The following is a 144,179-nucleotide window of genomic DNA, read 5'->3' as shown; positions in this document are numbered from 1 at the left end:
TGGAAAGAATTTAAGAGCTGGAGGATTGGAAGGAATACTGTGAATGATGTCAGGAGTAACATGGCCACTGCTCTCATGATTACAACAGCTATGGCTACTTGCACAAGATTAAGCAATGTTTAATTGCACAGTAAACATTCCAGCATGGATGGAGAGGGATTTATGAGGTTCTACCCCTAGCTAAGAAGCTATTGATAGTTGGAAGCAATCTTAGGTGTCCTTCAATGAACAAGTTTTTAAAAAGAAAGCAGAATTAAAAGAAAACATAAAAGAAGGGGGTCATGTTTCTGAGGTGGTAGGTTACCCTACACCCACGAATGTGATGGCAACACTAATTAGACTTAGTATGTTGGGTGGGGAATAGAGAATATAGGAAGGCAATTAATTCCTCATTGGGTCTAGACAATTCCTCATTGAGTCTCTCTTCCCAGGATATTTTACTTTGTGTCAAGTCAACAATTTATAACTAACCGTCACATGCTTTAAAATAAAGTTCTTATAGGTGTAGTGGCCCAAGCCTTTAATCCCTGTACTCTAGAGGCAGAGGTAGGGCGATAATAGAGGTGAATCTGAAGCTAGCCTGGTCTACAAACTGAGGCCCACCAGGGATACATAGTGAGAAAACAGGCATGTGTGAATATAGTAAAAATACACTGTATGAAATTCTCTAAGAACAAAAATATTATTTTTTAAAAATTTCTTACATTACAAAACCAAAGTATATGCTTACCTGTTGTGACCATTTTACTGCTTTCTCTGTTAGGTATTTGTATACAACAGGTCTTCCAACTAAATAGGAGAGCATGTAGCAGAATGAGGCACCAAGTCCAGAACACTGGAAAATATAAAGACACATGCACTTTGTACCTTCCCATTCTCATTCCTGTAGATGAATTTACTTAGCTGACCTCTTTCAGGGCCAGGCAGAGCAATCTATATTACATCTCTTATTTAGAGAATAAGAACCAATTTGATCTAGTCCTTTCTCAAACTGTAACTCAAAGCAAGGTCAGTTAAAAAAAAAATCAGTACTTCCAATTAAACTTTGCAATCATATCCAATAATTACTGCTATCCTTCAGTTTAAAGATAAGGAGCCTTAGCCCAGTGTGGTAGCATAAGTCATTAATCCCAGCATTCCACTCAGGAGGCAGAGGCAGGCAGATAGTCTACAAAGCAAGTCCTGGAACAGCCAGGGCTATTACAAAAAGAAATCCTATCTCAAAAAAAAAAAAAAAAAAAGAATAAATAGCCCTTCCCATTTCCCCCTATAGCTATACATAAAGATACTACGTCCAGCCCAGGGACTCACTGTGTCGATCTACACTCTTAAGCTATCTGAACTGCAAAAACCAACAGGAAAGAAAGGCTATGTAATTATGTTAGTCTGTAGTACAAAACTTTTTTTTTTCCAAGACAGTTTGGTTTCTCTATGTAACAACATTGGCTATCCTAGAACTCGCCATGTACACCAGGCTGGCCTTGAACTCACAGAGATCCACCTGCCTCTGCCTCTCAAGTGCTGGGATTAAAGGTGTGTACCACCACCACCAAGAGAAAACCAAACTCTCAACAGCTCCTTATGATAGATTTAACAGGAAACACAAGTCTGTTAATTAATCAACCTCAATGTTCTATTTATTTTCCCAAGTCTCCCAATTCATTTCACATACTTACCAAACAAACAAGGAATAAGGCTAGTGGAAAAGGATAAAGAAACCCCGAAAGTATACTGAGAAATATGGAACCTGGAATAGCAAATGTTTGCAAACTGTGAACTTCTAAGTTAAGGATTAAAACATAATGAAGTGGAATTTTCACAAGAAAAACTAACTCAACATTTGAGGAAAATTACAATTCAGAAATTATGTTAATAACCCCAAAGTAATTTTATGTAGTATTATTACTTTGTGTTAGACTGAAACTTACCCCAGGAGCTCAGGAGGGTTTTTCTACTTGTGGTATCATATCTGCACTAAAACAAGTTGCATACTTTGGAGATTCTGGATACTGGTTTGAGGACTGAGAATACTCAATCTGTGGTAAAGGATAATGAATGCCTCTAGCTCTAAGAGAGTTACTAACTATTAACACAAAACTTAAACAAGCAAATAAACACAAGGTTGGTAAAATTATGCTAAAAGGAAATCGAGGACAAACACCCAATACACTGGACAGAGACAAATTAGGCAGCTCGGCCAAAAAAAGTCTTGAGTAATGTATTTTTTGTTTTGGGGTTTTTGTTTTGTTGTTTTTGAGGGTCTCATTTTGTAGCCCTGGCTGATCTAGAACTTTCTTTGTAGACCAGGTTAGACTCAAACTCAAGAGATCCACCTGCCTCTACTCCCTAGTGCTGAGATTAAAGGCATACTAATATGTACTAATGTAGACTGGCTGTACTAACTATGCTGTGTCTCTATCTATCATTCTCCCATTATTCCAGCTGCTTAGTAACTATGTTTTTTAATACTCAATACTCAAACATAAGATATGTACTCAGTATATACTTACCACTTAAAAAAAAAAAAACCTGGTCGGCCAGGCGTTGGTGGCCCACGCCTTTAATACCAGCATTCGGGAGGCAGAGGCAGGCAGATCTCTGTGAGTTCGAGGCCAACCTGGTCTCCAGAGCGAGTGCCAGGATAGGCTCCAAAGCTACACAGAGAAACTCTGTCTCCAAAAACCAAAAACAAATAGGGGCTGGAGAGATGGCTCAGAGGTTAAGAGCACTGACTGCTCTTCCAGAGGTCCTGAGTTCAATTCCCGGCAACCACATGGTGGCTCACAGCCATCCGTTATGACACCTGGTGCCCTCTTTCTGGTGTACAGATATACATGGAAGCAGAATGTCATATATATAATAAATAAAAATAAAAAACAAAAAACTGGTTAAATGAATAATACTAGGATTAAGTAAGAAACTTTTAAAAGTACAGCCAAAAAAAGAATAAAAGTAATAGCCAAGCATAGTAGCAAATGCAAAAAACCCAACCTCTAGGAGATAGATTCAGAAGGATAAGGGTTTTGAAGGGCAGCCTAGGTTACATGTGAACCTGTCTTAAAACATAAACACCATTTTTTTTGTTTGTTTTTTGGGGGATTGTTTGTTTGGGTATTTTCTTTTTTTTTTTTAAAGATTTTATTTATTTTATGTTTACAACATTCTGCTTCCATGTATATCTGCACAACAGAAGAGGGCACCAGATCTCATAACGGATGCTTGTGAGCCACCATGTGGTTTCTGGGAATTGAACTCAGGACCTCTGGAAGAACAGTCAGTGCTCTTAACCTCTGAGCTATCTCTCCAGCCCCCCCCCTTTCTTTTTTTAATGTAGACGTTTGAGACACTATAGGAGCTATATGGCTACTGTTAAAGACACTGATAGGTGCCAAGTCTGAGTAGAAATATGTTATGAGTATAAACTACAGAGTATATTTCAGAGAAATAGTACAGAAAGAGGTGGGCCAGCTGGGTGGCACACACCTTTAATCTTAGCCCTGGGGAGGGAAAAGCAGGCGGATCTTTTTGAGTTGGAGGGCAGTCTGGTTTACATAGCAAGTTCCAGATCAGCCATGGCTATACAATGAGATCCTGTCTCAAACAAAACAAAACAAAGAAAGAAAGAAAGAAAAAAAAAACTAACAAAAACCTCAAAAAACAAAAGAGAAGAAATTAAAGTCCCATCAATAATATTTAGGAGCTGGGCTAAGGATCAGTAATGAAGCAGGTACTCAGTCAACTGGAGGTCCTTGATCAATCCCAGCACACACCAGCATTCACTTGGATTGCATTTTAAAATGATAACATTATCTGACACATAGACTACAGTACAACACATAAGTTAAATTTTTCTCATGTCTACATAGCTCACCTAGTTCTAATAGCCTTGTGCTAGTAAAATGAAATCTTTGTTATATGCACCAAAATCAAATCTCTCCCTATTGTTTACTCAATTTAAAAAGTGCATCTTTTTTCTTTCTTTTTTTAATTTTTCGAGACAGGGTTTGTGTAGCTTTAGAGCCTGTCCTGGCACTCAATCTAGACCAGGCTGGCCTGGAACTCAGAAATCCACCTACATCCGCTGGGATTAAAGGCGTGCATTGCTGACCGCCACCACCTGCTAAAATAGTGTATCTTTTCATATTGTGAGTTTAATATTCCAAAGTACAAGAAGGGGGGCTGGAGAGATAGCTTAGCGGTTAAGAGCACTGACTATTCCTTCCAGGGGTCCTGAGTTCAATTCCCAACAACCACCTTGATTGAGATCTGGTGCCCTCTGCTGGCATGCTGGCAGAAGACATAAAGTTAAAAAAAAAAAAAAAAAGCCAAGTACAAGAAGGGCTAGAGAGGATTGAAGACTTGCTTTGGAGCCTAGTGACTTAAGTTTCATCCCTGCAACTACAAAGAAGTAGAAAACCAGTCTGGGTGTATGGTGGTGCACACCTTTAACAAGTTCCAGGACAGTCAGGGATATGTAGAAACTCCAGTTTTTTGTGTTTGTTTGTTGCTTATTTTTGATTTTTCAAGACAGGGTTTCTCTGTACAACAGCACTAGCTGTCCTGGAATTCGATCTGTAGACAAGGCTGGCCTTGAACTCACAGAGCTCCACTTGCCTCTGCTTCCGGAGTACTGGGGCTTAGGCATGTGTCATCACCACCTGGCTTTATTTCTTTTTTAAATTATTGGTTGAGAATTCTATACATGCACATAATTTGTTTTGATCAAGTCTACTCCCTATTCCCAGCCCTCCGATGCCTTCCCTATGCCATCCCCACCACTATCCCCTCCTAATTGTATGAGTTCCTTAAAAAACAAACAAGACCCCCCCCACACACAGACACACACACACACACACACACACACACACGCTCTCTCTGTTTCCAGCTCTCTTTCCCTGACCTTCTCTTTCCCCAGGTTCCCCTGGGGCAGACAGGACTTTTCCTGTCTCTCTCTCTCTTCTGTCCTCTGTCTCTATGTTTCCTTACCTCTTTTCTCTTTCCTTTCCCACCTCCCCTTCCCTTTCTAATAAAACTTCTCACTAAGCTCTGTCTACCTGGCGTATTTGTCCCGTGCCCCACCCCTTGTCACCCTCATGAGCCATGGAATCCACACAAGGTTCCCTTCAAGCTTTATCATAACAACTGCTCCATTGTCTGCATGAGCTAGTGTGTGTTTGTTCACTTACCTCTGAGACTCGTCTTAAAACCAAAAAAAAAAAAAAAAAAAAGCCCCAACAGTTTTTGTTTCTTTGGGTTTTTTGGTTGGTTTTTCGAAACAGTTTATCTCTGTGTAGCCTTGGCTGTCCTACAAGTTGGTCTGTAGACCAGGCTGACCAGAAACTCCCAGAGATCTGTCTGCCTCTGGAATGCTGAGATTAAAGGCCTGCACCACAACCAGCAGGCCCCAACAAAGTTTTAAAGTTTGAGAGTTCGAGTCTTAATGTCAGTGGCTCACCCCTTTAATCCCAGCACTGTGGGAGGCTGCAGCACTCCCACATAAATTTCTGTGAGTTCAAGTCCAGTCTGAACCAGACAAGCAAGGGCTACACATTGACACCCTGCCTCAAAAAAAAAAGGCTTTATTTATTTTTAAATATTAATTTGTGTGTGTGTGTGTGTGTGTGTGTGTGTGTGTGTGTGTGTGTGTGTAAGTGGAATGTATGGAGGTCAGAGAACAGGTTCTCCCCTTCTACCATGTGGTCCTAAGAATCAAATACAAGACATGCTTGGTTGGCAGCAATCTCCTTTATCTGCTAAACCATCTCACTGGCCTCTGCATTAACATTTTAAAAGGAAAACACTCATTACTTAAACAGTAGACCTTTAGAACCTCATCTTGAAGAAATTAGAAAACATTTTTCAGATAAAAGGATACAAAATATATGTAGCAAAATAAGCCACCAATACTTGTACATAAAAGGTGTCCTTATATTTGGAGAGAACTTTTCCTAGAGCTTTGGCATCATCCATATCTCTTGGAACCTTCATATTCACTCTTTCTTCTCTAAAGAAATAAAAATGATAATGTAAAAATTTTCAGAAACCAGAATTCTATGATAAAAATCAAAGTCAAATTCAAAACATGGAGTTTTAAACCAAAATGATACAATGCAATTGATCTGTAATAGGACAAATTCACATTTTTTAGATTTAACAGTCTATAAACACACACATTAAAGTTCAAAATGATACAAACCAAAGATTAAAAATATTTCTTTCAATATTGGCTTTAATTTTAATTTAAATATTAATGAGTTATAGGTATTAACATACTAAAAACATATTTGCAGGGCAGTGGTGGTACATGCCTTTAATCCCAGCACTCGGGAGGCAGGGGCAGGCAAATCACTGAGAGTTCTAGGCTAGCCTGATCTACAGAAGAGTTCCAGGACAGAGAAACCCTGTCTTGAAAAAAAAGAAAAAAAGAAGTGAAAACTTAACCTTCTATATCTCCTCTCTGAGACAGGGTTTCATCATGTAAGCTTGGTTGGCCTAGCATTCCCTACACAGACCAGGCTGGCCTTAAACCCCCAGATAAAAATTTTATGAGTAAAAAAAAAAAAAAAATCATTCACTTCTAAACAAGGCAGCTAATAGTAAGGAAAATAGCAAGGGAAAAGTAAAAACCCAGGGGAGGTGGAACACAATTGTAATATCAGCTACTAGATAATCCCAATTAGTGTGTAGGCTGAGGCAGGAGTTTTAAGACAGTCTGGATTTCATTGGAAGACAATGTCTCAAAAAAAATGGAGTAAGTAGGATGCAGTATGCAGTAGTGCATGCCTTTAATCTCAGTACTAGGAGGCAGAGGCAGACACATTAAGAGTCTAGTTTGGTCAACATAGTAAATTCCAGGGCAGCCAGATTACAAAGTAAGACCCTGTCTCAGAAAAAAAAGTTAAATAAACTGGGAAGTGGTACCATACACCTTTAATCCCAGGATTCCAGAAGCTGAGGCAGGTGGATCTCTATGAGTTTAAGGTCAGCCTGGTCTACTTAGTGAGCTCCAGGACAGCCAGGGCTATATAGTGAGACCCTATTTATAAAAAATAAATAATAAATAAAATAATAAAATTAAAGACATCTTTGAATTTAATATACTTTTATGTTGTTTCCATTGCAGGGCAATGACAGAAAGCTATTTTCTTTTTTGTTTTTGAAGCTCAACCTAATCTAGGGCTTATGGATCTACTGATGTTCCTGCTTCAGACTAAAGAGCTGCTCGATGGGATTACAGATGTATACTACCACACCTGGCTAAATGCTACCTTTCTTTCTTTCTTTTTCCCAAGACAGAGTTTCTCTGTAGCTTTGGAGCCTGTCCTGGAACTCACTTTGTAGACCAGGCTAACCAGGCTGGCCTTGAACTCACAGAGACTCACCTGTTTCTGCCTCCTGAGTGCTGAGATTAAAGGCATGCACAGCCACCACCGCCTAGCTGCATGCTACCTTTCTTAAGTACTATAAAAAAAAACTTAAATTACTAAAATGGCTTCTTGCTGATAAAATTTAAAACTACTCTACAGAAGTGTGAAGCATACACATGTACACAAATACATAGAAAAACAGTAGACTAGAAATAGTAGACATTATTTTCTACTAGTATGTAATTACTCAGATTGGAAGCAAAAAATTACCTTAAATCAGCTCTTTATTTCCTATTCCAGTATCAAAAGCTACAAAGGATCTAAACTTAAACTCATGTCAGGAGGCAAAGACAGGAGGACCTCTATAGTTCTAGACCAGCTTAGTGTTTATCATGAGTAGTAGCCTCATTCCTGAATGAGGGCTACATAGATGAATGGATGGATGCATATATACATACATACCCTGTCTCAAAAAAAAGTTAACATTTGCTTAATAGACAGGCAGAAGACTCTCCTTTGAAAAGCCCACATGGGAAAAAAAAAAAAAAAAAAAAAGAAAAAAAAAGAAAAGAAAAGTCCACATGGGTGTGTTAACTTTCTTTCTGAGAGGCTCTATTAATCCAGTGTGTAAGATCTGTTTAAAATGTCTTTAATAAAAACTTCAATTCTGCTTCAAAAACTTATATACATACATACATTCTCATCTCACACACAGAAAATTTTAAAATATACATTGAAAAAGAAATCACATACATAGAGTCATAATATAAAAATCTCCTCACTAGCCAGGCAGTGATGGTCCCAGTTATGATCTTTAGTCCCAGCACTCGGGAGGCAGAGGCAGGTGGATCTCTGTGAGTTCAAGCACAGAGCAAGCTCCAGGACAGCCAGGAATCTTACACAGAAAAACCCTGTCTCAAAAAAGAAAACAACAACAACAAAAAGAACTTGACTCAAAAAAATATACAAATTAGCCAGACAGTGGTTATTTACACCTTTAATCCCAGCACTGGGGAGGCAGAGGCCAGGATCTCTGAGGTTGTGGCCAGCCTGATACAGAGTGAGTTCCAGTACAGCCAAGGCATTACATGGAAACCCTGTCTCAAAAGAAAAAACAAAACAAAACACATTTGCACACACACAAATTAATAAAACGTCTTCTAGCAATCACGTTTGAAAAAAAAAAAAAAAACTTGAAAGCCTTTCACAGAAAAGAAATCAAGAGTCAAGGAAGGTAATTTTCTAGCTTGAGAAATCATTGATAACCCTTGGATGTAGACTATTACCCTGTTCTTTGTAGACCATTTTGTCCTGGAACTCAGAGATCTACCTACTTCAACCTCTGTCCCTGGAGTGTTGGGGTTAAACACACACTTGTGTCACCACACTTATCCTACCCTTTTCTTAATAAATTCTAGTTTTGTTTCATTTAAAGAAAGAAACATGGAAGGAAGGGGGGGGCATATCTCTGTTGGTAGACTACTTGCTTAACCTACAAGAAACCCTGGATGAAAATTTGGGATGGTGGCACATGCCTATAACTCAGACTAGGGAGGTGGTCAAGCTTTGTGAAAACAGGGAGTTTAAACCAAACCAAAGAGATAAGAGATCTGTCTAGTGGGGGCGTTGGTGGCACACGCCTTTAATCCCAGCATTTGTGAGGTAGAGGCAGGCCGATCTCTATAAGTTCAAGGCCAGCCTGGTCTACAGAGCGAGTGCCACGATAGGCTCCAAAGCTACACAGAGAAACCCTGTCTCGAAAAACCAACAACAACAACAACAAAAAAGAGAGATCTGTTTAAAAAACAAAAGGGCAGGAAGGTGGAAAATATGATGTAACAGTGCTCATAGACTTCTATAATCCATGAGAGGTGGTATTCAAGTACGGTTATAGTAGTGTTGCTAAAGGAAATTTAGCTTTTAATTCACTTCATCTCTAAAATATATAGACATTTTTAGTTTCTCTTGTTGTATACTTACTCACTAAGCTGTGGAAAATTTTTATATACCAAAAACATAACAGAAGCTGCACATAAGAAAATGGACACCAGTATAAGGAGTGACATTCTTGCTGACCCAGCTTCTGCACATGGTTTGTCTGAAAGAAGAAAAAAAAAGTATAATTAAAATAAAACATATTTCAAGCTAACTAATAACGTCCTCAGATCCTTTCCTCCCCAAAACTGTTCATACTTTTGCCAAAAACCCTGACATTAAACTAATTACTTCAATTGCTGTAAGAACCACTCATTGGCCATCTCCCAGCATTCAGGAGGCAGAATCATAGAAGTATCTTTGAATTGAAGGACAATTTCATCTATAAAGTTCTAGGACAGCCCGGGCTACAGAGTGAGGACTCATCTCAAAAGAAAAAAAAAAAAAAATAGAGGAAGACACCTCACACTGACCTCTGGCCTCCACATGCATACACCCACACAAATGTGTACATATATATATATATAAATACACACATAAATAGATTACAAGTCAGGTCAAACATGTAAGCCCAACTTTCAGAAGGAAGAATTGCTCAAAGTCTAAGGTCAGTCTGGGATACACAGTGCAATTATGGCTAGTCTGGGATAGATAACAAGACCTCTGCCTCAAGAATCAATAGCTATGGGACTGCAGAGGCTGGTAAAGCTAGCTGTTCTTGAAAGTTCTGTTGTCAGCACTCACACGGTGGCTCACAACCATCTGAAACTCCAGTTCCAGGGAACATGGTACTCTCTTCGAGCTTCCACATGCACCAATAGGTGAGGCATGTACATACATGCAGCCAAACTCACATAAAAATAAACCTTTGATAACAAAACCGTTTTTATGGAGCTGAGAAAATGGCTATGTGAGTAAGAGGGCACATATCCAAACATGAGTACTGAGTCCCAAAGAATCCCCAGACTCATATCTAGCCAGCCTAGCCCAAAGGGGAGCTTCATACTCAGTAAGAGAGATTCTGTCTTAAGGCAGTAAGGAAGAAAGCAATAAAGGAAGACATCTTTCTGTTCTGGGCTCTGTCTGTATGTACCATTGTAAGTGCTCATACCTACCCACGCACATGTATGCACCATACACACAACACACAAAACAAGTTACAAACACTTGTATGTGTTAATACCAACTCGATAAAAAAAAAAAATGTATCTTTTGTTCCTAGGACAGAAGACTAGGCAAGATGGCAGCACATGCCTTAAGTAATCCCAGTAATTAGGAAGCTGAGGCTGGAGAACTGAGATTTGGAGACAAACCTGGGCTACACAAGGAGACCCTACCTCAAAAACTCTCTCTCGGGGGCTGGAGAGATGGCTCAGAGGTTACCATCACTGACTGCTCTTCCAGAAGACCTGAGTTCAATTCCCAGGACCCACATGGTGGCTCATGACCATCTATAATGACATCTGGTGCCCTCTTCTGGTGTGCAGGCATACATGGAAGCAGAATGTTATATACATAATAAATAAATAACATCTTTAAAAAAAAAACTCTCTCCTACACACACGCAGGCACGCACCTTCACATCTTGTTTCCATAAGGCTAATTGGTTTTCTCATAAAAAAAAAGCAGTCTTAGAAGAGAATAAGAGGGCCAGGCTTGGGGGCTGGAGAGATGGCTTAGTGGTTAAGAACACTGGTTGCTCTTCCGAAGGTCCTGAGTTCAATTCCCAGCACCCACATGGTGGCTCACAACCATCTGTAGTGAAATCTGGTGCCCTCTTCTGGCCTGCAGACAGAACATTGTGTACATAATAAATAAATCTTAAAAAAAAAAAGAGGGTCAGTCTTGGTAGACCACACCTTTAATCCTGGCATTTCAGGCCTGGTCTACTGCCTCTACCAGGACAGCCAAGGCTAGACAGAGAAACCCTGAAACCCTGTCTCAACAAACAAACAAAAACTGTTATAGAGAAAGTTTTCAATGGGCTATCACAAAGCAAAGATGTATTATACATGTAGTTTTGGAGATACATATATCCTGTTGTCTCTTAAAGTCACACCTATTTTAAAAACTGCAAGGCTGAGGAGATGGCTCATCAGATAAAGGCACTTGCCACCAAACCTGACAGACAACGTGAATTTCATGTCTGACACCCACAAAAAGCAAAGCCGGATCAGACTCCTACAAATTGTCCTCTGACCTCCACATATGTACCCTGGAATATTGTGTTCTGGCACATACACATGTGCTCTATCTATCTATCAATAAATAAACAAGTAAAAATGTGAAAAAATTTTAACCTACCATCTAGAATTAACTTGTTCCAGCCCAAAGTTTTAGCTTATTTCATCAGAAGAAAGTCCATGAATTCAGAGTATTTAATAGTAATATAATTTTTGTTTTGGTTTTATGAGACACGGTTTCTCTGTGTAGCCCTGGCTATCCTGGAACTCCTTCTGTAAACCAGTCTATGCCTGAATTTACAGAGATCTGCTTGCCTCTGCGACCCAAGTACTGGGATTAAAGGCTTTCTCGATCACTACCCAGCAATAGTAATATAATTTAACATTAACTTAAAATAAAAACCAGGAATTACTTTTCAATGGGAAAGCATTTGTGGACATAAGAATGATTTCTTAGAGCAAACAGCTCATCTTCTCCCATTCCTGGTAAATTCTATGTAAGTTACAGACGAAAACATACTTCTCTGTATGCTCAGCATCTATTATGTTCATCCTCTGCTTCCAAGCAGGCACCACCACCATAAAGAACATGAATTCAAAAGGGCTTAAAGATTGCATGGGGGGGCTGGAGAGATGGCTCAGAGGTTAAGAGCACTGACTGCTCTTCCAGGGGTCTTGAGTCAATTTCCAGAAACCACATGGTGGCTCACAAACATCCCTTATGAGATCTGGTGCCCTCTTCCAGTGTGCAGATATACATGGAAGCAGAATGTTGTATACATAATAAATAAATAAATAAATAAATAAATAAATAAAATCTTTAAAAAAATTTGCATAGGTAGGCCAGATTACTTGGTGGACACAATAATGGCAATTTTTAGTTAAAGATTAACAGATGGGGGAAAAGAACCTTCTAACCTGTACTGTATGTTCATAAATACATTTTAAGAATTTAAACAGTATTTTGAAGTTAAAACATTTTTTTCTGAGACTCATTGCCCTGGAATTAAAGGCATGTGTCTCAGCTTTGAAGTTAAAACTTAAAAAAGGCATTTGTTATATTATCTGGAGAATTAATTTGTTTTCCCTGCACTAAGGATTCACTAGTCCTAAGTTAGGGGGCAATTGGGACAAGTTTCAGAAATGGTTAACTGAACTACAGAGCACTAACCAACCAGAGTTTTGAGTACACATCTACTTGCTACTTGTTTGAGAGTGACTGATAACTTCTAAGGTTTAATTAACTGGACACCTATTCTCTTCACTGAAACTGAGGCACTTCCATCTGTATCAGCCATTATTATACTCACCAGCAAAGTAAAACAACACAGAAAAAGTGTCACTACTTTCACACATGGTAAACAATGCTAATAACTATGATCCAATAATGCTTCTGCATAATTCTAGCAAACCTAAAGGGCAGCATGCAATCCATTTATAGTTCTAAGCATAATTCAATTATAAATGTTTTTATATATAATTTCCACCTGAATCTATACCATGTATAGTACTTCTTGTTTTGTTTTTCAAGACAGGGTTTCTCTGTTGCAGCTTTGGAGCCTGTCTTGGAACTCACAAAGATCCACCTGCATCTGCCTCCCTAGTGCTGGGATTAAAGGCGAGTGCCACCACAGCCCCACCTAACACATCTTTGTATATGATAGATGGATGTGCTTTAGCTTGGGCAGCCACCATGCCTGCACCTGAAATGCATTAGCTTCCAAATCTTCCAACCCTACAACTATGCTCCATTAATGTTATTATCTAATATTATAAACTTACACACCTATCTGGCTTTCCAACTTTCCCCAGGTCAAAGGTACTGCTTGAGAAAGAGTCATGCTTTGTCAACCTACAAGTCCATATACTTTCCCTGCTTCAATCTGGGAATCCTGTTACAACTCTCCTTGTACCTAAGGGCCCTGCCTCTTACTTTAGTGAACACCTCCATTCTATCCCATCTGTTCACAAAACCATTGCCCCTTGTCTTATCCTTATTTTTTTGTTAAAAGTTAACAGACTTCCCTCCTTCTAAATCCTGCTCTATGAATTGTTTAACATCTTCAATACACTCTGAGAACTCAGGAGGCAGAAGCAGATGGATCTCTGTAAGTTTGAGGCCAGCTTGGTCTACATAATGAGTTCTAGTTCAGTCAGGGCTATATACAGTGAGAATCCCTCTCAATAAGTAAATAAACGCATGAATGTAGCCTCAAAAAATAAAAATTAACCTTTTCAAACATCTATGTTTTCTGTTTTTTTTGAGATGGTTTCATGTAGACCAGACTGGCCTCCAACTCAAAAATGTAATCAAGGATGATTGAAACTCCTGAGCTTCCTGTATCCATCTCCCAAGTGTAAGCACCCACAGAAATTTGTGTAACACACACACACACACACACACACACACACACACACACACACACACACACACACACACGAGTGCACATCCCAAAACAAGAAAAAAAAAAAACCTAAAACAAGAAAAAAAAAAACCCAAAACAAGAAAAAAAAAAAAAACCAAAAACCTCACATGCATAAAAGGTCACTTTTATGGCACCTGTCTGCAATCCCAGTACTGGGAAGATAGAGACAAGACTGCCAAAAAAAAAACAAAAAAAACAAAAAACAATGGAACCTAGCCTGGTCTAGTTAATAAGACCATCTCTCACACAGACAAAAAACTATTAAGGCCTGGTATATAGTGGTCCATTCTTGGGAATCTCAGTACACAGAAGCTTAGGAAGAAAGATCTCTGGGTCATCTTATTATGTATAGTATTCTGCCTGCATATATTCCTGCATTCCAGGAGAGGGCACCAAATCTCATTACAGATGGTTGTGAGTCACCATGTGGTTATGGGAATTGAACTCAGGTCCTCTGAAAGAGCAGCCAGTGCTCTTAACTGCTGAGCCATCTCTCCAGCCCCTGAGACTCTATCTTAAAAACAAACAAAAGCCATACACTAAAGTGTTAGAAATTTTGTAAGAAGAATCTATCACTTAGTAGTTTTCAATCAAAGGTTATTAGAATCTTTTTTTTTTTGCCTTTTTTTTTTTTTTTTTGGAATGGCAAGTTGCTATCTACAACCAATAAAAATTGTTTTTCCAATCCTAGAAAATCAGTTGCTAACTAGTTACTAAATGACACCACTACAGCAAGATACTAAGTAAACTAAATCCTATCACATAAGAGGGCCACAAAGCTGGGCAGTGGTGGTGTACACCTTTAATCCCAGCACTCGGGAGGCAGAGGCAGGAGGATCTCTGTGAGTCCGAGGCCAGCCTGGTCTCCAGAGCAAGTGCCAGGATAGGCTCCAAACAGAGAGACCCTGTCTCGAAAAACCAAAAAAAAACCCAAAAAACAAAACAAAACCTCCATTGGTGGCAGACTGACTTCTTTACTGACACACATAAAGGGGTCACACTAACCTTTAAGCCTACTCTTTCCCACAGCTCATAATCCCGCCCCCCTTATCCTAGATGTATCTAAACACTTCCCGGAGAGCACATCTTCGAATCTCTATCCTTCGGCTTATGCATGTGTAGTTTGCAAGTCATTTGATAAAAGAAACCACCATAAAGAAACTTGGAAAGTTCTGAGATATTATTATTTAGTAAAACTAAAATGAACAACAACAAAAACCAAACAAACCCACACAACTGAAAACTATCTCAAGCCAAATGACAATCATTAGGCTTGCCCTACCTGGATAGCACCCCTACAAGAAACCTAGAGCTTGGCTTAGTCTCATTCTCCACACTTGAGTCTTAAAAACTGAACCCCCAGCTTGAATTTGATTTGATTTGTTTATTTACTTATTTTAAAGGCACGGTCTGGGGCTGGGTGGTGGCGGCGCACACCTGTAATCCCGGCAATCGGGAGACAGAGGCAGGTGGATCCCTGTGTTCGAGGCCAGCCTGGTTTACAGAGCAAGTTCCAGTACAGCCAGGGCTATACAGAGAAACTGTCTCGAAAAAAACAAAAACACAAACAAAACTCAAAGTTACAAAGCAGGGCAAATGGAAGCACAGGATCTGACACTTTCAAGTGGCACCTCTAAGGACTTAATAACTACCTTAGTTTGGCTCTGTGACTCTGCACAAGTCATGTACCTGCATAGTCCTCAGTTTGTTCATCTATCTATAAAAGAATGCAAATGAAGCCTCAAGACTCTTGAACACCTGCCTAGTAGGTAGCCTGGGTAACCAACCTCATTGTCTCTCTGAGCTTCAACTAGCCAGCGTCATCGCTTCTTTTAACTGAAGTCTCCTGAGAAAGTATCTACTAGGAGTCTGATCCTCTATGGTGCAGTCCCGTCCCGTCCCCCCCCCCCCCCCGCCAAGTACACCACTCTCCTGCTGCGGTCCTTGGGAGCTGAAAGGTCCGTTTTTCCGGACGACCTGCTGGGGTACCCGCCCCTCCGGCCTTTGGAGTAGCCTCAGCTCCGGCCCGCAGGTCTACTCACCCTTCAGGTGGTCTCTGCTGCCAGGAGTGGAGGAACCACGCGTCCCCGTTGCCCGGTGCCCCGCCGAGGTCGAGTGCAACGCCCCCGTCTGCGTTCGCTCGGCGACTCGGCCTTTCGCCATGGCTGCTGCAGGGGGCCGCGAAGATCGCTCAGTGGTGCCGCGCCCCCTTCAATGACTGAATTCCTCTCGCAGTTTCCTACCAACACCAGGACGCGCGGCACAGCCACTTCCGGCGCGACCCCTGGCCCGAGACAACCTCGGGCAGCTACGCTCGGGGCAGAACCGCCCACTGATCCCGGGTTAGGACCCGCCTAGCACCGCCCACAAGCCTCGCGCGCTCCCGCAGGCCCAGTAACCGCGAGACAAGTCAGGCTGGGCCCCGCCTCCTCCGGGGCCCCGCCCACCTACCTCACGCGCGAGAGGCGCATGAGCAGTCCTAATGCCAAGTCACGGGTCTGCAGCCTGCGGATCCGCATCTCTTGCGCAGCTTTCGTCACGCGGAAGTGAGGCCTTGAGTACTTCAGACGCTTTGTTCCCGCCGACCGGAAGTGCTTGAGCCGGTTTAGCTGGCGCTTCCGGACTGAAGAAGGTTCCTTAAATTGCTCTACAAATAGGTCACCAGCGCCAGGGAAGCTCGAGTCCTGGTCTGAAAGTCGTGGAAAATTTAAGACCTGAGGCAAAAAACTAAGTCCCAGATACAAGGTGCAACCTAGGAAGGTCACAGAGTGGCAGAAATGAGTTTAGAGTCCAGGTTTTCAGGTTCAAAACAAATGCTTTCCTGCCATTAACCAGCCTGTCACAAGTAAATTCACCCTAGCTCACTGTTGTTTTTCTGAACTGGCGTTGTCTGAATCCAGACATAACCTCCTTGTTAGTATTTCTACGGCCCCTCAGGACAGCTCTCCAGTTTCTCACTGGTAAGTATATTAGAATCCCCGCTTTTAAGTTCTAGGGTTGTTCTGCTTTTGGTTTTGCTTCAGATTTAAACCGAGACCTTGGGCACGCAAAGCACACACTCTGCTCCCGAGTGCTGACAGAAGAGTCATTTTTAATAAGGTTAGTATAGTAGCTGTCAACACAAAAAATCTCTCACCTGAAAGGGAATAAGAATTTGTTCTATCTGGTGGTGGCATCAGCACAAGCCTTTAATCCCAGCATTCAGGAGGAAGACAGGCAGATCGCTGAGTTTGAGCCCTAGCTGTCCTAGAACTGGCTCTGTAGACCAGGCTGCCCTTGAACTTGTAGAGATCTGCTTGTGTCTGCCTACCAACTACTGGAATTAAAGGCGTACACCACCACTGCCTGTGGGACTATTATAATATAGGGGCTAGAGTCAGTCGTTAAGAGCACTGGCTGCTCTTCCCGAGGTCCTGAGTTCCGTTCCCAGCAACCACATGGTGGCTCACAACCATTCATAGTGAAATCTGGTGCCCCCTTCAGAGCACAAAAAAAAAAAAACTATATAGATATAGATATATATATGAATTTAGTTAGGTCAAAAACAGAGGTGAAATGCTCTTTTTTTTATTTTCCTGGTTTTTGGAGACATGGTTTTTCTGTGTAATCCTGGCTGTCCTGGAACTCACTGTGTAGACCAGGCTGGCCTCAAACTCAGAGATTTGCTTACCTCTGCCTCCTGAGTGCTAGGATTAAAGTTGTGTGCCACCAGGCCTAGCTTCAGTGAATGGCTCATAGGGAGACTAAAGATAGCCCAAGAGAATTTGGCTCTGGGTCGACAGCCTGCTGATTGTTCATAATCATGATGTCCTAGTCAGTCAGTCAACTGAATCTTTACTATTGGTTTGGCTTTTTTTCTCGGAGCTTCAGTTCACATGACAGAAACATAGAAACAATTTGTAACCCAACACACACACAAAATGATTAAGTAAATTCTGTAATACCCATTCAGGGGAAATATTTTCAGTGTTGGAAATTGAACCCAATGCCTTCTGTATAATAAGCATATACTCACCAGGAAGCTGTATCCCAGCTCCAACCAGGACTGTTTACCTACTTTTATTAGGGCCTCCCATTAATGACCACTTTTAAGAGGTGGCTCTTCATTTTCCTTTGAAGTCTTCATTAAAGCCTTAAAGCCAGGTTGTGGTTTAAGTTTGTAATCTCAACACTTGGAAGGTGGAGGTAAAACCACGAGGAATTCAAGGTCATGATCTTCTACATAGTGAATTAGGGGGTAGTCTGAACTACATGAGACTAACTCAGAATAAAGCAACTAAAGAGCTACTTGTGATGCCCCACCTTCTCATCACAGCTCAGGAGTTACAGGCCATTTTCATCTATATAGTAAGTTTGAGGCCAGCCAGGGCTAAAGACAGCATGAGGTCTTGGAGGGGAGCAGGCAGGTGGGGAGAGAGAAGAGTTTGAGAAAACCTGTGAAGTGCTGTTGCTGGAATGACCAATCATAAGGGCTATCTCTGAGGACAGTGAAATGGTTCAGTGAGCAAAGGTTCTTACCGCCAAGCCTGACAACCTGAGTTGGAGCCCCAGAACCCACAAAATAGAAGGAGAGAACCAATTCATACAAGTTGTCCTCTGGCCTCCATGCTAATGCAGTGTCCTGAGTATGCACATATACAATAAGTAAATATAAAAAGAAAATTCAGGCTAACAATTTGGTAGCGTGCTGGACTAAAGTGTCTGGCCCAAGGTTTAATCCTTAGTACTGCAAAACAACAATAAAGGAGGAAGAGTTGATTATTTAGTCAATGGTAGACCACTTGTCTAGTAAGCACAAGCCCTAGAGTTGGTCCCAGCATTGAAGGGGAAAAAAAGAAAAAAAAAAAAAAAAAGGAGACAATAAACACAAATAGCAAAAAGTGCAATTAACTACAAGTAGGGAAAAAAAAAAACCCTACAAAGTAAGTTCAAGACTATCCTGGACTACAAAAAGAGACCCTGGGATGGGGAGATAGAAGAGTTGACCAAGAAAGTTCAAAAAACTTGATTTGGATCCCCAGTACCCAAATAAAAAACCAGGAATGGTGGCTTACCTGTAGAGTTAGCAGTGAGGAAACAAAGATTTGATTCATCAAAGATCAAAGGGTCTTTGATGCTTGCTGGGCAGCTAGTTTTGCCAAGTCTGTGAGCTCTGTGAGACTCTGTCTCAAAAAATAAGGGGCATGGGGCAGAAGAGATGCCTTGGCAGTTAAAGCACTTGTTCCTTCAGTTTCAGGGTATAGTTCCTAACACCCAATGGTAGCTCACATCCATCTGTAATTACAATTCCAGGAGACTCAACACCCTCTTCTAGTTTCTTTTCACACATGTGCAGGCAAACACTCCCATACTCACTCACTCACTCTATCTTCTCTCTCTCTCTCTCTCTCTCTCTCTCTCTCTCTTTTCTCTCTCTCTCTCTCTCTCTCTCTCTCACACACACACACACACACACACACACACACACACACACACACACAAAATCTTAAAAAAAAAAAAAAATGAAATGGAGTTAGTCCTGATAGCACTAGTCCTTAATCCCAGAATTTGGGAGATAGCCAAGCAGATCTCTGAGTCAGAAGCCAGCCTAATCTACGACGCAGTGAGTTCTAGGCCAGCCAGGGCTACATAGTGAGACCTGTTTGAAGAAAACCAAACCAGTGTGGGGAAGGGAGATGGCACACCTTTAATCACAGCGATCAGGAGGCAGAGGCCAGTCTAGTCTATAGAGTGAGCATTAGGACATCAAGGGCTACGTAGTGAAACCCTGTCTGGGTAAAGAGAGAGAGAGAGAAAAGAAAAGAAAAACAAAGCAAACCAAACAAAATACCATGGAGAATAGAGGACACATGATATTGACCTCTGGCCTCCAGGTGAACATCAACATACATTCATACACTCGAAATCTCGAGTGCGCGTACAAACACACACACAGAGCCAACTTCTCATAAAAAATAAATAAATGAAGGTGAAATAAGGACATTAATGACCAACAAAATTAAGGGCATAGTCATCAGCAGACTTGGAGTGTAGGAACTGTTGAAAGATGGTAGCAGAAGAAAATGAAGCTCTGAATGGAGAAGAACCCAAAGGAGTAAGTGGGTGAATTAAAAGAAAGTTTTCCCATCAGGTTATAGTGGCGTACACCTTCAATCCCAGCACTCAGGCAGCAGAGGCAAATGGATCTCTGTGAGTTGAAGGACAACCAAAGCTACCAAAAAAAAAAAAAAAAAAAAAAAAAAAACCTTGTCTTGAAACCACACCCCCCCAAAAAAAAGAAGAAGAAAAAAAAGTTTTCCCAGAGGGCTGGAGAAATGGCTCAGAGGTTAAGAGCACTGGCTGTTTTTCCAGAGGTCCTGAGTTCAGTTCCCAGCAACCACATGGTGGCTCACAACCATCCCTTATGAGATCTGGTGTCCTGGTGTGTAGATATACATGGAAGCAGAATGTTGTATACATAATAAATAAAGTATTTAAAAAAAAAAAGTCTTCCCATCTGGGAGTGATGAAGCCCTTCAGTTCTTTATTCTTCACCCTTCTTTCTCCTGCACCAGGATCCCTAAGTGGACCTATTATTCACCTAGATTTTTTTGTTTTGAAGCAGGGTCATATGCAGCTCAGGTTAACTTCAAAACTGCTATGTAGCTGAGGATGATTGAAAACTTCTGACATGCTGTGGTGATATATTGTTTATGATTTATTAAAGCCACTAGAGATCAAAATAGCAAAGCAGCCATAATATTTAACCATAGAAGCCTGGCACGGCACCTTTAATACCAGGACTCAGGATTAAGAGGTAGAGGGATCTCTGAGTCCAAGACCACCCTGGGCTACTAGAGAATAAATCAAAGCTCACCCCTTTAGTCCCAGGATTTGAGAGGTATAAAAGGTAGAGGCATTCAATCTGAGAATGAGTCTCTAGCCCCATTGAGGAGAACATAGCAGTCTGAGTGGATCTGAGGCAAGCAGTTTGGGGATGGCCCTGTTGGTCTGAGCTGAAGTAGAGGTAAGAGCTAGAGGCCAGCTGCTTTGCTTTTCTGATCTTCAGATTGAAGCTTGAACCCCATTATCAGTCTCTGGGTCTTTTATTTTGTGTGTGTGTGTGTGTGTGTGTGTGTGTGTTTTACAACAGTCCTTCCTCCACATCCTGAGTGATGAGATCACAGGTTTATGCCACCACACCATGTTTGTATGGTGCTAGGTCAAATCCAGGGCTTCGTGGATGCTGGGCAAGCTCTCTACCAACTGATTTACATCACCAGCCCCCCTTTTCACCTAGTTCTGGCTTTTATCAGTCTAAGTTATCACAGTCCTCTGTTGTCGTTCTTTTCATTTACATTGGCTTTTGTTTTTCATTTCCTGAGACAGGGTCTAACCAGGTAGCCCAAGCTGACCTTGAACTTTTCCTTCTCATGCCTCAGCCTCTGAAGTGTTAGGCTTATTCAGCATGTGTCACCACACAGCCTGCTTTGAAGCCTGCTTTGAACTGTCCCTCTCCAAGAATACCTTTATCACCAAGTATGTAAAGAGAATTTTTTTAAAGATTTATGTATTTATTATGCATATGACTGCAGGCCAGAAGAGGGCACCAGATCTCATTACAGATGGTTGTAAGCCACCATGTGGTTGCTGGGATTTGAACTCAGGACCTCTGGAAGAGCAGACAGTGCTCTTAACCTCTGAGCCATCTCTCCAGCCCTGTAAAGGGAATTATTATGGCAGGCCTAAGACTGCTAGTTGTAGAAAGATCTACTGTCAAGGAACCAGGTATTTTCTTGCAATCACAAAATTAGAAACATGAAAAGAAGTGTTGAATGAAAAGCACAGGTAGCGGAATTGTCTGGAGTTTGAGGCTAGCCTAGCTTACGTAGTGTGTTCCAGTCCAGCCCTAGCTTTATAGCAAGACTCAAAACCAAACACACACACACACATACAAGAAAGCTCTATTTTTTCAAGATAATCTACTGCACAGAGAGTTCAAGGTCAAGGGGTAGGAATGTAGCTCAGTGACACAGTGTCTAACATGCACAAGGCCCTGGGTTCAAATCCTAGCACCACATTTTTTAAAAATAATAACATAATATTGAGAGTTCAAGACCAACCTTGACTACTTGACTAAATTTTTTTTGTAATTTTGTAATACTACAGTGCATATAAGTTTTGTGTTACCGATATATCAATATTGATATTTCAAGATCATCCTCTATTGAATAAAGAGTTCAAGGCCAGCCTTGACTACATTGACTAAATGTTTTTTTAATTTTGTAGTAATACAGTGCATACAAATTTTGTTGTGTTATTGATACTCAGTTTTACCTCTTTAGTATAACCAGCACCTTTTTCTTAGCTGGGTAAAAAAAAAAAAAAAAAAAAAAAAAAAAAAACTGGAACCCTCAGCTTCGTGCTTCTCATGTACAGATGCCTCAGTCTAAAGTAGGAGTGGAAACAGTTTAGGGACAGAAAAAGAAGAACAGTTTCTCAGGGAGCCAAAGAAAGGATGTTGTCCTAAAAATAGACAAGAATGTGGTGGCCCAAGCCAGGCATTTAGAAAGAGTCAGCGTCTGCTCCCCCCAACAGGGTTCTGCTCCACATCCAGAGTGCTAGGATTACAGGCATATGCCACCAAGCCTGACTTCAGAACTCAATTTCAAGTGCCAATATCCAGGCAGCATCAGGCGAGGCAGACCAGAAGCCAGTAGGATCAGGTGCCTGGAAAGCAGCTGGTGAAGCTAGAATGAAGTTACACTATGGATACAAGGCAGACAGTGTTGGCACCTTCAAATATGGTCACAGAACTGTAATGGGGAGAATGACAGTTCCAGTTATGGGTAACAAGCCAAGCCAAATTCTTTGGCTCGACATCACTTGTGTGTGAAAAGAACACAGGCAGCTCCAGCTGTCTTTTCATTTATGTGGGTAGAGAGAGTAGTGGACAAGAGTCTAAACTGTTCAGGCTTTGAGCCAAGTACGGTGGCTCATGCTTGTAATTCCTGAAATTGGGAGGGTTAAGCTGGAAGATGGCCATGAGTTCAAGGCCAGCATGGGCTACAGAGGGAGAATCTATCTTTAAAAAAATCAAACAAAAGAACTAACAAGAGCTATTAAAGCTTTGATTCTTACATACTTCTGGACCATTTCTGTGAGTATTGTGATTTGCTCAAGCCAGAAGGAGTCTGTCTCCTTCATGTGGTGCCTTATGCCTATACTCCGAGTACTCCAGAGGCAGATGAGGGAGGATCATCACAAGCTCAAGGACAGCCTGGTAGACATAGGGAGTTCCAGGACTGCCAGAGCTACATGGGGAAACTTGTCCTCCACATCCCCCACCAAAGAGATTTCTAAAGAGACCACCTTATCTGAGCAAATCAGACTGTGATGTCCTGTTTTTATTTATTTATGTGTGAGTCACCATTTCATGTATTCCATACTGGTCTCAAGCTCACTATGCAGCTAAGCCTTGAATTTCTGATCCTCCTACTTTTGCCTTCTAAGTTTCAGCTGCCCTATATTAACATTTTATTTTAATAAGAGATACCTTATTTTATATTGGATTTTCTGTCAGACATATTTTCAGTCCCCATTATCTAATAAAGAATATAGGTATTTGTTTTTGTCATGCCTTTATGATTAGAACTCAAAAGTCCAGGAGAAGGTGATCGCTATGCTTCAATCATTGCTGTTTCCTCAAAGGTCAGAAGAGTGTCTGACATGAACAACTGATCAAAATATTTTGTTGAATTATACAAAAAAATAATTACTACCAAAAATTTGTAATAAAAAAGTTAATTAGGGGCTGGAGCACTGGCTGTTCTTCCAGAGGTCCTGAGTTCAATTCCCAGCAACCACATGGTGGTTCACAACCATCCCTAAAGAGATCTGGTGCCCTCTTCTGATCTGCAGGGATACATGCAGACAGAACATTGTATACATAATAAATAAATAAATCTTTAAAAAAAAAAAAACTTTCTTATCTGTATCCCCCCCCCAAAAAAAAAGATTGGGCTCTAGGCATTTTCTTAATTAGTGATTGATGTGGGAAGGCCCAGCCTATTGTGGGAGGCAGTGGATGGTGGATCTCTGTGAGTTCGAGACCAGCCTGACTACAAGAGCTAGCTCCAGGACAGCCTCCAAAGCTACAGAGAAACCCTGTCTCAAAAAAACAAACAGGAAGAAAGAAAGGAAGAAAGGAAGAAAGAAAGAAAGAAAGAAAGAAAGAAAGAAAGAAAGAGAGAGAGAGAGAGAGAGAGAGAGAGAGAGAGAGAGAAAGAAAGAAAGGGTAATGGTCTAGGGAGGGAAGAGTCTAGAATAATCATTCTGGGTAATTAGAAGGAGGTCTGTACCTACAGATAGCCAAAATGTCACCAGGTCATTAACAGCCTACACTGTCAGCTTTTTGGATGGATTGAAGGTATTTGATTTTATCTCCTCCATTGAGGAGACACCCCTGCATGATTAACATTCCTAATTCTCTTTAGTGCTTCTATGTGAGTACCAGGCCCTCCTGCCCTCTACATGTATGCACATATACTAACACACATATAGACAGAAGTTTCTACCCTGCCCGGTTCTACAGCCATTCAGTCCCAAATAAACACACAGAAACTTATATTAATTATAAACTGTTTTACCAATGGCTCAGGCTTCTTATTGGCCAGCTCTTTCTCAATTATTAACCCATTTCTATTAATCTGTATAGCTCCACGAGCTCTTGGCTTACTTGGTGATGCTGGACCTCTTGCTTTCTCAGCAGCTACATGGTGTCTCCCTTAGCGACTCATTCTCCAAGTTCCTCTTCTCAGCCCTCTTCTAGTCTGGTAGCTATGCCTATACTTTCTGCTTGGCTATCCTGCCTGTCCATTGGCTGAAACAGCTTTATTCATCAACCAGTAAGAGAAACACACACATGCACCTGTACTCACACTGTATACACACATGGATACAATTTTAAAAATTTTGAAAAGTGGCCAGGGTTGTCAATTCTAATGTATTTAAACAAGGACAAATTCCTTGTGTTAATTCTTTCTTTCTGCATCTCAGTTACCCAGGAGCATCCTGTACACTACCAGTTAGTTATTTTCTGAGTGCTTTCACAGTGATCTGTTGATGCAAAAATAGCAGTTCTCTCAAAGGGAGTAAGAGGTACTTAACTTTCTTCTAGATCCAAATATGAGTGAGAATAGCCCAGAGTGAACAGATTCAGATTACCCCAGACACCATCTTCCAACATGGTAACAATTAAAGGATTTGGTGGTGTTTTTTTGTTTTTTTATTTTTTTGTTTTTTTGAGACAGAGCCTCACTGTGTATAGACTAAGCTAGTGTCAAATTCACAAAGAACCTGCCTTTGCCTCTTAAGTGTTGAGATTAAAGATGTTCATCACCATGCTTATGAAAGTTCTGTTTGAACAGAACAAAGAAAGTCATAAAACAAAAGATATTCTTGAAAGTATATCAGTGAGAACATCAGGGAGGTTACTACAAAGAAAGGAAGTTTCTGCCTTAGGCCTCAGATGTTATCTAATGACAAACTTAGCCTTTGGGTTGACGGAAGCTAGAGATTTTCTGTTTGTGCATTCTAGAAAGGATTTTACCTGATAGTCATAAAGATGTTTGGTTAAACAATGAAGTAGGAAATAAATGGCTATTAAGGGTCTGAACTCAGACCATGATAATTTGGCTGCACACCTACAACATTCCAGTTCTCTATAGTAACATTAATCTACAGTTGGTCAGTGTTCTGTGACAAAACTTTTTCTGGGGAGGTGCAAAACATGTCTATTCACCCCAGATATGCATTCAAGGACAAACCAAAGTATGGGTACCAACAAAGTCCAAATTGATTACCTAATGAATTTTGTTGGGGTTACTTAGAGAGTGTGAATGAGTAGTTACTTAAAGGAGAAGAAATGACTCAGACAGCTGTATCACCACCCCAGCATGGTGGACAGCTCACAAAAGCTGGGAACCTGGAATACATCCCACAGCCTGCAAACAGCCTAAAAGATTGCAGAGTGTCCTTTTTAAGAGACTTAATTGGTCTAAACCCCTTCTAGGCTAGTTTCTGTTTCTTCTAGGCAGCTTGTGGTTTGGCTTCCGTAGTCTGAGAGGGACTCTCAGCATTTTTTGCTTACTCTTGGCAAGGAGGAGCCTAGTGAATCTAGTCAGTTTCAGGGACTTCCTGAAGTTATTTGAGTTGTTTATTTTTCGGTTTAAGGAGCTTTTCTGCAGGATGGAATGTTCAATATTGGAGAAAACTGTTACACAACAGTAAGCTTGTGGAATTTATTTTTTAAGATTTATTTATTTTTACTTTTTTTGTTTGTTTGTTTGTTTTTTTCAAGACAGGGTTTCTCTGTGTCTTTGGAGGCTGTCCTGGAACTAGCTCTTGTAGACGTAGACCAGGCTGGTCTTGAACTCACAGAGATCTGCCTGCCTCGGCCTCCCAAGTGCTGGGATTAAAGGTGTGCACTGCTTTATAGAATCTTTAACACAGCTTTTTCTGGGAACTTTAGGTCATAGATCCAACTATAACTACAGAGAAAAACTTCATTCTCTGGTTAGTTGTCCTACCCTTGACTTCTGTGAATAAAAACTTGCCCTACCACCAGTAGGTAGGCCTGGTGGTTCACTACCTTAATCCCAGTATTCAGGAGACAGGTAGGGGAGGGGGACTGAGTGAATTTGAGACCGACCTAGTTTACATAGTTTTAGGCCAGTCGGAACTACAAAGCAAGGTCCTGTCTAAATAAAAGAACAAACTGCCGGGTGCCTTCTTAAGAAAGCATGCCCAGCCAGGTAGAGGTGCCACACACCTTTAATCCCAGCACTTGGGAGACAGAGGCAGGCAGATCTCTGTGAGTTCAAAGCCAGCCTGGCTTACAGATCCAGTTCCAGGACAGCCAGGGCAACACAGAGAAACCTGTCTCCAAAAACAAAAACAAAAACAAAAACAAAAAAAAAGGAAAGCATGTCCAAAGCTTGCTGGCTAGCTATAGAAGCCCATTTCCCTGGGCACTCTGTGCTTCTTGGCTTCTGGAAACAGACACACACACACACACTTTTACCAGTACATATGGATGGAATGCTATTCAGGATCTATAAGAGAAATGTCCTGTCAACATGTGTCATTGTGAGGGTTGTCTCAGGGGATTCATCTGAGTACCAGAACTTGGAAAACGCTGTCAAGGCCAGAAGAAATGAACAATTCAGTAATACTGAAAATATGCTATTGAAACATGAAGCTGGAATCTGAACATTTACAGCTGTCACACCAAACTATTTAAGTGAAATAATATTTTGTGCTAGATATCCAAAAGCATAATCATATGAAAACTATTTTTATTGCCTTGAAGCATAGCTGAAAGCAGTTTGCCACAAGTATAGAAGTTTACTGTATGATCTTTGACTAAATGTGTGGATATAAAAAGCTAAGTGATTGTTTTCTATTTTTACATTAAAAAACATTGAGTTCACATGGTGGTGGCACATGCCTTTAGTCCCAACACTTGGGAGGCAGAGGCAGGCAGATCTCTGAGTTCAAGGCCAGCCTGATATATAGAGTAGGTTCAAGGATAGCCAGGGCTACACAGAGAAACCATCTCAAAAAGAAACTTATAAAAAGAATACCAAGAGTCAGGCATTGGTGGCTCATGCCTTTAACCCTAGCACTGGAGAGGCAGGCAGATCTCCATGAGTTCATGGCCAGCCTGGTCTACAGAGTGAGTTCCAGGACAATCTCCAAAGCAATACTGAGAACTCCTGACTTGAAAAAAAAAAAAAACACAACCACAAAGAAAACATTGAATTGTCAGAGCCAGTGTAGAACTTGGGAAAATGGTCACAAGTTCAAGGCCAACTGAGCTTATATATGGACCTGTCTCAAAACAAACAACAAAGAAAACATTTAGTTACTAAGCACTGCCAGTTGCTCACAGAGAACATACTCTGTTTACTTCATTGAATCAACAACTCTCTAGATGTGTAGACTTATATCCTATTAGTTGTTTTTTAAAATTTATTCGTATGTATGCAGTGTTCTGCCTGCACTTATGCCTTCATGCCAGAAGAGGGCACTGCATTTCATTACAGATGGTTGTGAACCACCATGTGGTTGCTGGGAATTGAACTCATAACCTCTGGAAGAACAGCCAGTACTCTTAACCTCTGAGCCATCTCTCCAGGCATCTATTAGTTTTTCAAAGCTCTGTTCATTTTTATTTTTAGTGAAACAGGGTCTTTCCATGTAGCCCGAGCTAGCCTTGAACTTGAGATCGTTCTGCCTCAACCTCCAAGACTCTGGATTACAGCTATTATGTACCATGATGTTTTGTAAAACTATTTCTCAAAGAAAGCCAGTTGATGAAATGTGATGGGTGTGTGGTGATGCTCATTTTTAATCCCAGGACTTGGGAGGCAAAGGCAGGCAAACCTTTATGAGTTTGAAGCTGATTTAGTATACATAGAGTTCTAGGCCAGCCAAGGCTACATAGTGAGATACTATCTCAAGAAGCAGATATATAACCAGTCAATGGTGGCACACTCCTTTATTCCCAGCACTCAGGAGGCAAAGGCAGGTGGATCTCTGTGAGTTTGAGGCCAGCATGGTCTACAAAGCTACACAGAGAAACCCTGCCTTGAAAAACAAGCAAACAACAACAAACCAATACACACACACACACACACACACACACACACACACACACACACACACACACACACACACCCCTGGAGAGTTGTCTCAGTGGCTAAAATCACTTGTTCTTCAAAGAACCCAAATTCAATTCTCAGCACCCACATGAAGGCACATATGCAGTTCACAGACATATGCAAACACAATATTCATACACACAAAATGATAAAATCTAGGAAAATATATATATACATGTATGTAGGTATGCTAGGAGGCTTGCTCAGTTAAGAATGCATACTACTCTTGCAGAAGACTTGAGTTCATTTTTCAGCACCCATATAAAGTGATTTACAACTACCTATAACACCACCTCTATGGTGATATCTTGTCTGTACAAATAAAGCTTGCCTGAAGATAAGAGGGTGGAGCTAGCCACTAGTTAACCATAGAGATCTGGAAGTCTATACAGACAGACAGGAAGTAAAAAGGTGGGAGGAATCAGGAGCTCATTCTATTTTTGGCTGGGAAGTTGAGTAAGTAAGGTGGCTGTGGTTTTTCTCTCTGGTCTCTCAACATTTTCCCCTATGTCTGAGCCTGTGCTTTTATTATCAAGACTTATTAGAACTAGTGTTACACACCTCTAAGGAGATCCAATGCCTCTGATCTCCATAGATATCTGCACACTTATACACACCCATATACAGACTCCCACACATACACATAAATAAATAAATAAATGTTTCTGTTGTTTGTTTGTTCATTTGTTTGTTGAAGCAGGGTTTCTCTGTGTGCCCCTGGCTATCCTGGGATTCACTCTAAACCAGGCTGGCCTCAGACTCAGAGATCCACCTGCCCCTGTCTACCGAGTTTTGAGATTAAAGGCCGGCACCACTACTGCCCAGCAAAATAAATTATTCTTTTTTTTTTTTTTCAAGACAGGGTTTCTCTTGTAGCTTTGAAGTTTGTCCTGGAACTAGCTCTGTAGACCAGGCTAGCCTTGAACTCACAAAGATCCTCCTGCCTCTGCCTCCCAAGTGCTGGGATTAAAGGAGTGTTCCACCACAACCTGGCCTTTTTTTAATAAATGATAAAAAAATAATTATTTTGTGTATATGCACATGTAGGTATATGTACATACTCACATATTTGCAGGTACATTAACCTAACTTTGGAATCCAGAGGTTAACTTCAGGTATCACTTTTTTTATGACAGTGTCTCTCTGTGTAGCCCTAGCTGTACTGGGACTTACTCTGTAGACCAAGCTGGTCTCAAACTCAGAGACATACCCCTACCTCTGTCTCTGAGTACTGGGATTAAAGATATTCACCACCACCTCCTAGTCAGGTATCATTCTTCAAATGCCAGCCACCTAACCTAATTTTTGAGAACTAGGCCTGGATCTTAGCAAGTAGGATGGGCTAGGTGACCAGCAAGCCCTGGAGATCCACCTGGTGCCTCCCCCAACTCTGGGATTACAAGTGCACAACACCACTCCCAACGTTTTACAGGAATGCTGGAGATTGAACTCAGGTCCTCATGCTTGCAGTGCAGACGCTTTTCCAACTGCACTATCTCCCCAGCCCCTTTTCTGTTTCAGTGAGGCAATCCTATTCTAGAAAATAGTGACATAAACTAAGCTATCATAGTGGTCCCTGGTCTCTGTGGAAGTCTTGCTCTAGCTAAATCATTCTTCTCACTGCTTATAAGGTTATCTTCATGAAATTGTTGGGCCACTTAGATGGCTCAGCAGGTAGAAGCACTTGCTGCACAAATTGACAATTTGAATTTAATACGCAGAACACACTGCCAGGTACAAGGAGAGACTGACTCCACAAGCTTGTCTTCTGACCTCCACACATGCGCATGGCTCATAAAAGCCCTACTCCCTCCCACCGCCCCAAACGACAATAATAATAATAATAATAGGGAAGGGAAGATGGCTCATTCGGTAAAGGCACATGCTGTAAAGCCTGATGACCTGAATACAATCCCTGGAACTCCAATGGCAGGAGGAGGGAACTGACTCTCATAAATTGTCCTGTGACCCACTTTGTGCATCTACTTGAACACACACACACACACACACACACACACACACACACACACACACACCCTCCCAACCATGTGATCTTTCTTTCCCCCTCCCTCCCTCTAAAATGTAATAGAAAGGAAGAATAATTTGGCTGGGCAGTGGTGATGCACACCTTTAATCTCTGTGCTTAGGAGGCAGAGGCAGGTGGATCTCTGAATTCAAGGCCAGCTTGGTCTACAGAGAGAGTTCTAGGACAGCCAGAGCTACACAGAGAAACCCTGTCTCAGAAAACCAAAATAAATATTTTTTTAAAAAACTTCAATCTTCAAACTTATGTTTGATTTTCATTTCTCAACCCAAAGGATGTGATAGGCATCAGGTTTTAGAGCTAATTATGAATGGATACTTCTCTTTATAATGGTATACTTGACCAGATACAGTGGCTCATGCCTATAACCAGAGGACTTGGAATAAAGTAGGAGGATCACTCCAACTAGAGTTGGAGACTAGTCTAGGCTATAATGTGAGTGAGACCTTGTCTCAAAATGCAGATGAAGATGATGACATGGGCCGTTTCTTCTTTCCTTTCTTTCTTTGTTTTTGGCATAGAGTTGAAGTGTATTAAGATAATTAAAGGGGCTGAAGAGATGCCTCAGAGGTTAAGAGCAGTTGGCTTCTACTCTTCTAAAGGACCCTGGTTCAATTCTGAGCACCAACTCACAACTGTAACTCACAACTGTAACTCCAGTTCCAGGAAATAAGACACCCTCACACAGACATACATGCAGGCAAAACACCAATGCACATTTAAAAAAATAATAAAAAGGAATCCCAGTGGTGGATGAAGCCCTAAATTTGTACAAATGGGAGATGGCAGTTCAGGCCTGTAATTCTTCTAGAACTATGGAGGTAGAGGCAGGAAGAACAGAAGTTCATGGTCACCATTGATTATATAAATGAGTTACATAAATGAGACCTAGAAAAGAAGATTCTGAATATCAACGAGATAGGACTAGATATTTCATGCATGCTAGAACACCAAGCATAACATGATCCCAGATAGCTTCTAGGGTTTCTAGCAACAAAAATTCTGGTAAAACTGTTGTCTCTAAGATCTCCCCAGGACTGGTGAGATGGCTCAGCTAGTAAAGGCACTAATATCAAGCCTGACAATCAGAATTCAATCCCCAGGAGCCACATGGTAGAAGGAAAGAAATGACTTTTGAATAATTAACCTCTGATCTCCACTCAGGTATTGTGGCATATATCCCCAGCACCCCAATTACGTAAATGTGTGCACTCCACTAGAGCTCCCAGAGAGCAGCAATCTGTGCACCATGATGGAAGGGATGGGTTTGGGAATGAGGAGTTCATGCTGTAATAAAGCAGGAAAATAGCTTTCTATTCAAAACAAAGGAATATTCAATTTTCTTATGCAGAGAAATGGCTGGAAAATAGAGTATACCACAAAAACAAATGTGGCCACTGTGTTTAGGTTGGGTAGAGAAGTGGCAAAACCACTTAGGAAGTCATTGAGGTCACCTCGTAGTGAGATATTTGGAACTGGGACTAAGAAGGTTGTTAGGGCCAAGGAGAGTGAACAGTAAGTCTAAAAGCCACTTGAAGGGCTGGGAAATGGTTCATCCAGAAAGGCCGTTGCAACCAAGACTGACAACTTGAGTTTGACCCCTGGAAGAAGATAGCCAACTTCTCCAAGTTGTACTCTGACAACCATAGCACACGTGTCCAACACACACACTTGTGCATGTGTATTTACACACAAATAACTGTAATGATAAAAACGTTACTTGAAGAGTGGTAACAAAACTGGGTTCTACCAAATTCCTATATGCTAGCCAGGGACACCAAGATGAGCATAGAGTTATTCCTATTGTGTTCATGTGATAGGTGAAATTAAGCCAAATTAAATGACTCAAGGTTTATTTAACAGTCCTAACAGAAAGGAAGACATTTTAAAGGACATTTGAGCCCTTCACTTTGACTATCAGATTATAAAAACAATGGACCCCAAGAAATTGTAATCCTCCCTCCCTTCCTCGAGTAATACCATGCTAGAAGAAGAAAAAGGGTGAGACCTAGGCCAGCCAGAGGCGGGGACTGAGTCCTGGGGAAGAGATTGGCAACTTTTTTTTTTTTTTTTTTTCTGGTTTTTCGAGACAGGGTTTCTCTGTGGCTTTGGAGGCTGTCCTGGAACTAGCTCTTGTAGACCAGGCTGGTCTCGAACTCACAGAGATCTGCCTGCCTCTGCTTCCCGAGTGCTGGGATTAAAGGCCTGCGCCACCACAGCCCAGCTGAGACTGGCAGTTTGTCAGATGACTTTGCAGGAACAAGTGGAACAGATGAAACAATGATCACTGATGGGTGGGGCCACACCTTGCCCTTAACTGCTTAGCTATGTTAACGCTGACCCTCTACTTCAACCTAAATCCCATGCAGGAAGATGAACTTGGGAACAGATTCGGGGTGGTGTCCCTCATTTTTAATTCTGTCCCCCTTCCTCCTAATGTAACCACATGGGATGAATCTTCTTCTGCTTCCCAATAGTAATTTACTTTTTTAATTAGTTACTAAATACAGGTGGCGAGCCCCGTGGTGGTGGTGGCGGCGGGAAGCAGAGGCAGGCAAATCTCTGTGAGTTTGAGATCAGCCTGACCTACAATAGCTAGTTCCAGGACAGCCTCCAAAGCCACGGAGAAACCCTGTCTCGAAAAACCAAAATAAATAAATAGATAGATAGATAGATAGATAGATAGATAAATAAATAAATGTGGCAGCCAGTCGGTAGTGGCACTAGCCTTTAATCCCAGCACTTGGGAGACAGAGGCAGGTGATCTCTGAGTTCAAGGCCAGCCTGGTCTACAGAGTGAGTTCCAGGACAGCCAGGACTGTTTCACAGAGAAACCCTGTCTTGAAAAATCAATCAATCAATCAATCAATCAATCAATCAGTACTTAGCCTGGCTAATGAAGGTAGCCAGGGCACAAAACTCCTGCCACAAGGGTAGGAGCGAGTCTGCACTCCTGAGTTCCTGAGCTACAACCTCGGTGCACTGCGGAGAGCCTTACTACACTGTGGATCCCATTCCCGCACACGTGGGGCGTCAGGTCTAGGAGACAGCCTGGTGCTGGAGGCGGCCACGCTGGGATGTTCGGATGCTCCGGAAGTGGCTGAGTCATGGGCCAAGCACAGTGGTGACTCTGGCGTCCGCACCTCCCTGCCGGGAGGACTCCAGGTGACGCTGCTGGCTGACCAGAAGGATTGAGTCAGCGCTGCGATGCGCCTAGGGACCCCAGCGCCATGCACAGCTCGCGCACCTGGTGTTCCTAGACCTCCGCTGTCCCTGTGACTCATCACTGGAGCTGAGAACCGAATCAAGAGTCACGAAGTGGTGCAAGCTGCAAACACTGTAAGCGGCCTTAGTGTCTTGTGGTAAAAGAAACTCAGTGCAGTCCAGCTACTCGGCCAGGCGCAGAACCTTTGAGATCCTAGCATCCAGAAAGTGGTGGAGAAGGATCAGGAGTTCAAGGCAGCTTGAGCTGGGAGAGACTAAAAAAATCAGAAGGCTTCCAAGACTGTTTAGATGAAGATCAGACACTTACCTTTGCAGGCAAGATACCGAGATCACGAAGATGGTTTTCCAAGAGCGAGGTTTATTGGTTGCATTCCGGATGTGCTGGTCCCAAATGCGAGGAAACTCGACTGCATAATCTGTGATAATGGGGGACTGCCCCCGGAATAAAACAAAAAAAACAAAAACACACTCGCCTAGGACCAAACAAAGTGATTTCATTTCATTTGTTCCAAAATACAATAAAGAATAATAATAATTAAAGCACACACACAAAAACAAGTTTGTTTAATTTTTTAAAAATTTCCGCAATCTCAGCATCTGGAAGGCCTAAGCAGGAGACTTGCCACAAGGTCAAAGCTACAGATGAGACCCTGTCTGAAAGAACAAAAATAAAAGTATCAGGGTATATATTCCCATCACCACCCAGGAGGCAGAAGAAGCAGGAAGATAATAATGGATTACATTATTGAGATACCAATTAAAAAAAATTTTTTTTCTTTTTTTGATTTTTTGAGACAGGGTTTCTCTGTGGCTTTGGAGGCTGTCCTGGAACTAGCTCTTGCAGACTAGGCTGGTCTCGAACTCACAGAGATCCGCCTGCCTCTGCCTCTCGAGTGTTGGGATTAAAGGCGTGCGCCACCAACGTCCGGCCCTTTTCTTGCAATTCTTAAAGTCACCTATTTTTTTTTTTAATTTTATTTATGCCAGGCGTTGGTGGCACACGCCTTTAACCCCAGCACTCAAGAGGCAGAGGCAGGCGGATCTCTGTGAGTTCGAGACCAGCCTGGTCCTCAGAGGTATTTCCAGGACAGCCTCCAAAGCCACAGAGAAACCCTGTCTCGAAAAACCAAAAAAAAAAAAAAAAAAAAAAAAAAAACCTACATAATCCACCAAACACACACACACACACACACACACACACACACACACACACACACACACACACACACACACAGGGTTTCTCTGTGTAACAGCTCTGGCTGTCTGGAACTCACAGAGAACCACCTGCCTCTGCCTCCCAGTGCTGGGATTAAAGGCGTAGGTCACCACCACTTGACTGCACAAAGTTGTTGTGTGCACTAAATTTGTGAGTGCTTAGAATGCTGTAGGTAATGAATTAAAAATTTTTACTTATAGCCAGGCAGTAGTGGCACACGCCTTTAATTCCAGCATTTGGGAGGATCTCAGTGAGTTTAAGGCCAGCATAGTCTATAAAGTGAGTTTCGGGACAGCCAGGACTATTACACAAAGAAACCCTGTCTCAGAAAACAAAACAAAACAAAAACAACAGCAACAATACAAGTTTCACTTATAAACAGATATTGTCTTTTTGCTATTGAAGAGAATATGGCTGTGCCGTGAATCAGTTTTTATTTGCTTATCAATTTGCTTTTCTCTTGGTTTAGTTTGGTTTCATGAGGTGGAATCAGGCCCAGACTAGCCTTGAATTTGCTATGTAGCTGGGGATAATCTTGAAGTCTTTAAAAATATATTTTTTATCCTATGTGTGTGTACCTGAGTGTTAAGTATGCATACCACATACATGTAGGAGCCCTTGGAGGAGGTCAGAACAGGGCATTAGAACCTTGGAACTGGAATTACAGTTTGCTGTGAGCCACTATTTGGGTGCTCAGAATTTAATTCGGGTTTTCTGTAAGAGTAATAGCTACTCTTAGCCACTGGGCTATATCTCCAGGCCCAACCTTGAACTCTCTTTTTTTGTTTTTTTTTTTTGGGGGGGGAGGGTTGTTGTTGTTGTTGTTGTTTTGTTTTGTTTTCCAAGACAGGATTTCTCTGTGTAGCTTTAGAGGCTGTCCTGGAATTCATTTCTCAGACAGGAATGCAGCTCCAGGGTAGAGCTCTCTCCACGAATTCCTGAGGCTCAAAGTTCAATTCTCTTCAACCCCCAAATGCTAGGATTACAGGCATGCATCTCCATGCCCAGTTTTCTGTAATTCTGGTGAGAGAACTCCAGGCTTTGAACATGCTAGGACACCACTCAACCTACTAAGCTACATCTTCGACCCACAGCACAGAACTCTGTTACCTTTGACATATCCAGTTGACCTTATCAAGCCGCTTCATAGTCTGTCCCAGAGGCTTGTTCAATAGGAATGACAATAATTAACCAGTAGAATCAAATTTTCTCTTTCAAATATTGAATTTGAGACCTAGATAATAAGTAGTTAATAACAGTCAGAAACTAGAGGGTACACAGAAAATGCTCTGACTAGAAGCAATGACACAGCAGAAGCCAGAAGCAAGCCGACGGCAGTCTTTAGTATTCAGAAGTATATAGAGAAGTTAAACAGGATCATTGGATACAGACACAGCCCAGAAAAGCATCCAGACAACATACTTGATTTTCTAGGCTACCTGGGACCTTATACAGCCTCTCAGGTCCCAGACTGAATTTAATACCCTTCAAAGCCTTAATCTGCATGACTGAAATTCTTCTTCTTTTCCCACATAGCCTTGGAATAAATCACTGTCATCTTAAGTAATGTAATCTTTGTAACCAAAGATGCTAGCTATTGTATTCTCCAAATCAGTCTTTCCCCTTTCTGTACATTCATTATCTCCTCCACTTGGACTTTTCTGCCTGTGAAGTACTCCCGGTACTGTCATGTTTCAGAGTCCAGAGCCCAGTTCATATGCTTCCTCCTCCACCCTGCCATCCCTGATATGTTAGCTACAAGTAATGACTCCCTTGTTCCTCAGAGGCCCTCCTTTTCTTTCTCTTCCTCTTCTCCTCCCCATTACACCCCTCTTTGTATTCTCTCCTCTTTCTTGTTTCTGAGACAGGGACTTATTCCAATTCATTATCCTCCTGCTTCAACCTCTTGGGTCCAATCACTAAAGGCATGTACCATTACAACCAGCATGAATACTCTGGCTCTCTCTCTCCTCTCCCTAACACTGGGTTTATGGTATCCTGCCTCCACCTCCTGCAATTTACCATAGCTACCCTAGCTAACCATGACTTTGAACTTCTTATCTTTTTGCCTCTACCTCACAAGTGTTTGAATTACAGAAGTGAAACACCATGCCTAGTTTTATAGGGATCCAAACTGTGTTATTTCTCTTTAAGACAAAGCTCCACATCCTGCACAGCTTGGTCTTAGAAATCTGGAGCTGGGTGATGGTGTCACACACACCTTTAATCCCAGCACTCAGGAGGCAGAGGCTGGCAGATCTCTGTGAATTTGAGGCCAGTCTGGTTGGGGCAATCAGGAAATGAAGAAAGAACAGACACACAGACACATGTACAGAAAAGCTGGGGTCAGGTGACATGAACTATACAACAACCCAGACCCTCAACATGTTCATCCTTTTTAAAGTATTATATTGAGACAAAGTCTTACATGTAGATCAGGCCAGCCTTGAACTCATAAAGATATTCCTGCCTCTGCCTCCCAGATGCTGGGATTAAAGGTTTGTACCAGAACTCTTGGCTAAGGTACACAATTTTAATCCCAGCACTTGGAGGCAGAGGCAGGTTGATCTTTGAGTATGAAGCCAGCCTGCTCTACAGAGTGAGTTCCAGGACAGCCAAAGCTACACAGAAAAAAAACCTGTCTCAAAAACAAACAAAAATTACTTGACATACATAATTTTTTTTTCCTTCCTTAAAGATAAAATCGATTTTGAATGTTAATGATATGTGTTGGAACTGGTATGCTGACCCTGCGCCCCCTGACAATGAGTGGGGCATGCAGCATTCAGGGAGATACTTAGGCAGCTCAAAGGGCCCTGTGTTGCCTGGTCACTTCATGGCTCCTCAGGGGGCTGCTTAAGATCTCAGTACGCATGCTCGAGCTACCCCTTTTAAGTGAGCATCTCCACATGGTCGGCCCTTCCTCTCTTTGTTCCCTTTCTCTTATTCTCAGGCTCTCGTACTCTTACACACTCTCTCTCTCTCTTACCTTCCTGTCTTCTACTCTTAACCGCGTCTTCTCTTTCCGGTGGTCGATCACTAATTCTATTCTCTTCTTCACTTCTCTCACTTGCCTTCCTATCTCTCTGCTCTCACTCTCTCTGTCTCTCTCCTCTCCAGCTCTCCCCGGCCCCCACTTGTAATAAACTATGATTAACGCATCTCTCATTCTCACGTCTCATCTTGCGCCTTTTCTAATTTTTAAACTTTTACAAGATCACAACAATATGGATATGCTTGTTTATTTGTACATAAAAATTAATTTTGGGTTGATTATTTAACACTAAAGCACAAATAGCATCTTCAACATTTTTCAAAGATGATCAATATTTTTTTTTGGGGGGACAAGGCTTATTTTTTTGTTTTGTTTTTCGAGACAGGGTTTCTCTGTGTAGCTTTGGAGGCTGTCCTGGAACTCTCTCTCTGTTGCCCAGGCTAGTCTCGAACTCACAGAGATCCACCTGCCTCTGCCTCCCGAGTGCTGGGATTAAAGGCGTGCGCCACCAATGCCCGGCTATGGACAAGGTTTCTTTGTGTGACTTTGGAGCTTGACCTGGTACTCGCTCTGTAGAGCGGGCAGGCTGGCCTCGAACTCACAGAAATCAATCTGCCTGTCTCTACTCCTGAGTGCTGTGATTAAAGGAGTGCTTTACCACTGCCAGGCCATTGAATGATATTTTTTCTTCTTTTTTTTTTTTTCTTCTTTTTCGAGACAGGGTTTCTCTGTGGCTCTGGAGGCTGTCCAGGAACTAGCTCTTGTAGACCAGGCTGGTCTCTAACTCAGAGAGATCTGTCTGCCTCTGCCTCCCGAGTGCTGGGATTAAAGGCATGTGCCACCACCACCCGGCTCCCATTTCTCACTATGTACATAAATGATAGAGGACTTGGGTGTTTATGGCTCCTGCTCCAGCTAGTCTGCTGTTTTTAGTATTCTGAACCAGTATGATGTCCTGTACAATGTTAAGAGATCAAGGTTACTGAAGACCATTTAATGACCATGCACAAGAAAGTTAAAACAGCCTTGGGGCTGGGGTATATACAGCACAATCATAGATCACTTGTCTAGCATGCACATTTAAATCCCAGTATTGCATTTAAACAAACAAAATAGATTTGGGGCAAATAGCAACGGATAGGAGACAGTGCAAAGTAATGCTCTGTTGGTTTGGTTTGGGTTTTAGTTTTGGTTTCAGAGCCAGTGTCTCTACAGGTAGCGCAAGTTATCTTTGAACTTCCAATGCTGCTTATGCTTCAGCCTCCTCAGTCCTGGGATTGTAGGCTCATGCTACCATGCACAGCTGACAAGTTGCCTTTGATTCTTATTTTCTACATAGTTGTACAATTGCTGGAAGCTGTGCTCATATGCTGCCTGTGTTCAGACTTCAAAACATTCACTGAAGCAGAGTGTCAAGAATGGCTTTAGATGTGCTCTTGCCAAGAGGTTGAATCCAAGTCACAGATGAGTCATTCCATGTCAATAAGTGTTCTTTGGCATGTATGTTTTCCTGGACACAAATAAATAAAGGTAGATTAAAAAAAAGAAAACTTGAAGGAAGAGAAGGAAAAAGGAGGGAGAGAAAGAGTAAGAAAATGATTTGTAGAAAAGAGACAAAGTTAAGAGCACTGACTGCTCTTCCAGAGACCTGAGTTCAATTACTAGCACCTACATGGCAGCTCACAACTGTCTGTAACTCCAAGATTTGACACCCTCACACAGACATACATGCAGGCAAAATACCAATGTAAGTAAAATAAAAATAAATTATAAAAAAAGGAGAGAGACAAAGTTGTCACTATTTGCAAATTTTGTATGATCATCTATCTGGAAATCATCAGTAGATATCATTAGAAAAAGTAAGATATATTAGCAACTCTTTAAATACAAGATCATTTTCTAAGTTTAATATTTCTGATGTAGCAGCACATGCTTTTTATCCTAGTGCTAGGGAGGTAGAGGGAGGCAGATGTCTATGAATTTGAAGCCAGCCTGGTCTATGCAAAGAGTTCCTCACAGTAAGAACCTATTTCTGGTGGTGGTGCACGCCTTTCATCCCAGCACTTGGGAGGCAGAGGCAGGTGGATCTCTGTGAATTCCAGGCCAGCCTCCAAAGCCACAGAGTGGTGGTAACCACCTTTAATCCCAGCACTTGGGAGGCAGAGGCCAGTCTGGTCTACAGAGTGACTTCTAGGATAGCAAGGACCACACAGAGAAACCCTGTCTTATAAAACAATTATGGGCTAGGCGAAGCCCATAAACAAACAAAAGCCACAAACAAAAAAGAATAGCCTTGGTCATGGTATTTCCTCGCAGCAATAGAACATTGACTAAGACACCAAGGTAGTATCTAGCTTCAATTTGATTATGTATCAGAGGCTAGTCTTAAATCTTTTCCTCTTGTGTCTATCTCCTAAATGCTGGGATTACAGGCATGTACTACCGTGCTACTTGACCCATTTTTAGTTGTTTTTCTTACTGTTGAATTTTAAGAGTTGTTTACATATTTTGAATATCAATCTTTTTTTCCAGTATAGGGCTTGTTTTTAAGCCTCCCTTCACCCCCCACACACAGGGTCTCACTTGGCGTTGAACTCACAGAGATCCAACTGCTTCTGCTGCCTGAGGGCTGGAATTAAAGACATGTGATTTTTTGAATCTCTTAGCAATGTGAGTTTGTTTATTTGTTTGTTGTTTGATTTTTTTTGAGACAGGTTTTCTCTGTATAACAGCTCTGGCTGTCCTGGAACTCACTTTGTATATCAGGCTGGCCTTGAATTCAGAGATACACCTGCCTCTGCTTCAGGAGTGCTGGGATTAAAGGCGTGCACCACCACCACCACCACCTGACCAAGGCCATTCTTACAAGAGAAAACATTTAATTGAGGTTGGCTTACAGTTTCAGAGATTTAGTTCATTATCATCGTGGCATGGAGCATGGCAGCATGCAGGCAGATATGGTGCCAGAGGGCAGGTATGGTGTTGTTCTTTTGCTGCAGTTATATGCTTATACTCACAGGAAAACAGTTATGAGTAGATGAAAACACGACTCAACAAACCCATGTGGAGTTTATTGGAGGAAGGGTTGAGGGGACAAAGGGGAAAGGAGCAGAAGTAGAGGAGAGAGAAAGAGAGAGATAGAGAGGAGAAAGAGGGGATGAAGGGAGAGAGAGAGAACATGTGGAGGTGCTCAATTAAAAGGGGAAGCTTGGGGTGGTGGTGGCGCACGCCTTTGATCCCATCACTCCAGAGGCAGAGGCAGGCAGATCTCTCTGAGTTAGAGACCAGCCTGGTCTACAAGAGCTAGTTCCAGGACAGCCTCCAAGGCTACACAGAGAAACCCTGTCTCGAAAAAGAAACAAACAAATAAAAGGGGAAGCTTGCACATGCATACTGAGTCCTTACGCAGTCCTGTAAGGCGTGACACATAGCTAAGACATGGTCACAAAACACAGGGCCCTTTGAGCTGCCTAAGTATCTGCCTGAATGCCAATATGCATGTCCCACCCATTGTTAGGGGAGCAGGGTTAGCATAATGCTGGGTTCCAACATATGGTGCTAGAGAAGCAGCTGAGAGTTCTACATTCAGATCCTCAGGCAGCAGGAAGAGGAAAACACTAGGCCTGGCTTGGGCTTTTGGAACCTCAAAGCCCACCCTCAGTGACTCACTTCTTCCAACTAATCCTAATACTTTTAAATAGTGCCAATCCTTAATGACTAAGCATTCAGATATAGGAGCCTATGGGGGCCATTCCTATTCAAAGCACCTCAGCTTGGTTACATGAGACCCTGTCTAAAGAAATGGGAGTGGTATGATCTGAATAGATAATTACCAAAAATTTAAGGGTAATATTGTGCTTTGAATATTTACTTCCCCCTAAATAAATGTTGTTATTTAAATCATATTACATTTCACTTATTTATTTATTTATTTATTTATTGTGTGTGTGTGTGTGTGTGTGTGTGTGTCTGTGTCTGTATGCATGCATGTACATTCATTAAGTCTGAGGATGACTTGGAATAATTAGGTTTCTCTTTTTACCATGTGGAGCCTGGAGACTGAACTCAGGCCATCAGTTTGGTGACAAACACCTTACTAACTAAGCCATCTCACTGGCCCTTATTATTATTCCTTTCTATCATCATAATCGCTATTATTTGAACTAGATTATTACCTGCTATTTTGGAGCAGTGACCCCAGTGATAATGTGAGGGTTGACTTGGAAGGAATTGATGGACTTGTAGATAAACTATATGAAAGGGCTTTGTAGCACAGGGGAGAGATAAGCACACAGGTGTTGCCAAACGCAGTATTTCAGGAGGTAAATTCATGGGTATTGTGTGTGTGTTCTTGTATATGTGGGTCTGTGCATGCACTTATGTGTGCTGAATGTGGAGGCCTGAAGTTGATGTTGTGAGTCCTCCTTAACTTTCCTCTACTTTTGTTTATCAATGGAGAGTTTCTCATTGAATCTAGATCTCTGAGCTTCTAGCTAGCCTGCTTGCTCAGGGTTCAGGAGGCTGTCACACCTACCTTGCTTTTTTTTTTTTTTTTTTTTTTTTTTTTTTTTGAGACAGGGTTTCTCTGTGTAGTTTTTAAGCCTATCCTGTCACTCACTCTGTGGACCAGGTTGGCCTCAAACTCACAGAGTTTGAGGCCTGCCTCTGTCTCCCAAATGCTGGGATTGCACTACCCTTGGGTGCACTTTTGAGGCCAGCCTGGTCTACAGAGCAAGTGCCAGGATAGGCTCCAAAGCTACACAGAGAAACCCTGTCTCGAAGGAAAAAAAAGTATGCCCATCCTTTGGGTCAAGCCTTTAATCCTAGCACTGGGGAGACAGAGGCAGATGGATCTCTGTGAGTTTGAGACCAGCCTGGTCTACAAGAGCTAGTTCCAGGACAGCCTCCAAAGCCACAGAGAAATCCTGCCTCGGAGGGAAAGAAAGAAAGAAAGAAAGAAAGAAAGAAAGAAAGAAAGAAAGAAAGAAAGAAAAGAAGGAAGGAAGGAAAGGAAGGAAGGAAGAAGGAAGGAAGAAAGAGGTGTGCATCACCACCCCAGCTTCCCATCTTGTTTTTATGTGGGTACTGGGGATCCAAACTCTGGTCCTCATGCTTGCTTAGTAGGTGCTTTACCTATTGAGTCATTTCCCTTCATACATCTTCCCGGTATCCCTTCAAGTCCTTTTGGCTCTGGTTGTAGAGACTAATCTGTGCAGTCTGCCAACTACCTACCCATTTCACATCTGTGTTTATATCAGCCATCCTGCTCCAAGATGTCTGTGTTGTACATCTCTTGATTCTTGTGGCTCTGTTGGTGATCTTAGCATGTAGTAGTCCGGAGGTGTCTGGGCAGGTTTAAGCCCAGTGTTTGTTCCTGCCTCTGTGTCTGTCCCAATGTGTGTCAGTTTCTGTCTGTGAGTAGTGTGACTGTATTTATTGAACAATATAGAAAGCATCACATGGGGAAGGAAAGGGATACTTCACAGAAAAATTTAATAGAATTTTACAAGGGATTAAGTCAATGGCTCCAGCTAATTTCAACTTACCTGATAATGAATATCATTGTTTTTTTAATCAAATGAACAACACTGTTTTTTAAACCAATACCCATAAATAGTTGCTTTCAATCCTTATGTTAGATTTTACAGTTTCTTTCAATTTCTGCATTTGCTGCTTTCATGAAATGGTACACATGTATTAACTAGGTCAGGGGCTTGGTAGAGTACATAACTGAAGATTGAGGCTATTCATTAGCTTAGGTTGTAAAAGTTGATTACATGAGAATTCCAAGACAAGTAAGGTTGGTTGTTACATTGTTCTCTTAAGGCAGGTTAAACAGTTTGAGTACAAGGTAAGTATGTTAGTCAGGGTTCTCTAGAGGAACAGAACTTAAAGAATGATTCTCTCTCTCTCTCCCTCTCTCTCTTTCTCTTTCTCTCCCTCTCAGACAAAGGTGGGGAAGGATTTATCAGGATGTCTTATGGTCTGACTATTCCAACAATGGCTTTCTACCAATAGAATGTCCAAGAATCCAGTATTTGCTTAGTCCATTATGCTGGATGTCTCAGCTGATCTTCAGTATATTCCGGAATCCCAAAGGAGGCTCTAATTCCAGTGAAGGAATGAAATAACCGACAAAGGCAAGAAGGCACAGAGGGCGCCCAAGCTAGCCTCCTCCTTCCATGTCCTTTACATAGGTTTCCAGCAGTGTGTGGTCCTGATTAAAGGTGGGTCTTTCCACTTCAAAAGATCTGGATTAAAGGTGGATCTTCTGATAAGAAAATATGAAAATTGCCTAGCAGTAATGGCTCATGACTTCAATTCCAGCACTTTGGAGGCACAGGCAGGCAGATCTCTGTGAGTTTGAGGCCAGCCAAGTCTTCAAAGCAAGATCCAGGACAGCCAGGACTGTTACACAGAAAAACCCAGTCTCAAAAACCAAAATAAATAAAGCCCAACAGTGGATCTTCCAACCTCAAAGATCTAGATTAGAAGTGGGTCTTCCAACTTCAAATTATTTAAGAAAAAATCCCAGTCAGGTGGTTGTGGCACATGCCTTTCATCCTAGTCCTTGTGAGGAAGAGGCAGGTGGAACTCTGCATTTGAGGCCAGCCCGAGTTCCAGGACAGATAAGGCTGTTACATAGAGAAAGCCTGTCTCAAAAAATCAAAAGAGAAAGAAAAATAATACCTCCCAGGTGTGCCCAGTCATTCTGGTTTTATTTAATTCCAGATGCAGTCAAGTTGAGAACCAACTAGCTTTCACAGTAGCCTAGCAGTCTTAAGTTTTACATGACTTCAAAGTGTTATTATTAACTCTGGCTGTAAGGTCCAGCAAAATTCCAGTCTCTTAGGATAGCAGAGATATTTTCAGAGTATTGTATGCTGACCATACTGGACTATGTAGTGAATTTGAGGTCAGCCTGGAGTACATGAGACTGCCTCAAAAGCCAGGGCTGGAAGCCATGGCCCACATCTTTAATCCTAGCACTCCTGAAGCAGATATTGGTGGGTCTCTGAGTTCCAGACAGTTTAGCTGATCTTAGAAATGAGTTCCAGGACAGTCAAGGCTATACAGAAAAACTGGGGGGGGGGGGGGGGGAAGCAAAACAAAACAAAAAAAGACAAGAAAGAAAAAAGACAAAAACAAAACAAACAGACGACAACAACAAAAACAGGGCTAGACATGTGTATGGCTCAGTAGCTAAGAGCACTGGTTGAAATTGAAAACCCAAGTTCAATTCTCAGCATCCACAACCATCTCTAACTCTGGTCCTAAGGTATCTGATGCCTTCTTCTCTGGCCCCATCAAGCACTGAGTGCACATGGTGTGTAGACATACATGTCGGCCAAAACACTCATACACATAAAATAATAAACAAAAACCACTCAACCACCACAAACAAAACAACAAAAGGTGTGGGGGAAGGAAGGAAAAAACAAATGAAAAGTATCAAATCCTCAGTCTCACTCTTTTTTCTGGGAGATGGGGTACCCTGATTTCATCTTTTCTTTCTATTATTATTATTATTATTATTATTATTATTATTATTATTATTTTGGTTTTTCGAGACAGGGTTTGTCTGTATAGCTTTGGAGCCTATCCTGGCACTCGCTCTGGAGACCAGGCTGGCCTTGAACTCACAGAGATCCGTCTGGCTCTGCCTCCCGTGTGTTGGGATTGAAGGGGTACGCCACCAACGCCGAACTCTTTTTTTTTAGTCGATAGTTTCTCTATAGAGTCCTGGCTGTTCTGAACTCCCTGTGAAGATCAGGCTGACTTCAAGTTCTCAGGAATTTTCATGCCGCTACATCGTGAGTGCTAGGACTAAAGATGTGCACCATCTTTGATTTCATATTCTTCACCCCCCCCCTTTTTTTTTTCCTGAGACAGAAGTTTTTATGTGTAGAACTGGCTGTTCTGGAACTCCATATGTCTAGACTATGCTGACCTCTTCACAGAGCTCTGCCTCACAGAGTTCTGTATTTTCTTCTCTTTTCCTTTCTTTCTTTCTTTTTGTTTTTGTTTTGTTTTTTCAGGACAGGGTTTCTCTGTAGTTCTGGAGCCTGTCCAGGAACTTACTCCTTAGACCAGGCTGGCCTCTCACTCACAGAGATCTGTCTGCCTCTGCCTCCTGAGTGCTGTACCACCACTGCCCAGCCTGGTTCTGTATTTTCTTGCCAGAGATTTCTGAGTGTAGAAACTAAAGCTACCTCAAATATATTCTTAAGTTTTTTTCTCTTGAGTCTTCCTGTTGTATTGGATTTCTGCATCAGAGTGTTATGCAAAGTAAGTACATCTCTCCCACTTAGGCATAGAAAGGAAAATTTTCCATTTTAAGTAAAATATCTGATTTTATAAGTTCTCTTTTTTGACTGTCCTTGTTAAAAGAAAACTTAAGTAGAAAAAAGAAAAGATTATATACCTTTCCATAGTAGCTTTAGAGTTTCTTGCTTGAAAACAAAGGAAGGTAGTAATTGAATAACTCCTAGAGTTTTCAGGAGTAATAGGACAGGGGCCATGAACTGTCTCTAGATACAGTAACTTTTTACCAAGCCCAATCACCTGACTGTAATCTTTAGTCCTACATTGTGGAAAAAGAGAATTGACTCCCACAAGTTGTTCTTTGACCTCTGCACACACATTGTGGCACACACAAGTGCGAACACACACACACAAATAAAATAAATGTAATAAAAAGTTGATGAGCTGGGCTAGGAACAAAGTTTTGTGATAGAGAGTTTGTATAGCTTGCTCAAAGTTCTGGATTCAGTCCTGAACAATATATTATTAATTTTTAAAAATAAAAATAGGAAAGCCTGGCAGTGGTGGTACATGACTTTAATACCAGAACTCAGGAGGCAGAGGCAGGCTGATCTCTGTGAGTTCCAGGTTAAGTCTGGTCTACAGAGTGAATTCAAGGATAACCAAACCTACACAGAGAAATCCTGTCAAAACAAAACAAAACAACAAAAAATAAAAATACAGCTGGACATGGTGGTGTTTATTTTTAATCCCAATGCTCAGGAGTGTTGTGAGATATTTGTACAGTGTATGAAGGTGCATTACTGTGATTGGTGAAATGACCAATAGCTAGGAGGAGGTATAGGCATGATTTCTGAACAGAGAGAAAAAGAGTAGGAGGAACCTAGGCGATTCAAAGGTGCCAGGAGACAGGGAGAGGAAACAGGAGGTGCAAGATTAATAATATAAATGGATTAATTTGTTATAAGAGATGGTTATGAAAAAGCCTAAGCTAAAGACGGAGCTTTCATAATTAATAAGAAGTCTCCATGTCATTATTTGGAAGTTGGCTGGCAGAACTGAAAAAGACTAGTTACCCAAGAGGCAGAGGCAGGTAGATACCTACACAGTAAGGCCCTATCTAAACAAATAAATAAAAATAAGGCACCTAGGGAGATGACTTGGTGGCTAAGAATGTGTGCTGCTCTTACAGAGAATCTGAATTCAGTTCCCAGCACCCATGTCAGGCAGCTAACAACCGCCCTTAATTCCCAATCCAGGTGCTCCATCACCCTCTTCTGGATGCTGAGGGAGCCACACTCATGTGCATGTGCCTGCTACCCCACCCCCAGGTTGGGAGGTGTAGCTTACTTGATAAAGTGCTTGCTAAGGAGGTGCAAAAATTTTATCCCTAAAACCGAATAAATTGATTGTTATGGTTGTATCAGTTTCTTTCCTGTTGCTGTGATGAAAGACCAGGAAGAAGGCAACTTAAGGAAGAAAGTTTGTTTTGGCTGTTGCTTTCTGAGGGATGGGTCCATGGCAGAGCAGAGGCTTGGTAGCTAGAGGAGGAAGCTGAGTATATAGGCGGAGCTTTCCTGTCCCAGCAGCCTGCTCCCATATTACCACACAGAGGTTAGCTCAGACTTGTTACTAACTAACTCTTGTGTTACAGGAATTCTGTCACTGATCCTGCTAGCCAATTGAGAGGAGTGTTTTGGTCCAAGAGGCAAGGTTTTCTTAGAGATGGATATGACCTAGAGAAGAGGAGTGCTTAGGCCTGTGATACAGATCTTTGTTCTTTAATACTTGTGCCCACATTGGGGTGCCAGATGTTGTATGATCTCTTTACATTTATTTATTTATTTATTTATTTATTTAATTTATTTTTCTTTTGGTTTTTTGAGGCAGGGTTTCTCTGTGTAGCTTTGCAACCTATCCTGGCACTCACTCTGGAGACCAGGCTGGCCTCGAACTCACAGAGATACGCCTGCCTCTGCCTCCTGAGTGCTGGGATTAAAGGCATGTGCCACCAACGCCTGGCACATCTGCTCTTATTTAAGAGAGATTCGCCTGCCTCTGCCTCCCGTGTGTTGGGATTAAAGGCGTGCACCACCAATGCCCGGCTCTATTTTACCTTTTTGTTTTTGTACTATATTCCCTTTTTTCTTTCAGAAAGAGATCTTTGAATTTAACTTTTTAATTTTTTTTCTGACCATTACCAATGACAACTTTTAATCAGCCCCCTCCCCTAAATGATAATAAACATCCATAACCCATTTTTTTGGTGGTGGGGATGTGGGCATTGTTCTCTAGACTACTTTCTGTTTCTTGGGGGTGCTGACATCTTTGAGAAAATCATGATAATTGTTAAGTCTTGGCTGGAGACAAACTTGGCTGTAATTCCAGCACTTTGAAAATAGAGCTAGAAGACCAGAAGTTTAAGGTCATCCATCCATACTGATAGATGTAAATTCAGCCTGGACTACATGAGAACTTGTTTTAAAAATAAATAGCAAAGCCGGGTGTTGGTGACACATGCCTTTAATCCCAGCCTTTAATACCAGGACTCAGGAGGCAGAGGCAGGCGGATCTCTGTGAGTTTGAGGCCAGCTTGGGCTACAGAGTGAAACTCTGTCTGGAAAACAAAAATCAAAACAAAACAACAAAAACAATACATCTCAAATTATTTTTCATAAAGTTCCATTTGGGAGGCTGAGGCAGTGGCAAGTTCAGGTCAGCTTTGGCTACAAAGAAAGCATCGTCTAGAAAAACAAAACAGAAGTTTCTTTTAATTATACAGTAACAACGGACTGCATCACACATTGCTTGATGTCCTCTAGGAATAACATATAAATCTTTGTAAGTGCTTTACTTCTCTTTCAGTGTAATTTGAACGTTTTCTCTTTCAATAGCTGGACTATTCTGTGGGAGCCAGCCACGTGGGCCGTGCCTGCGTTTGCGGACTACATCTCCCAAGGTGCTCTGCGGGTACGCTGACAGGAAGTGGCCGGAGCATCTCCCGCCTCCACGCCGAGGCGAGAAGGTTCTATCCGGGGCCTTGGCGCTTCTCTTTCCTTTCGCGCCGGTTGCCGCTGCGGATCGCGGCCGGTCCATGTGCGCAGTGAGTGGCGCTATTTCTGGCTCAGTAGCACCGGTGTCCCGGGTTTGGCGGATCGCGCGGCAATGGATCCTAACACCATCATCGAGGCCCTACGGGGCACCATGGACCCAGCCCTGCGCGAGGCCGCGGAGCGCCAGCTCAATGAAGTAAGGACGGACGGCTAGCGGCTGCTGCTGGCTGGTGGACCGGCAGGCCGAGCCTTCCGGCCTGGCCGGGAGCCTCGGACCGAGTCGCCGACAGGTCCATTTGGAGGGGTGGGGCGGAGATCTGCCCTCCGTGCCAGCCTCGGGTGTCTCGCTGTGGGGCTCCGGCGCCAGGCCGCCTCTCAGACGGCTCCCGAATGGGCCTCTGACTGCGGTCTGGGCTTGAGGAGCCGGCCGGGCTAGGCGGGCGTGACGGTCTGGACACATGGCCGGCTGGGGTGGCCCGCCGCCCTCTGGCTCACTCCCAGCTCTTTCCTTGCTCCCGGGAGGAGGCGAAACTCACTGGGAGGGTGTACAGACGTGTCTCAGACCAGTCTCGCCGGCGCCGGGAATCCCGAGGGTCCTGGGAAGGCTAGCTGGTCCACTGGGTGCTGCGCTGTCAGCCTTGTCTCGGCTCTGGGCAGATCAGTGACCTGTCTGTCGGGCACAACTTAGTTCTCGCCAGCGAGCTGCTAGGGACAGATTTCAGATGTAAGCCTGCGCCTCTTTGGTAGGGCTGGGGTAGTGCGGGTTCCACAGTGCGTTCCCCGCTCTCGTACTGTCTGTCATAGTGCCACAGTTGGGAGGCGGAATGATGTAGTGGAAGGGTCAGAAGAAGTGCGACCTTCTAGGTATAGTTCCTTCACTGATATCTGGAGTGACCTTGGGGCAAGTCCCTTAACCTTTCCTGATCCTGAGTTTTACTCATTCATGGAATTAGGCCTCAGGGTTGCTGCGATGGTCAAGTGAGATAATGGAAATCGCCTATGGTTCTTTCATAATTTGCGGAGAGTTGGTTTCTCTCCCACGTGTTTTCGTGAGTTCCCCTTGGAAAACAGTAGTGTTACATGAGTATTCTACTGTACTAATTTATTGCATATCATTCTTTGTTTTTGAACTTTGCAGTTTTATGTATTAGTAAGAATTCAGGAGGTTCATAAGAACTCTCTAATAGTAACTGCCTCTTGGCATACCACTGAATCTCTGACGTTTTGTGTGTGTGTGTGTGTGTGTGTGTGTGTGTGTGTGTGTGTGTGTGTGTGTGTGTGTTTGTGTCTGTGTGTATTAATGTAAAAAGAAACCTTTGTTTAAAGATTTTAAAGCATTGACTTACTGGGAAACTAATTGAGCATCTAAAGTTTACAGTGCTGTGCTAGATATTCCTGCCCTCAAGGAATTTACACTTCTACAAAACCAATAAATTAATTGCATTATTTCAAAATGAAAAGGTAAGTCTCTTATATGTAAATGAGGCCATCATTCTAAATGGTCATAGTGCAATCAAATTTTTAGACCCAAAGTCATCTTGGCAAGAGCTTACATTGGAATTTAAAATGATAAGGTAAAACAAATTGTTCTTTTAAAATGTTATTAAATCACACAAGGAGTTAGGGGTCATTTGTTCTGCTTTAGATGGACCTTCCTTATAATGACTATTATTTTGCTTATGAATTACTAGTATGTGTAGTAGTCTAGAAAACCAAGCTTTGTGTAGTGGCTCACACCTATAATCCTAGCACTTGGCTTGAGGCAGGGTGATTGCCTAGGAGTATGAACCCTTCTTGGGCTACAGAGTTCTTACTCTAAAATAAACCTAGAACATGTGATTTATAAAATTGTTTCTTAAAAGGTTTGATTTCGCTTTCATAAAGATTGGATACTAATGCTTCCAATTTGGAGTTCTGTGAACAGTTAATGTATTTCTAGGTTTTGTTTTGTTTTCAGACAGGGTTTCATTCACTCTTTAGCCCAAGCTTGTCTCATATTCCTGGGTAATCTTTCTGCCTCAGCCTTCCTAGTCCATGTACCAGCACATCCAGTTTGCATGTCTACTTATGTGCACTCACATAATAAAAACTTGGAGAAACTATTTCACAAGTTAGGTTTTAAAAGATAAAGGAATAATCAAAATAGTAATCAGAGCCTTTTTTACTCAGCCATTGATCTGTTCTGGAATGCCTTGGAAGAGTAAACACTGATAATCTATTCTTCCAAAAAAAAAATGTATTATCTGGCCTGTATTTCTGTGATTTTTAGCTCTTTATTTCTTATGTCTTTCAGTTACTACATTGAAATTTTATTTTATTTTATTTTATTTTGAGACAGGGTTTCTCTGTAGCTTTGGAGCACTTGCTCTGGAGACCAGACTGGCCTCGAACTCACAGAGATCCGAATGCCTCTGCCTCCCGAGTGCTGGGATTAAAGGCATGAGCCACCAACGCCTGGCTCTTACATTGAGATTTTTAAGTAATTTGCTAAGGTAACTTTTAGAATATTTCTCTGATTTAGGAAATATTCCAGATAAGTTTTGAAGAATGAGAACAGAACATCTTGCTTTTGAGAGGCTTTTGCTTTCAGTATAGTAAGGTGCACAATTTATCATCCACTCATTAAAGCTCTTTTTGCTCCTTAGACATTAAAAATTGCCCATCGTATTAAAAGATTTTAGATATATGAATGAGTCCCCTCACTGAGGTAATCATTGGCTAAAAACTGTAAATGTCTTCAGCATTCTTATTTTTTGTTTTATTTATTTAATTTTTTTGAGGTGAATGCTTGAGCCTCACTAAGTTCCTGGCTAGTCTGGAATTAGCTCTGTCAACCTGACTGGCCTTGAATGCAAGAAATCTCCCTACCTTTGCCTAGGAGTAAAGGCAAGCACCCACTGTATCCAGCTTTTCAAAGTTTTCAGTTTGAAAATATGATAGTGCTCTTGCTACTGAGCTTGTGTGCTCAGCTTTGAACCTTTTGTCTCTTCAAATGTCTCTTTATCATGGATGACTCCTCAGTTTCCGACTACATACCTTTGTTTTGTAGAGCTTATCTCTCATGAATATCACCTATACTTAAAGGATATTTGAGTTATTTTTTGTATCACATATGACTAAAATTAAAAACATTAGATTAGGAAACTAATGACTGCTTAGGGCTTGTAATTTTTACTTCCTTTTTTTCTGTTTGAAACATGGTCTCTTTGTAGTCTAGGCTGCAGGCACGGGATTACAGGCATGGCTCAACTATACCCAGCCTAGATAGTGTTAGAGAACTAAGTCTGGCAGATTGTTTTCATATGTGCTGATGTCCATATGTTTGCTGTGGCAAATACATATATACATAAATACACGTACATGTAATTAAAAACTGCAAAATTCTGTGGCCGGGCGTTGGTGACGAATGCCTTTAATCCCAGCACTCAGGAGGCAGAGGCAGGCGGATTTCTGTGAGTTCGAGGCCAGCCTGGTCTCCAGAGCAAGTGCCAGGATAGGCTCGAAAGCTACACAGAGAACCCCCCCCCAAAAAAAAAACAACAAAATTCTGTATAGTCTTTCCTACTAGGCAACAATGTACCCTCCAGTGGTCAAGTGTTATGTAAAATGGAATAATATTTATATATTAACCTAAGTACTACTGAGTTTAAATCATTAGACCACTGTAGTTTAAATATTTAATTACCTATAATGTGGAGTACATTGTAAATGCTCTGTAAACAGCTGCTGTACAGTATAGTTTAAGGAAAAAGCAGGGAAGTGGTAATGTAGGCCTTTAAAACCAGAACTTGGGAAGCAGAGGCAGGATCTCTGAGGCCAGCCTGGTCTACAGAGCAAGTTCCAGGACTGCCAGAGGTATACAGGGAACCCTGTCTCAGAAAAAAAAAAGACAAAAAGTTTGTATATATTCAGTACAGATGCATTTTTCTCCCTAAATGTTTTCCATCTACGTACATTAGGTTGAGTTCCAGGCTGTGGAACCTTTTGAGTGCTGGTTTCCTTGTGTGTATAATGAAATAGTATCTGCCATTGTGTTGTATGGTTTGAGGAAGTGGTGTATGTAAAAATCTAGGGAAGTGGCATCAGTAAGTACCCCAAGTTATTTGAACTGAATATGCAACCTGCTGTACAAGTTGAAATGGTTCTTTGGACACTGAGGTCACTATGAGGTAGCATTATTGATAGCACATAACAGACACAGGAAATATTTGTTGAATTCAAGACAGAAGAACCTAAAAGAAGATTCCTTTGGGCTGGAGAGAGGAGAGATGGCTCAGTAGTTAAGAACCCATGTTGCTTTTCCAGAGGATCCAGGCTTGGTTCCCAGGGAATCTGATGCCCTCTTATGACCTCCTCAGGCACTTGGGAGCACATGGTACACATATATGTAGGCAGAATACTCATACACGTATAAAATTCTTTGTAAAGAACACTTACAAGAAACCAACAAAATGTTTATTTTACGTGGGGGTGGGGGTGCATGCCTTACCAGTTTTGTCTACAGAATGAGTTCCAGGACAGCTGATCCTACAAAGAGAAACCCTGTGTTGAGAGGGGGGCGGAGAATTTTATGTGTATGGGTATTTTGACAGTATGCATGTCTATAACAGGTGTGTTCCTGGTATCTTTGGAGGACAGAAGAGGGCATTATATCCTCTAGAACTAGAATTATGAATGGTTGTGAGCTACAATGTAGGTGTTGGGGTTTGAATCCTGGAATCCTCTGGAAGAGTAGCCAATGTTCTTAACCAGTGAGCCATCACTCCAGTCTAGAATACTTTCTTTTTTCCTTTCTTTCTTTCTTTCTTTCTTTCTTTCTTTCTTTCTTCCTTTCTTCCTTTTTTTTTTTTTAAAGAATGCTCATTTTTAAATCTTTAAAATAGCTTTCTGGTCAGGCATTGAAACTCAGCACCCGGGAAGCTGAGGAGGATGAGGAGGATTGTAGTTGCAGTGTTCTTGGTTAGCCTGGGCTAAAAAGTAAAATTCTGTGGGTGGGTGGATGGATGGATGGATACATACATGCATGCATGCATACGGGGACTGGAGAGATGGCTCAGTGGCTAAGAGCACTGACCTGCTTTTCCAGAGGACTCTGGTTCAATTCCCAGTACCCACATGGCAGCTCAGAACTGTCTGTCCCAGGGGATCTGACACCCTCACACAGACATACATGCAGGTATAACACCAAAGCACATGAAGTTTTAAAAAACATAAATTTGTTGTGTATAACTTCACTTGAATGCCATATTTTGGAGACTAATTGATGTGTAGAAGTGTAGTTCCCCCCTCTTCCCGAGACAGGGTTTCTCTGTAACAGCTCTGGTTCTTCTTCTTTTTTTAATTAGGAAAAATTACTATGTTTTTATGTAGTGTATGTGTTATGTATCTGTATATATGTTCATAGGTAGATATAGAAGACAGTTTGTGGGAATGAACATGAGAGTTTAAGCTTTTTTTTTTTTTTTTGAGACAGGGTTTTTCTATGTAACAGCCCTAGCTGTCCGGGAACTTGCTCTGTAGCCCAGACTGGTCTTGAACTCACAGAGATCCACCTGCCTCTGCCTTCCGAGTGCTGGAACTAAAGGTGTGTGCCACCACCACCCGGCCAGTAGACAATATTTAACAAGTATTTAGGTGGGAATCTTGAGTGTTTATATGTGGCAAATAACATTTGGATTGCAGTGGTAGATTTTAGTCTGTAATCCAGGCTGCTTTATATGAGAAAGTAAATGAATTTCATATTGATAAATTTATCTTTATTTTGTGTTTCAAATTTCCTGGGATGATTGCTTCATACAGTTACTTTCACTACTGTGATGCTCGTTTATACTTTTTTTTTTTGAGAGACAGGGTCTCATGTAGTACACGCTGACCTCGAAGTTGCTAGGTAGTTAAGGATAGCCTTGAGCTGATTCTTCTGCCTCAGTTACCCAGAAAATACAAGCCTAATCTAATTTTTTGTTTTTCTTTTTAATTATTTCTTTTTTTCTAGATACAAGTGTATAATTTTTCCCTTCCTTTTTCTCACTCCAAATATACTACCCTCCCATATACCCCTTTTTGATCTTTCAAAACTAATTCATGGCCTCTTTTCTTTTTTCATTAATTGATGTTACAGACATACATTCATAAGTACATAAATTTAATCTACTCAGTCTGTGTAATGTTACTTGTATGTATGTTTTCAGGACTGATCATTTGGTACTGGACAACCTGTTGGTGTGCTCTTCCCTGGAAAGGACTTTTTTCCACTCTTAGCATTCCTTGGTTGCCTGTAGTTCTTTGTGTAGGGTTGAGGCCTCCTGGGGTTTGCTGTTGTCCTTGCTCAGTTTTTTTTGGGGGGGGGGTTGGTTTTGGTTTGGACTCTGCTTTTTGATTGGTTGTGGTTTTTGTAATGGTCTCCACCTGTTGTGAAAAGAAGACTTGTTTGTTTGTTTATTGGTTTCTTAGGGCAGGGTTTCCTTGGGTGACAGCTCTGGCTGTCCTGGAACTCACTTTATAGACCAGACTGACAATGAAAGAGAAGTTTCTTTGAAGCGAAAAAAATACTTATTTGTGAGTATACAGACAAATATTTAGAGTGTAGCTAGGGCTTGTGCTGGTTTAGTAAAGTGGTGGTTGTAGAGGCTCATCCAAGGTTCATGACTTTACTAGACCTAGGTAGTTGGCTGGATTTACAGTACTAAGCATGATTCCCTCTTATGGAGAAGATCTTAAATCCAATTAGAGAGCTGTTGGTTACTGCCAAGATCTGTGTGCCATTATTGTACCCTTAGTGGCCCTAGTAATCATAGTTCATAGGCATCATAGTTGGGTAGGACTGTTGGTCCTTTGGAAGCTTGTATGGTTTCTTTTGGTATCCTGAAAGCTGGTTCTCTGGGAGGAGGCTTTCAGTTCCAGCTCAGGGTCTTCTGGTCCCTGTGTCTTCAGCAACAGGGATTTACCACCACTTCTGGGGGTCGGTAACAGCAGTAGTTTGTGTAATGTTCTGGGATTCTGGCCTGGTGTGGTAGCACATGCTTAATCCCAGCACTAGGGAGACAAAAGAAGGCAGATCTCTTAGTTCAAGGTTAGTCTGGTTTACAGAGTTCCTTCCAGAACCGACAGGGCTACAAAGAGAAACTTTGTCAGGGGTGAAGTGGGATGGGGTGTGTTTTCAGGCCTGGTGTTGGGGTTTTGTTGGATGGTCTTTGGGAGGGAGCCCAGATAAGAGAATTTGGTTTAAATTATATATGTATATTTATACACATACAGCAGCTTTTTTTTAGGTAGTTAATAGTATGATTCCTGGTGTCTTTTTTTCTTCCGAGACAGGGTTTCTATCTGTAGCTTTGGCTGGTGCCTGTCCCAGAACTCTGTAGATCAGGCTGGCCTCAAACTCAGAGATCTGTCTGTCTATGCCTTCTGATGCTGGGACTAAAGGCCTGTGCCACCAACCCCCTGCTTCCTTATGTTTTTGTTTTTATTTTTTTTTAAGATTTCACCAGAAGAGGTTATCAGATCCCATTACGGACAGTTGTTAGCCACCATGTGGTTGCTGGGAATTGAACTCAGGACCTCAGGAAGAGCAGCCAGTGCTCTTAATCTCTGAGCCATCTCTCCAGTCCCCCTTATGTCTTTTTTAGAAATCTTTGTAGGTTTTTTGAGACAGGGTTTCTCTGTGGCTTTGGAGGCTTTTTTTTTTTTTTTTTTTTTTTTTTTTTTTTTTTTTTTTTTTTTTGAAATCTTTACTGTTGTTTTTACCCTCCTCTCCTTTATGTATTTCCCTCCCCACTTTTCTCATTTCTCAGATCAGATAACTTAGATTGTTATTCCCTTCTCTGTTACCTCCTTCCTCCAATAATGGTCCTTTTTTACTTTCCTGGTTTCTGCAGCTACTCCAGTGTATGTCCTCACATCTGAAGATCTGGAGCTAGGAGCCTCATGAAAGAGATCCAGCAATGTTTGCTTTTCTAGTTTCATTCATTTACTAGGCTAGAACCTGGAGAAGGATGCTTGGTTTTTGTTTTATTAAATGTGTGAGGCCCTAGGTTCAATTCCAGTACCCCTTTTGCCCAAGAAAAGAATTGTAAAGGACTTAAAATGTGTTTACTGAAGTTAGTACTTGTGAGGCAGAATTCAGGCCAGCCAGGGCTTTATGATAAACCCTGGTGTGTGTGTGTGTGTGTGTGAGAGAGAGAGAGAGAGAGAGAGAGAGAGAGAGAGAGAGAGAGAGAGAGAGAGAGAGAGAGAGAGAGAGAGATAAGAGTCTTTGATTTTAAAAGGGACAAAGTAATGACCCATTTGTTGCATAATTTGATGTGTCTAGAAATTAATCAGGATCCCTGTTTTTGAGAGAGTTGTCTATGTTTTGAAAACAGCATGCTTGTTTGTAACAGGCAGGATCTAGTCCATGAATACTGGACTGCCCTTGAATTTGAAGTGATCCTCCTGTATTAGTATCCCAAGTTTGAGAATAACAGGTGTGTTTCCTCAAACTTGTTATGTTTTTTTTTTTTTTTTTTTTTTGAGACAGGGTGTTTTTCTGTGTAGCTTTGGAGCTTATCCTGGCACTCGCTCTGGAGACCAGGCTGGTCTCGAACTCACAAAGATCCACCTGCCTCTGCCTCCCGAGTGCTGGGATTAAAGGCGTGCGCCACCAATGCTCGGCATTATGTTGTTTTGAGACAGTATTCTAGACTAGTTTTGGAATGGCCACATGACTGAGAATGACCTTGAACTCCTGGTCCAATCTCTGGCTAATGTTCCACTACACCTAGAAAATTCATAGCATTTCTTTTTTTGTTTTTGCAAACAGAATTTGTCTGTGTAGCCCTGGCTGTCCTGAACTTGCTCTGTAGAACAGGATGGCCTGGAACTCAGAGATCCACCTGCCTCTGCCTCCCTAGAGCTGGATTAAAGGTGTGTACCACCACCACCCAGCTCATAACATTTCCTTTTTTCTTTTTCTTTTATGTACATTGGTATTCTGCCTGCATGGGTGTCTATGTGAGGGAGTCAGATACCCTAGAACAGGTGTTACAAATAAGTGGGAGCTGCCATGTGGAGCTGCCATGTGGATGCTAGGAATTCAGTCTTGGTCTTAACTGCTGAGCCATTGCTCCAGCCCTCATAACATTTATTACCAAGAATACTATTCAGAATTTGGAAGAGAGAAAAACTATGACTACTTTGGCTATGAGACAAGAACTTACTGGCAGCATTGTAAAGATCTTCAGGCTAAACCAATGCTATAAAGTCATCACTTAAAAATTACAAAGAAAAAAATTATAAAAATAGGCTGGAGAGATGGCTTAGGGATTAAGAGCACTGACTGATCTCCAAGGGAATCATGTGACCTCATCTGGCCTCTGGGGGCACAGGGCATACATGCAGGCAAAACCACCATATACATGAAACAATTTAAAAAGAAAATCATCTGTCGAATATAGTAGATGGATATATGTATATATATAAATTCCAGTGGCACCTTAATGATAACTCTAAAGTGAGCTTTTTGATCTCAAGTAATTTCTAAAACAAACCTTCCTTGTTGTAAAGCATGTTCATATTAACTGTTATTTAATGAAAGCAAGATGAATACAGTGAGCTGGGCGGTGGTGGCACATGCCTTTAATCCCAGCACTCAGGAGGCGGAGGCAGGTGGATCTCTGTGAGTTCAAGACCAGCCTGGTCTACAAGAGCTAGTTCCAGGACAGCCTCCAAAGCCACAGAGAAACCCTGTCTCAAAAAACCAAAACAAACAAAAAAAGATGAATACAGTGAAAAGACTGTCTGGTTTTGGTCCTACTACTGTGGTGACTTAAACTACTTAATCTCATTATAGTTCATATTTTTTGTATTATTTTTGTTTTGTTTTGATACAGAGTTTCTCTGTAACAGCTCTGGCTGTCCTGGAACTGTCTGTAGACTAGTCTGGCCTCAAACTCACAGAGGTCTGCCTGCTTCTGCCTCCGAAGTGTGGGAGGTTAAAGATGTGGGCAATCATGCAAGGCTCCAATTGGTTTGTTTTTAAATTGTTTTTATTTTATGTGTATAGTGTACCACATGTGTGCAGTGTTCTTGGAGACCAGAATAGGATGTGTGATCTCCTGGAATTGGTTTGGGAATGGTTGTTAGGCTTACTCATGTCTCTACCTTTGAGTGCTTCCTTGAGAGCTGAGATTAAAGGTGTGGAATGCAATCATTTCAGGGAGTCAGTTTTTTTTATAAGCAATATACTTACATAAAATAGCAAAAAGTAAACATTAAGCCTTTGACATACATCAGTAATACCAGCACTAATAAGGCTGAGGAAGGAGAATGATGAGTTCAAGACTTAACCTGGGCTATATAGTGAGTTTGTCTCTAAATAAAATATGTTCATCTACAGAAATTTAAATTTAAATGTTTGCTTGTTTGTAGGCACACAAGTCTCTGAATTTTGTTTCAACGCTGCTCCAGATTACTATGTCAGAACAACTGGACTTACCTGTGAGACAGGCAGGCAAGTTTCTTAAATTGTTTCTTGAATGTACAAATAAAAATATATTGATTAAAAGCTATGTTAATGAAGTAACAAAAGTATTGTACTTTCCTTCCCTGAGAATCCATTTACGTTTGGTATGTCTAGCAACAGCAAGTTTCTTGATATTTGGGAGTACTTAAAGGGAAATTTTAGATTTATTTATTTTCATATTTTGTGTATTGGTGTTACCCACATGTATTTATGTATGTGCATTGTGTGCATCCATTGCCCTCAGGTCAACAGAGAGTGTCAGATCTCCAGGAAGTGGAGTTACAGTTTTTATGTGTGTGGATATTTTTGCCTGTGTGTGGATGTTTTTGCCTATGTGTGTTTGTGGAGGCCAGTAAAGGGCATCACTTCCCCTTGAACAGGAGTTAAGATGCTTGTGAGCCACCATGTAGATGCTGGTAATTGAACTGGATCCTCTGGAAGATTAGCCAATGTTCTTAACCTTGAAGCCTTAAGATTTTAATTTTATTATTATCATAATTGTCTATAATCCAGATCAAATAAACGTTACGTGGCCTCTAATTCCCACATTTTTACTAGAATAAAAGTGTATAAATGTAAGAAGGTTGGTTCTTAATACATTGTAGTCTAGAGTTTCCACATTGGAAGGTTAAATTATACTTAAATTGTTTTAGTATTGTTAAAATATTAGCAGTTAAACTGTGGAATCTGGACTCTCATGCACTTTAGTGGTAGAGCATGTGTTAACATGTTTAAGACCCTGTATTTTATCTATACTACAATAGACAGGCCAACTAGCTAACCACCCATGAACTACTAATCCTTAATTTTAAGGTGACATCCCTGGGCTAATTGAAATTCTAGTGCATGGCATTATGGTACTTCATCTTCTGGGTTTTGAATGATGGGTTCTTTCCACCAGCCTCTGCCTCTAGAGTGATGGGACTAAAGGCGTGTGTCACCAATGCCCGGCTTCAATTTGGTTTTATAGTAGTACAGTTTGGTAGACTGAATCCTGTTATACTTGACTATAGTTTTCAGTTTGTATGCCAAGTTAAAAAAGTATATATTCAATTCCTGTGTTTGTTAAAATGGAAAGAAATACTCATACAGTGAGGACTGTCAGGTCCTACTTTGTTCTTGATGTATTGTGGGGGATAAAGCTAATTATATAGTAGGGTTAATCTGGATTATGCCAGCTACACGTCTTTTTATTGTAAGTATAGTTTAGGTTTTTTTTTTTAAATACCTTAAGATTAAGTATTTGTTGGTGATGGTGACACATGCCTTTGATCTCAGCACTCTGGGAGGCAGAGGCAGGCAGGTGTCTGTGAGTTCGAGGTCTACAAAGCTACACAGAGAAACCCTCACTCAAAAAGTCAAAAAAAGTTAAATTAATTAAATTCTTAAGATTCAATCACCTTTATTTAAATGGGTGGGATTTACCAATCAAAAAGCTAGTGTCCTACAATTTAGGGATCAATTTCATGTTTCACATTTGTGATGCACATTTCCCAGATAGCTGAGTAAAAAGTCTGGTTAGTGATCTCCATCACACTGCACCATCAGCTTGTTAACTGTCAGATAACAATGTGCAAAGGCAGCAGTATGGTAGCTAGCAGCAGATGGTAATCTATGATTTTTTGAGCACAGCAAATTTTCTCATAAAATTATATGAATTTGAAGTGCTGTTTGATAGAAATACTCAATTTAGACACCTGAGAACCTTTACATACTTTGGATTTTCCTATAGAACATTTTATCATATTCATGTAGGCAGATGTCAGGGACTGTATTTTTGGTTTTTTTTTTTTGAGATGGAGTTTCTCTGTGTAAACCCTAGCTGTCCTGGAACATGCTTTGTAGTCCAGGCTGGCAGGAAACTCAGAGACTTGCCTGTGCCTCCCAAGTGCTGGGATTAAAGGCCTGCTCCACCATTCCCTGCCTTCGCAACTGTTTTTGGTGCTTAAGGGCTTGCTTTATTTAGATGTTTAGTAATTTTGTGGCTAATGTCTGCAACTGAATGTTAAATGTATGTTTTGATTATTGCCTTGAAATAATTGGCTATAACCTTGCTTACAAAAGAATCCCTTTCTAATATTGATATTCCCAAGAGAAATTCTCACTCTTTTTACAATAAACATTACTTTATGAATGGTCTGTATTTTAGGTGTTATTTATTTGAAAAATATGATAACACAGTATTGGCCTGATCGGGAAGCCACACCAGGGGACATCTCCCCATACACAATTCCAGAAGAAGACCGACATTGCATTCGAGAAAACATTGTAGAAGCCATTATCCATTCACCCGAGCTTATCAGGTATGTTTATTAAAATTTACCCGCTGTTACAATTTAAATTTTTTTAGAACCATTTTTTTTGGGTGGTGGATGGCGGAAACAGGGTCTTACTTTGTAGACCAGGGTGGTCTTGAACTCACAGAGAGCCACCTACTTTTCTGCCTACTGAGTGCTAGAATTAAAAACACTCAACCTGCCTCCTTTTTTTGGTTTTTCAGGACAGGGTTTCTCTGTGGTGTTGGAGGCTGTCCCTGGAACTAGCTCTTGTAGACCAGGTTGGCCTCGAACTCACAGAGATTCCTGAGTGCTGGGATTAAAGGGTTTTGCTACCACTGCCTGGCTGGGGTATCTTTTAAATTGGTAGGAAGAGGTAGTTGTTGCCGAGTGAGTTATATTGAATTATCTGCATTTTATGCGCATCTAAATACCTGATGGATTATTTGAAATTAGGCTTTGTTGAAACAACCCATTTTCCATTGTTTGAATTAACCAAAGTGCTATTTAGATTAGGTTTCTTTACTCCTGTGTTTTGACTTTCAGGGTACAGCTTACAACATGCATTCATCATATTATCAAACATGACTACCCAAGCCGCTGGACTGCAATTGTGGACAAGATTGGATTTTATCTTCAGTCTGATAACAGTGCTTGTTGGCTGGGAATTCTTCTTTGCCTTTATCAGCTTGTGAAAAATTATGAGTAAGTGTTCCGCCTAATTCCAGTTAAGTTTTTGAGAAGTGGGGGTAATTGTGAAAGTTTAAACCAATTTGAACATAAAAAAAAATTCTTTCATTATAAGAAAATTATTGAATTATATCTTACTTTAGTATTTTCCTATTGAAGAAACAATCTTTTTTTTTTTTAAAAGATTTTATTTATTTATTACGTATACAACATTCTACTTCCATGAATATCTGCACACCAGTACAGGGCACCAGGTCTTATAGATGGTTGTGAGCCACCATGTGGTTGCTGGGAATTGAACTCAGGACCTCTAGAAGAGCAGTCGGTACTCTTAACCTCTGAGCCATCTCTCCAGCCCCTGAAGAAACAATCTTATTCTAAATTTTTCTTTATTACACTCATTTTCTGTGTGTGCTTTATGTGTGTTTAAGTGGCCCAGTTCTCAAATGGAGGCAAGCTGGGGTCTTCGATCCATCCCTCTACCACGCAGGTGCCAAAAACTTAGATGACTGGCTCAGTGCAAAGACATCCATCCTGCTGAGCCCTCCCACAGGCTCGGGGTACTTAACTCTAATCCATAAATTTTTTTCTGTCAATGCCACTGAGAAACTGCTCCACTCACTGTCCTCAATGTTTTGTTAAGATCATTGACTCTTATATTCAGAAAATGTCTCTAAAATTGGGGCTCCTGCTGGTTGTTGGCGGCACATGCCTTTAATCCCAGCACTCGGGAGGCAGAGGCAGGGGGATCTCTGTGAGTTTCATGCCAGCCTGGTCAACAGTGTCAGGATAGGCTCCAGAGAAACCCTGTCTTGAAAAACAAAACAAAACAAAAAAACCAACCAAACAAATAAACCAAAAAAAATTGGGGCTCCTTGGAAGGTACTGATAGGCTTTTAGAATTGTGAGTGTGCGCTTGTCTGAAGGTGTTTGGAGTGCATTGAGCAGAGGAGTACTTTATTCAGTGAGTTCCTGATCCTTGTGCATTTGCCCTGCCAAGAGCTGGTATTATGTGTACTACCATGCTCAGCTCTTGATCTTTTAAGTCAGTGTAGTCTGAGAAATTCACATCGACCTACTTAATTTCCTGAATATTTGGATGAATCATAGTTCATATAAATAATTCTCATAACTTAGATTTAGACCAAATAATTGCCTTAGCTTTGAATTTGATTCCCAGCATCCACTTGGTGGCTTACAACCATCTGTAACAACATAACTATGAAATCCAAAGTTGTCTTTCCTCTAGCAGTATGCAGGTATACAAATGGTTTGTAGAACATACATCATGCTGCTAAATCATACACATAATTTTTTTTTAAGTGCTTTTAAAAAAAGTAGTAAGCCAAAGGGTGAAAGATTTTCATTCAAGCTTGTGGTGAAAGCAATGAGATTGGTAGGCATGTCAAAGTGTGGTGTAGAAAAATTACAAGGAAGAATTTATTGTGGTACTGGTGAGCCTAAGAGTTAGATAGACACCACCATGAACCCTCGCATTCTGGGACTTGTCAGCAGCCTCTGACACCCTTTTGGGAATCCCATTTCAAAGAACTGTGCTGTTCTGAGTAGGCATGAAACACACCATTTACACCCTTGGTACTGGTGTTTTCTTGTGTCCCCACCAGCTACCCATCTTCCTGCTAAGGAATGGTCCAGCTGTCGCTCCAACTTCTATCAGAGTGCCAGTTGTAGTTCTGGTAAGTGAGTGACTAAAGCCAGAGAAAGTTGGCAATGTCATTAAGAGGGTTTGAGTCTCTCTTACAACCTTAGCAGGAAAGAATATGAGGGATTTTTAAAGGGGATATAGAGGAGGCTACTACAATATTGGAATTTCAGTTTATTTTCAAGCAATGTTTGCTTGTTTGTAGGAGATCAAAGGGAGCATTTGTTGAGGATATTATATTACACCTTACTGAATAATAGCAGTAAATGAGAAAGTGTGTAGAGAGCTAGAAGCGTGAATAAGGGGAATACCTAATGGCACAGGTAGCCCCTGGGGATTTTTGGTGTACAACTAACCGTTATAAAATGTTAGTTCAGGTAACTCCTGGTGAGATGTTAGGGTAATAGTTTTGATCTGGTAATTGGGACAGAACTGGCCTTGCATTTCCTACATACTAGAGAATTACTTTGAGTTTCTGATCCCCCTGCCTCCAAGTTCTCAAGTTCTGGGTGTCACCATACTTGGTTTATATGCTGTGGAGCATCCAAAGTTGGGTTTGTATGTATGTTAGAGAAGTACTTTATCAGCTACATTGTTTTTCTTGGCATGAATTTTGGATATTAAAGAACCACTAGCTTTTTATTTAAAAAACAAATTGAGCCAGGTGTGGTGGTGCACGCCTTTAATCCCAGCACTTGGGAAGCAGGGGCAGGTAGATATCTTGAGTTCAAGGTCAGTGAAGACTCCACAGAGAAAGCTTGTCTCAAAGAAAAAAATTCTTTTAAGACTAAAGAATTGAACTCAAAGGATTCCTGTAACTGGTTCATTGGTTTGATACATGAATGGAGACTTGTAGTACTAAGCTTTTTGTTTTTATTTACTTCAATTAATTTACCACAAGAATCTACCTGCCTCTGTCTTATGTCATTATGTCACACTTTCAGAAGCTTTTGGGTCTCACAGTGTAATGATGTATTTTATACCATAAATTACTTGAATTGCCACTAACTTAGATTAGCTACTGCTTACCAATTCTCAGTCTAATATTCAGTGTGATTAGTAAGTTTCCAGTTATTGTGGATGACTGAGTTGGAAAGATGGAAGGAGGAGTTTTTTACCTTTATTGTTAGGGAATTGTGTCTATAGTTTATATAGTCCAACTGGAGAGTTCACATGTTTTTCTTTCTTTGTGTAGGCATGTGAGTGTCAATTGGTGTATTTGAGTATATGGTAGATTTAGTACCTCAGTGTGAGATATTTGGCTTACAGGTGTGGAGTGCACATTGCCAGTGGGGGAGTAGAGAGGCCAGAAGAGGACATTTGGCATCTCACCCTATCAGTATAGCCTTATTCCCATGAAACACTCAACCTGGAGCTTACCTCCATAGCACTTCATGCTCCACAGCACTTTGGTTACATTTGTATGGCCATGGCTGGCTTCTTCTTGGCTTTTTTATTTATTCTTTTTTATGGATGCTCGGATTCAAATTTAGATATTCTTGTTTGTGCAGCACAGTATCTTACCATAAGCTGAGCCATGTTACATGCCCTCACCATAGGAATTTCTTTCATAAATTACTGTTTTATTGAATAAGAAGTATGATAATTTTTAAAATATTTAAATGTGTGTATGGTATATATGTGTATGTTGGAGCAGAGCACGTGTGAATTACAGGACACCTGTAGATACAGAGGACAACTTTCAGTAGTCTATTCTTTCCTCCCACTATGGGTTCTGGACATGGAACTCAGGTTGTTGGGCCTGCACAGCAAGTGTCTTTTTCTTATTGTGGTCGAGACTGGGTTTCTCTGTGTAGCCCTGGCTGGCCTGGAACTCACTCTGTTCACCAGGCTGGCCTCAGATTCACAGAGACCCACCTGTCGCTGCCTCCTGAGCACTGGATTAAAGGTGTGTGCCACCATGGCCTGCTTTTGTTTTGTGACTTCTTTTTAAAAGCACATGCAAAACAGTATGCATGTGTAAGTCATAGGACATCTTTTAGAAGTTAGTTTTGTTTCCACCACGTGGGTTCCAGAAATTGAGCTCAGGTCATTACAGCAACCTTAATAAAGACAGGAGCTTGCTAATTCAACTAGACTGACTAGCTGGCAAAGATGTAGTGCTCTTCCTATCTATACTTCCCCAGTAAGTGGATTGTATGCATATTCTGCCCTTAAAATTTTTTTTGTTTAATTTTTATGGGTTTATGTGTGTACCATATGTGCAAGAGTCCACAGAGGTCAGAAGAACGTATTAAATCCCCTGGAACTGGAGTTACAGATAGTTGAGTTACCATGTGGGTGTTAGGAATTTCACCCTGGTCCCCTTCAAAAGCACTAAGTGCTCTTAACTGCTGAGCCATCTATCTCTATAGCTTTGCGCCTGGACTTTGTAATATGATGAAGTCAGGTTCTTATGTTTGCATTGCAAGCATTTTATGGCTTGAGCCATCTCTTCAGTCTTCTTGGTATTTTTTTTATTTTATTTTTGACAGTTTACTTTGGTTATCATTAAACTCTGTAAGATAATTGAATTTAGGTGTTTTGCTATTAAGACAAGGTTCCTCTCCATGTGGCCCAGATTAGCTGTACCGGTCTTCTGCCTTGCCTCTTTATGCTGGCATTACAGAAGTGAACCACTGTGCCTGGCTAGGAAATCCTTTGTCCTTTTTTTTTTTCTTTACAACCCCGTCCCCCCCCCAAAAAAAAACAAAAAAATAAAATCAGGGTCTAATTTTGTAGCCACCACTGGCCTAGAACTCTAATATCTGCTTACCTTTGCCTCCCATTGCTGGGATTAAAAGTGTAAACCAACACACTGAGCTCAGGAATCCAAATTATAAAGAAAACCTGTCTTGTCTCCTGCCCTTAAATGTGAAGTGCTTCACAAATCTGCAATCCTGAAACATGAGCCCTGCCAGCTGTCTTTCCATCATCTCAGTTTCAGTATGTATGCTCTGGAGGTGAGCACTTGCCTTTATCTTCTAAAATATCTCTCTGATGCTAGATGTGGTTTTATTTTCCTCAGCAGTCTTTTGTCCCACTTACTGTCCTTGGTTTGGCTAGAAACTGGTGTAATTATTTGTGAAAGTTGGCAGATTTTGTGTTAGTTATGGAAGTATATTCTTACAGAATTAGTTTGTATTCCTACTCTTAGGTATAAGAAACCAGAAGAGCGAAGTCCATTAGTGGCAGCAATGCAGCACTTCCTGCCAGTTCTGAAAGACCGCTTTATCCAGCTGCTCTCTGATCAGTCTGACCAGTCTGTCCTCATCCAAAAGCAGATATTCAAGATCTTTTATGCCCTCGTTCAGGTACTATTTTTTTTAATGCTTATTACATGTATTTGTGTATGGGAGGGGGAGGGGCTTAATGTATGTCATGACGCACTCGTGGAGGTCAGAGGACAACTTGGGAGTTGACTCTCCTTCTACCATTCTGGCCCTGGGATTGAACTTAGGTTGTCAGGCTTGACAGTAGGCACCTTTACCTAAGTGAGCCATCTCACCAGCCCAGGGGTCTTTTTTTTTTTTTTTTTTTTTTTTTTTTTTAAATTGTGGAATTTGTTCTTTATATTAAATTCAAAAAAATTATAATTACATATAGACATGTCTACAATGTATTTTGATCATATCTACTCCCATTCTCCCTGACTCCCCCGAACATATTCTCTCCTACTTTTATGTCCTTTTCTTATTTAAAAAATGATGCACAGAGTCTAATTAGTGCTGCTTATATACAATGCCAATGGGTGTAGGCTTATTCTAGGTCTTTTTAGGAAAGGGTCTTTCCTCCACTCCACTCTAATTTTGTACCTTCTGAAACAGGTTCTCCTGTAGCCCAGGCTGGCCTTAAATGCTTTAGTCCTCCTGCCTCTGCTTCCTGAATGCTGAAATTACAGGCATGTACCATTGTGCCTTGTAAGGCGCTTGCATACATATGTAAACACTGATTGTCATTTACCACATTAAAGAAGAGTTTTGTCATTCATGTTAATAATTGTATTTGCCAGTCTAACCTGGATAGGCTGGTGTGTGTCTATAATCTTGTTTGTGGATGCTGAGACAGGAGAAGCATGAGTTTGAGGCCGGCCTCTTATTTGTATAGCACATTAGAAGACCTTAGAGAAAAAATAAAAAGAACTTGAGTGTGCCTGCATACCACCATTCAGGTGGTAGAGTTAAGAGAAGCACATTTGATGCCAGCCTATGTTATATAGTGAGGAGCTGTCTCTTAGGGAAAGGAAAATTGCCAGTATTACAGTTGCCAAAGAAAACACAAGCGTGCTTCCTACAGACAAGCAATTCTAATAGATCTGACTTTGTAAATAGGCAGTTAGGATTCTTATAGCTTTCCAATATGACTAATTTTGTATTTTTAAGAGGGAGGTTTTGCCATGGAGCCCAGCCTAGTCTTAAACTTACAGTTTCATGTGATCTGCTGGCCTCAGCCTCTTGAGTAAATGGAACTATGGATAAACATCACCACTCCGAGCTAAAATTAGTGAAAATTTCTTACAGTCTTTAAGTATCCATGAGTCAGTGAGGCATGTTGGTAGAGATCATCCCAGCCAATATACCATGCATAACTATGCCTAGTTTATGTGCTGCTGTGGATTGAACTCAAGGTTTTGAATTCCTGGTAAAACTTCAGAAACTTAATTTTATCACTTTATAACAACTTTAGGTTAAAAAATATAAGTTCCTGGACTGGCGAGCCAGCTCAGCAGTTCAGAGTATTGGCTGCTTTTTTAGAGGACCCAGGTTCTACTACTGCTAGTACTTTAAATCTTGACCTACAGCTGTCTATAACTCCAGTTTCAGGGAAATCCATGCTCTCTTCTGGCCTCTGGGAACACCAGGCACATAGGTGGTGTATAGACATACTGCAGGTAACAAACCATATACATAAGAATAAAATTTTTTTCATTAGAATAAAATTTAAGACAAAAAATTACTTGTAAAAGCCACCCTAGGGCACAGAACAAAAACAAGTGCTTATCCACACAACAGGTTCTTTGTTTTTTTGAGACAGCGTTTCTTTATGTAGCATTGGCCTATAACACACAGACATCTGCCTGACTCTGCCTTACGAATGCTGGAGCTAAAGGGTGTATACCACCAGGCCCAGCTTCAGCAGATTTTTCTTTTTTTTTTTTTTAAGGCCAGCACATTTTGGGCTGGAGAAAACTCAGCAGATTAGAAAGAATACTTGCTGCTTTTCCAGAAGACAGTTCCAGTGACATGGTATTGGTCTGCTCACAACCCCATGACTCCAGAAATCTTATGTCCTCTGACTGACTTCTGAGGGTACTTGCACTCATAGCGCACGGACACACACACACACACACACACACACACACACACACACACACACACACACACACACACACACACACACACACACTGTTCTGTCTTGATACCAAAGTATAGTACACCCAGCAAGCACTGTGAGTGGCAGAGGCAGAAGGCAAAAAGTCTGCCAGGGTTTGAAGCTTTCCTAGTATACAGGTCACCAGCACTATATCATGAGACCCTGTCTTATAATTAACAGAAATCCTAAATTACATGACTTATATTTCCAGATGCCCAGTAAAGCATCCAATAAAATTTATTAAGTGATTCTTTATAAAAAAAGAATAAGGCTGGGGAAATAGAGTATTTGCCACCAGGCATTGGTGGCGCACGCCTTTAATCACAGCACTTGGGAAGCAGAGGCTGGCATATAGGCTCCAAAGCTACAGAGAGAAACCCTGTCTCAAAAACAAACAAACAAAAAAAGAGTATTTGCCTAGGGTATACAAGTTCCCAGATTTGATCCCTACCACTACAAAAATGAATAAATAGAGAAAAGGGAAATAAATTTTAAGATCTTAATTGAGGAATTACTTAACTTGCTAAACTTGTTCACTAGAAATTTATGGTAACTCTCCTTCAAGGTAAGAACAAGATTCAATCCAAGTAAGTTGAGCAAAGTAAGAATGCTCCTGGTAAATGTCATTGTTGACTAAGTATATTAGTTTGTGTACCAATGTAGAAATAGGGATTGAGTGAACTCCCTTTGGTAGGTATTATAGAATAAAAAGAAATGGCATTTCCTTGTGACTTTAAAAATACTAATTCTTCATTTTTCTTTAGTATACACTACCCCTGGAGCTGATAAACCAGCAGAACCTGACAGAATGGGTGGAAATTTTGAAGACTGTTGTGAATAGGGATGTACCTAATGTAAGTTCTTATGTGTTCTCTCTCTCTCTCTCTCTCTCTCTCTCTCTCTCTCTCTCTCTCTCTCTCTCTCTCTCTCTCTCTCTCTCTCTCCTCCCATCCCTGTTTTCTAGATAGGACTTCCTTGTAGCCCTGACTGTCTTGGAAATAGCTCTTTCAATCAGACTGGTCTCAGAATTCAGAAATCTGCCTGCCTCTGCCTCCCAAGTGCTGAGTTAAAGGTGTACTTCACCATTGTCCAGCTTCATTTGAATTCCTAATTAGAATTTCTTTTTGATGCATGAATATTTTGTCCAAATGTATGTCTGCATACCACATGCATGAGTCATCATGTGTGTGCTGGGAAGTGGTCCTGGGTCTGCTGCAATAGGAACAAGTGCTCTTAAAACTGAGCCATCCAGCCCCGAGAACACTAGAGAACTTAACTCTTTCTAAGTACATGCAACTTTGGTTCTTTCAATACGTTGAGTTTTTGAACTATATTTTTTTTATACTTTAAAACATGGTGATTTTTATAGTTGCCATAATATTTCTTATTTTCTCTAGCAGGTGGGTATTAAGTAGGTTGTTAAATACCTGGTGACTTAAAAGTATGTATGCGCCTTAACTATTAAAATTGAGTTTTATTTTAAACTTTTACATGAGAGGGCATGTAATTATGATGGAGTAGTACTATTATTAATGTGATAACGAGATCACATTTTGTTACTTTGCTTTTCCAAGTGCTAGGAATAAAATCAGTTTCCTAAGCACAAGGCAACCACATCTGCTCTTGTTTTTGTTTTTCTTTTGTTTTGTTTTGTTTTGTTTTGTTTTTCAAGATAGGGTTTCTCTGTGCCTATCTGGAGCCTATCCTGGCACTGGCTCTGGAGACCGGGCTGGCCTCGAACTCACAGAGATCTGCCTGCCTCTGCCTCCCGAGTGCTGGGATTAAAGGCATGTGCCACCAATGCCTGGCACATCTGCTCTTATTTAAATATTTTCTGTTTGTTTAAAACATTAAGGATTAAAGAAGTACACAAATTGGCTGGACTGGGTGGTGCATGCCTTTAGTCCCAGCTCTCAGGGAGGCGGGAGCAGGTGGAACTAGTGTCAGGCCATCCTGGTCTACATTGTTAGTTCCAGGACAGACTCCAAAGATACATAGAGAAACCCTGTCAGGAAAAACCAAAAACTAACAAGTTTACAAATTCGTTTTCTTACTTACTAGGTTGTATATGTTTTTCAGCTATATATTAAATATATATGTTTCCATCCTTGTGATCATTTTTTTTTTTTTTTTTTTTTTTTTGTTACTGTGTTTTGGGGGGATGTTTGTTTTTGTATTTTTGTTTGGTTTTGGAGGCAAGGATTCTCTGTGTAACCGCCTTACAACTCACTCTGTAGACCAGGCTGGCCTGGAATGCCTGACACTTTTTTCAATGTCTGCTAAGTTTTATACCTCTATGCATGAAGGTACCTTTGGAGGTCAGAAGAGGGTGTTTGACCTTTGAAGCTAAAATTACAGGGATCTGAGAGCTTCTGGACTTGGGTGCTGGTATTCTAACTCCACTTGTCATGATAGAACAAGTGCTATCAAGCACTGAGTTATATCTCCAGCTCTCAGGTTTTCTTGCACAATAGATTTTGTTCATTTTGAACTAATAAAATAATATTTCTGGTTTCTTTTACTTAACATATTAAAGGTACTTGTTTATGTTTGGCTTGCTTTGTATATTTTAACTGCCATCTAGTACCCTTTGTACCTACATCGTGCCATAGGTTATGATGCAGTTACATGTTGATGCAGATACTCAAGTAGTCTTTGAGTATTAGAGTCACAGTGGAAGTGTTTATGAATGGGTATTTTCAGTCATATGCTTTCACTCTTGCATAAATACTGAAGGATAGAACTGGACCAGAGAATGGGTGTGGGTGTGTAGGTTTTTTTGGCGACTTTCACCTGATTTGGCATTGTTCTCAGTGGCAGTGTATGACGGATTTAGTTCTGTATTCTCACTGTGTAAATTTAAAATGCCATGGATGTCTTATATCCAGCTCATTCTTTTAATGAATATGCTATTAATTATTTATTTTGAATGCTTAGGTTCTTTACTTTTATAAGGTTCTTTCTAGATGATAGTCTCTTCGATATTATTAAATAAATTTCTTTTTAAAGGAAACACTTCAAGTTGAAGAAGATGATAGACCCGAGTTACCCTGGTGGAAATGTAAGAAGTGGGCCTTACATATTTTAGCAAGACTTTTTGAAAGGTATGCTCTAGTCCATACGTAGTAACATAAATTTATTAACAGAAATAAATTTAAATTTATTGAGAAAATAAATTTATTTTGCTTATAATAGCAAAATAAAATTTGCTATTATTAATATAAATGTTAAAGCATTATAAAGAAATAATGGGCACATTCATGTTCATGTAGGTATGGAAGCCCTGGAAATGTTTCTAAGGAGTATAATGAATTCGCTGAAGTCTTTCTGAAGGCATTTGCTGTTGGTGTTCAGCAAGTAAGTCTTAACATTCATTTAAGTAGAGACTCACCACTTTTCTTTGAGTTGCTTTAAAGATTCCTTTTATGTTTATGGGTGTTTGGCATGCATTTGTGCCCCACTTACATGCCTGGTGCCCTTAGAGCATAAGTTCTTAACCTGTGGGTTTTAACCCCATTGGGGTTATAACAAGCCTGGGTTTGATTATCATTTATTGCATTATGATCTGTAACAGTAGCAACGTTAAAGTTACACATAGCAGTGTTGGGGATCACCACAACACGGGGAACTGTATTAAAGGGTCTATGCATTAGGAAAGTTAAGAACCACTGCCTTAGATCTCCTGGAACCAGAGATATAGTTGGTGGTGTGCCAATAGATGAGTGTTCAGTCTGGGCATCTGGTGCTCTTAACCACTGTAATATTTCAGTCCCACATTTGTTTGCTAGGGGTTGGTTGAGGTGTTTTGTTTGCTTGTTTTTTGTTGTTCTTTTTCAGGACAGGCTTTCTCTGTGTAGTCCTAACTATCCTGAACTCCTTTGTAGACCATACTGGGTCTAAGAAATATGTCTGCCTCTACCTCCTGAGTGCTGGGATTAAAGACTTGCACCACCAAACCCAGCTACTTTCTCCTTTTCTTTTTTTAAAAGATAGTCTCTCTATGTAGTCCAGACTGGATTCAGATTTACAGACATCCACCTGTTTTTGTCTCTGGAGTACTGGGACTAGACGTTTGTGTATGTCACTGAGCCTGACTCCAGCCCTACTTATCAAAATTCTTTTGAAAATTATAATCTTGCCCCCATGTCCTTAATGAAGGAATTTATAGGTTTGTCGTGCCTTGTTTGTCTTAACTAGAAACTAGGCCTTTGACACAGTCTTATCTTGGTTTATTATTTTGTTGGCATTGAAAATAATTTGTTTTAAGCCGGGCGTTGGTGGCGCACACCTTTAATCCCAGCAATCGAGAGGCAGAGGAAGGCGGATCTCTGTGAGTTCCAGGCCAGTCTGGCCTCCAGAGTGAGTGCCAGGATAGGCTCCAAAGCTACACAGAGAAACCCTGTCTTGAAAAAAACAACAAAACAAAAAAAAGAAAAATAATTTGTTTTGCATGTACATGTGTATATGAGTGTGCATTCTATTGCATGCATGTGGAGGTCAGAGGTCAACTTGCCAGAATCCAGTGTGAATTCCAGGGTTATAATTGAGTTTGTCAAGAGTCTTTACCCCAGAGCCATCTCACTATGCCATTTTTTATTTTAAATGTCTTGGAAATAAATAGTTCTCCACACAAGTTTTAAAAGGACTATGCTTTTTTTTTTATTTTGTCGCAATATCTAGGCTTGTCTTCTTACCAGCTTGTAGTGTTAATTTTTATCTGAATTTTGTTTTTGACTGAACTTTTTCTTTTTTCAAAGGTTTTATTAAAAGTGTTATATCAGTACAAGGAGAAACAATATATGGCTCCTCGAGTTTTGCAGCAGACATTAAATTATATTAATCAAGGAGTTTCCCATGCTCTCACCTGGAAGAACCTGAAGCCTCATATACAAGTAAAAATTTTCTCTCTGGAATGGCTTTTTTGTTTTATAGAAGTTGTAATAGCAATACATTAATTGCTGTAAAGCTTGAATGATTAAGTTTTGTTAGTATAGTTCTGGTGATTGTTTAGATAGTGCAGCAGAAAAAGAACACTTTTTATGGTTGTCCAGCTACATTTTAGTTTAAAACTCAAAATTCAAGCGAATATTTAAGTTCTGACCATTGGATTATAGTTAATATTTTAGTCATGTGATTTGGGCTGAGCAAGGGACTATTTTATCATATTGTTGATTTCATAATTTAGTAGCTTATAGAGTCTAGCTTTTCTTTTTCTTTTCATTGCTCTTTTTCTGCTTTGAGTACTGGAGGTTGAACTGCTGGTCATGCTTTGCACAGCTGTGCTATATATATAACTGTTAACTATGAGCACATTTGTCTTAGTGTGTAATTGTTATAAGTTGGTATACAGCTTATGTTGGGCTGAAAATTCCTCAAGTAAATTAGTGGAGTTTGTTATGAAATTTTATATATTTAATCATTTTGTTTTGCTACTTAAAGGAGATTGGACAGGTTAAATCTGAAAGCTGAAGACTGTTACTTTCTTAACTTTTAAATTGCAGGGCATTATCCAAGATGTTATTTTTCCATTGATGTGCTATACAGATGCTGATGAGGAACTCTGGCAAGAAGACCCATATGAGTATATACGCATGAAGTTTGGTAAGAAAATTTGCCTTGCTGTCTGGGTATGGTGGTGCAGGCATGTAATCTCAAAAGTAGGAAGGAAAATGGAAGGTTATCCTCATCTGCATGACAAAACCGAGGTCAGCTTGAACTTTGTAAGACAATACCTCAAAAACAAAACAGGGTAAACAAAGGATGGCTCAATGGGTAAGGTGCATGCTGCCACGCCTGATGACCTGAGAACTCAAGAAAGGGTTGTCCTCTTTTGAATACCACATACCTGCTGTGTTATGTACCTCCCAACTACTCACACATAAATAAGTAAATACAATAAACTTTTTCTTTGTTTTTGAGACAGGGTTTCTCTGGCTTTGGAGGCTCTTATAGACCAGGCTGGTTTTAAATTCACAGAGATCTGCCTGCCTCTGTTGGGATTAAAGGCATTCGCCACCACCACCTGCCAATGAACATATTTTTTTAAATAAAAATATTCACATTTCAACAAGAAAATATTGGGGGCTAGAGAAATAGCTCAGTAATTAAGAGCATTGATTGCTCTTCCAGGGGACCTGGGTTTAATCCCAGCACCCACATGGCAGCTTACAACTGTTTGAAACCCTCTCACAGACATACATGCAGGAAAAAGACCAATGCACATAAAATAAGAATAAATAAATTATTTAAAAAAAACAAATATTTTAGATTATAGCGGTTGTATGCAGCCAGTCTCAGGTTCATAAAGTATATAATTTATGTTTGTGTATTTTTCTCAGCCTATTCATTCATTCCAGCACCTTATGAACAGTTAGTTTGGTTGATTGGTTTTTTTCGCCGTTCTGGAAGTGTAGACCAGGCTGTTTCCAACTCAGATTCATCTGGCTCTGTCTCCAGGGTGCTGAGATTAAAGGCTTGTGTTACTACTTTGTGGCTAACTTTGAACTCAAGAGTCTCCTGCTTTAGCCTTTTCAGTGCTGGAATTAAAGGTCTGCACCACCACATCTGACTCAAAGGCTTTGTTTTTTATATAACATAATATATATTAGGGAATAAGAAATACTTTACAAAGAAAATTAATAAACCAGGTACCATATTCCATGTCTCTAGTCCTCATACAGGAGGATAAGGAGTTTAAGGCCTACCTGGGATACTTCTGACCTTATTGCAAGACAAAGCAAAAAGTATATTTTCTCTAAAATTTCATTTTACATTTATTCTCTAGATGTGTTTGAAGATTTTATTTCTCCTACTACTGCTGCCCAGACACTTTTGTTTACAGCCTGTAGTAAAAGGAAAGAGGTGAGTAATCATGTTGATAACGTTTGCTTTATTATTTCAAATTTCTTCAAATATACTTTTTTTCAATGTTATTCATGTGTTATTTTTGCCAGTGTGTTCTTCAGAAACTGTGGGTTAAGTGTTGGATGTCTTTATTCAGGTACTGCAAAAGACTATGGGATTTTGTTACCAGATTCTTACTGAACCAAATGCTGATCCTCGTAAAAAGGATGGAGCCTTACATATGATCGGCTCTTTAGCTGAAATACTTCTGAAGGTATGTCCTGTGTGTGTGTGTGTGTGTGTGTGTGTGTGTGTGTGTGTGTGTGTGTGTGTGTGTGAGAGAGAGAGAGAGAGAGAGAGAGAGAGAGAGAGAGAGAGAGAATGTTTACTTAATAGATATATTTTAATTGTATATTAATATATATTGCCTGCCATGTGTGCAGTACCTACCTACAGAGGCTAGAAGACATTGTTGGAAAACATGAAACAGGAGTAATATTGTTCAAACTCAAGTCTTAATACTTTCACTGAATGCATTTCGTCAACTAAGCTCTCTCCAGCCTCTGAAGCCATCTCTCCACACCCCGATTGTTTTGTTTTTAGAAAGGGTTTCTCTGTAACTTTGGAGCCTCTCCTGGAACTAGCTCTTGTAGACCAGGTGGTCTCGAACTCACAGAGATCCGTCTGCCTCTGCCTCCAAGTGCTGGGACTAAAGGCAAAGGCCACCACCGTCCTATTCTAAAATGTATAATTGCTAAGACTGCTGGGGTAGGGAAGAAGGGATTCATCATGGGTAATTAGGTAGTAAGATCCATGCCAGACTTGGATATACTGAGGCTTTGTCTCAAAAAAATATTCATAATATAGAAACAAATGAGTTGTGTTTCATGAGATTTAAGGGTTGAGAATAAATCTGTTTCTTTATTGGTTCCTTTTAACATCGTGTATATTTGCAACTTGAGACGGTTGTGTTTAGATAACTTATTAAGACACTTTATTTATATTCACAGAAAAAGATCTACAAAGATCAGATGGAATACATGTTGCAGAATCATGTATTTCCTCTCTTCAGCAGTGAGCTAGGCTACATGAGAGCAAGAGTAAGTTTTAAAGTTGTATTATTTGATGTATTTTTTTTTATATGTCATGTAAGGTATGATTCAAAATTGAAACTTTTACTTAGAAATGTGTTATCCCCGCTAAGACTTGTTTTTCTATGGGTCTTCATCTGGCTGCTGCAGTACTGTGTGCGTAGTTGTCATCTATGTCTGGTAGCGGTACCTGTCTGTGTTTTGCATTCAGGTCTTGCTATCCACACAAAGAGTGTGCAGCCAAAGAGTAACATGGGATCATAGTACTGGTCTTGTGTTGTGTGTTTGAACACATCTTCCACTGGCCAGCCTCCAATTTCCCAGACACAAAACTCTGGGTATAGCTTTATTTTGGGAAATCTATTGTAAGCTGTTTAGAGTCACACATACCTGCCCGTTTCCCCTGTATTTACAGGCTTGCTGGGTACTTCACTATTTTTGCGAAGTGAAGTTCAAGAGTGATCAGAACCTCCAAACAGCTTTAGAGCTGACAAGAAGATGTCTGATTGATGATCGAGAAATGCCTGTAAAAGTGGAAGCTGCCATTGCACTGCAAGTGTTGATCAGCAATCAAGAAAAAGGTGAGTGTTTATATGTCACAAATACCCTGATATAACTGTAAGGCAGAATTCTAGGAACTAGCTTAATATACTCCGTGCAAGCAATTGGAGTCTGCTTTTTTGTGTATCTGACTAATTATTTACTTGTCTCCCCCCTCTTCCCCATTACAGCTAAAGAATACATCACTCCATTTATCAGACCTGTAATGCAGGCTCTTCTTCATATTATAAGAGAAACAGAAAATGATGATCTTACAAATGTAATTCAGAAAATGATCTGCGAATATAGTGAAGAGGTTACTCCCATTGCTGTAGAAATGACACAGCATCTGGTATGTTGTTTGAATTTGTTACTATTGCAAAGATGTTAATTTAGGTGTCTGAATGATCCCTGTAGTTTGTCACAAGTGTATTGCTTTCCCTAAAAGCAAATATTACATGAAACTTACTTTGTAACAAGTAATATAAACCCCTTCACAAATATTTATTTCTCACACAGTTCTAGTTGAAATGACTCCTGTTTTATAGAGAAGGATTGTGAAGTAGAAAAAGATGGCATGACTTGCCAGAGCTAAATGTGTACTATGGCTGGGATTCATCCTTGTGTTGTCACAAGAGTTCAGGCTCTTAGGAATGTAATGGCTCAGCATCTGTGGGCTTTCCTGAATACTCAGAACAGTTGATTTAGTTACAAATAGCAAGTTAGGCACAGAGAAATGGTTCAGTGATTAAGAGCATTTTTTGCTCTCTCAAAGAGGACCTGGGTCCAACTCCCAGCACCCCATGTTGGTTCAGAACTGTGTGTAACTCCCAGTTCCATAATATCTGATGCCCTTTTCTGTGAACATGCAAGTCTTCTACAAACATACTTATAAGCAAAATACTTGTACATTAAATTAGGCCGGGTGGTGGTGGCTCACGCCTTTAATCCCAGCACTCGGGAGGCAGAGGCAGGCGGATATCTGTGAGTTCGAGACCGGGAGCTAATTCCAGGACAGCCTCCAAAGCCACAGAGAATCCCTGTCTCGAAAAACCAAATATACATGTATGTATGTATGTATGTATGTATTGTACATTAAATTATGTTTTTAGGGCTGGATGGCTCAGAGGTTAAGAGCACTTCCAGATTTGCCTCAGTTCAATTCCCAGCAACCACATGGTGGCTCACAACCATCTGTTATGAGATCTGGTGCCCTCTTCTGGTGTGCAGATATACATGGAAGCAGAATGTTGTATACATAATAAATAAATAAAATATTTAAAAACAATTATGTTTTTAGAAAGCCAAATCAGCATGTTGGTGATTTAATATACCTTTTTTTGGGCATAGTCAAAGAAAGGATCTCAGTATGTTGCTGGTGCTATAACTGAACTGTAGATGCTGTTTCTGTTCCGACTGGCCCCAAATATGCACATAGAGACAAATTAACTAAATATAAACTGTTTGGCCAGTGGCTTAGGCTTCTTACTGGCTACTTCTCTGTTTATAGCCCATTTCTATTTAAACTATGTATTTCCACAAGGCTGTGGCTTATCTGTAATCCGTCATGTTACTCCTTCGGTAGCATGGCATCTCTGGCAGCTTCTCTCTGCCTTCTGGTAGGTAGCCCTGCATTTACTCCCTGCCAATCAGTGGCCAATCAGTGTTTTAGTCATCACTGAACTCTTGCTGTCATTCAGTCCTTTGGCACTGTTAATGGTAATGATAAGCACATTCTGTACCTTGCCTCATTACTCTCACAGTGTCAATATGCAGTCCCCCAAGTACTGTGTTAGAAAACTTGTAATTTCAGTAGTATGGGAGCTGTGGCAGGAAATTTGAGGCCTGCCTGCTACTCTGTGTGTGTGTCCTGACTCTTCACCCGGCCTTAAAACCAAAGCACTCAATACATTTCATTGTCTTGATTCTAGGCAATGACATTTAACCAAGTAATTCAGACTGGGCCAGATGAGGAAGGAAGTGATGACAAAGCAGTCACCGCTATGGGAATTCTAAATACAATTGACACACTTCTGAGTGTGGTTGAAGATCACAAAGAGGTAAAAAATAAAATAAAAAAGACTCATGCTGCACAATTTTTATGGAGTGTTAAAAAGCCGTCTTATCTCCTTTTATTTGATCACTTGGTTTCAAGGTATAAGTGCTATTTGCTTTACCCTTTGTTTTTTTTTTTTTGTTTGTTTGTTTTTGGAGCTCATTACTTTTCTGAGGTCTCCAACATATGCTGATTTCTTAGAAAACATGGTACTAGTTGCACTCAAGTTAGTTTTGGACTGATGAGATACCTCAGCAGGGAAAGCTCCTTGTCTCTAAGCCTGAGTCAGTCCCTGGACACAGCATATACACATGAATGAATGAATGAACAAGTAGGTATAAACATTTGTCATAATTCAGAATATATATTCTACTAAAATTAGCATTATCTTCAAGTTTTTGCCTGTTACCTTTTTGAAATGTAAAGGGGATATAATGAATATTAAAAACTTAATTATTTAAATTATGAAATAAAACACAACATGAAACAAATTGGTCTTCCGATTGCTTATAGTTGGGCTTTTTTGTTTTGTTTTGTTTTGTTTTTTTTGTTTTTGTTTTTGGTTTTTGGAGAAAGGGTTTCTCTGTGTAGCTTTGGAGCCTATCCTGGCACTCACTCTGGAGACCATGCTGCCCTCGAACTCACAGAGATCCGCCTGCCTCCCGAATGATGGGATTAAAGGCATGTAACGCCCAGCCTGTTTATAGTATGTTATTTTTTTATATATATATATATTCTGTATTTCCTTTAGATTTTTATTTCCTATTAGAAGCCAATTTTAATTTTTGTTTGGTTGGTTTTGGTTTTTTGAGACAGGTTTTCTCTCTATAACTGCCCTAACTGTCCTGTAACTCTTGGTAGACCAGGATGGCCTCAAACTCACAGAGATCAGCCTGCCACTACCACCCGTCTTTGAATTTTTTATTTATCCTTTTTCTGGTGCTGGGATAAAGGGAGAGCTTCTTATATACTAAGCAATGTTTCTACCATTGAGCTATACCTCAGCACACATAATTTCTGATAGATGCAATTGAATCCCTCAGAGATTACATACTTTTTTGGTATTTTTGAGATAAGGCCTTATTGTACATGTGTACACCACAAAGACTTTGAAGTCATTGTGGATAGCCTTTGCTGGTTTGATGTATTCCTGTGTCATCTTAGCCTTATGACTACCACCACACTTGCCCAGATATAATTTCTTTTCTCTTTTGGTTTGGTTTTGGTTTTTTGAGAGGTGGGGTTAGAGACAGTATTTCTCTGTGTAGCCTTGAAGCTATCCTGGCACTCACTCCTGTAGACTAGGCTGGCCTTGAAATCATAAAGAGCTACCTGCCTCTGCCTCCCAAGTGCTGGGATTAAAGGTTTGCCCTACCACCCCACATTATCTAGAGATAATTCCAACCCTGCTTTTTTATCCACAATCACTGTCATGAATTTGGTGTCAATAAGTATGCTGTGGATGCTTATACAGGTGATATAGGTCATCTAAAAGTAACAGTTTTCCAGATGACTACAAGCTATTGTGTAAATGTCATTAAACTATTTTTATATTTTGTATAATTATAGATAGGCACCATCCATACAAAATCCGGTCATTGCTTTTACTTAGCAAATAAATGAATGTCTTTGAGAAATTTTTTGTCTTTTATGTTTGAAATGGGATTTATTAACATGTTGTATATTTGAAAGTAATGTCTTACTTGTATATCTAATTTGTAGATAAATTTTTCCTTGTGCATTTAACATTTGAATGTTCTTCACAGATTAGGAAGAGGCCTAAGGAGTTGGTGTTTCCCATTATATTCTTGATGAAGTTGAGGCTTAAGTGTACATTTCATGGGTCACTGTCTGATAATTTGAAAAATGGAACAGGGCATGCTAACACATTTAATCCTGGCAGAAGCAGGTGGATCGCTCTCTGAGTTTGAGGTTTGTCTAGTCTACATACTGAGTTCTAACCCAATCTTTGAAAGCAAAGGAAAAAAATGGAAGTGACCTAACCTAGGATTCTGTCATTGGTAGGAACACTGCCGTCCTTCAGACTATTTCATTATAAATCAACCAGTGACTTCTTAGGTTTGTCTGGACTGAGTTTATGTGTGTTTAACATAATAAAAAGACCTTGCTGTCTTTAGAATATTTGATAGTATTTTTTCCCTCTGATTTTGTAAACGTGCAAGTGGTTCCTTATTTTTCTCGTTGTAGAGATTTTCCACTAAATGTTGGTGTTAGATTTGTCATAATTTTGTGTTTCAGAACAGATTCGAGAGTGGTTTTTTTTTTTTTTTTTTTTAAGACAAATGTGACATTTCCTTAGCAAGTTTTTTTCTCTCTTAGATAACCCAGCAGCTTGAGGGAATCTGCTTACAAGTCATTGGGACCGTTTTACAACAGCATGTCTTAGGTATTATACCTGATTTTACTGTTTTTATATCATTTAGGAGGAGTAAGCATTTTTTCACAAATTGATGTTCTGTTTTAGAATTCTATGAAGAGATCTTCTCTTTGGCACATAGTCTGACATGTCAACAAGTGTCTCCACAGATGTGGCAGTTACTGCCCCTTGTATTTGAGGTATTTCAGCAAGATGGCTTTGATTACTTTACAGGTAAAGTCATCCGGCATGAAAATATTTATTGTTCCTCTAACCCCATCATGATTACCACATAGCTTATAATTTAAACACTGTACATTTTCCTGCCCTTGCTGCTGCATTCTTTAAATAAGTAATCGGTAACAATTAATGCCCAAGGATGACATGGGTATTAGTTGACATTAGTTGCTGTTGTGTCATCATTGTTAATGTTTGCTTTTAAAAGCACATATCATAATTCTATATATAATTAGGTTTACACGTATGTGTTAATTTTGTTTAATGCAAAGGAATTCTTTTTAAAGTGATAGAGACAAAATAGTGTGAGATTTGCCCTTTGCCTAGGAAACTTTATTTAGAGGAAAAATGAAGTGGTTGTTTTTTTTATTATTATGAATATATGTAAATTATATATATGTGTGTGTGCCGGGTATCGTGGTACCTACCTGTACATACCAGCACTTGGAGACAGAGATAGAGTTCAAATTCATCCTTGGTTACCAGCTAGTTTGCAATTAGCCTGAACTAAAGGAGGCTTTGCTTTTTGGTAGAGGGGAATAAAGAACGGTAAAGGATGTACAAATTGATTTTATTTTCTTTTATTTTTAACTGTAGACATGATGCCTCTTCTGCATAACTATGTAACAGTTGATACAGATACACTCCTATCTGATACCAAGTATCTTGAGATGATATACAGTATGTGTAAAAAGGTAGGTCTCTTTTATAATACCAGATATCAGAACGTTGTTGCAATAAAGTGATAAAGATACACATGTTCCTGGATTGTGTGGAACACAGAACACATTGATCAGACAATTAGGTCTTCTTTGGTAGAAGGGTTATTGTTTGAAGCAAGAGAATTGAGAGTTCAAGGTTATTGTGTGGTTCATAGCAAGTTTGAGATCCTGACGAAAATATTGGAATGAAGTGTTTTGGGTTTGGGGAAATAACAGTTCAATGATAAAGCACTTGCCTGGATAGATAACACATTCAACTTGGGAGAGAATACGGGTTTTTGGCTGAGTATGGTGGTATACCCCTTTAATTCCAGCACTGTGAGTTAGAGCATACCTTGGCCTATATATCAAATTCCAGGCTAGGCAGAATTACATAGTGACACCCTGTCTGCAGGCAAACATTATATATAAAAAAAATAAGTTACCAAAACTACACTGCCATTTAGTTGTGTGCATATGGGACCAGTCTAAAACCATTCATCCTCCTGCCTCAGCCTCTCCAGGACTTTGATTTACAGGCATGTGCTACTATGCTTTGGGCGATAGGGTTTTTTGGGGGGTTGTTCTTTACAAAAGAGCCAGATATCTTTCATAAAGATTAGTGTTGTCTCCATGAGAGAACTTAATGTTTGTTAACATGCTAGAGTCCAGAATAAGAATACAGTATATGTGCATTTACCTTACAAACTAGGGTGTCAGAAGGATAGGCTGTGATAAACAAATACTGTCTTTTGTCCCTTTTATGATCAAAATAGTTTGTCTAAATTAGAAGTGTAAATACATAGAGGGAAATTATTTCTCTGATTTAAACATTTTACAAAGCCTTCTTGCAATTTATATTGTGTGTTCATCAGGTTCTTACTGGAGTTGCAGGAGAAGATGCAGAATGCCATGCAGCAAAATTGTTAGAGGTCATCATTCTACAGTGCAAAGGGCGTGGCATCGATCAGGTCAGTGAGGCTGATTTTTCTGTTTTTGGCTTTAGAATGTTGGTCTTTGATACTTAATTTTTCTTTGGGATCGTGTATATTTCTATACATTATTGCAACATGGATGGACAACATTCTTAAATGTTTTATGTTATATCTAATGTTCGTTGTTTAATGTATATTTGTTATATAAATTAGCTTTGGTTAAAGAGTTTTGATGGATTGGTCAATAACTGCATTATAAGTCACTTTAAGTAGGAAGACTGAATCCAGGATTGATAATTAGTGAGGCTCTCACAGGTCAGTGAAGACTTGCTTTCCTTTAAAATTAGATTTCCCATAAAAATGCTTCAACAGTTATATACTAGTCATCTTTGGATGTAACCTTTAGGGACAGAAGGAAGTTTCAGTGGAAGTAATAAGTTTATAGTAAGCTAGGTTGGATGCTATTGTAGTCTTTGAAGATCTTGTAATCTCTCTTTACAGTGTATTCCATTATTCGTGGAAGCGGCTTTAGAGAGACTGACGAGGGAGGTTAAGACCAGTGAACTTCGAACAATGTGCCTGCAAGTTGCAATTGCAGCATTGTATTATAATCCACACCTACTTCTTAATACCTTAGAAAATCTACGCTTCCCTAATAATGTTGAACCAGTTACAAATCATTTTATCACTCAATGGCTTAATGACGTAGACTGTTTCCTGGGGTAAGTGATAATACATTATAATTTTATGAGAGACTCTGTTTATGTAATAAAATAGACTAAAGTTTGATTATTGTTTTATTTATGGTTTTAGGCTTCATGACAGGAAGATGTGTGTTCTCGGCTTGTGTGCCCTTATTGATATGGAACAAATACCACAGGTTTTAAATCAGGTTTCAGGACAGATTTTGCCAGCATTTATCCTTTTATTTAATGGATTGAAAAGAGCATATGCCTGCCATGCAGAACATGAGAATGACAGTGATGATGATGATGAAGCTGAAGATGATGATGAAACTGGTAAGGGATTCATGGTGTATAAAAGCAAAGCATGTCTGCCCAGAATCATCGTAGAATTCTTTATCATAGATAGGTTTGTGGCCAAATGCTTTCAGATTCGTTGATAGGGAAGGCAGGCATAGTGAGCAAATACCCCATATACCAGGTGCCTAGTAGGCTATGACAGTTCTCATATATAAGGACAGGTAGAGCTAAACAAACTGTTTTTTTGTTGTTTTTTTTTTTTTGTTTGTTTTTGTTTTTGTTTTGAAAAAGTTAAACTTGAAAATTTCTGGTTTTGTGGCATAAAGACATTTAGTATTTAGCCAAATTGTACTAAATTTGTGCTGAGTTTATTCAGGAGAGAGAGCTAAGGATGTAGCTGAGTTGGTAGAATGCTTGGCTAACATGCACCATGTCTGAATTCTATCCCAGCACCATGTAATCTAGCATTCTAAAGATAAAGGTAGGTGGATCAGATCCAGTGCTCTATTCTGGCCTCTGCAGGCAGTCCACATATATGGTGGTCTTATATACATGAAAGCAAAGCACTCATAAAAGTTTTTAAAATGAAAAAATTAAGGTAATTGCATGTTGGCTCAAACATCTAACTGTATACTATTGATAGAAATTGAATTTGATACCACTGGTCAGCACACTGACCAGAAATGGTGGCTATATCTGTAGGAATCATGCTCTGACCAAAGAAACACCTCACAAGTTTTTCACTCTGTCTCCCTCTGGTTTTTTGAAACAGGTTCTCTATATAGTCCTGTTACTAAACTTACTATGTAGACCAGGTTGGGTTGAACTGAAGGAAATCCACTTACCTCTTCTCCCTAAGTACTGAGGTTAAGGGCGGGTACCAGCATGCCTGGCTCAGAACCAGTTGTTTCTTCTTTTCTTTTTTTGGCGGGGGGGGGGTGGGTTTCGAGACCGGGTTTCTCTGTGTAGCGTTGGAGCCTATCCTGGCACTCACTCTGGAGACCAGGCTGGCCTTGAATTCCCAGAGATCTGCCTGCCTCTGCCTCCCGAGTGCTGGGTTTAAAGGCATGTGCCACCAACACATGGCCTTAGCAGGCCTTTTTAACGTGGTGGTTTATAACAAATCTATTCAGTATCCTTATGTTGTCTATCATCTCAAGGAGGAAATAAGGCAATTATTATTATCTTTCCCTTTGTCACCTGTATTTGGATCATAGAAAGAGCCAGGAGTTGTAACACACATCTACAGTCTAGATTGGAACATGGTACTATGAGACCCTGTCCATGCTGAGCTTGTTAAGGAGGCTGTATCTAAATAAAACAAGTTTTATTGCTTTATCATCAGTTGAGTCTTAGTTGAGTTTTATGGACACCTAAGAGTGTTGAAGTAATTGGCAATTTGCTGAGTAACCGAACATCTTATTGTTATAAATAACTAACTTGGCAGAAGAACTGGGGAGTGATGAAGATGATATTGATGAAGATGGGCAGGAATATTTAGAGATTCTGGCTAAGCAAGCAGGTGAAGATGGAGATGATGAGGATTGGGAAGAAGATGATGCTGAGGAGACTGCTCTCGAAGGCTATTCCACAATCATTGATGATGAAGACAACCCTGTTGATGAGTATCAGATTTTTAAAGCTATATTTCAAAGTAAGTCAACTTCTTAAATGGACCATTTTTAATTGGCCGTGACATGTAGTCCCAAGTCTGGCTTCTTCCTTTATTCCATTACATTTCTTTGGTACTTTGAAAGATGTATATTATTAGAAAATAATTTCAAAGATCATACAGTTAAAAATGCCCATATACCTATTTTTAAAAGGTTGGTTGTCTAGTTTTTGTAAACCTGTTTTTTAAAAAGAGGTTGAGAACCTGGAAAGATGGCTCAGCAGTTAAGAGCCATCTTTGAACTGCTCTTCTAGAACTTGGGGATCATCCAGGGCTTTATGCTAGACAACCAACCTTTTAAAAAATACGCATATGGGCATTTCTGGCCCATGCATCATTTTTTTGTTTTGTTTTTTGAGACAGGGTTTCTCTGTGTAGCTTTGGAGCCTATCCTGGCACTTGCTCTGGAGACCAGGCTGCCCTCGAACTCACAGAGATCCGCCTGACTCTGCCTCCTGAGTGCTGGGATTAAAGGCGTGTGCCACCAACGCCCGGCTATGCATGCATCAATTTTTAAGTGCAGTTTTTCTTTTCCAAACTGTCTTGATACAGTATTTTTGTTCAAAATTAAGGAATGTTCTCATTTTGTAAAATTTTGTTTTGTTTTGTTGTGAATTATTTGCATGTGTGTCTGTCTAGGGGACATGTACATGTGAATTCATGTACTAATGGAGGCTAGAGGCATCAGATCCTTTGGAACTGGAATTACAGATGCTGTGAGCCCTGTGAAAACTTAATTTTTGGAACAATTTTTTGTCTTTTTAATATATTAAAATGGTCACTCTTTAGTCTGTAAAGTAAAATGTTGTGGTCATTTCTTACACACATGTATTCATTTGTGTGGTTTGTTCATATGATCCCTAGGGATTGGATCCAGGGTATTTCCCATGCTAGGTAAGCGATGTTTACCACTAGGTTATACCCCGTCCCAGGATTTTAGTTAGGAAAGCACTAAAATATACAATGTATTTCTAAGGCTTCTAGGCTTTGTTTTTATATTTTGTGCGAAGTTTGTTACTTAATAAAAACTATTTATTTATTTATAGGTAGGGTTTCTCTAACTGTTTGGGTGTCTTGGAATATAGTTTGTATATCATTCTGGCCTCAATTATAGAGATCTGCCTGCCTCTGCCTTCTGGAATTTAAAGATATGTGTGCCACAGTGCCTGGGGAAACCTTATTTCTTCACTAAGTTTATCCGAGCTATACTGTTTGAGATAGGGAAGTAAAATTGGTTATATCTGATGTTATTCCCCTTACCCTCTTTTACTCCCTATATAGCTATTCAAAATCGTAATCCTGTATGGTATCAGGCTTTGACTCATGGTCTTAATGAAGAACAAAGAAAACAGTTGCAGGACATAGCAACTCTCGCTGATCAAAGAAGAGCAGCCCATGGTATGTTAGTAAAACCATAACTTCCTCTGATGTAATTAATGACTTTATACAGCTTTATAATTATGTGAAGGAATTTTACATTCTGTAAAAGGTATTTGGGCAGGAGGTGTATACACTGAATTGTCTTAGATTACCCTCTGTATAGTAAGTAGCTTAATAAAAGTGCTTAAATTCAGGATGATATAGCATTCTGTTGAAGATTTAAAATTTTGAATTATTAAAGCCATAGACATTCATCATTAAACATTTCAGCATGCATTTTAAAAATCCAAGTATGTATGACACAGCCTAACCATTTTCTCTAAGTGTTAATATCCAATTAACCATCAGTGATCCTCTGTATTAGTTGAGAATAGCATTTTGGTGTATTATATTGGGGATTTAGTTGCATTTCACCAATTAGATATATTTATTTGTTCCTTTTTAAGATGAATACTTAATGATTCATTTGAATAATAGAAAATATAAAGCTTTTTTAAATCAATAAACTTTTTAAAATCAATATAGATACAGCTTATAATGCATGTGTCTATTATCGGGTTTAACTCTACTTGTAAATGTATTTCCATGTCCTTTTCCCCCATCAGTGAGATGATCAGATGACCATTAATGCTTCACCTCTTGTTTTCTAGAATCTAAAATGATTGAAAAACATGGAGGATACAAATTCAGCGCTCCAGTTGTGCCAAGTTCATTTAATTTTGGAGGCCCGGCACCAGGGATGAATTGAGTTTCCACTTTCTTTCCTGCTGTGTGAGTGTAGTGAAGAGCTTGTGTTCCTCCTAGTAGTGGTTCCAGAACCGGTTCATGTTATCTACTAACTGATCAATAGATGGACAGAAACCCCAGGAGGTGGGAGCTGATCATGTAACCTGGCACTGGACGAGAAACTAGAGGGATCCGGGGTGGGGTTAACTTGGGGGGCTATTTTCTTTATTTTTTGAAGAAAGTAAGATCCTGACTCTGAAGCTTCAAGAGACACTGTGGAAATCTGAAACGAGGGGATGTCATGAAGGCAGCTTTTCTTTTTCTGAGGAAAAAAATAGGCATGGGCTACAGGAATATTTAAAATGTCTCATTTACAGTATAAAGTTCAAAGGTAGATGTAATTCTTACACCTTTAAGTATTTGTCTGATTTCTGTCTCTTCCTGACCATTGGGTATCCTTTATATGTAAATAAGATAAGGTAATCAGATAGCCTTATTCAGTCTTTATCATTTTCATTCATCAGATTGTTCCTGTGTAGATTGGACATTTATTGTAGCACTACATAACTGATTTTAAATCTGTAAATGAATTAGCACTTTCATATTGAAACAAGCCTGCTAGCCTATGTATAAAAGCAAAACTGTTTGCTGTTTATAAAAAGGGATATAATGGGGTGGGGGGCAAGGGTAATTTCAGGTTAATTATTAATTTAAAAATGAACTAGCAATTTTGTATCTGGTGACTTTGTGGTGCACTCACCTCTGGTAGTGACTTGAATTCGGTATGTAAAAAGGGGTTAGTGATGTTTCATTGCTGCTAAAAATGGCAACTCCCTCTGTGTCCTTTTTTGTTCCTTAAAGCTCTCAGTGTACAAGTGGACATTTGGATACAAGACCTTATGTAACAAACAAAGGTGATATCTGAAGCATGTAAATTGGACATAAAATTCTACTCTTAAAGAGTTGATCTAGAGTATGGCTAAACATCTATATATGCAATCTATTAAAAGAACTTAATTCGGCAATTATGTCTTGATCTGATTGCAATTTATTCCTAATTATTCCCTATCCCCATTGACCTGTTTTATCCTGTACCAGAAAGAGTGCAAAATGTACTTAAGACTAATACCTGCCCATTCTCCTTTCCTTGTCTCTTCTACCGGTCCTGATAATGGTGTCTTTATCCTAAGTCTGTAGCCTGAAGGCACATGGTTCCCTCTAAAAACCACTATTGATACCACTGCAGAATCAAGCCAGCAACAACAGGGTAGCGAGGTGGGCTTCTCCCCTCTCTTCCTAAATGCATGTTCAAAGATAAGCCTTCATTGATCTTAAACATCTGTCAGATGAGTCATACATTGGATTATTTTTTATATACATGTATACACAATATTTCAAATTGAAAGCAACATCTCAGTGGATTCAAAACTACTACATACTGTTGTCTAAAACAAAATTTATAAACTGTACAAATGAAATGCACATATTGATATTTAAAATGCATAATTAAGAAAACCCTTTGGTGTTGTGTTTTTCTTGTATACCAATACTTTAGCCACTAATGTTGGCACTGTTTGGTTTTCTATTATAACTCTGAAGGAGTGAATGTATTTCTTAATTTAATACTAAAATCTTGGCCAAAAGGAAAAGATGTCTAAATGTGTGGGTGCAAACTGTTAATCAAGTGTGCTTCTATTACCATCTGATAGTTGGGGCACCAAGTGTATGTCCTAGGTTGCTTAATGGAATGTCACTATTCTATGAAATCAATAAAATAAAAATGGAGTAGTTATATATCTGCAACATTGTATCCAGAGGGGAGATACTGAATATTATTAACATTATCGTCTTCCTGTACTTTTTTGTGCCCTAATACCTACTCTACTTTTTAAATTTTCAGGCTTCAATGATCTTTGAATTGATCCAGTTTTCACATTGTTACTGGAAAACCCTATCTAATAAAAGTTTAGTCCCATACACAGAATGAAAACTCTCATTTGGTGAGGTTTTGTTTTAAGAGACTGTACTGGCACATCTTTATGGACATTTGCTCTCATGCCAGCACTCTGGAGATAGAGGCAAAGTTCCCGGATAGCCTGGGATGACAGAGTTACAGGACAGCCAGGCTACCACAGCTAGACCTCATCTCAATGCAAAATTTGTAATTATTTAATGTTCAAGTAGTATTTTTTAGTGCATTAGGCATTCCTTTTCCATCACACTAAACCTCACATTTCAAGTTTCTGGAAGATAACACTGGATCCCTCTCCCCCCCCCCAGAATTATTGAAATTATTGTTGGATTTTTTTTTTTTTTTTTTTTTTTTGAGACAGGGTCTCTGTGTAACCTTTGTTTGCTCGAACTTACTATATAGACCAGTCTGGCCTTGAACTCTAGGCCTCCCTACTAGGATATTAAAGGACTTGCTAAAGTAGTCCTTGTAAATTTCTACTTTATGTGTATGGGTGTTTTGCCTCTAAGTGCATGCATTTCCCAAGGAGGCCAAAAGAGGGCATCAGAAACCACCTACAACTGGAGTTAACATGGTTGTGAAGCCACTATGTGGCTTCTGAAAATTGAGCCTGGCTCCTCTGGAAAAGCAGCTAGTGTTCTTAACCTGGGGCATCTCTTCAGTGACCCAGTTATTGCAATTTGTGCATAGACTTAATTTTCTCACTTATGTAGATGCTGTTTTTCCTTCTTTTCTCCCACAGTATTGCTATTAGAGACCAGAGTGTATAGCAAGGGGAACCAACACTACCTTGTAGTGTATGCAGTGCTTGTAGTAGGTCTGAAAATAGCATTGGCATTGCCCTAGGACTGTAATTAGGGATGGTTAGCCAGCCTGGGGTTTGGAACTTTTTGAAATGGGATGCACTGGTCTTACTTATTTTATTCTATGTTTGTTGGTGTGGTTACCACAACTTTGTGTACTGCTCATGCTGCTTTTTCCTATTTGGCTGGCTATCCCACTTTCTTCTCTGGCTCCAGAAGTTTCACCTAACCTATTCCTGGCTAGCTATTGGCAGTTCAGCTCTTTATTATACCAATCACAGTGACATATCTTCACACAATGTAAAGGAATATTCTGCACCACATGTCAGCTTCCTGAAGCCGGAGTTTCAGGCCGTTGTGAGCTGTGGGTGCCAAAACTCAAATTCTGGTCCCCTGGAAGAACCACTGAGCCATTTTCAGTGTGGGTGTGTTTTGGCTGTTTTGGCCTGCACAGTGCCTAAAGAGATGCAAAGAAAGTGTTAAATCTTCAGGAACTAAAGTTACAGGTGGTTGTGAACTACAATCTTGGTGCTGAGAACTGAACCTGGGTTTTTAACCTGACCCATCTTTCCAGGCCCAGAAAAAGAGGTTCTTAAATTGAACAACCAATAGTGTTTCTCCAGAGGCTTAGTAGAGTTAGGTTGTAACTAGCTAAATTCAGTGACGCTATAGGCTCTATATTTGAGTGCAGCTTAATACCTATACAATGAATAAATCAGACGTGATGAAAAGGTTTCAAGTTAAGAGCTACACAGCCATAAAGGGCTAGGCTGTCAACCAGGATTAGCTAGCCTCACCGGCCTGTCATGAAATTCTGTAGGGTAGCCTGGCACCAGAGACCCACCTCCATTGCCTCCCAAGCACTGGGATGAAAGGCATACTTTAAAAAAAAAATAATTGAGCACTCTTGAAGCAAATAAATACACTGGGGGAAAGGGGACATTCTAGACCTGATAGTGCTCTGGATATAGTCATAATGTCATCATTTAATAGGGAGAAGTACTTACGTTCAAGGCCTATGGAGTAGGTCTCTCAGCTCATGTATCATATCCCATGGATCAAGACAATTTTAGATTAGACAAAGGAACACAAAAAATTAGACTACTAAAATTTTATGTATTTGCCAGGCATGTTTCATGTGGGCAGGACTATAAATCTCGTACAACCTAAGTTGCTTAGCAAGATATTTTTTTATTCCTTAGAGAATAAGTCCTTAAGATTGTGGCTCCAGTGGCAATAGTGCTTGTCTAGCATGCATAATGCTGAATCCCAACATTAGCCTGAAAAAGTGACTAAGAATATACTGGGCTCGCTGGTAGTGGCACACATCTTTAATACCAGCACTCTGCCGGGCGTTGGTGGCGCACGCCTTTAATCCCAACACTCGGGAGACAGAGGCAGGTGGATCTCTGAGTTCGAGACCAGTCTGGTTTACAAGACCTAGTTCCAGGACAGTCTCCAAAGCTACAGAGAAACCCTGCCTCAACCCCCCCCCCCCCAAAAAAAAAAAATACCAGCACTCTGGAGGCAGAAGCAGACAGATCTGGTATTGAGAGTTTGAGACCAGCCTGGTTTACAGATAAAGTGCTGGGATAAGCTCCAAAGCTATACAGAGAAACCTTGTCTCAATATATATATTAACACAAATCTCATGGACTGGTGCCCCAAAACCAGGAAAACTAGTGCAAGACTAGATTTAATCCAGCACCACCCGAACTTGGCATTTTCCTATCATATGAGTGCCCAGATTTGATCTCTAGCAATAAATACACAGAGATGAGCAAAGAATCAGAGTACGTTTCTGTTGATATAATGGTTACCATGGAATCAGCACACCTAGCTTGAGTGTGTAGCTAGTTTCTTCAGTGAGTAGCCTGGGGTATAGAATTTAGTAAACTTCATAAAAGATGTTCAGGAAGTTTTGATTATAAAATATCTACGGAAGTCCTATACTAAAAATCTAAGTAAAGCTAGCTAGTATAAAGTAAATCAAATGTCATTTCCCAGTCTCAAGAGCTAAAGAGTAATCACAGGGCTGGAGAGATGGCTCAGTGGTTAAGAGCACTGACTGTTCTTCCAGAGGACCTGAGTTCAATTCCCAGCAACCACATGGTGGCTCATAACCGCCTTGAATGATATCTGCATGCAGGCAGAAGACTGTATACATAAAAAGTAAATAAAATCTTAAAAAAAAAAAAGTAATCACAACTTCATTTTGCATTCCTGGTAATTAACCAGGTACATATTAAGGTAGTTATAAAGCAGTGGCTCTCAACCTGTGGGCCACAAACCCTCAGGAGGTCAGACACCCTTTCATAAGGGTAGTATATAAGATATCCACATTACAATTCGTAACTAGAACAATTTTAGTAATGAAGCAGCAATGAAAATGGTTTTGTTTGGTGGTCACAGCGTTAGGAAGGTTGAGAACCACTACTCTAAAGATTATTCAGAACCACAGATGGTGGCACATGCCTATAATCTCATTACTGGCCAGGTGGAGGTAGGGAAGACCATGTAAGTGGCATTCACCTGTCATTCGAGTGTTTGGGACTTGGTGCCTAGTGAATCATTAGTTCGAGATCATGTTATTGCCCTCTATATAACAAATCAGAGGCAAGATGAGCCACAGAAGACCTCTCAAAAGTCACAAAAGAATTTATGTTTAAAGATTCCAGGTTCCACCAGGCGGTGCTGGCGCGTGCTTTTAATCCCAACAGTTGGGAAGCAGAGGTAGGCGGATCTCCCTTGAGTTTGAGGCCAGCCTGGTCTACACAGAAACCCTGTCTCGGAAGGGAAAAAAAAAGTTCCAGGTACCAAGTCCTGTTCCCTTTCTGATGGCATTTGCGTACCAATTAATGCCTTGGTTAAAATTAGAAACCAAAAAGCTGGAATGACGTTGGGTCTGGCATAGACTTGTACCAGCACTGTGGAGGCTGAAGCACGATGATCCCCACCAAGTTCTTCTGGACTACACTGCAAAGATCAATCGCAATGGGGTTTGAAGCATATAATAACACTTTGTAAGTTCCGACTAGATTCTGTTACAAACTCAAATATTCCTACTTATCTTTAAACATTTCTTACATACTTTATTCGATCATTATCTGAAATGCAACAAAGTGAATAGAATCTGCTACTGGTGGTTAGCCTCCCCTATCCTGGAATATGAACCGGGCAACTCGACTTAACTGCGTACACTGCAGCTCATCTCGTCTCAACCGAGTACCACCTGAAATGCCCATTTGAAAAGGCTTTTAAAAGGGTTGGGCCGAGAGCACCAATAAACATACCACACGCGCCACAATTAATGTCCCAGTAGGCTTAAATAGCACGACAAATGCTCTCTCCATCCTTTAGCTCGGATACAACAGGTAAAGGACATACAAAGGAACGAAGCGACGCCAAGTCGGTCGACTTCAAACTGTAGAGCCACAAGTTCACGGACACACTAGATCATTCGTCCTATCTACCAGCGGAAGCTCGGCTCCGCCGGAACTGCAGCAGCAGCAGCAGCAGCAGCAAGCTCAAATTCCCACCGCACGGCCGTGCCCCGACACCGGGCTAGAGCAGGAGGTGTGGAACCCGGTAGCGGCCATCAGCGACAGGGACACAGGAGCCCCAGAGTGAAGGCCTCGGCCCCGGCTCAGAGAGTCCCAAGGGAGCGCGTGGGCCCCGTGCCGCACTACTACTCCCTTTATCCTTCCCCCCAGTGGAATAACACTCGTCGGTAGCAAGGCGAGGCCCATCCGGCCTCCGACTCGCGCTCCGGCAAGCCCACCGGACTCTCCAAACCCTCCGCCTCGGTCCTGTAGGGAAAATGGCTCCCATCACCCCATTTCCCTCCCGGGCAATCAAAAGGACCAACCTCCCTCCCTCGCCACAAAATGGCGCCTCCCGCTGGGGCCCCAGAATCGGCATAATTCACTTGTCGGTAGGGTGGAGTGGGACGAGATGAGCGGCTCTTCCAACCAGTCAGGCACAGAAGCTTTAATTCCGCCCTTGACGCTAGCCACTCAGACGCGGGCAGGAAGGACAAGCTATGATGACGTACTACAAATGGGCGTGGTTATAGGCGTTTTCCTGTCCGTCACTAAATTTGGGCCAATAGAGAGCAAGAGTCTTCCGGTGAGTGACGTAATTACAGCCCAATGGAGGCTAGGGGAGGGCTTCAGAATTGCTATGCGGGTTGCGGGGCCTGGGGGCCGGGCGGCTGTTTCCTGTCCTGGTGCATGGTGGTCGGACGAAGGAATTGTTGGAAAATTTTCTCGGAGGTTCGTATATAAATGTGTTTTTACCCAGTGTGCATTATTCTCCGCCCGGCCGCCGCCCTCAGCGCGACGGCACGGGCCCACTTGGGCCCCGGCTCTCCCTCCAGCTCTCCCCCATGCCCGGCCTAGGCCAGGCCGATCCTACGGCCGCCTTCGTAGCGGAGCCCGGGCAAAAGCGGAGTTTATTAATAACCCAAGGCCGCCACTCTGGGGCGGCGGAGCGTTTCTCGCCGAGGACGCCACCTCCCCCCACACCCCACGCCGCGCCCCGCCTGCTCCCGCAGGGGGCCATTGAGGGAGGGAGAGCTGGAGGGGAGGGTGGAGCTCTCGGGAGCCGGGCGGCTTTGCTCGGCTTGACCTTCCGCGCGGAGCGCATCCCCAGGCGCGCCGTGGCAAAGCTCATCGGACTGGGCCTCCGGGCCTCAGTTCAGAGCTAGCCCCAGTAGGGGCGCGGGCCCTGCGGCTGGGGACACTGCCTGCGCGTCGCACCTGGGTGTCTTCCTATTCTCATCGTGGGCATATTTGTTCTTTTTCAGATTTTTTCTTTAAAGGTCTCTGGCCTAACATAGAGTATTGAAAATAGCCATTTGTGATTTCCGTTTGCTTTCCTTTTGACCAAAGAACAAATGTGTTTTATAGTGGGACTTTTGTTCACTCTTTTAGCTTTTCCCCTTCCAGTACACGGTTTTAATACGTGGAAAAGAATACCACTGCCCACTTATTTGTTTAGAATCAAGCTTTGCCTTTACTTCTGGAAATATCCGAATCAGCTGGCATAGTCCGTTGAAATAGTTGGAAATTGCAAATTTCAGATTGTGTTTTAGTTTGGTTCTTACTTTTTCTAGGAAAGACATGTTCTGCTGTAGTTGGTGAAAACCTATGTAACACTTTCTTCATTCTAAGTGTATGTTAAATTCTTTGTGAAGTGTTGAGACTACAAAACATCAGTAAGAAGCATAAATTTAATCCTGACATTTTGACTGTTTGGGAGATTTAACCAACTCTACAAATACTCTCTTTTCTTTTTTGTCTTGAATAGTTTTTATCTGGGTTTGGTGGCTCTGTCTATAATTCCAACATTCAGAAAGTCTGAGGCTGGAGGAGTACCCCGAGTTCAAAGCTACCCTTTATTGCATAGTTACAGCTAGGTACACACTGTGAGCTATTATCTCAGAATAAGTAAATGAATAACAAGGTTTTTAACAAAATTCTCATACCTTCAAATTCACCTTCTAAAACAATCAAAACTGGGCCTAGTAGTTCAACTTTCAAGGCTGAGATAGGAGAAATTACGAATTCAAGGCCTGCCTTGACTACAGATTGACTTTAAGGCCAACCTGAGCAACCTAGAAGTGAGGCCCTATTTCAAAAAAAATAATAAAAAGCAAGTTGGGATGTAGCATGGTGGTGGAGTGCTTACCTGCTAGGCCTTAAATTTAGCCCCTTAAGACAAATGAACTCACCTTGCTAATGCATACTTAATAATCCTAGTATGTGGGAGTAGAGACAGGAAGGTCAGGAGTTTGAGGTCATTCTTAGCTACATATTGAGTTCAAGTCCAGCCAAGAGCTTGTCTCAGGAAACGAAAAGTAAAAACTGCAGTCCTTTATTCCCATCAGCACTCAGGAGGCAGATAAATCTCTTGTTCATAGTCAGGGTTACTCAGAGAAACCCTGTCTCAAAAAGAAAAAAAAAAAATTAGTATAAATACTTGACTGTCCTGGTGCCCAAGGAGGCCAGAAGAAGGTGTCAGGTCCCCTGAAACTGTAGTTACAATGATTGTGAGCCTTTATGTGGGTGCTGGGAACCAAATCCATGTCCTCTGGAGTAACAGCCACAGGGCCGTCTCTCCAACTCCTTAAATGTACATTTTTATTTATTTTCTCTCTCTCTGTGTGTGTGTATGTGTGGTGTGTGTGTGTGTGTGTGTGTGTGTGTGTGTGTGTGTGTGTGTGTGCGTGTGCCACAGTACATGTGGAGGTGAGAAGGGAACTTGATGGAGTCTATTCTCTCTACCACCCTGTGGGTACCAGGGAGTTTCCTCTTGTCAGGCTTGGCAGCAGGCACTTTTCCTATAAGTCATTGTAGGGCCCTGTAGACACAGGGTTTTATGTCTCAGGTGTAATAGCCTAGTAACAGAACTGTGTTCCTAGCTGGGTGCTACCCATCTGTAATCCCAGCAAGTGGGCAGCAGAAGGATGATTGCTGCAGGTTCAAGGCCAGCCTGGGCTTCACAATGTGTTCCAGGCTAGCTATCAGGGCTACAGAGAAAGACCCTGCATCCAGAAAAGAAAAGAAAAGTGAGAGAGAATAAGAATGAGATTGCACGTACTATTTGCACTGCTAACAACGGGTGTAGGATTCTAATTTCTCCACATCCTCACAACTTTTTTTTTTTTTTTTGGAGACAGGATATTTCCATTTAGTCCTAGCATATCTCCATTTAGTCCTAGCTCCTGCTTTGTAGGTCAGGCAGGACTTGAATTCACAGAGATCCTCCTGCTTTGGTCTCCCAAGTACTGGAATTATACCCAGCCTTCTTTGCCAATTCCTGTTACTACCAGTCTTTTGCAGTTTTTTTGTCCCATTCTTTTTGAGACAAGATCATGCCATGTAGTCCAGAATTTAGCATCCTGCCTGACCATTTGTGTGCCATTATAGCCATCCTATTGAAGTGGGTTTGGTTTGCATTTCTTTGATTGCTAGTGTAGTTGACCGTTTGTTATTTATTTGTTTATTGTCTTTAATGTCTGTATCCTTTCCCAGTTTTTTTTTTTTAAGATTTTATTTATTTATTATGTATACAACATTCTGCTTCCATGTATATCTGCATACCAGAAGAGGGCACCAGATCTCATTATGGGTGGCTGTGAGCCACCATGTGGTTGCTGGGAATTGAACTCGGGACCTCTGGAAGAGCAGCCAGAGCTTTTAACCTCTGAGTCATCTCTCCAGCCCCGAATCCTTCTCCAGTTTAAAAGTTGGATTAGATTGGGTGTTGGTGGTGCACACCTTTAATCCCAGCACTTGAGAGGCAGAGGCAGGCAGATCTCTGTGAGTTGAAGGCCAGCCTGGTGTACAAAGCCAGTTCCAGGACAGCCTCCAGAACAATACAGAGAAACCCTGTCTCGAAAAACAAACAAACAAACAAACAAAAAAGTTGGATTAGGGCTGGAGAAATGGCTCAGCAATTAAAGGGTAAGGCTCACAACCAAAAAGTTAGATTATGTGGTGAGTTATAAAGCTTAATTATGTACTTTTTAAAAATTACACTTATTTGTGTGTGTGAGAGAGAGAGAGGGATGGGGGAGGAGGTGGAGAAGAGACAAGGCTGTGAGTTTGGGTGCTTATGTATGTCAAAGGACAAGTTGTGAAAGTCAGGCTTCTCCTTCCACCTGGTGAGACCCAGGAATTGAACTCAGGTTGTTAGGCTTGGCTATAACTCAGGTAGAGCACTTATCTGGATTGGATCCTCTGCAGTAGGATGAAATATTGAAAGTCTCTTCTCTCTACAGTTGTCTCTTAGTCCTTCCTATTCCCAGGAGGAAATCATTTGAATTTATATAGATGCTTGCTTTGTTATTATATACAGTTTTTAAAACCAGAGTAATCATATGAGGGACACTCTTCTGCTGCTTGCTTTTTTCCCCCTGACTATATATCTTGGACACATTTCTCACCCTTTTATATAGATCTCTTTTTTTTTACTGCTGGCTAGAGATCAAAGCCACAATCTTGCAAAATGGTAGTCAGGAGCTCTAGAACAGAGCTATGCCTAGAGAGGTGATTTCTTTTTACTGTCTCATGCTCCATTTATTGGTAGCATATTTAACATATCTTTTGATGAACTTTTAGGTTGTTCATGACTTACTGCTATTGCAAATAACATTTCATTAACCTGTACACACTTATACAAGTGTTTTTTTAAATTTTCATTAGTTTATTTGAGGGAGGGCATACACTTGCTGCAGTACCTGTGTAGAGGTCAGAGGTCAACTTGAGGGAGTCTCTCTCCTTCCCCTCTGTGGCTCCTGGGGTGGGGATCAGATTCAGGTCGTCAGGTCATTAGTGACATCTGCTGAGCCACCTCTTAGTCCCTCGGGAGTGTTTAATAAACACTAACAATCATGTGGTTAGACATCTTTGTGTTTATTTTGTGGATGAACATGATAGTGCATGTCTTTAATTCCAGCACTTGAGAGACAGAGAGAGGCTGATATTTGAGTTCAGGCCAGCCAGGGTTTCATAGTGAGTCTGTGTCTCAAAGAAAGGAAAGAAAGAAAGAAAGAAAGAAAGAAAGAAAGAAAGGAAGGAAGGAAGGAAGGAAGGAAGGAAGGAAGGAAGAAAGAAACCAAAACAAATAAAAAGATTTATTATTTTAATTATGTGTATATTGATGGTTCTATATATGAGTGTTATCCATGAATGTCAGTGGAAGCCAGAGGTATCAGATTCTCTGGAGTTGTAATTACAATCAGTTGTCAGCTGCCTATTGTAGGTGCTGGCAATTAAATTAGGTCCTTTGCAAGAGCAGTTTGTACACTTAATGGCTGAGCCTTCTCTCTGGCCCTCCGTTGTCTTTTTAATCATTGGTACCAAGTTATCCAATTACAGTGTGAATTTTTTTTAAACCTCCACACTGTATTTTTTTGTTTTTTTCTTTTTGAGACAGGGCTACTTTGTGTAGCCTTGGCTGACCTAGAGATCTACCTGCCTCTGCCAACAAATGATGGGATTAAAGGCTGTGTCCCACCACACCCAGCTTAAGGTGAGTATTTATGTATGTCAACATTGTATACACATACTTTTAAGTAGCATGCCAGTGGTAAAGATCTTAAGGAGAATGTACCAATGAAATTATAAAGTTAGGCTGGGTAGTGGTGGCACACGCCTTTAATCCCAGCACTCGGGAGGCAGAGGCAGGTGGATCTCTGAGTTCGAGACCAGCCTGGTCTACAAGAGCTAGTTCCAGGACAGCCTCCAAAGCCACAGAGAAACCCTGTCTCAAAAAAAAAAAAAAAAGAAATTATGAAGTTAGGTAGGAGACAGATTGAATTTCTGCTCAATTGGGGTTAATGCTGACAGTGTGGCGTAGCTATAAAAAGTTGTACTTTTTGTCCAATAGTTTTCATCCTGGCAGCTTTTAAATAATTAATTAGCTAATTAATTTTTCTGAGACAGAGTGTGTGTATGTGAGTGTGAGTGTAAGACATGCCATAGCACTTATGTGAAAGTTGGGGAAATTGGCTCTCACCTTCTATAATATGGGTCTCAGGAATAAACTAAAGTTGTTGGGTTTGATGGCAGGTACCCAATAAGCCATCATAATGGTCCCTAATGATTTTGTTTGTTTGTTTGTTCTGTTTTAGTGCTTCAGGACAAGTTTCTCTGTGTAACAGCTGTGGCCATCCTGGTACTCTGTAGACCAGGCTGGCCTTGAACTCACAGAGATCCACCTGCCTCTGCCTCCTGAGTGCTGGAATGTGTCCACCACTGTTGTTTTTTTGTTTTTTTGTTTTTTTGTTTTGGTTTTTTCGAGACAGGGTTTCTCTGTGTAGCTTTGGAGCCTATCCTGGCACTCACTCTGGAGACCAGGCTGGCCTCGGATTCACAGAAATCCGCCTGCCTCTGCCTCCGGAGTGCTGGGATTAAAGGCGTGGGCCACCAATGCCCGGCTTGTCCGCCACTGTTAACTGACCTAAATGATTATTTTTAATGAGAAAAAGTATGTGCCTAGTACATAATAAGAAAAATGATAAATGGCTTGTAAAGAAAAGATGTTTTGTTTGGTGCTAGGAATTGAGGCAGAAAAGAGTCGACATGCTGCTGAAGGAGTAACATGCTATATTATGGGTAAGCCACAGCCTCGTGGCAATATATAGATTCATAGAAACAGGTTAGTAATTACTTCCAGTGCTAGTCAATAAGAAGCCTAAGCCATCAGCCAACAGTTTTATAATTAATACATAGTCCCTGTGTTTATTTAGGGCTGAAGGGAGTCGGGACCTGGCAGGACGGAAACCTCCATCTTCACAGGATGAATGCATATTAAGCATTTAATCATGTGAACTTTGGATGCTCAGCTCCTAATGTGCTACAAAAGTAACCACCCACTCCTCACATTTTATGTGAATGAAGAATGATCATTATGAATACATGTTGGCCTAATAAAAATTTACAAAAGTGGGGGCTGGAGAGATGGCTCAGAGGATTCAGAGATCATTTCTGTAGTTTATTAGAAATTGAACCAGGCATGGCATCGAACTCCTTTAATCCCAGCATTCAGGAGACAGAGGAAGGTGGATATCTGAGTTCAAGTCCCAATAGTCTATAAAGTGAGTTCCAGGACAGCCAAGGCTACACAGAGAAGTTCTCCCTGTCTCAAAAAACCAAAAAGAAAGAAAAAATCGGGCTAGGGAATATAGCTCAATGGAAGAGCAGTTGTCTTAGCATGCCCAAGACCTTGGAAAATCTTCACATACACAAAAGATAACCTGATATACTTTCATAGGAAAGAAAACAAGTGAATACAGTGTTATCTCGAATTATACCACTAAAATATAAGTGTAGCAAGCAGTAGAGAATAAAAGAGATTTGATTTGTTAAGCTATTGAGAATCATTTTTCTCTATTTCTTTTTTGAGACAGGGTTTCTCTGTAGCTCTTGCCGTCCTTGAACTTGCTCTGTAGACCAAGCAGGCCTCTGTAGATCCACCTGCCTCTGCCTCCTGAGTGCTAGGGAGAATCATTTCTCTTAATTAAAAATTTTTTGAGGGGGGGCACTAGTTTTGAGACAAGGTTTCTCTGTGACTTTGGAGGCTGTCCTAGAACTAGATCTTGTAGACCAGGATGGTCTTGAACTCACAGAAATCTTCCTGCCTCTGCTTCCTGAGTGCTGGGATCAATTTTGAATTTTATATTACAATATTACAAGAAAAATGTAATAGTGTAGAAAACAAAGTAATGTTGGGTATGGTGGCATACTTCTTTAGTCCCAGCACTAGGGAAGAGACAGACAGAATTCTATGAGTTCAAGGCTAGCCTGATATACATACTGAGTTTCAGGACAGCCGTGGCTATATAGAGAGAGACTCTGTTTCTTTTTTCTTTTTTTCTGAGACAGGGTTTCTCTGTGGCTTTGAAGCCTGTCCTGGAACTAGCCCTTGTAGACCAGGCCGGCCTTGAACTCACAGAGATCCACCTGCCTCTGCCTCCCAAGTGCTAGAATTAAAGGTGTGCGCTATCAACGCCTGGTTGAGAGACTCAAAAAAGAAAAAAGAAAAAGAAAAAAATTTTCAAAATAAGGTATTCGGACCAGAAGAATGAGGGAACATCTGAGTGAACAGGAAAAGAAAATTGAAGTAGTTATAGTAAGAAGCAAAGAAAAATAAAAGGGTTTTTTTTTTTTTGTTTTGTTTTTTTTTGAGATTCTTTTTTTTGGGGAGGAGGGGAAGGGGTTGAGACAGGGTTTCTCTGTTACCCTGGCTGACCTGGAGCTCCTATGTAGCCAGGCTGGCCTCAAACTCCGAGATCCGCCTTCCTCTGCCTCTCAAGTGCTGGGATTGAAGACTTGTGCCACCAGCGCCAGGCACCAGTATATTCTTATTTACCTTTTCAGGCTAATGTTGGGACTTGGCATTATGCGTGCTAGGCAAGCACTATTGCCACTGGAGCTACAATCTTAAGGACTTATTCCCTAAGGAATGAAACAAACAAACAAAAATCTGGCCCTGTAATTTTGAGGTGGTGTGGTTTATATTGTCATTGTTTTGAGATAGGGTGGCAGAGAACTGTATAGATCAAAGTAGCCTCAGATTCACAGAGATCCTACCTCTAGAGTGCTGGGGTAAAATGCATGCACCTAGACACCCTAGCAATAAGTTTCTTAGTCTTACAGAAAGCAAACCTGGGCATATTTGCCAAACTGTGCTATGTAGATGTGCCCTTTAGCTATGTCAGTAGTATGTCTTGCTGGAGTTTTAAAAGATATTTGTTGGTTTTAATAGCCCTACCCTGCATATTAAGTGAAATTTCATCTTCTGTTAAGCATCATTCATACCTTTAACATTTTTTTTTGTTCACATGTGTTATTTGCAGCTTTTTAAAAATAAAAGTGATTGGTTGTTTGTTTGAGATAGGGTCTCACTGTATAGCTCTAACTGTTCTAGAATTCATGACGTAGACCAGGCCTTCTGAGTACTGGGAGTAAGGACATGTGTCACCATGTCCTGCCAAGATTTTACATTGTGTATTTAGTTTGCTCACTGGTGTGCATGTGTGGATGGTTTGTAGAAGCCAGTTCTCTCTTTCCTGTAAGGGAACTCTGGGATGAAACTCAGGTAATCAAACTTGAAAGTAAGTGCCTTTACCTGTGAGCCATCTCAGCTTTTATCACATGTGCATAATTCCTTGTTCTCAAGTGCTCGTCTTTTTCTTCAAGGTAGAAAATGTTGTTAGCCCAAATAAATCGGGATTCTCAGGGAATGACAGAATTTCCTGGAGGAGGAATGGAGGCTCAGCATGTTACTCTGTGCCTGACAGAGGCAGTAACCGTGGCAGGTAAGCCATTGTGCTTGAAAAGGATCATAGAAGTATGGAAGTTGCAGTTAAAGAACTTTTGTCCTTTTACTTTTTTTGAGGACTCCCATACATGCATCCAGTGTATCTTGATGATATCTAGACCCCTCCAACTCTGATATTTTCAGTTTGGCTAGATAATATTTTTGTAAATTCTAAAAAAAAAAAAAAAAGAAAGATTCTATTTAAGCCTCTTTAAGAGTTAAGCAACTTGCCTTTTGCCTAATTTTCATTTTATAAACATAATTAGCAGGCACATATGTAGCTATCTAAAAAATAACTTTGTTTTGGGGCTGGAGAGTTGGCTCAGAGGTTAAGAGCACTGGCTGCTCTTCCAGAGGTCCTGAGTTCAATTCTCAGCAATCACATGGTGGCTCACAACCATCTGTAATGAGATCTGGGACCTTCTTCTGGCCCAGAATACATACAGACAGAATAGTATATACACAATAAAGAAATAAATCTTAAAAAAAATACTTTAAAAAAATAACTTTGTTTTATCATAGATGGTGACAATTTAGAAAATATGGAAGGTGTAAGTTTGCAAGCTGTAACTCTTGCAGATGGTTCTACTGCTTACATACAGCATAATTCTAAAGGTATGTGCATCGTGGGTGGCCAGTTGGTTAATGCCAATGACTAGAACCCTTACCAACTAGACCTCCATCCCAATCTCCTAAAGATGCTGTATTGCATATGATACTGAAGTTGTTGCTTTGATAATTTTGGGCTGCCCTTTGAGATAGCTGAAAGATATTAAAACATGTAAGAATATATTTGGTTTTCTTAAAATGACATCGTCTCTGAATTGATGTTTAGTTTGCTTTAGGAAACAGCCCAGTTCTAAAACTCCTTTTTTGCATGGAAAACTGCCATGTGTATGTGGACAAAGGTATACATAGTTCCCAGGGGTGAGAGAGTGTCAACTGGATTCACATACACATACATGGCTATTCAGCTTCCCTGTGCTCAGGGTCATTGGTACTAAGTGGTTCTGAGCAGTACACAGAGGTTCAATGCATGTAGCTTACTGTGATGAGCCACTCTTCCTCTTGTATTTATCTGATTGAAAATTGGAGGGAGGAAGGATGGCTGAGGGAGGATTTTCTGCTTTCTATAGGGTCACTGGATGTGATATTGAATTGCCTCAGAACATTGAGGGAAGAACCAAGATGAACATGAGCTTAAGTAGTGTATGTTTTTATAGTTGATATCATTTTGAAATTGTATGAAGTTTTAAAATTTTTGCTGCTAATTTACTGGCTTAAATATTTTGTTCCAGATGGGAGACTCATTGATGGCCAGGTCATTCAGTTGGAAGATGGTTCTGCTGCCTATGTTCAACATGTCCCCATACCTAAAAGTAGTAAGTATTTAAGACACAACAGCCATCAGAATGGCACATGCTTTTAGTCCCAGACTTAGAGAAGGCAGGTCTCTGTGAATTTGAGGCTATCTTGGTCTATATAATGCAAGGTAGCCAGGATTACACAATGAGACCATTTAGTTAATAATAATAAACAAACAAACAAACAAAAAAACAGTATGAAAGAAACTCCCCTGATTTTCAGACCTCAGAATTTGCTGCCTCCAGCTTGTCCTTGCTACCTAATTTAGTCTGATTTCTAATCTTTCTCTGAAGAAGGGCCAAAAGACATCAGACAGAGGACCAAACTTAACCAAGACTCATCTAACAAATAATGGAAAAGACATTACTGGGCTGAGGCCAGGAGATTAGTAGACAGCAATCCTAAGGAAATGTGGCTGTGTTGGAGCTGAATCCCATGTCACTAATTTCATTCAATTCTCCTCATCCCTGGAATACATTCTTAAAACAAGTCTCCAGATTCCCTTTTCCTTGTAATAGTTTCTCAAAGCAACTTCCCTGAGATTACTTAAGATGTCCAGTGGCTCCTAAAGCAGGTGTATGTGTTCATCTGACTCTTGCTGCTGTGTGAGTTAGCTGGAACTCCCTGAAGATAGGTTATCTAAATGTAATCATTGCTCTTGAGCAGGGGACAGTTTGCGGCTGGAGGATGGGCAAGCAGTGCAGCTAGAAGATGGAACTACTGCATTCATTCACCATACTTCTAAAGGTACAATAGTTCTGTGAATATGAATAACATAGAGAAAGGTGGGAGTGTGGGGAAAAGAACTGTCTTTGGCTGCTGTAGTGTTGTCATGTTTTTATTCCTTGAAGTACAAAGCAGCAGGTTGGGACATTATTTAAGGAAAAACTTTGTGACGTTTTGAGCTGTCCAGGAACATTTTATCACAACAAACAGAACAGACTTTGGAGCCAGGTGTTTGAATACCAAGATCTGACATGAGTCCAAATTATGGTGTCTCTACTTGCACTCCAAAATGAGTATGTTAGCTGGGTGGTGGTGACAAATGCCTTTAAGACCAGAACTCAGGAGGCAGAGGCAGCCTGGTCTACAGTGCTAGTTCCAGGACAGACTCCAAAGCTACACAGATAAACCCTATCTCAACCACACACCCCTCAAAAAAATATTAGGCTAAATGTTACATTGAATATTGAGGCTTTTTTCTAATGTTCCTAGTGTTCCTATACAGGAGAGATGGTGAATTCTGCCTCACAGTATTTGTGTACATATTAAATGAATAGAAAACATATAGCCAATGCTAGAATTGGGGGTCTATGCCTGTAATCCTAGCATGTAGGAGGAAGCAACAAGATCACTGCAACTTTAAAGATAGCCTTGCCTCCATAGTGGACACCAGGACAGTATGGCTACAGGCAAAACAAAAAATAAATAAATTGCATAGTACAATGCTCATAGCAACTACTCAAAAAAGTCCATTTCTCTTTTCCTTTAAATATAAAATGATGCTTTTGTGTCTGTGTGTGTGTCACAGACTAGTCCCTTGGTTTTAAGACTCTTTCACTTCAGCTTTCCTCCATTGCCCCTTTGTAAACCATTTTCTGATGGAGAAGAATTGAGCTCTCCAATTCTTCTAATTCTAGTAGGTGCTTAGTGCTGTGGACTTGCTTCTTAGATCTGCCTTCATTATGTCCCATAAGTTTGGATATGTTGTATTTTCATTCTCGTTCAATTCTAAAGAGTTTTTCATTTTCTTCTTGATATGTCTTGACCCAGTTTTCATTCAGTAGTGAGTTGTTCAGTTTCCATGAATTTGTATAGTTTCTGTTGTTGATATCCACTTTAATCCATGATTGTCAGAATGCAGAGTGTTGAGTTTTTCTTATGTCTGTTGAGACTTGCTTTGTGTCCAAGTATGTGATAATTTTGGAGAAAGTCCCATGGCTCCTGAGAAAGTATATTCTTAAGTGTTGGGTAGAATGTTCTGTTAGGTCTGTTTGACTTATGGTGTTATTTAACCCTAGCATTTCTCTGTGTGAAGGTTAAGATGTGGTTTTAGCCATACTAGCGTTTGTTTTTTGTTTTGTTTTTTTTTATGAACTTGGATGCCCTTATATTTGGTGTATAAATGTTTAGAATTGCACTATACTCTTGTGGATTTTTCCTTTAATGAGTATGTACTATGTATCCTTCCCTATCTTTTCTGGTTAGTTTTGGTTTGGAGTCTATTTTGTTATTAAAATGGTAGCTATGCCTGCTTGTTTCTTGGTCTATTTGCTTGGAATATCTGTCCTTTTACCTACCCTAGGGCAATGTCTATCTTTGGTAAAGTGCATTTCTTGGATATAGCAGAAAGATGGATACTGTTTTCTTTTTCTCTCTCATTTTATTTTTTTGAGGGGAGGGTTGATTTTGGTTTTTTGAGATGGGGTTTTTCTGTGTGGCTCTGACTGTCCTTGCTCTATAGACCTCAAACACAGATCTTCCTGCCTCTGCCTTCTACACCAATAAGCTGGGCTTGTTTTTTGTTTGTTTTTCTTGATCCTGTTTTCTAATCTAGTCCATTAATATGTGCCTTTTTATTGAGGAATTATGAGGTCATAAATACCAAGAATTATTAATATCAATGTTTATTGAGTCCTGTTATTTTTGTTATGGTGTGGACTCTGGGGTTATTTATTCCTGGTGTTTTCTTTGATATGGTTAATGTTTTCAGGCTGACTTTTTCTTTCTTGTGTTTTTTGTAAAACTGGGTTGGTAGATAGTTATTGCTTAATTTTGATTTTATTGTAGATTTTTTTTCTCAGTTGTGATTGATAGTGTTGCTGGGTTTAGTAGTCTGGGCACCTGTGGTCTCAGAGTTTGTAGAACATCTGCCCAGGCCCTTCTGGATTCCAGAGTCTCCATAAGGTCAGGTGTTTTTTTTTTTTTTTTGGTTTTTCGAGACAGGGTTTCTCTGTGGCTTTGGAGGCTGTCCTGGAACTAGCTCTTGTAGACCAGGCTGAACTCACAGAGATCTGCCTGCCTCTGCCTCCCGAGTGCTGGGATTAAAAGTGTGCGCCACCACCGCCCGGCATCAGGTGTTATTCTAATGGACCTGCCTTTATATATGACTTGGTCTTTTTCTCTTGCAGCTTTTAATATCCTTTCTTTGTTCTGTATGCTTAGTGTCTTATGTGTCATAGGAAATTTCTTTTCTGGTCCAATTTGGTGTTCAGTATGCTTCTTATATCTTTATAGGTACCTCCTTCTTTAGATTGGGGAAGTTTTTTTCTATGATTTTTACCCCCTTGAGACAGGGTTTCTCTGTGTAGCCCTGGCTGTCCTGGAACTCACTCTGTAGACCAGGCTGGCCTTGAACTCAGAGATTCACCTGCCTCTGACTCCCAAGTGCTGAGATTAAAGGTATTCGCCACCACTTCTCAGGTCTATGATTTTATTAAAAATAAACTTTATTTTTATTTTCATGTCTTGAACTGTTCTCATTATTTCATTCAACTGTGTTTTCACAGTCCTCATGAAGGCATTTATTCATATCTTCTTTGAGGTCCTTGAGCATATTCATAATTGCTATCTTAAAGTCTTTGTTTTGTGCTTCAGCTAAATTGCATTTCTTGGGTCTGTTGAAATAGGTGTTACTGGATTCTAGAGGAGGTATACTGTCTTGGCTGTTCATGATTGTATTTTTGTGCTGGGTCCAGGCATCAGGAGTTATGATATTGGTCTTGTCTTTGTTGGGTGGGTGTTCCTTTTTTGGTAGCTGTTGCCATTTCTGGGTCCTAGGCAATTGTGGTAGCTTTGGGGTCCTTGGTAGAGAGTACTTCTGTGGGTGGACCAGTGACACAAAGGAATGGAGATGGGCTAGGAAGAAAGGCTGATATAGGTCATGGTAAGAGCTAGGGGGACTAGGCCTGCATCAAGAGGCAGAGTCTCTAGGGAGTAAAGGTTGGGTGGGAGGAAGGGCTCCTTGCAGGTAGGAGAAAGAGTAAGTCTAAAGAAAGAGGAATGAAAGAGCCAGGGAGACCCTGGATCTCTCAAGAGGCAGAATCCCCAGGTAGGGGAGATGGGTAGGGAGGAAGGACTCCTGTAGATTGTCTGCAGTAGGAGGAAGAGTAAGTTTGGGGAGACCAGAAGCGGGAACAGGAAATACAATAAAATCACCTACCTGTGTCTCAGCCCAGTGTTGGCCACTTGGGTCCATGGTAGAAAGTATTTTTCTGGATTAGTGACTGACACAGAGGAATGGAGATGAGCTATAAGGGAAAGCTTATAGAGGGCTGGTGGACTAATGTGATACTTTTAATGCAATGCCTTTCTTTTCCATTCCCTCAGATAGTTATGACCAGAGCTCACTTCAGGCAGTACAATTGGAAGATGGCACAACAGCTTACATCCACCATGCAGTGCAAGTCCCTCAGTCTGATACCATCTTGGCAATTCAGGCTGATGGGACAGTGGCAGGGCTGCACACTGGGGATGCCACAATTGATCCAGATACCATTAGTGCTTTGGAGCAGTATGCAGCAAAGGTATGGTACTTTGCAACTTCAATACCGTCTCTGGACCAGGGTGTGTAGTTTAGTTGTTACAGTATTTATTGTCACATGCATGAAGCCCTAGAGTCAGTACTAGCACAGCATAAACCAAATGTGGTGGCACACACTTGCAGTTCCAGCACTTTGGAAAGAGCAGGAGGGTCAGGAGTTGATTGTCATTCTTGATTACCTAATAAGTTGATAGCCAGCCTGGGACACATGAGATCCTGTCTCAAAGACAAAGTAAACAAAAAACCACCACCAAAAAGAAGAAGATCCAGGGCTTGGGGAGGTGGCTCATCAGTTAAGAGTACAGACTGCTCTTCTAGAGGACCAAGGTTCAATTCTTAGCACCCACATGTCAGCTAACCATCTGTAACTCCAAGATTTGACCTTGACATCTGACATCTCACACAGACATTCATGCAGTCAAGACCTCAATGCACATAAAATAAAAATAAGTCGTTAAAAAAAAAGAAGAGACAAAAGCAACAGCTAGCAATTTAAAATTAAAAATGTGAGTCATTACTAAAGAATTTAATTAACACTTATTTTCAAATAATTGAATGCTGGGGATGTAGTTCAGGCTTACAAATGATCACAGGTTTAATGACAAACTTGTGCTACATAGTGAGATCTTGTCTCAACAACAATTAAAGAAATGCAGAAAGAGCGAGAGAGATGGCTGGGTTAAGAACACTTGTGCTAGGTGGCAGTGGTGCTCATCTTTAATCCCAGCACAAATAAATTAAAAAAGAAATAATTGGGGAAGAATAACAGAATGAAGTACACTTTAAAAAATAAATAAATAGTTGATAATTTACAGAAAGGAAGTCAAGGATGAGTTCCATAAAGGACATAATAGAGTAGAAATCAGAAGTGAAATTAGAGATTAGAAAAAATGAAGGAGGGACTGAAGATCACTGACTGTTCTTCAGAGGACCCAGGTTCAGTTCTCAGCACCCACATGGTAGCTCACAGCTGTCTGTAATTCCAATTCCAGGGCAAAACACCCATGGCAAAACATCAATGCACATAAAATAAAAATAAATAAAGTTTTAAGAAAAGAGAGGGACTGACTGGAGCGATGGCTCAGAGGTTAGGAGTACTGGCTGCTCTTCCAGAGGTCCTGAGTTCAGTTTCCAGCAATTACATGGTGGCTCACAACCATCCATGATGAGATCTGGTGCTCTCTTCTGGCCTTCTGGGATATATGCAGGCAGAACTCTGTATACATAATAAATAAATTGTAAAAAGAGATGGGGAGAGGGGAAAGGTTAAGGAAAGCCTTGAATTTTATATAAAAAGACTAATTTTTGGGCTGGAGAGATGGCTCAGAGGTTAAGAGCAACTGGCTGCTCTTCCAGAAGTCCTGAGTTCAATTCCCAACAACCACATGGTGGCTCACAACCATCCGTTATGAGATCTGGTGCCCTCTTCTGGTGTGCAAATATACATGGAAGCAGAATGTTGTATACATAATAAATAAAAAATAAAATCTTCAATAAAAATATTTATTAAAAAAAAAAAAGACTAATTTTTGAGCCAGTCATGAGAGTGCATGCCTGTAGTCCCAGCTGCTTAGGTTGAATGAGGATCTCTCAAGTCAAGGAGTTCATGACACACTTGGACAATATAATAAAACCTCATCTAAAAAAGGAGAGAGAGAGAGGGTTGGGCAGCAGTGGAAAACACCTTTAACCCCAACATTAGGAGGCAGGTTGATCTCAGTGAGTTCAACACCAGACTGATCTACAGAGTAAGATCCAGGACAGCCAGCACTAAACAGAGAAACTCTGTCACGAAAAACCAAAAAACGACAATAACAAAAAATGTGTCTTGAGAAATGGAGGGGGGGGATTGAAGTATTTCCCTGTACTTCAATATATGTAAACTTTTGGGAGTTTTGGGAAGGAGGCATGGAAATGTGGCTATAATCTCAGCATCAGTGATGTAGAGGCAGAAATATCACAAATTTAGGTTCAGCTTTGACTGCATAATGAGTTCAAAACCAGACTGGACTACTTGAGACTCTATCTCACCCACTTACCCCAATTTGGAGGAGATGATGGTATGCTCAATGGTAGAGTGCAAGGTACATGGGGCCTTGGGTTCAATCCCCAGCACCCTGATACCAGGTTGCTTACTTTTTAATTTGGGAGAGTTTTTGTTGTTGTTGTTTGTTTTTGTGGGGTTTTTTGTTGTTGTTTGTGGGGGGGGGTTCAAGACAAGGTTTCTCTGTGTAGCCCTGGCTGTCTTAGAACTTGCTCTGTAGACCAGGCTGGCCTCAAACTCAGAGATTCACCTACGTCTGCCTTCTGAGTGCTGGGATTAAAGGCGTGCACCACCACTGCCTGGATGGGAAAATTTTAAAAATATACAATGATAGCCAATAATAAATCTGCATGTTACCTAGCCTAAACCATTATCAAAATATGAGATGAGACCTGGGGCTAGAGGTATAGCTCCTTTGTAAAATGCTTGTGTAATTTCAGTGAGGTCTTAGGTTCAGTCCCCAGCACTGCAAATAAGTAAGTTAAACCTTTTTAAAGCTTTTTTATTCTTTTAGGTGTCCATTGATGGGAGTGAAAGTGTAACAAGTACAGGATTGATTGGAGAAAATGAGCAAGAGAAAAAGATGCAGGTAGGTAAAGCTGAGGTAGGGGTGTGTGTGTGTGTGTTGTAGTTGGATTTTTCTTTTGGCTGCCAGCTCAGATAAGGACATGGAGACTTATTAATTATGAAAACTCGTCCTTAGCTTCGGCTTCTTCTCAACTAGCTCTTATAACTTAAATTATATTACCTAATATAATTTATATATATTGTATTTATATTAATCTACATTCTGGCATGTGGCGCTAACCTTTCTGCTATCTCAAACTCCTGTTTCATCTCCGTGTCTCCCTGGTGTATCTATGCATCTAGATTCTTCCTCCAGGTTTATCTTTATTGTGGAAACAGTAATTTCATCTATTTTATTTCTGTATAAATATCTCAAGTTGTATTTTATTTTTTTCTAGATTGTCTTACAAGGACATGCTACAAGAGTAACTCCTAAGTCTCAGCAGAGTGGAGAGAAGGCATTTCGGTGTAAATATGATGGATGTGGAAAACTCTATACAACAGCTCATCATCTTAAGGTACATAAGAGAGAAGTAGCTAGTCACAACATGCTATGGCAGGCACTGACTGCTTGCATGGTCAAGCTTTGACAACCCTGTTCACTCACATTCAAAAGATACTGGCACATACTCAAATTAAGGCACTCAAGAGCCTGGACAGACTCAGCAACTGTCTGTTCTCTAATAGCATAGATGATTTATCTCTGTATCCCTAATTCCAGCATATTGGCTGGTAGATATTTACTCAATTTAATACGGTAGTGATGAAATACAACTCTCATAAAAGTATGTAAATTTGCTTTAATCCCAGCACTCAGAAGACAGAGCCAGGCAGATTTCTGTGAGTTGAAGCCCGCCTGGTCTATAAATCGAGTTCCAAGACAGCCAGAACCCTGTCTTAAAAAAACAAAACAAAACAAAAACTGGTTATTTCAGGCTGGGAATGTCATTCACTTAGTAAAGTACATAGAGTACATGCCTGGTCCTTCGTTCATTCTCCACCCCCACATAAACTTGTCATGGTGGCACATGCCCGTAATCGATGATCAAAGGCTTTGGAGGCTGACTTGGAACTAGCTCTTGTAGACCAGGCTGGTCTTGAACTCACAGAGATCCGCCTGTCTTTGCCTCCTGAGTGCTGGGACTAAAGGCATGCACCAGCAACACCCAGCCCATTAGACCAATCTTGCCTTAGGCAGGCAAGGGAAAACAGCAATACATCTTTATATAGTTAAACAAATATTCTGCAACATAAACAATTCCAATACATCTTTGCATAGTAAAACAAATATTCTGCAACAGAAGAGTGCTTGACTAGCATGAATAAGATCTGTCTCTAGCGTCCCATAAAGTGGGTGTGGTGGTGCACACCTGTGATCCCAGTACTCTGGAGGATCAAGAGCAAAAGGTCATCCTTGCCTAGAGAGACATAGAGACAGAGAAAAACAGGTACCCAAGGCCACTCCTCTAGGCTCTAGTGTAGCCTTGCTTCACATTTCAGATACATGGCTTTCTAGCACAGGTTGCATGCCACAGTTTACTTTGAGAAGCCTGTCACTGTTTTCCTCATTCTCATCATGCATGTGTGTCATAAGAGTTCCTGTGACCACTCTAAAAGCACTCAAATGATTCTGTTTCTTGTTTTAAAAGCGTCCTAGCCAGGCGTTGGTGGCACACGCCTTTAATCCCAGCACTCAGGAAGCAGAGACGGGTGGATCTCTATGAGTTGGAAGCCATCCTGGCCTACAGAGCTAGTTCCAGTTCCAGACAGGCTCCAAAACAATACAGAGAAACCCTGTCTCAAAAAAAAAGAAAAAAGAAAAAGTTTGTGGAAAGGCTTTTTTTTTTTTTTTTTTATACTACAAGTCAATGATATAATCAGTGATAGCTATTGCATCTCATATCTGAGGCCCAGCACTGTAAAAGAAAATGGGGGGAGAGATGGCTCAGCGGTTAAGAGCACTTACTGCTCTTCCAGAGGTCCTGAGTTCAATTCCTGGCTACCTCATGGTGGCTCACAACCACCTTGAATGAGATCTGGTGCCCTCTGGCATGCAGGCAGAAGACTGTGTACATAATAAATAAAAGCTTAAAAAAAAAAAAAAGAAAAGAAAAGAAAATGGGGGGTGGGGAGGTATAAAACAAAGCCATTTACTGCTAGAGGAAAATTTAGATTTATCCTCAGAACATCTTACTCATAAACCATGTAAAGGAAACAGGATCCTGCTTATGTTTTAATAACAGGTCCATGAACGCTCGCACACAGGAGACCGGCCTTATCAATGTGAGCATTCAGGCTGTGGGAAAGCATTTGCGACAGGTAAGAAAATAAATTTTCTTTGCTTTTTAGTTCAGTGGGGGATTGCCCAGGGCAAGCCAGAGGCAGGACCCCTTCTATTTTCTGAGACCACAGAAGCACATGATCACTTTTTAAGTCTTGTACTTTTTTTTAAATATGTGTGTGTGTATAAATTTATGTATACTGTGTATATGCAGGTGCCCCTGTAAGCCAAAAGAGGTGATTAGATCCCCTGAAACTGGAGTTAGAGGCAGTTGTGAGCCACGTGATGTGGGTGCTGGGAACCCAAACCTATGTCCTCTGCTACAACAGTATACACTCTGAACTGCTAAGCCATCTAACCAACCCCTTCAGTGTCTTTCTTAACTGCCTCTTGTCCTGCTTGCTCTGGACTTCCCTCTGTGCTACCATTTTTCTCCAAAGATCTAGCTCTGCCTACATATTTGCTGATCCTTATTCCATCCTCCATTTTCTTCTACCAGGAAAAGTAAATGCCAGGTATGGCAATACACAGTTTTAATCCTAGCACTGGGGAGGCAGAATCAGGCTGATCTCTATGAGTTTGAGGCCAGACTGGTCTATCTAATGTGTTCCAAGCCCGCCAAGGCTATAAGCCAGGGCTGCCCTGCCCCCATGCTGACTTAAAATATAGTTAATAAAGGCCTAGAGAGCCACAGAGGTTACAGGCATGAGCCACCACATCTAGTTTGCCTCATTTAATGGTCATTCTGTTATATATGCCTAGTATTTTTCCTGGTTATTTGCTGTATATTTCCTATGTTAATCTCCAAATACTTGTTTAGAGGAGTATTTTTGGTTGTGAGCCTGGCTTTTAACGGCTGAGCTATCCCTCCAGCCCTATTTAGAGGAGTATTGTGTTGCTAATTTCCTTTTTTCTCTTTTGTTTTTCGAGACAGTTTCTCTGTGTAACCCTGGGTATCCTGGAACTTGATCTGAGGACCAGGCTGGCCTCAAACTCAGAGAGATCTGGTTGCCTTTGCCTTTCAGGTGCTGGAGTTAAAGGCGTGCACAGCCAGTGCCTGGTGTTAAATTTCTTTTATGATTTTCTTAAAGGTTATGGATTAAAAAGTCATTTCAGAACTCATACTGGAGAAAAGCCATATCGGTGTTCAGAAGATAATTGTACAAAATCTTTCAAAACTTCAGGAGATCTACAGAAGCACATCAGAACCCATACAGGTACCAGTACAGCAGTGTCAGATTTAGACCAGGAACTATTGTTTTCATTGCAGGACAGGCTGACGTGGAATTTGTGATGCTTCTCTATCAGCTTCTCCAGTTCTGGGATTACAAACTACTACAACAAGAATTCTTAATCTCTGGACTGGAGATGGAGTCTCTGAAAAAATTGAAGGGAATCATTATCAGGGCTTTATCTTAAATTCCTAAAATTCCATCCAGTTTGCTGTTTGTGCATGTTTACTTCTTTCCAAGGAGAAGCCCTAGAAATATGGACAGTACTCCTAGATCACCAACTCTCTGTTTTCAGATATTACCTGAACAACAAGCTTATTTTCCTAGGATTACACATTTGATAAGTAGCCAAATTGAGAACAGACCCTAAAGTACAGGATTCCTCTCTAAGGTACAGGATTCCTCTCCTGCTGCTAAAAGAATTATCTGAGGTCAAGTATGGTAGGTAGTCCCAGCACTTGGAGGCAAAGGCAGGCGGGTCTCTGAGTTACAGAACAGTCTGCTCTACAGAGCGAGTTCCAGGACAGCCAGGGCTACACAGAGAAACCCTGTCTAGAAAAACCAAAATAGGGGGAAAAAAAAAAGATTCTGTCTCCAGTAAATGTTATAAATAAATATATATACATATATACATGTATATATGTATATGTTCAGCAGATATTTTGATTGTTTTGTGGGAAGTACTAGAGTAAAGAAATAGCAAATTGAGGCCAGGCGTTGGTGGCACACGCCTATTGTTTCCTTTTATTGCAGTTTTAATTATTATGTGCACATACACTAGGCTATGTGAATGGAGTTGAGAGGACAGCTTACAGAAGTGGGTTCTCACCACCTGCTATGGAGTTCCCATGGGTAACAAGTGCTTTAACCTGCCACCTATTGAGCCATCTCACTGACCCCAGAAATTATTTCTCTTTGTGGTCTTATAGGATAAAATAAAAAATAAACCCTAAGGAATCGTATAGTTCAAACTTAATCCTTTTTTAAAAAAATTAAAATTGTGTTACACTTATTTTGTATGTGTATGCATATATATGCACTATGGCACACAATCAGGGCTGAGAACAGTTTTCAGTTGGTTCTTCTTTTATCCTTTAGGTTCCAGGGATGCAACTCAGGCAGTTTGTTTTGGCAGCAAGCATTTATACCCACAGAGTCATCTTGCTGAACCTTAAACCTTATTCCTGACCCTATTTTTCTTTTATCCTTTCTCTGACATTTTGGTCTGTGCTTTTCTCAGCTCAGTTTTTAGTATTCTCACTTGATCCTATCTTGGAAAGTAGCAGTCATTTATGAGTGTTGAATGCTATTCAGGTTTCTTTTGTTAACTCAAGTTTGGAGTGAAAGATACATTCTCCAGAGACACAGTGCTTAGAAGGGAATTTCAGGGCAAGTAGGCTGCAGACTGGGGTAAGACCCTGGGCAGGCCAAGTGATGAGACAGTCCCCTTCTCTGTATATTTTATTTTTTGCGCCATTTAATTTATTCCCTTTTGTATCTTCAGGAGAAAGGCCCTTTAAGTGTCCTATTGAAGGCTGTGGTCGGTCCTTTACAACATCAAATATCAGAAAAGTGCACATTAGGACACACACAGGAGAAAGACCTTACTACTGCACAGAACCAGGGTGTGGGAGGGCATTTGCCAGCGCAACGAATTACAAAAACCATGTGAGGATACACACAGGTAATGATTGCTGATGTCTTGGCCCTGTCTTTCAAGGCTTCCAACTAGTCTCTTCCTCCCAGTTCACATGGTGGGAAGTGGATAAGCAGCTTCAAAATTTCATTGATGAGCCAACATATGTGATGGTGCACGCCTTTTATCCCAGCACTGGGAAGGCAGAGCTAGAGGGGGCATGTAACTACCTCAGTGCTTGCACGTGTAAGGGTCTGTCTTTGATCCTGGCACTACACAAATAAAGGAAGAAAGCAGATAGACAGATGGAGGGAAAGATTCAGAATGTAAAACTCAGTGCATTTATGTAAGGCTGATCAGGTGAATTAACATAGCCAACAATAGGAGCTCAGAATTTTGTGAGGGAAGAATGCTGATGCAAACCCATAATCCCAGCACTTGCAGGTAGAGCGAGCAGGATCAGAAGTTCAGTGTCCTCTTTGGCTGTATAATGAGCATGAGGCCAGCCAAAGGTAATCCTTCCTGACATCTTTACCAAAACTGACTGTATGGGAGAGGATGTGTGCACAGGAATGCAGTGCCCATGTAGATCAGAAGGCAGTATTGGGTGCCCTGGAGGTGGAGTTATATTGGTTGTAAGACACCTGGTGTGGGTGCTGAGAACTGAACTCTGGACCTCTCTGCAAGAGAAGCAAGCACTCTTAACCACTCAACCATCTCTCCAGCTCCTCAGGCTATTTCATTTCAAGATGAATAGGGACACTCCACTCCCACCTACCCAGTGCTAGGAATTGAACTCTGCATCAAGCATGCTAAACAGGTGCTCTGACAATGAGTAACAGTGACAGGTGATTTAGCTGTTCATTTATTTTTGGTTTTTTGAGACAGGGTTTCTCTGTGTAGCTTTGGAGCCTGTCCTGAAACTCACACTATAGACCAGGCTAGACTCCAACTCACAGAGATCCACCTGCCTCTGCCTCCCGAGTGCTGGGATTAAAGATGTGTGCCACCACTGCCCAGCTGGGCTGTTTATTTTTAGAAGTTCCACTCTCCAGTTGTAGATTAATTATGTCTATGTAAAACTGATCTTTTTGTGTATCTTCTTTACTTAGGAGAAAAGCCATATGTCTGTACAGTTCCTGGTTGTGACAAAAGGTTTACAGAATATTCCAGTTTATATAAACACCATGTCGTTCATACTCACTCTAAACCGTACAACTGTAATCACTGTGGGAAGACATACAAACAGATCTCCACACTGGCTATGCACAAGCGGACAGCTCACAATGACACAGAGCCTATTGAGGAGGAGCAGGAAGCCTTCTTCGAGCCTCCCCCAGGTGAGAGCTTTGACAATTCTATCTGCTTTGAGTTTGAGAATCAGTTATCAGTATGAACATATGACCCATGCTATTTTCTCAAATCCTTTCGTTTCATTCATACACTCACACAAACCTGATTTACAGCTGGCAAGTGCTGCAGAAGTTTACAGGTGCTCTGGGTTGTGGAAGAGGGGGACTTAGTATCTTCTGTGAGGGCCAAGAAAGCTTCCTGAAGAAATGTTTTTGGAAAGATTATGAGGGTAGAAAGGGATTAAGGAGGCAAAGAAGCAAGGCCTGGGGGAAGGGAAGAGAACAGATCTAAGGCAAAGAGACTTGCAGATAGATAGAGGGCTTGACAAATGGAAAAAGCTAAGTGCTTGGTGAGAGGAAAGTAAGTTGGAGACTTTGGAGGAAGCCTAGCCAATATGGCAGTTCTGCCTCTGGGTCTCCTAATTACATCTTTAAAGTCTCTTCTGCCAGCCTGTCGTTGGTGGCACACACCACTCCCAGCACTCGGGAGGCAGAGGCAGAAGGATCTCTGAGTTCGAGGCCAGCCTGGTCTACAGAGTGAGTGCCAGGATAGGCTCCAAAGCTTCACAGAGAAACCCTGTCTCGAAAAAAAAGGAAAAAAAGAAAAAAAAAAAAAGACTCCTCCTTTTCCAAGCGTCTTTAGTCTCCTCCTCGTATGTTGATATCTCAGATTATAAAAAGTTTCTGTTCTATAAAATAGCTTATTATATAATATGTTTTAAAAATTATTGGCCTGGCAGTAGTGGTACAGGCCTTTAATCCCAGCACTTGGGAGAGAGGCAGATGGATCTCTTGAGTTTGAGGCCAGCCTGATCTATAGAGTGAGTTCCAGGACATTCAGGACTACAGAGAGAAACCCTGTCTCAAAACAAACAAACAACCCAACTATGATCGCTTTTCTAAAAAGACAGATTTGTGCTCCTTTTTCTCACAGGATCCCCTAGGTTTGTAACACTTGGAATAATGGTGTATAAACAAATGAAAAGAAAAGGTGCAAAGTGATATATGTAAGAACATTACACCTCAGTGATTGTTGCTATCTAAAATCCTTTATATGCTAATATTCTTAGATTAGTACTTAGAGTATTAAGTTTCTTTTTGAAGGGGGACTTCCCTTTGTGCTCCATGGAAGCTGTTAAGTGTTGAGAGAAGAGAGAGATCAGTAATCTTCCTGGTTGCCCAGTCTAGCAGTTCTGGATGTTGAACTCATCATTCACTTTCTGATCCTTTTTTTGTCAGGGGGCAGTTGTTGAGACAGGTTTTCTGTCTGGCTCACTTGCTGATTCTTTGTGAGAAAAAAAAAAAAAAAGAACTGGACTAAAGTTCCTGTTGTGTTACTTATTAAATGATTAACTTCAGCCCAGATAACATGCCATTGCATAGTCTTTACACAGTGATGTCATTGTGTACCAATAGCTTGCTGTCAATCACATGTGGAAAAGACTGAGTAAGTTAGTAGATTCTGTGTACAAGCCATTCTGGTTTTGTGGTTAATGTTTATAGAGACTCTTTTATTACCATCATGAATCTTAAATAATTTAAGGAACTTGGAATAGACTTGCACTACTGGGAGGGGCAAGTCTGTGTTTGTCTATAATTCCTCCTTTGTGTCCCCAGTATGTATGTGCACAATGGCACATAATCATTCCATCTAAGTGTAAAGGAGAGCCCTTACGAAATCACAACACTCAAGTTCGATTGAACTTGGCTTGGCAGAAGTGAATTTAGAAGAATTAATAAGCAGTCCTGAAAACTATTTTCATGGTTAAGGATATAAAAATAGGCTTTTGTTTCCTTTTGTTGTTTTTTGAGACAAGGTTTTGTATAACCCAGATTGACCTTGAACTCCCTGTGTAACCAAGGTTCCCTTGAGCTACCTTCACTTACTAAGCACTAAAATGATAGGCATGCCCAGCTCTCAATTCTTTTTTCTGTTTCATATTTAAAATTTCTAATGTCCAAATAGATTGATTAGTTGATCAAGTAAATTACTCATTTGTTTTAAACAGGTCAAGGTGATGATGTTCTTAAAGGGTCCCAGATCACATATGTTACAGGTGTAGAAGGAGAGGACATTGTATCTACACAAGTAGCTACAGTAACCCAGTCTGGGCTGAGTCAACAAGTTACACTTATATCCCAGGATGGGACTCAACATGTAAGTATCTGTTAAAAACCAAGGAAGTTAAATATTTCTTTGCACCTGGAACTGAAAGACAGGCTGAGTCCCCATGGAGGAAACCCAAAGCATGAAGTTTGGGCTTCGGCATATGGACCATTGGTTTTCAACCTTCTTAATGCTGCAACCCTTTAATACGGCTCCTCATGTTGTAGTGACCCCTACCATAACGGTTATTTTCATTGTTACTTCATATCTGTAACTTTGCCACTATTTTGAATCATAGCAAATATCTGTGTTTTCCAGTGGTCTTAGGCAACCCCTGTGAAAGGGTTGTTTGACTGCCCCAAGAATCATGACCACACACAGGTTGAGAAACATTGCTCTAGAAAGTGGTAGATCTCCCAGAGTTTTCCATAATCTGTTGAGAAAGATATTATGAAGTAATAATAGTAGAGGATATTTGTATCCGTAGGATCCAAATAGGGTTGGTTGGTGTGGCTCAAGGTGAAGTGACAAAGATGAGAACCACAAGGAGACTGTGAGCTTTAATACATCTGAGCTGGAGAAATGGCTCAGCGGTTAGGGGCATTGGCTTTTCTTCCAGGGGTCCTAAATTCAGTTCCCAGAACTGACGTGGTGGCTCACAACTGCCTGTAATGGAATCTGATGCCATCTTCTGGTGTGCAAACATATATGTAGACAAAATACTCAAATATATAAGTACACAAATAAATCTTTTTAAAGAAAAAGTAGCTAGCCAGCACTTGGGAGGCAGAGGCAGGCAGATCTTTGTGAGTCAAGGCCAGCTTGGTCTACAAAACTACACAGAGAAATCCTGTCCCAAAAAAACGAAGAGGCTGGGCGGTGGTGGCACACGCCTTTAATCCCAACACTCAGGAGGCAGAGGTAGGCGGATTTCTGTGAGTTCGAGACCAGCCTGGTCTATAAGAGCTAGTTCCAGGACAGTCTCCAAAGCTACAGAGAAACCCTGTCTGGAAAAAATGAATAAATAAATAAACAAACAAAAAACCGAAGAGATGGGAGGGGAGGGGAGGAAGGGAGGTTGGAGCAGGATGCAAGGTGTCAAGGTATAGATGGAAAGAGTTAGGCCCAATATCTGTATAGATAATAGATTATGGCAGAAGTAAGGGTCTAAGCTGGGCATAGAGACCCACAACTATAATCACAGTAAACAGAAATCTGAGGCAGGAGTGTTCCTTTCCATCGTGGGTAAAAGAATAAGACCTGTCTGTGGAGGAAAAAAAAGACATGACTTACCTGATGAGTTAAAGAGTGTATTCCACTGTAAAAAGTTTGTTTGCTCCCACAGAGTAAACTTACGAAAGGATTAGGCTCTGTCCTCAGTTAAGATCACCAGATGTGGGGCTGGAGAGATGGCTCAGAGGTCAAGAGCACTGGCTGCTCTTCCAGAGGTCCTGGGTTCAATTCCTGGGAATCACATGGGGGCTCACAACCATCTGTAATGAGGTCTTGTGCCTTCTTCTGGAATGCAGGCATTCATGTAGCCAGAACACTGTATATATAATAAATAAATAAAAATCTTTAAGATCTGGGGGCTGGAGAGATAGTTCAGAGGTTAAGAGCACTGGCTGCTCTTCCAGAGGTCCTGAGTTCAATTCCCAGCAACCACATGGTGGCTCACAACCATCCGTTATGAGATCTGGTGCCCTCTTCTGGTGTGCAGATATACATGGAAGCAGAATGTTGTATACATAATAAATAAATAAAATCTTTTTTAAAAAAATCTTTAAGATCGCCAAATGTAACTAGAAATATTGACTGATTTTGTAAAATGCACTGTTTTTGCAGGTCAACATATCTCAAGCTGACATGCAGGCCATTGGCAATACCATCACCATGGTAACACAGGATGGCACACCCATCACGGTCCCCACTCACGATGCAGTCATCTCCTCAGCAGGAACACACTCTGTTGCTATGGTCACCGCTGAGGGCACAGAAGGACAGCAGGTAACTACTTTTGTTCACTGTTAGTCGATATATACATCACTGTCAACTTCCATAGAAGCTGTGTTGTATGTTCCTATGTAGGCATGTGTACTTCAGGCTGACTCCCAGTTTTATAACTTCTTTAGCCAGTTAGTCCTCAGTGCTATTTTTTTCTCTATCTGTAAAATAGGAGCGATAGTTACATCAGCACCAAAAAAGTTGATAGTGGGATGAAAGAAATGAGGGACTAGAGAGACCTCAGTGGTTACAAGAGAGCTCTTGCTGTTCTTCCAGAGGACCCAAATTCAGGTCCCATATTAGGCTTTTTTTTTTTTTTTTGAGACAGGGTTTCTCTGTGTAACTCTGGCTGTCCTGGAACTAGCTTTGTAAACCAGGCTGGCCTGGCCTCTGCCTGCCTCTGTTTCCAGTGTGCGGGATTAAGGGCATATACCACTATGCCCAGCCATATTAAGCATCTTACAACTGCCTGTAACTTCAGCTAGCCTCCAAGGGTACCCACACACACATAGCATAGAGTTCCATAGACATAAGCACATTAAAATTAAATTTTAGAAACACACACTAGTGCACACCTTTAATCCCAGCACTTGGGATGCAGAGGCAGAAGGAGCTCTGTGAGATTGAGACCAGCCTAGTCTACAGAGAGAATTCTAGGACAGGCTCTAAAGCTACACAGAGAAACCCTATCTTGAAAAACCAAAAAAGAAAGAAAGGAAGGAAGGAAGGGAGGGGGGAGGAAGGAAAGAAGAAAGAAAGAAAGAAAGAAAGAAAGAAAGAAAGAAATACAGCTAGGCATACAGGTGCGTGCCTTTAGTCTTAGCACTTGGGAGCCGGAAGCAAGCAGATCTTTGAGTTTGAGTCTAGCCTGGTGTACAGAGCAATTTTCAGGCCAGCCAGGGATACTTAGTGAGATCTTGTCTCAAAAACAAATAAGCAAGCAAATAAACAAAACACCAGAACAAAGCTAAAGAGATGGCTCAATGGTTAAGAGCTGTTCTTCCAGAGGACCTGGTTCAAGTCCCAGCAGCCACATGACAGCTCACGAGCTTCTGTAACTCCAGTCCCAGGGATCGTCTGGCCTCTTCCTTCCAGCACCTGGCACACAAGTAGTACACAGACATACATGCCAGCCAAACACCCAGACACATAATAAATAAAGTTTAGTTTATAACTGTAGCAAGAGGCTTCAGGAGATACTGCAAAGATTCGTGAGTGTAGGTGGGGAATGTACCCTGCTGTTCGTCAGTCATGTCACCAGTCCTTCCGGGTTCTCAGTTAAGTGGGAAGTCTAATTTTAAATGCAAAAGGAGAAAATAGTCCAGTCCACTCTCAGGAATAAACAGACATCTGTGGTATGAGTCAACATTTATGACTTCCTCATCATCCATTTAGGGTAGCAGAACCTCATCTCCCGAGCCAGTGAAGTTAGACATGGCAGATCCATTTCTCCAGTACTCTACCTGTTTTGCCATCAGCTTACTTCATGATCATAGGTAAATCCCATCTAAGGGAGCCTTAACTTCCTCAGATGAAAGAGTCCAGCCTAGACAGTGCATAAGGGCTGTTTCAGCAGTAAGTGCCTACTTCTCTCTGGTCCTTCACACAAAGTAGACTTTAACCTATTTGAGTCATAGATACAATTTTTCATGTGTGTTTTGTTCATTTTGCTTCACTTAAGGTTGCAATTGTGGCTCAAGACCTGGCAGCATTCCACACAGCCTCTTCAGAAATGGGACACCAACAACATAGCCATCATTTAGTAACTACAGAAACCAGACCTCTGACCTTGGTGGCAACATCCAATGGTACCCAGATTGCAGTTCAGGTGAGTACAAGTTAGGTAGGCAGCAGTAATTCATAGTTCTCAACCTGACATTCTGGGTCTTATGTGTAACTTCCGTGTTTATGCCATGCACAAAATCATCTGGGTGCCTAACTTGAAGACAATTGATATAATGGAGGTGATCTCAAAATGACCAGAAGCCAGGCAATGGTGGCATGTGCCTTTAATCCCAGCACCCAGGAGGCAGAGGCAAGCTGATTTGTGTGAGCTCAAGGCCAGCCTAGTTTATACAGTGAGTTCCAGGACAGCCAGAGCTGTGTAGAGACCCTTTCTCAGAACCCTTCCCTACTCAAAAACAGACCAAAACTGGGGGTATGGCTTAGGTGGTGGAATCCTTGTTTGGAATGCAGAAAACCTTGGGGTCTAAGCCAGGTGTTGGTGGCGCACACCTTTAATCCCAGCACTTGGGAGGCAGAGGCAGGTGAATCTCTATGAGTTTGAGACCAGCCTGCTCTACAAGAGAGAGTTCCAGGACAGCCTCCAAAGCCATAGAGAAACCCTGTCTCGAAAAAAAACAAAAAGAAAAGAAAAAGAAAAAGAAACCCTGGGGTGTTTCCCCAGGACCACATAAACCAGGCCTGGTAGCTCAGGCCTGTAATCTGAGCACTCAAGAAGTAGAGGCAAGAAGATAAGAAGTTGAATGAAGGTCATTGACCTAAGTTATATGAGGCCTTAATCAAAACATAAACTAGCAGTGTTCTTTACTGCCTTTGCTTTGTATATTCTTGGGGAATTTATAGCAAGAGAAAAATTGTCAGAAGTGTGTCCTTGTGTGTACCCAAGCAGCCATCTTCACTGTCAAGATGGAGTCTAAGGAGGTGGGTTTTATAAATAAAGCACATGGAAGCTACTCCTTGGAAGTGAACCTGCTGTGAACGGACCCTCAGTGATTCCTCCAAGAGTGCCCACATAGCCCCAGAGTGAGGCCTGTCAGTCAGAAGACATGGAAGAAGCATTCTCTGGGAAAGTCCCTGTTCCCAGCAGAGAATATAAACCATGCCAGGTGCAGATAGCTTCTGTACCTGGGGAGTAGTTTCTCCTATGTTTACTTAATAAACGGGAAAATGCCAGCCATTGGTTAGCTTTCTTTAGTTCATGGATGCAGAACCTAACTGCTGAGGAAGCGCTCCATTGACTGTGGTGACATGGCATTTGAAGATCTTAAAATTAGCTCCATTGTTCTCATATGTTTTGATTTTATACTGTTAGTGATCAAATTAACAAATATTTTAGAAATCCCAAGCATCAGAATTAGAGAGAGAAAAATTGTTCTTCTTCCATTAAACAATTCTGTAGCATCACCCAGATTAGGGTTTTGGATTATTAATGTTTGATGTATGTGTTCTGGTTTCAGCTTGGAGAGCAGCCATCTCTGGAAGAAGCTATCAGGATAGCATCTAGGATCCAACAAGGAGAAACGCCAGGGTTGGATGATTAATACTCAGAGCCACAGAGCAATAAAGCAGGAGGCAGGAGCCTTTCATTTTCTGGCTACAGAAATCCTTGAGGCCCCGCCCTGCAGAGCGGAAGTTCCATTCCTGAAGCACTGTACACGTTTTTATGCAAGAGTGGAGAACACTTTCTTCTTGACACTTTTGTGTACATAGCCCCTGGAATAAATTCCTAAAGTGATTCATTGTGTACAAGGAAGTATGAAATTAGGGCACTACAGCAACTCTTCATGTTACTCTATCACACAGCCGACTTCTGGAATCCACCCACAGGACCATCCAGGTCTATAGAGAGTCAAGATGAGATTTTAACTTACTGTGAAAAAAAAAAACAAAATAAAGGCTGTCTCTAACATGCCGACGGCTCTCCATGTCAAACAGTCATAACTTCAAAGCCATCTCAGAAAATAAAGGATGCAAGCCTTCAGGTGTCCCTCAAGTTAAGTGTCTGGAGTTTTTGTCCCACTACACACCCATTTTTATTTGTATTTCAAGGATTGAAGACCTCATTTGTAGTGTCCCATCCCTGTTACATAACACTTCTTCAAACTAAAATGCCTATTATTTTAGCATTACATTGGATTGTGTATAAAATTAAAAAGTTTGGTTATTTTAAAGTAAAACATTCAATTCAGTGTTTGCAGCTTGGTGAGGCATGGTGGCCTGTACCTGTAATCCCTGTGTGGAGGGAGCGGAGGCAGAAGGAGTATGACAACTTTGAGACGGTCCTCCAATACGTAGTGAATCCAGGTCATTCTGGACTACAAAGTAAATACTTCCTCGGAAAACAAAGGAAGAATTCCTAGTGTGTGGGTTGTTAAAAATTCTACTCAACCTTCTGATTTTTTGCTACTGTTTTTTTTTTTTTTTTTTTATGATAATCAACTATGAGTTTCCCTGAGGTCCAGTCTAGGCTTATAGTCCTATGGTTGGAAATGGATTTACCCTAAAAACTGGGTTAGTGAGTTGTGTAAATTATTTATTTTTGCTCTTAAGCTTTTGTTTTAAAGCTTATTTACCTTAAAGTTTATTATTAATTTTGAATACAGCAGTTTTTAAAACAATATTTTTTGTTTGTTTCATTAAATTGGTCTGGTGTTGGGGAGTGTTATGCAAGGATCCACAATGTAGCAGCATAACCCTGTACACACAGGCCAAGAGCATATCCTGGATAGGCAAAGAACAAGCACTTCTCTATATGTTACTGTGACCAAGCATATTCTGGATAGGCAAAGAAAATACACCTCTCTATATATTACTGTGTACTCAACAGTCTTGGGAAAACTTAAGATTTATTGTCTCCAACTTACCCAGGCCTGGCAGTTCTAAAAGGCAGGCAGTTCTAAAAGGCAGGGCAGGCCAAGATTGGACAGCCCTGGCCTTCTGCCTCCATGTCCAGTATGGGTTTTATACTATACCTCAGTAGCCTGGAATGGTAAGTCACTGTAGCAGGGGTTATCAAGATGATTTGTGTTTGATAGCTTCTGTTTGCTTAATAGCAAGAGTTGAAAGCCGCTTTTTTTTTTTTAAGATTTGAGGGGCTGAAGAGATTGCTCAGAGATTGCAAGTGAGAGCCTTTGTAGGTACGTGCCAGTGTGCTAGTCATCCCCAGGCCCAGCCTTCATTCATGATGGTGATGTGTACACATCCATAGAGCACCCATCTGAGGCAGGGCGGGCAGACCGGACAATATGTGAGGTCTTAGGGTGGCCCAGGTGGGCTTACTCTTTCTGCATGAAAACCTCAACTGTGGCCTTTATATCCACCTATACTCAGATTCTAGAGTGCTTCACTCCAACCCAGGCCCCATGCCAGCGGACTGAGCAGCACTTAGCTAGACAGTTCTGATAAACCCTATTATTCATGGCTGAAAAGCCTTCCCACTGGCACCCAGAGAAAATGGGTGCTATTCTTTGTCCCTAACCCATCTAGTGTCTAGCAAAGTAGCATGCTTCCTCAAGGTATACTAGAACTGCTGTGGGTCTCAGCAAAAGCAGTGGAAAGGAGTCCTCCCAAAAATAAATCCTCCAAAGGCACTTGAAAACAAGCCCATGTCAGCAAACAGCAGGTTGAATACTAGTCTGTTGTGATAAGATTGTGGTGGGGAAACAGCCAGCTCTACCTGAAGTGACTTGAGGCCCCAACAAAAACCTGTTGCAAGCCCAGGAAGACAAAGCCCTGAGGGTAAAAGTGCTTACTTTGAAACCTGACCTCAATCACCCAGACACTGGAAGCTAGAGAGAACTGACCATGCAAATCAAATTTGTCCTCTCTCTCTCTCTCTCTCTCTCTTTCTCTCTCTCTCTCTCTCTCTCTCTTTCTCTCTCTCTCTCTCTCTCTCTCTCTCTCTCTCTCTCTCTCACACACACACACACACACACACACACACAATTTGTGATTGTGTTGTTTTATGTATATGGGTGTTTTCCCTGCATATATGTCTGTACTTCATGTGTGCTTGGTGCCCACAGAGGCCAGAAGAGGGCATTGGATCCACTGTAATTGGAGTTGCAGACTCCAGTTGTGAGCTGCCATGTGGGTGCTGGGATTGAACCAAGTTCTCTGGAAGAGCAGTCAGTTCTCTTAACTGCTAAGCCATCTCTCCAGCCCTTAACAAGTTTATTTTTAGAAAGAAAGAAACGAAGGAAGGAAGGAAGGAAGAGGAAACACATTGCCTACAGTATGTGCTCCAGAGGACTTCCACTGCCCTCAACAAGCCACAAGCCACAAGCTCAGAGGGTCAGGTCTTTTTCTTCAACATCTACCTCCCATCCCTTAGGATCAAACTAATGGAGCTCATAATTTGGAATTATGGAATTCTGCCCTTGGTGCTGAAATTGGATTCCAATTTTTCAGCCCAAGGAACTTGCCATCCATTATTCCCTGGCTTCAGTTAGGATTGCAGGCAGGGGTTGGAGAGATGGCTCAGCAGTTAAGAGCACAGAAACAGATGACCTGAGCTAGTGGGAGCTCACTGACTACGGCTGACAGCTGGGGAACCTGCATAGAACCAAACTAGGCCCTATGAATATGGGTGTCAATTGTGTGGCTTGGGAAGTCTGTGGGGCCCAATTCTGGAAGTGGGACCAGAATTTTTTCCTGGTGCTTGAACTGACTTTTTAGAGCTCATTCTCTTTGGAGGGATGCCTTGCTCAGCCTAGATATAGGGGGAAATATCTTGGTCCTGCCTCAAAGTGATGTGCCAGACTTAGTTGACTCTCCATGGGAAGCCTTACCTTCTCTGAGGAGTGAAGGGGCAGTAGGGTGGGGGGAGCAGGAGGAGGGGAAGGAGTGGGAACTGGGATTGGTCTATAAAATGAGAAAAGCTTGTTTTAAAATAAAAGAAATAGAAAATAAAAGCTCAACTGTAAGGAGCTGTTACAAGCTAGTGCGCATGTGCACTAGGTAACTTTGTAACTTTCCAGCCCTTAGTCTCTGTCCCTCCCGTGACGTCATATGGTCCGATCAGCTGACGTCATATGGTCCGACGAGCTTCAGCCAGTCAGAGAGTCACAGTCCGAGGCGGCGGTTGCCAGCCTATATAAGGAGGGGTTTTTGGGTGTTCGGAGTCTCCGCTCTGTAAGCTTACGCTCTCTCTCTCAAGACGCATTAAAGCTTTACTGCAGAAGGATCCTGAGGAGTGTGCCGCGTCGTTTTTGCTGGCGAGACGGTTAGTGCGGGACACTCAACCCCCTCCCCCCCACAAAAAAAGCACTTGCTGCTCTTGCAGAGGACCCAAGTTCAGTTCCCAGTAGCAATGTCAGGTGGCCCACAATGGCCTGTAACTCCAGCTTCAGGGTATCTGGTACCATCCTGTGTACTTTAAGGACACTTCATGCATGTGGTATGCAGACATACAGTCAGACACACACACATACACAAACCAAATAAACATTTTTTTTAGGAAGATTGCAGACCAGTTGCCTGTCAGCAACCATTTAACAGTGATCAGGGAGTGGAAACAAGTGGGCACAGTGGAAAGTTGTTGCCAAGGAAAAAAAAACTTAAGTGCACGCCTTTAATCCCAGCATTCTGGAGACAGAGGCAGGTGGATCTTTGAGTTGGAGGATATCCTGGTCTACAGAGCAAGTTCCAGGACAGCCAGGGCTACACAGAGAAATGCTGTCTCAAAAAAACAAAACAACAACAATCAAAACAAAACAAAACAAAACCCTACACTTCAGTTTTTAGGCACTGTGACTGCTAGACCATTTGCTTGTAGTTTGTTTGAACTTTGTATTGTTTAGGGGCTTTGGTTTGGTGTTTTTGTTTTGTTTTTTTCAAGACAGGGTTTCTTTGTGTAGCCCTAGCTGTTCTGGAACTTGCTCTGTAGACCAGGCTGGCCTCCAACTCAGAGATCCTCCTGCTCTTCCCCCCAAATGCTAGGATAAAAGGTGTGTACCACCACCACCTGGCAAACTTCGTATTGTTTTAAATTATGTGTATTTGTGTGTCATGGGTGCTGGGAACTGCACTTGGGGCCTCCAGAACATAATCACTGAGCCATCTTTCTCCAGCCCACTGTTGAAGTTCTTAAGAACTTATCTATAAAGTTCCATGCAACAATGGGACATGCCCTTGGTGCCATGCCAGAAGATACAGTGACAGACTGGTGAAGTGCAGGCAGTGAAAGAATTCAACAAGACAAGAATGCAAAGTACTGGGCTGGAGAGATGGCTTCCAGAGGATCTAGGTTCAATTCCCAGCAACCGCATGGTGGCTCACAACCATCTATAATGAGATCTGGTACCCTCTTCTGGTGTGCATGCTGAACACTGTATACATAATAAATAAATCTTTAAAAAAAAAAAAAAAGAGGGCTGGAGAGATGGCTCAGAGGTAAAGAGCACTGGCTGGTCTCCCAGAGGTCCTGAGTTCAATTCCCAGCAACCACATGGTGGCTCTCAACCATCTATAATGAGATCTGGTGCTCTCTTCTGGCCAGCAGCTGTACATGCAGGAAGAACAGAACACAGTACATAATAAATAAATAAACAAACAAACAAGAATACAAAATACTAAACTTATTAGATGTACTGCTGCACAACAGCCCCAGCAGGTAAGATAGTAGAGAGAAATGGCACAAAAGTATTCTTTTTTTGGGGGGGGGGCAGGTCGTGCTTGGAGGGGTGGTGTCTGTGTTGATATCATGGGGTCCAGGGTTGTTAGTTCTTTGAGACACCTGTGTGGTGTCTGGATGACTAGGCAGTACCTCATTATTTTGCTAGTGAATGGGTTTTACATTATGAATTGTTTCTCCTAAGGACAGGCTTATTGTGCTTTGCAGCAAAGGTCATGAGGGGTCAAAGTCCTCATTAAATACTGGTATCTTCTGCAGTGTGTCAGGGTGCCCTAAGACAGACTGCAGCCAGCCTCGTTAAAGAGTAACTCCTTTTAATCCTGCGGAGACAGCAGGGCCTTACTCGAGCCCAGCCTGATCTGAGGCCAAAGCAGTCTTGTTGTATTAGCTTAGCACTTAGATTAGTTGCACCACCATAGAGTGGCATCCACACTCCCCACACAGATTATCAGGGACAAATCATCCCAGAGAAGTCCTGCTTGGTGGTGATGTTCTGTCATGTGATAGAGCAGAGTGTTGCAGGGGCACTTTGGACAAGAGGGAGAGTGTCATCAGAAGGTCCTCAACAGTGGTAGGCAGGCTTAGATGCCAGCAGTAATGTAGATAAACCTGAGATAATACCAACTGGAGCTTAAGGGCTTCAGTCTAGGGATAGTTTCAGAAACCCCTCTGGGTGCTGGAGAGCTGGCTCAGCAGTTGGGAGCACTAACTGCTTTTCCTGAGGACCTGGGTTCGATTCCCAGCACCCACATGGCAGCTCACAACTGTCTGTAACAGTTCCATGGGATCAGACACTCCTCACACAGACAAGCACGCAGACAGAATACCAATACACATTAAATAAATAAATATAAAATTTAAAAAGAAGAAGCCTCTCTGGAGTATTAGGTGTAGAATAAATGTCTCAAAATGGATTGGGTCCTTTTTTGGGTTGCAAACAGCGAACACTGAGAGTGGAGCTCTAAAGAAGGCTCAGGGGGTAAGAACACATGTGCTCCTCAGGAGAAGCCATTGGATTTGCTGGAGCTAGAGTTACATGGGGTTAAGAGAGACCATACTTTTACTGGGAACTGAAACAACAGCCAGAAGAGTGCTCTCAACCACTGAAACATCCAGCCCTATACTTTTCTTCCTTCATTTTGTTGTTTGGTTTGGTTTTTGGACAGGGTTTCACTGTGTAGCCTGGCTGTCCTGGAACTCATTTTGTAGACCAGACTGGCCTGGGACTCAGAGATCCTCCTGCCTCTGCTTCCTGAATGTTGGGATTAAAAGCACATGCCACCAGCCAGGCAGTGCCTTTAATCCCAGCACTGGAGAGGTAGAGTCAGGCGGATCTCTGTGAATTCCAGGCCAGTCTTGTCTACAGAGTGAGTTCCAGGACAGGCTCCAAAGCTACACAGAGAAATCCTGCCTTGAAACCTGCCCCTTTCCCCCCCTCCAAAAAAATCACATGCCACCATTGTCTGGCTCAATTTCTTTCCTTTTTTCTTTTCTTTTTTTTTTTCTTTTTCTTTTTTAGATGAGTCTCACTATGTAACCCTGGCTGACTTGCAAGCTGGCCTCAGACTCATAGAGATCTGCCTGCCTCTGTCTCCTTGGGATTAAAGTTGTGAACCACCATGCCAGGCTCACATTTTTCCTTCTTGCTAGTTCCCTTTTCCTTAAGTCCTAACATAGAAGAGCATAACAAACAAATTTACCAGTTTCCTAAAAGAGAGTTAAATCTAAATTGCAATCATGACAGAATGTAACAAATTCAAACTGCCTGTTAAATATTAAGCTATCAAGTTTGGTCTGCAGTAGGTCTCAAGCATACTTTACTGTGCTTCCAGCAGCTGAAGGGTTCTTCTTGTCAGTCTCCTAAGAGTCTAAGAGTTACATAGTGTTACAGTCCTTCCAGATATGGGGAAGGCACCAAATGAGTTGTTTATTATGAAGAAAGGCAGAGGAAAGAGCCAAGAGCCTTTATATGTTTTTTGTTTGTTTGTTTTTGTTTTTTTCGAGACGGGGTTTCTCTGTGGCTTTGGAGGTTGTCCTGGAACTAGCTCTTGTAGACCAGGCTGGTCTCGAACTCACAGAGATCCACCTGCCTCTGCCTCCAAAGTGCTAGGATTAAAGGTGTGTGCCACCACCTCCCGGCGAGCCTTTATATGTTAACCTTGTAATTTCAGTTTGGCATACAAAAAGCATGTGTTTTCCTGAAGAACTAGGGGAAATACTAAAAGGTTATTTTTCCCCAAAGGACCAAGGGAATAGAGTTTGATGTGTCCAGTGACTTAAGCAGGACAGGAGAACTGTTGTAGGGTCCAGAGAAAGCACATATTTGTATTTGGGGCAGGTTAGACATGGGGAAGGAGACATGTACCTGAATGGGTCCTCATTAGCTATCTTGAGAAGATGAAAGACATTCTTGGAGGGAGAGAGGAGCTACTTTCAATTGTTCCTGAGTGCCTGATATGAAGTTCCTAAGCAAATGTATGAGAGAGTGTGTGCATTTGGGTTTAGAGGGGGAAAGCCCCATAGGCAGAAAGGAAGGAGAGGGAGGAGTAGAAATGGGGAGGTAGGAGAGAGGAGTGGTTAGTAACAGAGAAGCCACAGACGGGACCTTGAGTGTGCACAGAGGAAGGGTTATTAGACTATGCTTTCCAGGGCAGAGTTTAAGGAAGACTAGTGTTAGAGGGTCTACTAAAAAAGACATATATGAGCCGGGCGGTGGTGGTGCACACCTTTAATCCCAGCACTCAGGAGGCAGAGGCAGGTGGATCTCTGTGAGTTCGAGGCCAGCCTGGTCTACACAGCGAGTTCCAGGACAACCTCCAAAGCAGTTAAACAGAGAAACCCTGTCTAGAAAAAAAAAAAGAAAAGAAAAAAAGAAAAGAAAGACATATATGACATCCTGCTCACAGTTGAGGGCCTTGTGACAAGACTATGGAAAACTAGCTATCAGGTGCTGGAGTGGCTAAGAGCACTGACCATTCTTCCAGAGGACATAGGTTCAATTCCCAGTACCCACATGGTGGTTCCTAACTATCTCTAACTCCACTTCCACTGGATATGGTGCCTTCTTCTGGCCTCCTCTGGCACTAGACACACATGAGGTACACATGGAGATTTAGACACATAAAAATTCAAAAAAAATTTTTTTTGAGACAGGGTTTCTGCTGTGGAATATTCCTTTACACTGTATGAATATATGTTGCTGTGATTGGTTTAATAAAGAAGCTGACTGGCCAATAGCTGAGCAGAATAAGGTTAGGAAGGAGAGCCAGAGTAGGAGAATGCTGGGATGAAGAAGGGCAGAGTCAAAGGAGTTACCAGCTAATGCAGGGAGAAAAGAGATGTGCATGCTGTACTGAGAAAAGATACCAAGCCAGGTGGCAGAGCATAGATAAGAAATATGGGTTAATTTAAATATAAGAGTTACCTAGTAAGTAACAAGCCTGAGCTATTAGCTGAGCATTTATAATTAATAGTAAGACTGTCTTGTGGTTATTTGGAAAGCAGCTGCTAGAACAGAAACTTCTACCTACAAATTTAGAACCTTCATCATTTTATTTATTTATTTATTTTGAGACAGGGTTTCTCTGTAGCTTTGGAGTCTCTCCTAGAACTAGCTGTTGTAGACCAGGCTGGTCTTAAAATCACTGAAATCTGCCTGCCTCTGCCTCCCAAGTGCTGGGATTAAAGGGAAGTGCCCCTGCCACCACCACCTGGCTAAGAACCTTCTTTTTTAATTAGACAAAAAGAGGGAAATGTTGTGGAATAAACCTTTTGTATAGTGTAAAGATGTGTCACTTGCATTGGTTTAATAAATAGATTACTAGCAAGTAGCCAGGCAGAAAGTATAAGTGGGACAACCAAATTAAGGATGCTGGGATGAAGATAGAGGGAGTCACCAGGAGACACAGAGGGAACAAGACATGCTGGATGACAGGTAAAGCCATGAGCCACATGGCAATACATAGATTAACAGAAATAGGTTAATTTGTTGTAAGAGCTATGAACTATCAGCCTGAACTATCAGCCGAGCATTTGTAATTAATATAAGTCTCTGTGTGGCTACTTGAGATTGGTGGCCAGAAAAGAAAACTCTGCCTACAGGTTTATCTGTGTAGCCCTGGCTGTCCTTGAACTGCTTCCATAGATCAGGGAGGCCTCAAACTCACAGAGATACACCTGCCTCTGCCTCCTGAGTGCTGGGATTAGAGGTGTGCAACACCTCTGGAAAAAAAATTAAAAGAAAGAACTTGGGCTGGAGAGTTGGCTCAGTGGTTAACAGCACTGACCACTCTTCCAGAGGACCTGAGTTCAATTTCCAGAAACCACATGGTGGCTCACAACCATGACAATGACATCAGGTGCCATTTTCTGGCCTGCAGGACACATGCAGGCAGAACATAATAAATAAGTAAATCTTCAAAAAAGAAAGAAAGGAAGAAAGAAAGAAAGCAAAAAGAAAGAAAGGAAGGAAGGAAGGAAGGAAGGAAGGAAGGAAGGAGTTCTTGGTACTCTTTTCTGGATTACAAGAACAGAAATCCATGTTGTGGAATAATCTTTTTGTACACTGTGAAGATGTGTCACTTCGATTGGTTTAATAAAAAGCTGAACAGCTGCCAGGCAGTGGTGGCGAATGCTTTTAGTCCCAGCACTGGGGAGGCAGAGGCAGGTGGATCTTTGTGAGTTTGAGGCCATCCTGGTCTACAGAGTGAGTTCTAGGACTGGCTCCATAGCTACTGACAAATCCTGTCTCAAAAGATAAAAACAAACAAACAAACAAACAAACAAAAGCCCCACAAGAAAAACAAACAAACAGAGAATGCTGGGAAGAAGAAAGCAGAGATACCCGCAAGCAGGATGGGCAGTTCAGAGATGAGGATAACAAAGCCACTGGTGGCAGCAAGTAAATGAGTAGAAAAGTGTTGATTTAAGTTATAAGAGCTAGTCAGAAACACGCCTAAGCTAAGATTGAGCTTCATAAGTCTTTGTGTTGTTTTTTGTGTGAGTTGGCTGCCCAAAGAAAAATCCAATACAAATCCAAGTGTGGTTATCCTGATCTGGAGAGGGCAAGAACACATTTGTGTTTCAAAAGAAAATGAACTTCTCTTTGAGGATCAAATTGTGACCAGTGTTTCATAATTCATCCTGGGAGTCAGAAGGGAAAGAGGACCAGGTCCTACTGGAGATTCTACATCTACCAGTCGCTACAGAGCAACAGAACTGTGCTGTTGCTGCGGTGAGACCTGGTTTCACCACACTGACTTTGATGGATGACATGCTCTAAACTGGGGTGATTCCTGAGACTAGGTAGAGGTCCTCCTGACTCACAGACATGAAGCCCAGTTTCACTCTTGGGTTGTGGTGGTTTGACAGAAAATGGCCCCTAAAGGGAGTGGCACAATTAGGAGGTGTGGCCTTTTTGGAGGAAGTGTGTCACTGTGGGGGTGGGCTTTGAGTCTCTTTCTCAAGCTTCAGTGTGACAGCCAGTCAATTTCCTGCTGCCTTCTGGTCACTCTCAGCTCCAGCACCATGTCTACCTGCATGCTTCCATGCTCCCTGTCATGATGATAATGGACCGAACCTCTGAAACTGTAAGCCACCCCAATGAAAAGTTTTCCTTATAAGAGTTGCTATAATCATGGTGTCTCTTCACAGCGATAAAAACCCTAAGATGTGGGCCAAACCCAATTGGACAGGCCAGAGCAACTTCAAAGGGAGACTGACAAAGTAAAACTGGTTACAAATTAGTTGTAAGGGGCAGTGGGGATTGAGGGATGGGGTGGGGTGGGACTTTTGTCTTGAAGAAAGTGAGAACTTGGTTACTTGAAGGTTTCTTGGATGAGGAGGGCAGGCCAGGAGCTGGAGATGATGGCACAATCGCTGTTGGCTATATACCTTTGCCACATATTCTGCTCCCTTCCTTTCTGGAGACCAACAGCAATGAATGCTCAACCAGTAAAGAAGAGTGAGAGGAAGAAAAGGGAATGAGAGGGTTAGACCAGGCAGAGGGTAAAGGCCACCAAGCCAGTGCCTGTGACTCCAGCTCCAGAGGATCCAGTGATCTCTTCTGGGCTCCTTGGACACCAACACTCCACTCACATATCCACATATACATCATTTCAAAATATAAATAATCTTTAAGAATGTTTTCAGCAGCTGGGTGGTGGTGACACACGCCTTTAATCCCAGCACTGGGGAGTCAGAGGCAGGAGGACCTCTGTGAGTTCAAGGCCAACCTGGTCTATAGAGCGAGTTCCAGGACAACCAGGGCTACACAGAGAAACATTCTCGAAAAATAAAAAATAAACAAATAAATGTAATAATAAAAATGTTTTATTGTTTGTATAGGGTATGTGCACATGAATGTAGGTGCCCTAGGAGACCAAGTATGTCAGATCCCTTGGAGCTGGAGTTACAGGCCGTTGCTAGCCACCTGATGTGTATGCTGGGAATCTAGCTCAGGTCCCCTGCAGAAGCAGTCTTCCCTCTGAACCACTGAGCCATCCCTCCGGCCCTAGGATGAAGTATCTCTATGTGGTATGCAGCCTTCATCATTCTCTCATTACCATCTTCCCAAACTGAAGAACCTTGCTCCCTCGTGTTCTGCCCTTGCTGCTGCTGCTGCTGCTGCTGCTGCTGCTGCTGCTGGCAACCACGTTTTCTGTTTCTATGAATTCTACTCCTATAGACAAATCATACCATGCTTGTTTGCTTGCACTTTTTCCTGCATTTCGACAAAGAACTCAGATTTTTCTCTTGCTTCTCTCAGCCCTTCCTGCTGAGGATGTGCAACTTGTGTTTTGGAAATATGTGTGCCTTGTGTTCTTATTTCATTTAACATACCTATTTATCTTTTTTTTTTTTTTTACATTTTTTCATATTCATTGTGGTGTGTGTGTGTGTGTGTGTGTGTGTGTGTGTGTGTGTGTGTGTGTGTGTGTGTGTGTGCTCCTGTGCCCCTGTGCATTTATGTGGAAGTTGATCCTCTTCTTTACCATTTGAGTGCCCAGGATGGAACTCAGATCTTCATGTTTGGCAGCAAATGCCTTTACACACTGAGCCATCTCAACTTTGGATTTCCTGAGAGAAGTTGTACAGGTGGCCTGAAGTTGGTCACCTCTACTCTGAACTCCCTTATAATGAAAACAAAAGCTTTCTGTTTGTTTGTTTTTGTTTTTCAAGCCAGGGTTTCTCTGTGCAGTTCTGACCATCCTGGAACTCACTATGTAGACTAGGCTGGCCTCAAACTCACAGAGATCCATCTGCCTCTGCTTCTTGAGAGCTGGAATTAGGGGGAGACATGCACTACCACTGCCTGGCCAACAAAAGCACTTTTTAAATTATTTTCTGCATTCCAGTGAAGAAAACAAAAACTGACGTAAGATCTGTCTTGAAAGTCATCTCAGAGTTGGAGGTGTAGTTCAATGGCACAGTGCTTATCTATCATCCACAAGACTCTAAATCAGTGGGTCCCAACCTGTGGGTTGCAACTCCCTTGGCAAACATCTATCTCCAAAAATATTTACATTATGATTCATAAAAGTGACAAATCTACAGTTATGAAGTAGCAATGAAAACAATTTTATGGTTGGGGGTGACCACAACATAAGGAATTGTATTAAAGGGTCACAGCATTAGGAGGGTTGAGAACCACTGCCCTAGTTTCAATCCCCACATTTGTCCCTGTTTGGTCTCACCTCTTGTAAGGTTCCCTGAGAATCCCAGTGTTATGGTGGGAGCTTCACCCCAGTCCCTGGCATCCATATACCCAAAGAATCTGGGATGTTATAGTAGAAGTTATACCCAAGTCCCCCTCCCTTATCTCCCTCCAAACCCTGCTGCATCTCAGAAAGCCCACCAAATGATGACCTCTCCCGCAGAGATCCTCATGACCACTCCCACAGGGTATTTAAACTGTCCCCCAGAAAATAAACTGGAAAATAGGTATTCTGGTCTCTCTTTCCCGGCGCTGGAAAGCCATCTGGGAATGTTATAGCCATTAAACATGGGCTTTTTCTAATTCAGTTTGATTGGTCTGATTTAGATTGCTTCGGAGAGGCTTATCAGTGTGTAGAAACTTTTCACCCAGAACTCCGGGCACACAGAACTCTACCCCAATGTCCCAAGGTACTAAAGAAGGCCACCGGAAACAGCTTTACTCTGGGTTGCAAACTCAGTCTCAGGATCTGCCACAGTAACCCTGCAGTTTCTAAGGGAAAGTAACAAGTTAAAATCCTGGTGCCCTGGGGGTGTGTGCCTATCTTTTAAAATAGGAAACCCTTGCTCCACACCAGTAAGTTATGTGCCCTAGGACCCTAGGAGGGCAGAGATAACAGCTCACCCAGTCAAACTGCTCAGACAGGTTTCCCTCTTCCTGCAGGCTTTTCTAACATCCTGAAACTGCTTCTGTGTTGTTTTTAACCAGAAAGCAGCAGCAATGGAAAAAGAAGAAGAAGAAGGAGAAAGAAGAAGATTTCCCCCCTGCATAAATGAGCTTTGCTGTTGTCATGCTGGTGCTTGCTCTTCAAAGCAAAAAAGAAAGGCAGGAAGGCCAGGCAGGTGCTTCCCCAGGTCATGAGCAGGAGGCACTGTGAGGTGCAAGACACACTGTGAGGTGCAGGAGGCACTGTGAGGTGTAGGAGGCTCTGTGAGGTATAGGAGTCTCTGTGAGGTATAGGAGGCTCTGTGAGGTGCAGGAGGCTCTGTGAGGTGCAGGAGGCTCTGTGAGGTATAGGAGGCTCTGTGAGGTAGAGGAGGCTCTGTGAGGTATAGGAGGCTCTGTGAGGTGCAGGAGGTTCTGTGTAGGCAGCCCCACCTTTGGTGGACAGTGCTTTTTTTCTTGCTTTGCTATGGTAGGGATAGAGTCTATCTAACCTTTGTAAGAGCTCTGAAGGTTCAGATACTGAGTCTGGAGACTGGAGATACTCTTCAGCAATTAAGAACACTGACTGCTCTTCCAGAGGATCTGAATTCGGTTCCCAGCACTCCCATTGAGTGGCTCACAGCTGCCTGCAACTCTAGCTCCAGGGGACCTGAGGCCTCTGGCTTTCCAAGACTGCATTTCTGAGCAGATGCAGACACAGACATGTATACACAATTAAAAATAATAAATATAAACCTTTTTGGAAAAATTTAGTCTGATGAAATAAAGGGATAAATGGGCATGATGGCTCATTCCTGTAATCCCAGCACTCAGGAAGTTGGCTATGAATTTTAAAGCATCGTGGGCTACAGAGTAAAAAGGCATTTTTATTTTTGTTTGTTGCTTTTAGCATATAATTGGACATCCCAGTCTCTAGAACTACAATTTTTTTTTCTTTTTAAAAAAAACAGGATCTCGGGGCTAGAGAGGTGGCTCAGTGATTAAGACCACCACACTGGCTACTCTTCCAGAGGGCCCTGGTTCATCCACATGACAGCACACAACTGCCTGGCACCTTTGCACAGACATACATGCAGGCAAAAATGTCAATGCACATAAAAATAAATAATAATAATAAAAACAGGGTCTCACTAGATAGTCCTGGCTGGCCTATAACTAATTATGTAAACTAAGCTGTGCTCAATAATCTTTCTCTTTCTTTCTTTCTTTCTTTCTTTCTTTCTTTCTTTCTTCCTTCCTTCCTTCCTTTCTTTCTTCTTTTCAAGAAAGGATTTCTTGTGCAGTCCTGGCTGTCCTAAGCTTTCTCTGTAGACCAGGTTGACCTCAAAATCAGAGATCCTCCTGCCTTTTCCTCCCAAGCACTGCCCGTTGATACACACACACACACACACACACACACACACACACACACACACACACACACACTTAATAACCTAAGGTAGCTAAGGTTGGCATTGACTCTCCTGTCTTGCCTTCAAGAGCTGAGATTACAGGTTTGTGTTACAAGTCTGACTCTATGAATGGCCTACTCTGTGCTATTCTTTTGCAGAGACAGAAAAGGAATTGAACAGCTGGTGGTGGTGGCACACACCTTTAATCCCAGCACTAGGGAGGCAGAGGGGGACAGATCTCTGTGAATTCAAGGCTAGCCTGGTCTACAAAGTGAGTTCTAGGACAGCCAGGGCTATAGAGAGAAACCCTGTCTTGAAAAATCAAAGGAAAAAAAATCAGATGTTTGAATTGTGGTAAACATCTTTCTTTCCTTTTTTAAAGATGTATTTATTTATTTTCTGAACATGAGTGCTGTGTCTGCATGTATGCCTTTATGCCAGAAGAGGGCATCAGATCCCATTGCAGGTGCTTGTGAGTCACCATGTGGTTTCTGGGAATTGAACTCAGAGCCTCTAGAAGAGCAGCCAGTGCTCTTAACCACTGAGCCATCTCTCCAGTCCCCAAAAGGAAGTCTTCTAAAAAAGGATTGTAAGCAAGGCATTCCTAGAAACAATGTTTTTTCTAGAGATAATCCAAACAGAAGGCCCTAGCCTTCTGGAGTATTCAGAAGGTTCGGCAAAGGCTATCATTGGATTAATGAATGTAGATCAATAAGGGACAGACAAGGTAACCCTTTGCCATCAGGGAATACCTTGGGGGACATCTCCCAGGCCTCAATGTCAAATTTGGTTTATTTATTCCCTGTCACCATGGGGGAAACTCCTCCACAGAGCAATTAAAGGAACTAATGCCTATTGTAAAAAACCATACTGCTCTGGATGACAAAACAGTTTCAATAGATAAAATTTTCAGGAGAGATGTGGCTAACATAGCAATGAATTTATGGGGATGTTATTTGTCGCAGCAATGGAAAACACAGATTAACATCGCTCCAATCTCAGAAACAAACCATAAAACAAAGAGTGCTCTGAGAGAAATATTAAAAGGTATTATCAAGAATGGTCACAGACTGTTCAAGTTGTACATAAGCAGGGCACAACAGCTGGTGATCTTTCTTTTTTTGTTTGTTTTTGTTTTTGTTTTTCGAGACAGGGTTTCTCTGGGTAGCTTTGGAGCCTATCCTGGCACTCACTCTGGAGACCAGGCTGGCCTCGAACTCATAGAGATCCTCCTGCCTCTGCCTCCCGAGTGCTGGGATTAAAGGTGTGCGCCACCAATGCCTGGCAAGCTGGTGATCTTTCAAAGGTACCAACAGTCCTAACTCTAAAATGGTTAACCAGCAAACCTGTCTGGGTGAAGCAATGGTCTTTGCCATCATAAAAATTACAGGCATTAGACCAGTCCTTGGAATTCTCCTATATTTGTCATTTAAAAAAATTAAAACTTAGCCGGGTGTTGGTGGCACATGCCTTTAATCCCAGCACTTGGGAGGCAGAGGCAGGAGTTCGAGGCCAGCCTGGTCTCCGGAGCAAATGCCAGGATAGGCTCCAAAGCTACACAGAGAAACCCTGTCTCGAAAAACAAAACGAAAAAAAATTAAAAATTAAAGACCTATGTAGAAAAGGTTTCTGAATTAATTCTGAAAGGAAAATTGAGACTTTGTCAATTAACAGGCCCAGCAGAAATTGCAGTACCTTTTACTAATGCTGGAATTGCCTCATTATGGGCAGAAAATGAACATCAGCCAAGAGAGTTTAGTAATATTTTGGAAGAGATTAGCAACAAATATCCCCAAAGCAAGACTTCAGTTTATAAAAAGAACTAATTGGATTCTTCCT

At 41.2% G+C, this 144,179-nt stretch overlaps 3 protein-coding genes, 1 non-coding gene and 1 pseudogene across 10 annotated transcripts in view; 4 read left to right on the top strand and 1 right to left on the bottom strand.

The window, feature by feature from the left end:
- The window catches only part of Tmem41b (transmembrane protein 41B), a 23,182-nt gene extending 6,948 nt beyond the window's left edge, over positions 1-16,234 (bottom strand). For 2 of the 4 annotated variants that reach the window (XM_027410063.2, XM_027410065.2), the window contains exons 1-5: positions 15,954-16,226; positions 9,348-9,465; positions 5,876-6,004; positions 1,677-1,770; positions 731-835 (exon numbers count right to left, since the gene is read on the bottom strand). In XM_027410063.2, coding sequence (XP_027265864.1) covers positions 731-835; positions 1,677-1,770; positions 5,876-6,004; positions 9,348-9,465; positions 15,954-16,074 — 567 coding nt within the window. In that variant the 5' untranslated portion in view covers positions 16,075-16,226. Of the gene's footprint in view, positions 1-730; positions 836-1,676; positions 1,778-5,875; positions 6,005-9,347; positions 9,466-15,953 lie in introns of all 4 variants that reach the window. The other 2 variants (XR_003484294.2, XM_027410064.2) reach the window with 2 other exon arrangements.
- A 17,950-nt stretch (positions 16,235-34,184) lies between these two features.
- Positions 34,185-34,326, top strand: LOC113831211 (annotated as a pseudogene).
- A 15,053-nt stretch (positions 34,327-49,379) lies between these two features.
- Positions 49,380-91,258, top strand: Ipo7 (importin 7). 2 transcript variants are annotated; one of them, XM_027410067.2, is made up of 25 exons: positions 49,380-49,610; positions 59,819-59,900; positions 62,062-62,215; positions 62,735-62,893; positions 67,699-67,855; positions 70,679-70,768; positions 72,924-73,018; positions 73,187-73,271; positions 74,672-74,806; positions 75,416-75,515; positions 76,699-76,775; positions 76,915-77,031; positions 77,768-77,857; positions 78,264-78,429; positions 78,580-78,740; positions 80,320-80,448; positions 82,785-82,851; positions 82,930-83,055; positions 83,656-83,753; positions 84,635-84,730; positions 85,196-85,416; positions 85,508-85,713; positions 87,128-87,331; positions 88,631-88,747; positions 89,380-91,258. In XM_027410067.2, exons 1-25 carry the CDS (start codon positions 49,527-49,529, stop codon positions 89,475-89,477), a joined length of 3,114 nt encoding a protein of 1,037 aa, XP_027265868.1. In that variant the 5' UTR covers positions 49,380-49,526; the 3' UTR covers positions 89,478-91,258. The 2 variants fall into 2 exon arrangements, with proteins under 2 accessions (XP_027265868.1, XP_027265867.1); XM_027410066.2 differs by having other exon boundaries at positions 49,382-49,610; positions 87,125-87,331.
- Positions 77,995-78,178, top strand: LOC113835098. The gene has a single exon (XR_003484332.1). It is a non-coding gene; the product is annotated as a small nucleolar RNA SNORA23 (small nucleolar RNA).
- A 5,124-nt stretch (positions 91,259-96,382) lies between the features above and the next one.
- On the top strand, positions 96,383-127,928 carry Znf143 (zinc finger protein 143). Of its 3 annotated transcripts, none has more exons than XM_027410070.2 (16): positions 96,383-96,504; positions 104,941-105,059; positions 105,584-105,676; positions 106,360-106,443; positions 107,090-107,173; positions 110,756-110,952; positions 113,528-113,602; positions 113,979-114,098; positions 115,824-115,899; positions 116,953-117,078; positions 118,598-118,777; positions 119,842-120,069; positions 122,091-122,239; positions 124,034-124,195; positions 125,874-126,020; positions 127,393-127,928. In XM_027410070.2, exons 2-16 carry the CDS (start codon positions 104,948-104,950, stop codon positions 127,474-127,476), a joined length of 1,917 nt encoding a protein of 638 aa, XP_027265871.1. In that variant the 5' UTR covers positions 96,383-96,504; positions 104,941-104,947; the 3' UTR covers positions 127,477-127,928. The 3 variants fall into 3 exon arrangements, with proteins under 3 accessions (XP_027265871.1, XP_027265870.1, XP_027265869.1); XM_027410069.2 differs by having other exon boundaries at positions 96,418-96,504; positions 104,945-105,059; positions 107,093-107,173; XM_027410068.2 differs by having other exon boundaries at positions 96,419-96,504; positions 104,945-105,059.
- Positions 127,929-144,179: the final 16,251 nt, after the last annotated feature.

This window comes from Cricetulus griseus, chromosome 3, assembly GCF_003668045.3.
Source record: "Cricetulus griseus strain 17A/GY chromosome 3, alternate assembly CriGri-PICRH-1.0, whole genome shotgun sequence".
NCBI lineage: Eukaryota > Metazoa > Chordata > Mammalia > Rodentia > Cricetidae > Cricetulus > Cricetulus griseus.
The sequence above is the reverse complement of the archived record's forward strand: the minus strand, read 5'-3'. Positions and strand labels throughout refer to the sequence as shown.

Coding starts and splice junctions, on each gene's coding strand:
- Ipo7 (XM_027410066.2), top strand. CDS start 49,527: ATGGATCCTAACACCATCATCGAGGCCCTACGGGGCACCATGGACCCA. Junction 49,611..59,818: donor CGGAGCGCCAGCTCAATGAA/GTAAGGACGGAC, acceptor GCTTGTTTGTAG/GCACACAAGTCTCTGAATTT. Junction 80,449..82,784: donor TGGTTGAAGATCACAAAGAG/GTAAAAAATAAA, acceptor TTTCTCTCTTAG/ATAACCCAGCAGCTTGAGGG.
- Znf143 (XM_027410068.2), top strand. CDS start 96,463: ATGGTGGTCGGACGAAGGAATTGTTGGAAAATTTTCTCGGAG. Junction 107,174..110,755: donor CATTCACCATACTTCTAAAG/GTACAATAGTTC, acceptor CCATTCCCTCAG/ATAGTTATGACCAGAGCTCA. Junction 115,900..116,952: donor TGGGAAAGCATTTGCGACAG/GTAAGAAAATAA, acceptor ATTTTCTTAAAG/GTTATGGATTAAAAAGTCAT.